The sequence below is a fragment of the Mastigoproctus giganteus genome, chromosome 12 (genome assembly GCF_048544385.1).
Source record: "Mastigoproctus giganteus isolate SK-2022 chromosome 12, ASM4854438v1, whole genome shotgun sequence".
Classification (NCBI taxonomy): domain Eukaryota; kingdom Metazoa; phylum Arthropoda; class Arachnida; order Uropygi; family Thelyphonidae; genus Mastigoproctus; species Mastigoproctus giganteus.
In genome coordinates this window covers 33746446-33882375 of record NC_143586.1, presented here as the reverse complement: position 1 = coordinate 33882375, position 135930 = coordinate 33746446, and the positions used below count along the sequence as shown (strand labels likewise).

The 135930-nt window shown below is 38.6% G+C and overlaps 2 protein-coding genes across 2 annotated transcripts; one reads left to right on the top strand and one right to left on the bottom strand.

Annotated features, from left to right (window-relative positions):
* Positions 1-11349: 11349 nt before the first annotated feature.
* LOC150076871 (photoreceptor outer segment membrane glycoprotein 2-like) lies at positions 11350-11931 on the top strand. Its single transcript, XM_090385708.1, has one exon. The coding sequence runs from the start codon at positions 11350-11352 to the stop codon at positions 11929-11931; it is 582 nt and encodes a 193-aa protein (XP_090241834.1).
* Positions 11932-42621: 30690 nt separating this feature from the next.
* Positions 42622-125578, bottom strand: Zip102B (Zinc/iron regulated transporter-related protein 102B). Its single transcript, XM_090386871.1, has 7 exons — positions 125097-125578; positions 109768-109873; positions 105063-105266; positions 80076-80147; positions 73950-74035; positions 62477-62611; positions 42622-42945 (listed from the first exon to the last, which is right to left on the bottom strand). The coding sequence occupies exons 1-7, from the start codon at positions 125190-125192 to the stop codon at positions 42712-42714; spliced, it is 933 nt and encodes a 310-aa protein (XP_090242997.1). The 5' UTR covers positions 125193-125578; the 3' UTR covers positions 42622-42711.
* Between the last annotated feature and the right edge of the window lie 10352 nt (positions 125579-135930).

The following is a 135930-nucleotide window of genomic DNA, read 5'->3' as shown; positions in this document are numbered from 1 at the left end:
TGTCTCGCTTAGGTTGAGTGGGGTATACCCCTTATCTATCTTCCTTATGGCCTGGTGTTGTGTTGTTCTCGAAGTAATCATTATTATTATTATTATTATTATTATTATTATTATTATTATTATTATTGGCCATAAGGTGCAAGGAAGCCTGAGACTTATGCTGCACCAGCCAAAAAAAAAAAAACTCCTGAGTTACCCTGAGAGACAGAGAGAGACAGTCAGAAGTAGAAAGGAATCACCAGAAAGAAAAGAATGATGATATCCAGCTCAGCACCTGGTGTGTGCCAAGCCCATACTCACCAGATGTGAGCCCTTGCGGTGAGTTGTTCTCTATCTCTGGGGTAAAAGGTGATCCGGATGATAAGCTGGCAACAGAGGTCATCATAAAGCTAGTATTCATGCATCAGGTGGTGCTAGCTCTCCAACTCTCCACAGCAGCAAGTAAGGTCATCTGTAATGCCCAGGGCTGTAAGCTTAGCCTTAAAGGCACCATGTCCCATGAGCAGGAAGGTCGCATGGAATCCTGGCGTGAACCATGCTGGAGCCATTGGGTAGAGTTTTCCGTTGGGGAAGAATCGATTGGTGACTTCTCCTTTTAGGGAATTCTGCCATCTGGTTTGCCAGACCCAGCAAACCAGATGGCAGAATTCCCCAAAAGGAGAAGTCACCAAATCACTTACAAATCACCTCATTGCATGAGATGATTTGTAAGTCTCTTTTTCTCAGTCAAACGGTTTGTGGTAGGATCTGCACTGAAGCCGGCGAAGGTACAGGCTTTTCCCTTGGAGAGTTCATATAATACTCCACATTTAGCAACTTCGAGGTCTAAAGGTAGGTTTCCCGCCAGCACCTGCAGCGCGTGGGTGATAACTATGCTGCAGGCCCGTGTTATAACGAGCAGAATGGCTCTATGAATAGAGTCGAGGATTCAGCAATTTACAGCCATGGTAGGTGGTAGACGTCAGAGTGCCCAGCACATGGATGACTGGACCTAGGGTATCTCAGCAGAATATCGCCCAAAGCATGACACCGCAGCCATCGGCTTGTTTTCGTCCCACAGTGCATCCAGGCGCCATAATTTCCCCAGGTAAACGATGCACATGTACCCGGCCGTCCACATGGTGCAACAGGAACATGATTCATCGGACCAGACGACCTTCTTCCAATCACTCAAGGTCCTGTTTCGATGCTCGCGTGCCCATTGTAGGCGCTGTTGCCGGTGAACCGTGGTTAGCAATGGTAGTCGGAGCGGCCTGTTGCTATGCAGCCCCATTTTCAGCAGGGTTCGATATACTGTGTGTTGTGACACACAGTATATAGGACAGTATATATAGGTTCGATATACTGTGTGTTGTGACACACAGTATATCGAACTTTGTGTATCGAACTGTGTTACACAGTATATCGAAAATTCCAACACAGTAATTGGAATGCTAGTCACCATCATTCCAATTACCAGCTAGTTGTGCCATAGTCGCCTTTCTGTTGCCACCAATCATCCGAAAGAGCCTTCACTCACCTCGAGCATCGATGCGCCGATGTCGTCCAACACCTCGCCGGCAGTTCGTGGGTTCCCTTCCTCGGACCACTTTCGGTAGGTATTAACCACGGCTGACCGTGAGCATCCCACCAGCCGTGCGTTTCGAATATGCTCTGACCCAGTCGTCTGGCCATTTCAATTTGGCCTTTCTCAAACTCGCTTAAGTCCACCGAAATCCCAGGAAAGTAATTGGCAGGATCTGCCAGAGTATAATTAGTCTCTTGGTACACCCAGCCGGCGTCCCCATCGCTAGGTATGGAAACAGGCCGGATGAACAATGGGCACAACAAACTACATACCACATGATCCATACATTACTTTTAAACATCTGGCATAGACAGGGTACGGTCACTCGACACATAGAACACACAGGGAGATGGGAGAAATCCCCGGAACCGTCTGACCCTCAACATACCTATACCTATACATACTGATTACATTCAAAAACTGATTTTCCATACAACTGCATTTTTGCCATATATTAATTTTTAAAAGTGGAAAAATATTTCATAACCACCCTGCATAATTGCGTGTTTCATATTATAACCTATTGTGGGTAACACTGCATTTTCGATTATTGACATGTAATAATGACCATTTCACAAAACGTATGGGAACAAATATAGAGTTTCTTCAAGCAAAATTTTACTCGTATAATGGATTTCTTTTTTATATGAGAGTGTCTGGCAATGAATGCAATGAGACATTTTCCAAACAAGCGACAGGATCATATATACACACTTACAGAGAATATGAAGTGAATTAGATCAGAATATTAAATTCCACACCCTTGTAATTTGGAAAAGCTATTATCCGCAACTTCTCTATGAAGGCAGGGAAAATAACAATGCAATGTATTTCTAGTTTCTATTAATATTGAAAGAAATCTGCGCTCGAATTAAAGGTTTGTGTATCGTCCGGCACAATGCAATGTCTTCTCTACTTCTTTAAAGTAGAGACGAAATATTAATTGTCTTTGCAAATATCTTCAAGTATAGAAATATTCATTTTTTTTTTTCAATAAGCATTAGCATTAGCAATAGTATAGGCATATGATACAAGAAAGCAAGCTTATGCAGCATCAGCCAAAAAAAAAAAAAAAAAAAAAAAAAAACACTCCCATTTCACCCCTCCGTCGTTCAAAATACCTGTCCAGCTCAGCCTTAAATTTATTTAGGCTATCAACATCCACATCAGGGGATGGAAGTCTGTTCCACCAATCAACTACCCGCTGGCAAAAGGCAAATTTCCGCACATCTATCCTACATCTGTCTTTCCTCAATTTGAATTTATGCCATCTCAGGTGATTATTCTGAGCAAGAGAAAGAATCTCATCGGCATTGAGCATGCTCAAACCATTCAAAGTTTTATACACCTCTATCAGATCACCTCGCCGGTGCCTAGTCTCCAGACACTGTAATTTGCAAAACATAAGCCTTTCTTGGTAAGAGCAACCCTTTGTTCCATTCACTAAACTTGTTGCCTTCTCTGTACTCGTTCCAGCAGCTCTACTGCCTTCTTGAAATGAGGCCTCCAGACCTGTATGCAGTACTCAAGGTGTGGCCTAACCATTGCCTTATGCAAGGGTATAATCACCTCCCTATCCCTGTTAGAAAAATTCCCGTATATCATTGACAAGACACCATGAGATACTCTTGCAGCCCGACTGCACTGCTCAGAGAACTACATATCTGCATGCAGAATTACTCCCAGTTCCTTTTCATTCTCTACCACTGTCAGTTTAGTACCACAGAGTTGATACGTTACTGTTCTGGGGTTACTGTTTCCCATATGTACTACTTTACATTTGTCAAAGTTAAACTTCATTTGCCACCTCTCAGCCCATCTGCTCAACCTTTCCAGATCCTGTTGCAGCAGCATAGCGTCAGTGGTGTCCTTAACAACCCTGCCAACCTTTGTATCGTCAGCAAACTTGGACATTAAGCTTGATATACCATCATCAATATAAAAATAAATAAATTTTCTGTTTATACTCCGGGACTACCAAATGGTCAGAGGAGTTCACAAGATAGACAGATTACAAGAAACAGCACCGTATTCAGTAGTCACGGGCTTGATCCCCGGTCACTCAAGGCACGTGTGCTTATGCACCCGCGCGCCTGACCACTAGGCTACGGCGGCCTCATCATTTATAAATACAGAAAACAATAATGGACCCAACACTGAACCCTGAGGGACTCCACTAATAACATTAGTCCACGTTGAGCAGTGTCTATTGATTACCACTCTCTGTCTTCTCCCCCTCAACCATTCCTTTATCCATAGCAGCAATTTACCTCAAATGCCACACTGCTCCAATTTGTGCAGCAGTCTTCCATGTGCAACAGAATCAAAAACCTTTCTAAGATCCAAATATATAATATCAAAGTTATTCCTTGCATCCAGTTCTTTTGTGACTGCATCATAGTATCCAATCAAATTGGTCAGGCAAGACTTTCCCTTAACTAAACCATGCTGTGTTCGAGCTATAACTGAAGTCTTGTCTAGATGGTCCTGCAGTGCTTCTTTAACCAGTGCCTCCATTCATTTTCGTGGAACAGAAGTTAAACTCACAGGTCTATATTACTTGTGTCAGCCTTTGATCCTTCTTTGTGAATTAGGGTTACATTTGCACAACTCCAGTCTATGGGTGCCTCCCCAGAGTCCAAAGAAGCTCTCATAATTATGGCTAACGGTTTGCTTACTTACTTTGCTGCCTCCTTTAATATAACTGGATAGATCCCATCCACCCCGGGTGCCTTTTTATGTTTATCTTCAACAATTTCTCCTCCACTTTCCTCTCAATTATTACAAAATCATTTAGTTCACTGCCAGAGTTTACTTCACCTCTGGCATTCCCCTTCCTGAATATATCTCCTCATGTGTGAATGTAGATGCAAAATACTCGTTTAGTTTGTTAGCCATCTGAGCAGGATCCTCAACTGTTGAACCATCAATATCCAGTGGGCCAATCTGGTTCATCCCTTTCCTTCTAGAATTTACATAAGTAAAGAACTCTTTTCTATTTTTCTTTGCATCCTTTTCCAAGAATTTCTCATAATCTGCCTTTGCCTGCCTAACCTCCTTTGTGACTTGGTTGCAGACCAGCTTATATCTATCATAGGCTTCTGTGTCACGTGTTAATTTATATGTATCCCATGCATTTTTCTTCTCTGCCATATGTCTCATTAGTTCATCTGACATTGTTATTATTATAATAATAATAATAACATCCATTTAGGCCTAAACCTTGAACAATATTTCTTAGTTGGTATGTAAAGCCTAGTAGCTTCCAAGAGAAATCCTTTGAATGCTTCCCATTTTGAATTTGCCGTTGGTAACATCAACAGTTGGTCCCACTGTATAGAATTTAAATACTGTCTCAGACCATCGTAGTCGCCATTACGAAAGCAATAACCCTTCCCTTAACCCTGATGGTAGTTACCTCTTTGAGTAAATCCCACTTCAGCACACTGTGATCACTGCCACCTAGTGGGTCCTTTATCTGTAGATTCTTAATGCATGAAGAATAAATACTGATAATCAGATCAAGAGTATTGCTCCCTCTAGTTGCCTCCCTAACATGCTGATGTAGAAAACAATCATCCAATAATTCCACAAAAGCCTTGCTAGTGTGTAAGGGACCAACTCAAATTCATATCAATATCTGGGAAATTAAAATCCCCCATTATAAGACTCTCTGATTTACTGGCCCACTCTATTTCCCTGTAGAGTTTCTTATTATACTCATCAGAGTCATTAGGCCTATAGCACACTCCTACTCTCAATTTTGATCTCCCAATGCTTATGTCACACCAAACTGACTCGACACTGCACTGTCCAGCAATGTCGACTGGCTTCACTTCCTTGGATTTTATGTGTTTCTTAACTAATAGCATAACCCCCTCCTCCCTTCCTATCCTGTCTATCCTTTCTGTAGACATTGTACTCCCCAAATTCCAGTTCTGCATTCCTTATATCTGTGTGACACCACGTCTCTGATATCACAACAATATCTGCCTTTGATGTTTTGACAATACAGCCACATAAGCCACAGACACTGTGGATGTTAACTTATCCATTACGGTATCATACTATCCATTGATATCCTGAATTCGCCTTTGCTATTTCCTTTAGCCAAAGGATCAAATTCTAAAATTCTAATATCTTTCTATACATTAAAATAATTTTCCTTCTAATGCTATTTATTCAGCCAATGGGAGAAGAGGGATGCGGGTTACGTGGTAATATATAACAATACTAAAACACATAACAGAAGCTTTTACTGTGATAAAACAAACTTCTGTTTTAGCCTGGTCACGTGCTATGTTTATCTAACATAACCACGCAGTACCATGCTTGATTTCCATATGTAACATATTTATTTAAATAAACTAAATGAAACAAAGCATAATATTTGAAGAGTTTAAGATTCTATATCTATATAATATCGGTGTAAATACATCATAGACAACTCTTATAGTTGTGTGAAGAGCACCCACCGATGAAAAGCCAACTAGCTTTGAAACGGTGTCGTCTGGGTGGTGGCGCCCACCGAGAATAAGTGACAATAGTCTTCTCTATTAGTGAAGCGTTACTTATTCGGCGTAGTGCAATACTTGGTAACTCGTTGTGAAGAATGAGCACAATATGAGATACAGATGAGATCATGCCCACTATCGTAGTTTTTCTTTAAGTTTGTCTATGGTGTATCTACACCGATATTATATATATATATATACTGAGTGATCACTGAATTATGACCACCTACATAATACTTCGTAGGTCCTCCTTTTGCCCTCTGTACAGCAGCTATCCGACGTGGCATTGGTTCAACAAGATGTCGGAAGAGTTCGGGAGGAATGGCCAACCAAACTGTGTATAATACGGTCAGCAATGCAAGTATGCAGATGATTGGTGTATCCAGAAGTCTAATATGACTTTCCCTAGTGTCCCACAAGTGCTCTATGGGATTGATATCGAGGGAGTTCGGAGGCTTATCGATATGCTGGAAGTCAGAACTGCGTTCCTCAAACCATTCCATCACAACAAGTGCCGGATGGCTCAGCACATTATCATCTTGGAAGACACCATCACCATTCAAAAGGTGTAACATAGCGGGGTGTACACAGTCAGCAAGCAATTGACGATAGCGGAGACCACCGGTATGTTGTTCCACATGCACCAGGGGCCAAGTTCCTGCCAGTGAAACATGCTCCACACCATATAAATCCTCCACCGGCCTGCACTTTTGATAACATGCATGATGGAACAAGAGCCCCATGTTGTTGACACCAAATCCGCACACGACCATCCACGGTGTGGAGTAAATAACGTGACTCATCCGACCAGCACACCTTCTTCCAGTCTTCTAACGTCCAACTTGCATGCTCTTTGCACCAGGCGAGTCTTATACGCCGATGAACCTTGGTTAGGAGAGGATGCCGTAGGGGTAGTCTGCTGGTATAGCCCATAGGTGCGGGCGTGCGCAAATGGTCATGCCAGATATTGTTCCGGGCTGGCTCGTGTTCTATTGGGTAGTCAACTCTTCAACAGCCGCGCCTCTACGAGTCGTCGGATCCGGCGCTCAACACTAACATCAACCTTTCGCTGACCTTTGCAGTTTTGCCGTCGGGTTGTTGCTTGACCATTCTGACGCCAGTCCTGGTACACTTTAATTACGGCGGCTGTCGAACATCCCACCAGGTCAACTGTTTCATAAATCGAGGCACCAGCTCGTCGTGCACTCACAATCTGTCCTTTATTAAAGTCCGATAAATCCTTCCTTTTATCCATCACGCTCTGAATTTTACTACTTACTGAACCACTGACACCTTATCTATGCTGCGTAGGTCGACTAACTCCGCACTCTCGTACCTCACGTGGTCATCGGTCACATTCAGTTTTCATAGGAGTGTTCATAATTCAGTGATCACTCAGTGTATATGGTAACGTATTTATGTATTCATAGCTGAAGAAGAGACAGAGTCGAAAGCCTCTGTATTTAATTGTATTTTATCAAAAGAAGTGAGCGCAGCGGGCAGGGTGCGAATTCCCCTAGTATTACCATTAATATTAATATTAACTTTAATTTTTTTGATAACCCTTTGATTTTGCCGTATTTCTTTCGACAATTTGATGGTTCGGTTCAGAGAAGTTCTAATGAACAAGAAACAGCCGATTTCTGCCATGAAACTGAATCACACTGCAATGAAGGATTAGACAGAATGAAGGCAGGCAAAAATAAAGCTTATTTTCTCCTGAATTTTCCAAATTTCTATTATTATAAAAGAAAAAAAAAAGAGTAAACAGAAAGTGTGAACGATTCTTTTTTCAAATGGACAATGCAAAGTTACTTTTTTAGGTGCTTATGACTAAACGCCTAAACTTACACTGATGTGCAAAACTTAAGAACCAGTCAGGTTTTCACCTGTAGCTTCTCATAGAAGTGGTTTGGATATGAGAAAAATATACCAAAGGAACCTTGTGAAGTATAGAAATGATGAAGGAAACAACACCGACAACAACGGAAACAAAACAGTACACAGGGACTTTATGCAAAAATGGCAACATAGCACTGGCTGCCATGATACAGATGCATCACTGCAAAAGATGGAACAAAGAGAAGGAGTGGTCCTCAGTTGCAGATATGGCTACCCCTAATGTCGATGCAGGCTTTGCACTGCTTGTCCATACTTAGAACAATGTTGTTGATAAGTTTTTGCGGTAACATTGTCCATTCCTCTGTCAGCGCCATCTTCAGCTGGTGAACTTTTCTGGTGGATGTGGACGTGCCGCTAGGCGTCTCCCCCAGAACATCTCATATGTGTTCGATTGGATTTAGATCGACAGAGCGGGCAGGCCAATCCATACGAACAATGTCCTCACTTTCCGAAAGCATATCAACAGCTGCAGTGCGATGGGGTGTGGCGTTATCATCCATTAAACCCAGGGGTACACATCTGGTGAGTATGGGCTTGGTACACCTAGGGTTCTGAGCTGGATATCATCATTATTCTCCTTCTGGGTGACGCTCTTCTACTTTTGACTCTCTGTCTCTCTCTCTCTCTCTCTCTCTCTCTCTCTCTCTCTCTCTCTCAGGGTAACCCGGGAATTTTTTTTTTTTATTTGGCTGGTGCAGCTAATAATAATAATAAACACGAACCCCAGCCAATGGCACCTCGGAACAGACGCACATGGGGAGGGATTACCTCAGTTACTGTAAACCCCTGGCTTGTAGCCGTAAGGGGTATTGTGTACGGCGTGTGCCTTCTGTAGGCAATAAAGAGTTCTTCTTCTTCTACAGTAGCGTGCACCGGTTACAGTACCGCTTTCCAGTATCTGGAGATGTGTACGTCCATCCAAGACGACGTCTTCCCAGACACCTCGACCGCCATATCGATCCCTTTCAGTGTTTGCGGGGTGATACCGTGTGCCAACCTTTTGCCTAATTAGCTGACGTCCAGAATCGCTGCTGAGACTGAATCTACTCTCATCAGTAAAGAGTACCTTACCCCATTGCGCTGCTGAGTCCTTTTGTTCGATGCACCACTGTAAACGGTGTCTCCGATGGGCAGGTGTTAAAGGGACACGGCGTAATGGCCGTCGGGCAAACAGTCCACCTTTGTGGAATCGCCTGGCCACAGTAAACCGCGATATCCTGCGTCCTGTGTTCCTGTGCAGCTGGTTTGCAGTGGATCCCGCTGTCTGGTGTCGGTCGCTCTTGGGCTGTAGGAGCATATAGCGGTCATCATTCGGTGTTGTTTTTCGGGGACGACTACCACTGGTCCTTCGAACAGCTGTACCTGTCGTTCTGAAGGCCGACCACGCACGTGAGACGATGCTGTGGGCGATATCGAACTCTGCAGCCACACTCCTCGCACTCGACCTTCCTCGAGCTTCCCAATTATTCGACCTCTGCTAAAGTCATCCAGATGTTGTCTACTGGCCATTTCGTTGTCTGTAGCACTGTGTGAAACCAATCGAACGTCTGTAACAATCGTGCTCACCCTTCGGCAATTTGCACTTAACTGCTGAACTGCTGCTTTTATCTGTTTATGTGAGCCCTCTCATCACGATTTAAATTTTTGCATGTACACCAGCTTTCTACTGAACGGCCACAGTTATGGAAATCGCCACAGGCTTTTTTGTTTGATTTTGTGGTTGTAACCTTTAGAAATAGTGCTGACCCTTAAATTTTGCACACAAGTGTATTACAAAAGTGACGTTTCGGGATCCTTTCCAGATCCCATCCTATCATTAGACCATATAGGATTAAAATGAATGCATGGTCTGATGATGGAATCCAGGAAGGATCCTGAATTGTCATCTTTGCAATAAATTTTAGAATTAGGTCAAAATCGCTTGATTAATAAACAAACCTTGTATTATCCTTTAGTAAAAAATAAATACATGTACTTAATTTCAAAATTAATCCATGAATAATCATTGCTCAGCCATTTAGCGTCAGTCATATCCAAATTATATTGGAACATGCGAAGTTTTGACAAAACGCCTGCTGCTAAATATTAACTCCTTCGCAATAAAAGGAGCTTGTTATCTATTAACGGAGATTAAACTATAATCTCTGATAAATTTGTATGACTCTTAAGGAGAAAACATCTTTCAACATAGTTTGTTCTCTTTTATAATCATTCGTTAACTTAGTTTATAACTAAGTTGGCGAATACCTTATATAACCAGAGGCTAACGGCCCGGATGGCTTGGTGGCGATCGCCACCAAGGCAAATTAGCGTTTGTGGCATGTTATCGCAGGGGAAAAAATGGAAAAAGCCATAATTGTTTGGGGATCTCCGGGATCGACTGCAGCCAATGGGAAACTATAATGTAGGATCTAAATACGAGTAAATAAATATAGTTTTTTTTATTGCTTTGTGGGGGACAGTAATGAGTCCTCCGTCACATTATGATGGTTTTAATACTTGTTACTCGTTTGGAGAGGCCTGGATTCAGATTTCCTTATTGAAATTATCTGAAGGCCCTTTTTCAGTCTAATCATTACGAAGCAGAAGGAGTAGGATTTTTCTTTGTGAGTTGCTTCGTTTGTTTGTTTGTTTGTTTTTTTCCTAAGTCGCACAAGCATGTTTATGAACAGACAGGTGCATAAAAATAGTACGCATACATCCCCAGTAACACGGGGAAGATATTGTCTCTTGGGACCAGGGGTCTGATACACTCCCTTGGTCAGCGTTGTGGGAATTTATTTATTATCAATATGTACATATAAAGAAGAAGGTTGATGGTACTGAAATGGACCACCATCAACGTTGATGAACAAGAATGACTCAAATTATGTGAATAATGATTCATTCTCATTACTCAATTATTTCAATTTTAGTTAATGTTTCTAAATTCATTTAAATATCATTTCATAATTGCCTAGACTTAGTAAAAGTTCAGTTTCCATCTCCAATAGTTGCTGTAACTTACGTACACCAGTTTATAGAAACTGAAATTATACGGTTTTGAATTTATTAACATTACTTCAAGTCCTGTTAAATACTTGTAATAATCAAAATGTCAATACATTTGAATTTCGTAAACAATTAGATATTTTATATTTAGTGTTACGTCACTGGAATATTATTTTAATAACGCATTGTTTATGTATACTGTTTAAAGTCAGAGGCATCCCGGCCTCAGTTACAATAGCATTCCATAAGTAGTTCGGACAAATCCAATCTGAAACTACGGATGGCATTCTGTAGGATAATGGAGAGAGTGAGAGTGAGGCATTTTGTTGGATAATGGAATGATCACAAACAGCCTCCCAGTTTGCCAGAGTCAACATGTGCGACATAAGTATCACCGAATCTATGAGAAAAAAGTTTGCTCTCATATTGAGCATCTTATTTCTCTTTGTAGCCATACTCGGATTGTTTTTAATATTCTTGGGAGCTTTTGTTAATTTAAGAGTTAAGGCAAACGCTCATCTCATTAAGGACGTTGATACTAAAAAACTGGGCAATATGATTATGGGTATGGGTGGTACTTTATCAATCTTATATCTTGTAGGGTACAAAATAACCAGCGATTGTAGGAAATACAAGAGTAGAGTGAAAGTTCAGTTTTTGCTTCTCCCGTATATTGTGGTTGTATTTGTTGCCATGATAGTGTTATTTGTTATGATTTTTCTAACTAGGAAACAGGTAAAGCACTTAGAAGAAGGATTAGAGAAAGGACTTTTAGAATCCATGTCCCACTACAAGGATAACGAGGCAAAGAAAGCAGAAATGGACTTATTGCAAATGACATACAGCTGTTGTGGAAGCAAAGGTATGCATGATTGGTTGGGTTTAACTACGTGGTCACAGGAAGAACCAGGAAAAAAAAGAAAGAAAGCAAAAGAAAAAAGAATGCATACGTGGTAAGCTTTCTATTCTATAAATTTTTAATATAAAAGAGATGTATTTTACTATTTTATATTAGAAAATTACAGAATGTTATAACATTACTTAATTTAAAATAAATGATGGGCATAAATTCAGATTTCAGGTTCGACAATCTATCCAACAAGGAAATCATCCCACCCCAAATGGAATTTATTCTTCTCTGTCTATTTTTCAATACGAGCATGCATAGTACTTTTATTGACATAAAATGTTAGAAAATCATAAACACAGTAAATCAATGCGTGTAGGATTTAGAGCTAAAAAGCCTCAGACTGCGGAGGAGTTTACTGTTTTATATATATATTAGTTAGTGCATTAGCATCATTTCTATACACCACCATCAATAAGCCAACCAAAGTTGTACGGTGGCACCATTACGTGACATCTTATATATTTCACAACACGGTGCCTATCTCATTATAATTATTGTATTATAATTCAAATTTGTAACCCTCTGTTTTTCTACTCCTAACAGCATGGTCTGATGATGGCTATTGTTAAGATGCCTGAAACGTCGCCTTAAGTATATAGTAGTTTAGGCGATAAGCTTAATAAACTATATTATTAATTTCACGTGGTATAAGAGTGGTTATTAAATATAGCAATTAATGTTCAAAGAAAAAATAATTTCCGGATTTCTATTCGTCTGACTTTAATCAAATTTGAAAAGGCTGAAGGCTCAATAATATGAGGCTCAATAGCATCATATGCCTCTACTAGTGCTAATGCTAATTTTTTCTAAAATAGACAAACAAAATTTTGTGAAAATCCATTTGCTAGGAGCATAACCCCCCCCCCCCCATATATGCGTGTGTGACTGCGAAACCATTTTATTCGGGAGACGACCATAAGATTCTCATTGATTAATTTAAATAATAATGAAGTTAATTTAAATACTTGCACTTCGATTTACGAAGTGCAAGTATTTAATTTTAACTACCCCTGCACTTTTGTCCGTCAATGAACATTGAATATGGCCTTCACTAAACTCATTTTGCCGATATAGAAAATTCCTAAGAAGGAACCAATATCTCGATGAAAAATATTATTATTATTATTATTGCTCTTATATTATTTCTTCCTAATTGGGGGTTCCACCCCTTGATGGGTACTGCTACCAAGAACACAGGGTGGTTGTTATTTCTGGTGTTACTGTTAGTCGAGAAACTCCCTGACTGTCCTACAGGTGTTCAAGATTGCTACTTTCTGTGATTCCTTGTAGGTGTTCTCTGGGAGACCTATTGCTGGTTAGCTATTATTTGTCTTTGGCGTTGCTGTCCAGTCCAAAGACCTATTATTATAGGTCTTTGGCGCCATACTGGTGGTTGACATGATTATTGGGATGTTCGTTACTTGTTGCATATGCCACATCTCGTTGATCTCCTATCTTTGGTTTGTGTACTTCCTGATCTTTTCTTCATGGGTTTTCTGGAGGTTGCTAGCGTAAGGCACAGTTATGCCAATCAGATAGGCAGCCTTTTCTCTCTTGTCGACAAGGGTTATGTCCAGTCTGTTGTGCAGGATTGTGTGCCGTTATTAAGGGGCGGTCACAAGTACAGCTTGTAGGTTGGGGTCTCTAGTACTGGCTGGTGTTTGTACTACAGTGTAGAGTGTGTTTAGTGTCAAACGGCACCAGGGGTGTCCCCCATCTCCGCGTAGTATACATTGTGGGTGTGAAACAGAACACTGTCAAAGCCAGAGGTTTAAAGTGTATGGATTTTGAATATGTGTAGTGTCGTGTACCGTTGTTCCTCTGGTCATTTAGCCGCTGGGCCCCTAAAAGGTTCCAAAGTTGTCCACACTCTGCCGCGTGGAGGCAGACCAGGTACACTAGTGTTGTATTTATTTACTCTGGCAGGTCTTGCCGCCTAATTTCCTGAGATTTCAGTGGCTAGAACCTAAAAAAAAAAAAAAAAACTCGCTACAAGTAGGGGTCAGCCAAAAGAATTGTGCAATTGATGTTTTTAAGTTTTTGGGTGTAGGGCTCAGGCAATTTAGAGATGATTCAGATGCTGGTTATAAGTTAAAGAAAGAGGAGGGAGACTGAAGATTAGGGGGGGAAAAGACAGAGATAAGGGGTTCATAGGGAAGATGACCCCCAGAAACAGTGGAGCAGGCCCATGCTCCACCAGAGGAAAAGAGGGATGGCGAGGTGGCAGGCGACCAGGGTAACCTCCTCCCACCAGCCTGGGTGGTGGAGGAAAAGAACCATGCAAGGGAGCATGGCAAGGAAAGCTTAATGGCAGCAGCTTCAGGACTTCTGTGCATTTGGTCACTGCATAATATCATAGTTTGTGAAGAGTCTAAATCAAGACGATCCAAAGCAGTGTTGTCATCCATGGGACAGAGGTCCCATACCATTAGCGATGGTAGTCGTTGACAGTCTAGCTTGAATTTGGGCAAGACGAGTTTATCAGGTGTATATTCATTCCAGCGGTAGGGATCTTCTTCTTGTGAAGAGCTCCTGGCAGTATTGCGAAAAGGCCTTGTACTCTCTGTCGCTGTCCAACAAGTAATGCTCCTGGAATTTTGGATTGAAGTTAATTCTGGTAAACAGAATGCAGCGAAGGTCCTCATACAAAGGGCAGTCATACATTAGGTGAGTCCAACTCTCCAGCTCTCTACAGTGGCAGAGGGGATCATCAATAATTCCAAGACTTGAGAGTTTGGCTCTGATGGATCCATGACCTGTTAGCAAGAAAGTTGCGAACAGGCCGGGGGAGAACCATGAAGGAGACTTGGGATATACCTTGTTGATATGTGGAATAAATTTCCTAGTGATATCTCCTTTAGTAGAATTAGCCCATCTATCTTGCCATGTCTGTTGTAAATGGAGGCTAAGGCTTCAGCATTCAAGTTGTTAGTGGGATCAATGGTGTAGTCCATGAACGTCACTATTGTGCCTTTTGATAGTTGGTACCCGCAACGTATCACCTCCAGGTCCAAAGGAAGAGCGCCTGCCAGCACCTGAAGGGCATGGGTATTGACAGTACGGCAAGCCCTGGTAATGGTAAGTAGGATAAATCTTTGAATAGTTTCAAGCTTCCTTCTGTTTATTACTATTTTTGCTCTCGGATACCATATCCCTGCAGAGTATGTAATCGCCGGTAGAAATATTGCTTTGTAGAACAGCGAGAGAGTGCGGCGGTTGAGGCCCCAATCCCGTCGCGTAACTCTGGCGACCATGGCAGTGTAGTTCCTTAATTTTGTCTGCAAGTGTTTCAAATATGGGAGAAATGTAAGTCCTGAGTCCTGGATTATTTTGATAAATTGGTATTTCCTAGCTGGCTTCTCGTATATTATTCTGGCTACCTGGTCGTGTCGACCAGGATACTAGGTAGTTTCGGCCGACTAATTTACCCTGATGCAATCCGTGGGCCTTGCATTTATCTAGACCAAATTCCATCCTAATATCATTGCTGAATTCTTTTGTGACCCGGAGCAACTTGTATTCCCTTGTAAGGCAGTACAAGGGAGCAACTGCTCCCTTGTATTGCCTTATACAAGGGAGCAGTTGCTTCTCGTTTGCCATGTAGAGCTGGATGTCGTCCGTGCACATTAGCATTAGCATTATTAGAGGCATATGATGCAAGAAAGCAAGCTTCTGCAGCATCAGCCAAAAAAAATAAAAAAAAAAACCCTTCCACTTCAAACCTCCGTTCGTTCGAAATACCTGTCCAGCTTAGCCTTAAATTTATTTAGGCCATCAACTTCCACAAGGGATGGAAGTCTGTTCCACCAGCCAACTACCCGCTGGCTAAAAGCAAATTTCCGCACATCTATCCTACATCTGTCTTACCTGAATTTGAATTTATGCCCTCTCAGGTGATTATTCTGAGCAAAAGAGGCAGTATCCCATAAACATTGAGCATGCTCAAACCATTCAAGGCTTTTCACACCTCTATCAGATCACCTCGCCGGTGCCTAGTCTCCAGACACTGTAATTTGCAAAAGTTAAGCCTTTCTTCGAAAGAGCAACCCATCGTTCCGTTTACTAACCTTGTTGCCCTTCGCTGTACTCGTTCCAGCAGCTCAACATCCTTCTTGAAATGAGGCTTCCAGACCTGTATACAGTACTCAAGGTGCGGCCTGACCATTGCCTTATACAAGGGAATAATCCCCTCCCTATCCCTGCTAGAAAAATTCCTGTATATCATTGATAAGACACCATGAGCTACTCTTGCAGCCCGTCTGCACTGCTCAGAGAACTTCATATCTGCCTGCACAATTACCCCCAGGTCCTTTTCATTCTCTACCACTGTCAGTGTAGTACCACAGAGTTGATACGTTGCTCTGGGGTTGCTGTTTCCCATATGTAGTACTTTACATTTGTCGATGTTAAACTTCATTTGCCACCTCTCAGCCCATCTGTTCAACCTTTCCAGATCCTGTTGCAGCAGCAGCAGCATAGCGTCAGTAGTGTCCTTAACAACCCTACCAACCTTTGTATCGTCTGCAAACTTGGACATTAAGCTTGATATACCATCATCAATATTATTTATAAATACAGAAAACAACAATGGACCCAACACTGAACCCTGTGGGACTACACTAATAACATTAGTCGACGATGAGCAGTGTCCATTAATTACCACTTTCTGTCTTCTGCCACTCAACCATCCCTTTATCCATAGCAACAATTTGCCACCAATGCCACACTGCTCCAATTTGTGCAGCAGTCTTCCATGTGCAACAGTATTAAAAACCTTTCTAAGATCCAAATATATAATATCAAAGTTATTCCCTGCATCCAATTCTTTTGTGACTACATCATAGTATCCAATCAAATTGGTCAGGCAAGACCTTCCCTTAACAAAACCATGCTGTATCTGAGCTATAACCAGTGCTTCCATTAATTTTCCTGGAATAGAAGTTAAACTCACAGGTCTATAATTACTTGTCTCACATACCTTCTCTCACATTCAGTGAGAGAAGGTATGTGCAGGTTTTTCCTTCCTTCTTTGAGGTTATATCCATATTTGCTGATGTTGAGCACGGTGGATAGCGGGTTGAGTGCTAGAGAACCACAGTGGGCTCAGGACGTCCCACTAAAAGATTCCTTTCCTGATGGGAGGAATCTTTCAGGGAGATGCACTGAAAGATTCAGAACTTCTTTCTCCCTAATCTCCCACTCTCTCATGGTGGTACTCCATTTTTCAACGTTTGCTTCAAGGAAGTTTGTCACAGTCAGATTGATTTTGTAAATCTTCATGGTCTCTATTAGCCAGCTATGGACATGTGGACATGCAGACATGTGTTGTGTGTTATGCAAGGCGTCCTCTAAACGTTAGTTCAACTCTGCCATGGTTCTCTGTGATGATATACAAAACCAGGATACTAGGTTTTGTATATCAATAGCGGGTTGCTATTGATATACAAATGCCAAGTGGGCAGGAGCAGTATATTGATATACAAAAGCCAAGTGGGCAGGAGCAGTATATGATATACAAAAGCCAAGTGGGCAGGAGCAGTATATTGATATACAAAAGCCAAGTAGCCAAGTGGGCAGGAGCAGCAGTGCTGCGCACTGTTGCTCCTGCCCACTTGGCTACGGAGGCACCACAAAACTCTATACAATGGCTAGAAATGAATGTAGTGCTATATTCGTGTAGTGTGTGTGTGTGTGTGTGTGTGTGTGTGTTGCTTACTCGTTTCTGGCCACTTAGCTTCCCAGCGATCACCAGGAACCTGGTGATCGCTGGGAAATACAGTGGACGAGTACTTTCCAGTACCTGTCCATGCCACGAGGAGACGGGACAAACTATACACGTAGTAAACTAAAAGTATTATTAGCAGCACTCATAGGAAGAAACGCAAGTTGTATGGATGTAGCAGTCTCTTATATTCACGAACGGAGGTGAAGACTCCAAAAAATCCCGAATCCACTGGAGACAGTGTTACACCAATGGATGCCAGCAGTTACCGTACTCAAGAAGGCGAAATCCGGTTTCAAATAAACTGGAGACCAGCGAATTCTGCCCCCGAAGGGACTAGCATATAAAAAAAATAAATAAATAAAAAAAAAAGAACCGTCTCCAAATGGACTAGCATAATTAACAATTTTAGAATAAAAAATATTTAAATGGACAAAATAATAATTAAAGCTTCAAAAAGAAAATTTTAGAAAAATTTAATAGATAAAATGTTAAAATACTGTAATAATAATTATTATTATTATTAAATTAAAAGAAAAAATAATTAAGGAAAAAATATAATTAAGGAAAAATAATTAATAAATAAAAAAGAGAGAGAGATATAATAATAACACTACTCTAAGGAAATAATGAAGCCAAAGTAACTAAAGCTGAACTCCAAAACAGGAGGGTCGTAAAAGTAGTTTTGTGGAGTAGAGTACAGAGGTCAATTTAGTAATTCGGGTCGCCTGTTAAAAACTCCTGTAGCAAATTCCTGCAGAGCTGAGAAGGCATTTTGATTTGCAAGAAGATATCTTTCATTTCCAGGAAAAAAATTAAGTACTGCACTAGATAATGTTTGTCTTGAATTTAGTAAACTGGGAAAAAATTAAGATATGACTTCAGTCTTCAGAGGCGCGGCAAAAACGAGTATCTGACGTACCTATATTGAGCTGAAGAAGAGGGGGAGTTCAAAGAAACGTGGCCAGTAAAAATGTATGATGAAGACTTGGGTAGAACCAAAGCTAATTACTTTTTGAGGTAGTGAATTTAATATCAGGTATAAAACATTTGGTTACTGCTCCTTTGGTCGAGGAATTCCATCTCACTTGTCATCTTTTATGCAGCTCAGTCCAACATTACGCTTTTTCATTCTTTGGATCGGAAGTTGGATCATACACTGGCGTGCAAAATTAAAGGAGCAGTCAAGTTTTTACCTGTAGCTTCTCATAGGAGTGGCCCGGATATGGGAAAAGCATACCAAAGGAACCTCGTGAGGTACAGAAATGATGAAAGAACACCGACACAACAACGAAAACAAAACGGTACAGAGGGACTTTATTCAAAAATGGCAACAACATAGCACTGGCTGCCATGATACAGATGCATCACTGCCAAAGATGGAACAAAGGGAAGAGATGGTTCTCAGTAGGAGATATGGCCACCCCTAATGTCGATGCAGGCTTTGCACCACCTGTCCATACTTTGAACAATGCTGTTGATAAGTTCTTGCGGTAACATCGTCCATTCCTCTGTCAGCGCCATTTTCAGCTGGTGAACATTTTCTGGTGGATGTGGACGTGCCGCTAGGCGTCTGCACAGAACGTCCCATATGTATTTGATGGGATTTAGATGTGTACCATGCATCCGCTCCTGCCTGATTGAGCTGGTGCTCTTATTTCGATGTTATGCCAGCTCGATAAGACCTAACTCTCGTGAGAAGTTCTCTCCTTTGTATTAAAATATGTTTTAATTTGTATAATTACCTTTTTTTTTGTAAATAATTGTTCGAGTATCCCGAAAGTATCAGAAGGATGTAAACCCCTGGTTGTATGGCCGTGAAGAGTAATAAAGATTCTCTCTCTCTCTCTCTCTCTCTCTCTCTCTCTCTCTCTCTCTCTCTCTCTCTCTCTCTCGCTCTCTCTCTCTCTCTAATAACACGTTGGTGTTCACACAAGCAAAAATAATACAGGAAAGTAATACACAGCTTTTTTACTTGTGCTTTACGTTGATGTTCGTGTGAACATTAAACGCATCTATTACTGCACTGTCATTTTCTTTCCGTTTCTGCTCTGTGGCATAATAATTTATTATTAATCTTGTTTTTTTCCCGTTCTAGTTCTATCCAGGATCTGCTGTTATATCTTATTTCACTGCTCCATATGTTGTCCCCAGAACTCCTCGATCATCTTCTGCTCGCTTGGTCCGTTTCTATCTTTCCCGTCTTCTCTGAGATTTCTGTAGAAGGCTCCTCGGTTTTCATTGAAGATTCGGTTCATTTTTCTCTGGGAGCTCTCTTTGTACCGAAGTAGTCTCTAGCTAAGTGCGAGGAGGTTCTGCTTCATTGTGTCTAAGTATTCTCCTATTCTCTGATTTTTCCTATCGATTTCTTACTCCTGTTATTTGACTCTTAATTCTTCTATCTTTTGCTGAAGTCTTCTTTCCCCAAGCTGGCGATTCCTTCTTTTTTTGATTCTTCTGCTGCTAGTCTCTCGTTTCTTTTCTATTAATCCTGATGGCTGCTATAGCAACACAATTTACGGCTGTGTGTATGGCCTCCAGCGTTGCTTGCACATTTGTTGTCGTGCTAATGAGATATTATTTACTCAGTGAGATGGTCTGTGGCTCGTTACAGGATTCTGTTGGGTCTCTGCTTCGGTATTACGCGAATCTTTGTGGTGTTTATTCCTTCGAATTGTTAGGGCCTTTTTCCACTCGTGTTCTAATCTGAATATCATGACCTCGTCTCTTTGTGCTTCAGCTGCTCTGGGTTGTATTTCTTCTTGCTCTTCCTCATCTAGTTCCAGTTGTTGTTAGGTTTTGGAGCATCGGCGATTAAGGCCATGTTGCTCCTTATATATTATCTGTAAATTGCATGTGTTCTGAGGTCGATTTTCTGTTTGCTGGACGAAAGACCAGAGTTTCCGGGAGAAAAACCCATGCTGCCCTCCCCTGAGACCCCCAACACAGCCACGTCGTGAGAAAGACCCACAAAAATTCCTCTTGTCATTGATGGGATTCGAACTAGGGTATTTTCCACTGGGTATGGGGAGGTCAGTGGTCCTACTAACTGTGCTACCACGAGGGCCCTCTTGTACCGCACTGTCCATAATCTTTGTTCTTTGTAGTTGATCGCTCAGGACCTGAGCGATCAACTACAAAGAACGCTCAAGTCCTGCTTGATTTTTTCCAAGATTCCAGGAGCTATCGGTTCTTCGTGACGATGGCCCTTCTCTAGTCCGCTATTTGCTGTTCTGTGACCGGAATATTAGCATTAGCATTAGCATTAGTAGAGGCATATGATGCAAGAAAGCAAGCTTATTCAGCATCAGCCAAAAAAAAAAAAAAAAAAAAAACCACTACTCCCATTTCACCCCTCCGTTCGTTCGAAATACCTGTCCAGCTGAGCCTTAAATTTATTTAGGCTATCAACTTCAACAACAAGCGATGGGAGTCTATTCCACAAACCAACTGCCCTCTGGCTAAAGGCAAATTTCCGCACATCTATCCGACATCCGTCCTTCCTCAATTTGAATTTATGCCCTCTCAGGTGATTATTCTGAGCTAGAGGAAGAATCCCATCGACATTCAGCATGCTCAAGCCATTCAAAGCCTTATACACCTCTATCAGATCACCCCGCCGATGCCTAGTCTCCAGGCTCTGTAATTTGTAAAACTTAAGCCTTTCTTCGTAAGAGCAACCCTTTATTCCATTCACTAATCTTGTTGCCCTTCTCTGTACTCGTTCGAGCAGCTCTACATCCTTCTTGAAATGAGGCCTCCAGACCTGTATACAGTACTCAAGGTGTGGCCTGACCAATGCCTTATACAAGGGAATAATCACATCCTTATCCCTGCTAGAAAAATTCCTGTATATCATTGACAAGACACCATGAGCTACTCTTGCAGCTCGTCTGCACTGCTCAGAGAACTTCATATCTGCCTGCACAATTACCCCCAGGTCCTTTTCATTCTCTACCACTGTCAGCGTAGTCACCTTACATAGACCATAATTACTCAGCTTCCACCTTGGACCAAAGAATCTCTACACCAGTAGCTGCCTCCATCCTCGAATCGATGGCAAACTCCACCTCAACCGCAGCCTTACCTGCAGCTCCAAACACTCCTGTAGCTACTGCTTCTGAGACGCAAAACTCCTCAGGTGCTCACCAAACTCCATCAGCTCTGCCCCTTCAAACTGCCCCAGCAGATTTCTTGGCTACACAACTACCGTCTACTCTGGACCAAGTGGTCTCATCTGGGATCCCACCATCCAGTATGCTTACCATTCCTGCACCACCTGTTCTGGCTGGCCTCTTTAATGAGGGAGACACCACCTCCTTCCATCAGATCATCTCAGTCTTGCACAGGAACTTGGTGGCACTCCTCAACCAAGACTCCATAAGATTCACCAAAGCCACTGGAAACTATGTCCAGGAGCTTTGGACAAGCCTAGAAACAATCACAACAGCTCTTCTAATCGAGAATGAGAAGCTAAAAGCTGTCAATGAAGAAATCAAGACAAGGTCTACAATACTGGAAAAGGCCTTAGACATCTGCGCTAAGCTTCCGCAGTCTTCACCCGAGCGGGAACTGGGCCTAACCACAGAACCTGAATCAACTACAGTGCCCTCTTATGCCGGTGCTGTATTTAAGAACCTTCCAACCTCTAAACTGGGTGCCTCCATCCAAGGGCATCCACCAGAGACCAGTCAACAAAACCCCCAGCATATAAGAAAGAGAACCCTGATAAAACAGCAGAATCTGGTCGTTATCAGACCCATTAACTCCAAAGAATCACATACAAGTGAACAAATCAAGACCAAAATAATGACAGAGTTGAAAGATGATCTCAAAACTACGAAAATAAAAGCAATAAGAAAAACTAGAAATACAGGCATAGTGATCGAAACGGAAACTAAAAAAGAAGCTAACAAAATTATGACCAATGCAAAAATAATGACAATGGGTCTAAAGGCAGAGCCGCCAAAAAAGTTGGGGCCCTCTATCATCATTTTTGACCTCAGTGACAACCTGACCCCGCAGCAACTCACTGAGGAACTATACTGTAGGAACTTGCAGGAGTACTTCCCAGACTTAGAGGCAGATGCCTTAATCACACCTAAATACTCAAAAAAAGTCAAAGGAGGAGGAGGCAAAAACTGGATTGTTCAAATCAACCCAATCGCCTGGAAGGTCCTTAACAATCAAGCAAGGGTCTACATAAACTGGGGCAGACACCGCTTTCGCGAACATGTGGCTGTGCCTAAATGCTTCAAGTGTTGTAGGTTCGGCCACACCTCACACACTTGTATCCAGACAGTGCCAACGTGCGGCCATTGTGCTGAAAAAGGCCACGAATTTAGCAGCTGTCCTAACAAAACCAAAGATCCTATTTGTGTGAACTGTAAAAGTTTCAAAATCGACTCAGCACATTCCATCAGAGACAGAATATGTCCAACATATATAAAAGCCAAGGATCAGCACCAACAACGGATCGATTATGGGGAGACATCTTAAAAAATTTAACTTCGAAGAGGTAAAAATAATGCAAATTAACGCGCAGCGGGCCCGGGCTGTGGTCGGCCAAATCAGGATTCGGGCAGAAGAGGAGAACACGGATGTAATTATCCTGCAAGAGCCGTACACCCATAAGAACCAGGTCAGAGGCTATCCCTTGACCTACAAAGTCATCCAGGTGGAAGGGGAAACCCCCTGGGCAGCAATAGCTGTAAGAAACCCTGACATCACAGCCACAAAGATAACACAACTTTGCACAGCCTGGGCCGTATGTGCCCACATTATTACAGCGCTTGGAAACTTTTACGTCGTTGCCCTATACTGCCGTCCAGGAGAAGATATTATCAGGGCTATAAGATACCTTCAAAGTGTACTAAATACTCTTCCTGGAGGGAGAATTATCGTTGGGGCAGATGTAAACTGCAGGTCTCCCGCGTGGTACAGCACAACACCAGACCGTCGAGGAGCAACAAACGGCCAAAGATTGGAGAACTACCTGGGTAACTCCCCTTTCGGAATCCTCAATCAGCCAAACAACCTCCCCACTTTCAGCAGCACCCTTTGGGAAGCCACCATTGACATTTCTCTTGCTACAAGAAACACAGCCAGCTATATCTCCGACTGGAAGGTCCAAGATGATTGGACGACCTCGGACCACCGAGCCATTACATTCAGGATCACAAAAAACTGTAATAGACAACCAATTTCCAGAGTAATGCAACATAGATATGCAATAGAAAAAACAAACTGGGACACGTTCAGGGGTGCCCTGCTGGAAATGGTGGGAAAACAGCAGCAGAAACTCAGGCAAACTCAAAATCCAAACCTTCTTCAAAAAGAGATTACCACCCTATTAACACAAGTCTGCAATGCCACAATTAAAAGGAAAAAACCTTCTACGGGAGCGGTGCCCTGGTGGAATGAGGAGCTTCGAAGGATGAGAAAGGTGGTACAAGCCAAACGAAAAGCGTTCCAAAGGGCGAGAAGATCTTGGCCTGATGTGGAGGTCGAAGAACTTAAACAAGTATATCGAACAGCAAGAAACGTGTATACGGAAAGAATCAAGAAATCAAAGCAGCAATCCTGGGAGCAACTTGTCTCTTACACGGGAAATTCTGACCCCTGGGGGGTGGTGTACAAAATCACCACAAACAAACTCCCCAGGGGGGAAGTGAACACCGCTACAGAAACCCCGCAGGGAAACCTAACCACCACCTGGAGGGACTCAGTCTCAAACATCTTAAACAACGTTTTTCCTCCAAACATTAATCCAACAACAACTGAGCAGCATGAGATCTGCAGAGAAAATGAAACCTATTGGACTGGACAAGTTGAACCGCAGTTCACACATGAAGAACTCCTAGCCGCAGCAGCTCTTATCAAAGGGAAAAAATGTCCAGGGCCTGACTTGTTCGAGCCTGAGATTGTGAAGAAGGTTGTAGAGCTTTCCCCGGAGCTATTGCTGCACCTATTCAATCTCTGCCTACACACTAGCACCTTCCCTGATGACTGGAAAGTTGCAAATATGAAACTTATCCTTAAAAATCCGACAAAACCACCACATCTACCAAGTTCGTACAGGCCCATAGCCCTATTGTCCGTATGCAGCAAGCTCCTAGAGCGTCTCCTCCATGTACGGATCCAAAGCCACTATGAGAAAGCAAACCTAATATCTCCAAACCAATATGGTTTCAGACCAGGGCGTTCCACGGTTGATGCTCTACAGGCACTGCTCACTGAGGCCCACCAAGCAGACAGAAAATACTTCCTGATGATTACAATTGATTTCGCGGGAGCGTTCGACACCCTTTGGTGGCCGAGCGTCCTCCGCAGACTCAGGCAAGCAAATGTACCGGACAATTTGTTCAATATCATGAAAAGCTACCTCTCAAATAGGGTAATCACAGTAAATGCACCTTATCAGAAACTCACAAGACGGATACACCGTGGCTGCCCCCAGGGCTCGGTCCTGGGGCCGACCTTATGGAACATGGTGATGGACGAATTTCTATGCCTTGACCTCGGGGAGGTTCGTTCACAAGCCTTTGCTGATGATCTCATCCTGATGGTGACTGCAAATTCCAGGGCCCAGCTTGAGACATTGGCAAACCATGCACTCCAAATCCTCCAGGACTGGGCAAAAACACACTGCTTGACCATATCACCATCAAAAACAAACTCTCTGCTTCTTAAAGGAACTCTCTGCATTACAAGACCACCACAGATTAAAATTGGAAAAAAGACCATAAAGTTGTCAGAGCAACTGAAATATCTTGGCATAGTACTAGATAGAAAACTCTCCTTCCAAGCTCATCTCAAATACATCAGAACCAAAGTGAGAAACTATACTGCCATGGTTGCTAGGATATCCCGTCGGGACTGGGGTCTCAGCAAGCGAACCCTCTCGTTGTACTACAAGGCTATCTTCATCCCTGTGATTACGTATGCAGCCGGAATTTGGTTTGGCAAGGCTACGACTGCAGTAAACAGACGAATCCTGGATTCCACTCAACGCACGGTCCTGCTCTCCATCTCTCGTGCCTGCTGCACTGTGAGTACTCACGCCCTCCAGGTCCTGGTGGGGGCCCTCCCCCTCGACCTGGAGGTGGTGAGAAATGGAATGTTGTATCATCTGTCTAAGGGCGTGTCTCAGACCTGCTTGGGATTCGAGCTGAATCTTACCAACAACCAAAAATTTGAGAAGAGGAGACTTCAAGCACACATGCAGTGGGTGTGGCAGGACCGCTGGACAAATTCAACCAAGGGGGAAATCACCAGGAGATTCATCCCAGATGTTAGCAGAATCTATCCAAAATCCCCATTATGGTTTTCTCCAGGCTTGTATGCCACGTATTTGCTTACTGGCCATGGTTCAATAAAGGCAAAACTAACAACCTTTGGCCTAGAAGAGGACTCAACATGCGCCTGTGGAGGAATTGAGGACTGGGATCACCTCATGCACGAGTGCCCCCTCTACGATGACCTCCGCTGCCAGCTTATCACAAAGTTGACTTATATACCAAAAGGCAAAGAAAACCACTTACTGGATACTAAGGAAGAGTATCAAGCTCTCACCAACTATGCACAGCAGCTTTTCTTGAGGAGAAGACAACTAATTGCAGCAACATGATAACCCTCTACTAAATGAACCCAGGGACCCTGATGGTACTGGAACCAGGCAGCTAAACTTAACCAGCATTACCATCATTGGTGTGAACTACTATACATTCTCCAAAATGTCACCCACCAAAGATAACTACCAAATAACTACCTTTGAATAGAGACAACCCACAAATTAAGACAATCTAAGAAAGACAAAAGGTTCTTATTCTTCTGGACTTGTCTCTCATGGATGTGACCAATAAGACAATCTCCTAGATAAAAACTGACAATGCCACCGGCATGCCATTGGATGTCAACTTCTTTTCTTGGCCAACTAGCATTCCGAACCATGTACCCTAACTTGGTTCACTTTAATACCCCCTCCCCTGGTAGGGAGAGGGAGGGGATGGGTTTCTGTCTCCTCCCCCTCCCTGCTACACCCTTTTTTTCTCCTGGTGGGGCCAGTCTCCACTGACCTTTCTGGGGTTGCCTTCCCTATCAACCCCATATTTCTATCTGTCCCCCCCCTTCCTCAGTCTCACCCCTACTCTATCTAAATATGCATTTTATTCTATTTTATTTTTATTTTATTATAATTTTTTTTTATTTTTTTTTTATTTATTATTACTATTACTTTTTATTTATTTTTTTTTTTTATTTATTATTACTATTACTTTTTATTTATTTATTTTTTATTTTTTATTTTATTTTTTTATTTTTATTTATTTATTGATTTTTTTATTATTATTATTTTTATTTATTTTTTATTTATTTATTTATTTTTTTTTTTTTATTTTTATTTTTATTTTTTTTTATTTTTATTTTTTTATTTTATATATATTTTTTATTTATTATTTTTTTTATTATTTTTTATTTTATTTATTTATTTATTTTTTTTTATTTATTTTTTTTTTATTATTATTTATTTATTTTTTTTTATTTATTTATTTATTTTATTTTTTTATTTTATTTTTTTTTTTTTTATTATTATTTATTTATTTTTTATTTATTTATTTATTTATTTATTTTTTTTTTTAGGCCCTTGCCACTGAAATCTTAGGAAATTAGGTGGCAGGGCCTGCCAGAGTAATTACTTCTAATGCGATCCCTCTATGCCTGACCTGCCTCCTCGGGGTTAAGTGTGGGCAACGGGGGGTCCCACTAGGGGCCCAACGGCTAAAAGGTCAGAGGAACAACACAACATGACACTACACAACATAAACATGTACCTTACACTTTTTAAAATCTCTGGCCTTCACAGTGTTCTGTGTTTCACAAACAGAGTACACAACACGGAGATGGGGGAAACCCCTTGGGCCGTTAGACAATTAACACTCTACACTTTACTTTTGTCAGCGTAGTACCACAGAGTTGATACGTTGATCTGGGGTTACTGTTTCCCATATGTAGTACTTTACATTTGTCAATGTTAAACTTCATTTGCCACCTCTCAGCCCATCTGCTCAACCTTTCCAGATCCTGTTGCAGCAGCATAGTATCAGTAGTGTCCTTAACAACCCTGCCAACCTTGGTATCGTCTGCAAACTTGGACATTAAGAATGATACGCCATCATCAATATCATTTATAAATACAGAAAACAACAATGGACCCAACACTGAACCCTGAGGAACTCCACTAATAACATTAGTCCACGTTGAGCAGTGTCCATTGATTACCACTCTCTGTCTTCTGCCACTCAACCATCCCTTTATCCATAGCAGCAATTTGCCTCCAATGCCACACTTCTCCAATTTGTGCAGCAGTCTTCCATGCGCAACAGTATCAAAAGCCTTTCTAAGATCCAAATATATAATATCAAAGTTATTCCCTGCATCCAGTTCTTTTGTGACTACATCATAGTATCCAATCAAATTGGTCAGACAAGACCTGCCCTTAACAACATATCCGGTAATCGTTCCAACTACTTGGTATGTAGTCCGATCTGTACAGTAAATCGTCATATCGGTCTCTGGCTTGGTTATTTTGTAGTATGCTCGCAGGATGAACGTATTCATTTCGATGCTCTACTTCATGCGTTGGCGTTTTTCTTTCTGAGTGCTCACTAGTCCAGGTGCACAGGAAGCATTTCCAGTTGGCTGGGCTGGATGGTCTTGCCCTTCCCTTGTGGTAGCATATGGGGAGAGTGCTACTTGCTTCACTGTCTTCGACTTTTCGAACCGACCCCTCTGCCCAAGGCCTGAACACGAGTGTCTTTATCCTGTGCCACACTCGATGCTGTACGATTATTATTTCTCTTCAACATCGTCCATCTATGTAGGTGGACCTGTTTAGCTCCGGCTTACGTGGAAGTGTTAGTTCTTGAGTGACACCAGAGAACGTCACTATATACTTCACCCGTCACTTCAACCTTGAGGAAGGTAGGTCGTCTGAAGCGACTTTCTCGATGTTTTTATTATTATTATTAACATTATTCTAATTTATTGATATTATTATTATTATTTTTATTATACCAGTCTTCCAGCCTGATGGAGACGTGTTCGCTTCCTCCAAAGTGGGACTCGAACCCGGATACATCAGGCTGATAGTCCAGTGTCGTAACACTGGGCCATCGCGCCCTTTTTATTATTATTATTATTCATGAGACTTTGTTAATTGTATTCCAACATTTATTCTGTAGGCGCCGTAGCTTTCGAAGAAAAATGAGACAAAAGGGAAAGGGCAAAGGGAAAGCAAAAACCACTCCTAAACCACCGGCCAAAACAACACATGCTCCTCCTGGAGAGACTCCTACTGATCGATCAACGAGAGGGGTGCCTTTTAGCTGCTGCGATCCTTACTATCCTCGGGCATGCTATCATGAAAGTATTGCAGATGATGAGGAAGCTCGTGGTCTTTATGGTAAAGGATGCGCTGAGGTCCTTATAACTGATCTTAACAAACTGGTCAAAGCCAAAGCTTCAATGTCGATTATCTGTTTATTGATTAGCGTAAGTACGTTTTCGAATATTTCTCCGTAAAGTGCTTTTGCAAAATATCATTTTATTAATAGACAGGATCACAGATTAATTGAGATAGTCAGCTCCCATAGAGTACCACGATAGCTCAAAAACAACCTCAGCACCGGCACTGGTTACCTAGGTAAATAAGCTGTTATATGAGATCTTTCAGCTAAGTACTGTAGCCACCATAGCGCCCTTCAGACATTGTCGTGGCTATGAGATGAATGTATCGGCAGTGAGCTACATGTATTTAGCCAATTTTCATTTCATATTTTAGCCACTTTCTGTAACTTAACTGTACACTAGTGTTATTATATTAAGGTTAGGTCACCGAAATTTGCAAGAGGTTAAGCTGGAAATTTAAAACTTCACTGTGTAGCCACCGAAGCGGGCCACTCACTGTGGTGGCTACACGTTAAATGCATCAACAGTGAGCTACAGACTGCCATATTGCAGTTTGTTTTTCCTCTTCTTGTTGATAGCTGATCTCTCACTCCAACCACATCAATCAGCCAGCTGTTCCAGAAATGTCACTCCCTTCTTTCGAAAATGCTCGATGTAATTTATTCATATTCGCAAATATATATTTAGATGATTCTTGGAAATGGGGGGGGGAGGCGTTGGATGATTTGAAGCAGGAAAGTCACAGGCAGAAGTGGCATGTTGGCTTTATGTGTCAAACAGTATAATCACCTACTCATCTTTGCACTATGGAAACAGTTGGCAGGGTCATGGCAGCATTAATCGTAAACTGTTTAAACTAGGACTGTCTCCTACTGCACTTTGTCTGTGCGTTGCTGAAGAGGATTGGATCATATCTTACTTGATTGTTACTACTATTTGGACTATAAACAAGAATTTTAACTTATTGCAGGACTCTTCACTAGTGAAAATAAATCCTTACTTGTTCAATCTCAGGTTGCATTTAATGCTCTTAATACATTTGCTGCACGTTTCTTCAAGAGTAGAGATGAAGTTCGATCAGTTACTCAAGATAGAATGTTAGTCTTGTAACTCTTTGTACCTCAGGGTTGGTGTACTGAAAAGTTATTTCTAACTACGACTTCTCACAGTGATGGTAACAATATTAGATGGTAACAATATTACTGTTCTATATTAGAGCTACTTTTGGGTTTCTACCGCCTCTGAAGATTCTTCTTTTTGATCCTTGGGAAAGCTACTCCAGTGGATTATTATTATTATTTTATTTTATTTTTTTTTGGACTTGTATTGTTTGGTGAACTGCTGAAGCCACTTTGGACTTGCTATTATACATAGTGTATATATTTGTCAATAATGAATCTTTCCCTATTAATGGAGTTTTATGGGGTAAAATTTGGTCCATGATATTTGGACTATTTCCTCAAGGAAGACAGGCACGTTACTGAGGAGCTTTCTTTGTTTGCTGATCGTAATACCAGAATGGGATTTTTTTCGCGAGGGTTAATTTTCTTGTTATTTGAAACGTTTGTTTCCACTTCCTCCTGTTTACACTTTTATTCATTCTTTATTCTTTCTCCAAGGGGGTCCCTCAGTCTGATCTCCCTCTTTGATATTCTTTCCTTCCTATATCCAGTTCCCAAACTTCTTCCACTTTATTTCCCTTTCCTTTTCTTTAACTTGGTCTCTGTCAAGACCCTGCCTTGGAATAGATCTGCAAGATGATAGTACGCCTCTACACGGCAGGGTTGGGGGGGGGAATGAGTGACCAGATGTTGCTGCTTCCCACTTCCCAAGATGCCAGGTGCTAGTCATACAGCATAAAATTTACACACAAAGCACTACAAGCACATGACCGGATTTGGCACAAGCCTCACCAGAAGAAGAATGAAAGCAGCTAATAGGGGAATCCTGGGGTCTGCAACAACTGTAATTTAATACTTATGGAAGAAGTTTGGGAACTGGATATAGAAAGGAAAGAATATCAAAGAGGGAGATCAGACTGAGGAATTTTATGGGTCTTTTTTATGGGCCTTTTTCACTTCGTGGCTGAGTTAGTCAGTTTCAGGCATACATAGCATGGTTTTCCCCTGAAAATCTGGGGTTTTTTGTCCAACAAAACAGGCAAATCGACCAGGGAACACACGCGATTTACAGACACAACGCACGTGGGTATATGAAATAACTTTCCCGGTGATCCTAATGTAATAGTTTATGGAAGCGTTTCAGGAGACAGGGACGATTACAAGAAGGGCTGGATGTCCTGTCATCAACTATCTTTTGAAGTTGCTTCGGCCACAGGCGAAAACATTTCCAACCAGACTGTTAAGAAGGCTGAATTGAAGTGAACTCTAAACAAGGAAGATAGTGGTTTGTATTCCCTAACCCCAAACAACCACAGCAGAGCTCGTCGAAACTGGTGCCCTGAACATGTGACTTGGAGCCCTGACAAAAGGGGTACAGTTCTATTCTCTGATGAGTCCCGTTTTAGCCTAAAAACAGATAATACGTTATTTCATCTGGAGTTTACGAGGAATGTAGACCATCCCTCCGTCAGAAAAAGGGACACTTATGGTGGAGCCTATCTTCTCATGTGGGGTAGAATAATGATCAATGGCCACACCCCTCTTCTTGTTTTTGATGCGAATTCTGTAACTGCGCAGATGTACCGAGAACAGATCTACGAAACCTATTTGCGACTTTTTTGGGGTGCGGTTAGGCCAGATTTTCCTTTCATTCACAACACCACTGCACATAGAGCTGAAGTGCTGGAGAAATGTCTTGGGACTGAAGATATATCCGACGATGCCATGGCCAGCACGAACAGAACACTGGGACAAACCAAACCAAATTATATCAGGGTCTCCCATAAATGATTACATCTACCCATATATTTATTTTGTCTGTAAATTGCGTGTGTTCTCTGGTCGATTTTCCTGCATGCTGGTCAAAAAAACCCTTTTCTGGGGAGAAAAACCTTGCTATCTACGCCTGAGACCAACTAACTCAGCCACAGAGGAAAAAAGCCCATTAAAGTTCCTCGCGTCATCAACGGGATTCGAACCCGGGCCTTTTCCACCCAGTGTTGGGGTGGACGGTGATGATACCACTGTGCTACCCACACAGATATTTTCGAGCATCTTGTATCAACTTCTGTAATGTGACATTTTTGTTAATTCTTTACCCCTATAAATGTCCCTTACACCTGTCCAAAGTTTCTCGCTGTCTCCTCATTTCATCGTATTCTATGGTACAGCACCATACTAAATTTGGTCCTGCTTCATTGCAAGATGCACGACTTTTCTACGTTTTCTACGTGTTCTGTTAATTTTGTTGAGCAGTGTATGTGTCGTCCATATATTGGGTCTGTATGTTGATGTATTGTTTCAATATGCCTGTTTGCTGGACGAAAAGATCCGAGTTTTCAGAATAAAAACTCGTGAGTCTTGCCTGAGACTGACTACCTCAAGCCATGCTATGAAAAAAAGCTCATAAAAATTCGAGTCATTGACGGGTGCCATGTGGGTAGCACAGTTTTTATAATTGCCGTCCTCCCCACACTAGGTGAAACAGACCTGAGTTCGAGTCCTACGGACCTTTTTCACAATGTGGCTGGGTTAGTCAATCCCAGAAAAGGGTAGCATGGTTTTTCCCGGAAACATTTTTTTCGTACAGAAAATCGACCACAGAACATATGCGATTTACAGACAGCATATGCAGATTAACGTGGCCTTAGCGCTGATGCTCCTAAAACCCTACATTGACGGGATTCGAACTCGAGCATTTTTCACCTGGTGTGGGAAGACGGTGGTTATATCCATTGTACTTCCAGCAAGGGGTTTTTGTAGCTAATTTCATTTTTACTGTGCATCTTACTCTGTCAGTGGTATAACTAGAGTACATGGATACAGATGTGATCATAAATCGAATTCCATTATTAAAAACGGTGTACAGGCTCTTTTGCACTGGGGGCTAAGAAGCTGTAGTTATAGTAAATAAGAAACAGGCCACCAAAGCTAGCTGTTTTGACCATACTGAAAAATAATCATCCATGTCAGACTGGCAGCACTCTGATGTTTGTTGTGCGGGGCCAGAATGAATTATTAACAAGGTTGAACCTATATCAAAATAATATAAATAGCAACACTTAAAGATGTATTAATAGAGTTGGATACCATCATTCTCTTTCTTGCTGATTCCTTTCTACTTCTGACCCTTGCTCTCTCTCTCTCTCAGGGTTCAGAAATTGTTTTTTTTTTTTTTTTTGGCTGGTGCAGCATAAGCCTCAGGCTTCCTTGCACCATATGCAAGGAAGCTCGAGGCTTATGGGTAACCAAATACATAATTTGCCATCGATACTAATGCAGCCAGCCAATTAAAATTAGCATTAGCATTAGTTACAATTAGCATTAGTAGAGGCATATGATGCAAGAAAGCAAGCTTATTCAGCATCAGCCAAAAAAAAAAAAAAACCACTCCCATTTCACCCCTCCGTTCGTTCGAAATACCTGTCCAGTTGAGCCTTAAATTTGTTTAGGCTATCAACTTCAACAACAAGTGATGGAAGTCCGTTCCACCAACCAACCACCCGCTGGCTAAAAGCAAATTTCCGCACATCTATCCGACATCCGTCCTTCCTCAATTTGAATTTATGCCCTCTGAGGTGATTATTCTGAGCAAGATGAAGAATCCCATTGGCATTGATCATGCTCAAACCATTCAAAGCCTTATACACCTCTATAAGATCACCTCGCCGGTGCCTAGTCTCCAGACTCTGTAATTTGCAAAACTTAAGCCTTTCTTCGTAAGAGCAACCCTTTGTTCCATTCACTAATCTTGTTGCCCTTCTCTGTACCCGTTCCAGCAGCTCTACATCCTTCTTGAAATGAGGCCTCCAGACCTGTATACAGTACTCAAGATGTGGCCTAACCATTGCCTTATACAAGGGAATAATCACCTCCTTATCCCTGCTAGAAAAATTCCTGTATATCATTGACAAGACACCATGAGCTACTCTTGCAGCTCGTCTGCACTGCTCAAAGAACTTCATATCTGCCTGCACAATTACCCCCAGGTCCTTTTCATTCTCCACCACTGTCAGTGTAGTACCGCAGAGTTGATACGTTGCTCTGGGGTTAGTGTTTCCCATATGTAGTACTTTACATTTGTCAATGTTAAACTACATTTGTCAATGTTAAACTTCATTTGCCACCTCTCAGCCCATCTGTTCAACCTTTCCAGATCCTGTTTCAGCAGCATAGTGTCAGTAGTGTCCTTAACAACCCTGCCAACCTTTGTATCATCTGCAAACTTGGACATTAAACTTGATATCCCATCATCAATATCATTCATAAACACCGAAAACAACAACGGACCCAACACTGAACCCTGAGGAACTCCACTAATAACATTAGTCCACGTTGAGCAGTGTCCATTGATTACCACTCTCTGTCTTCTGCCACTCAACCATCCCCTTATCCATAGCAGCCATTTGCCTCCAATGCCACACTGCTCCAATTTGTGCAGCAGTCTTCCATGTGCAACAGTATCAAAAGCCTTTCTAAGATCCAAATATATAATATCAAAGTTATTCCCTGCATCCAGTTCTTTTGTGACTACATCATAGTATCCAATCAAATTGGTCAGGCAAGACCTGCCCTTAACAAAACCATGCTGCGTCTGAGCTATAACTGAATTCTTGTCTAGATGATCCTGCAGTGCTTCTTTAACTAGTGCCTCCATTAACTTACCTCGAACAGAAGTTAAACTAACAGGTCTATAATTACTTGTGTCAGCCTTTGATCCTCCTTTGTGAATTGGGGTTACATTTGCACATCTCCAGTCTATGGGTACCTCCCCTGAGTCCAAAGAAGCTCTCATAATTATGGCTAGGGGTTTGCTTACTTCCTTTGCTGCCTCCTTTAATATAACTGGATAGAACCCATCCACCCCAGGTGCCTTTTTTATGTTTATCCTCAACAATCTCTCCTCCACTTTCCTCTCAGTTATTACAAAATCATCCAGCTCACTGCCAATGTTTACTTTACCTACATCATTCTCCTTCCTGAATAACTCCTCATGCGTGAATGTAGATGCAAAATACTCGTTTAGATTGTTAGCCACCTGAGCAGGATCCTCAACTGTTGAACCATGAATATCCAGTGGACCAATCTGATTCATCCCTTTCCTTCTCGAGTTTAAATATGTAAAGAACTCTTTTCTGTTTTTCTTTGCATCCTTTGCCAAGGATTTTTCATAGTCTGCCTTTGCCTGCCTAATCTCCTTTGTGACTCGGTCACAGACCAACTTATATCTGTCATAGGCTTCCATGTCACCCATTAATTTGTATGTATCCCATGCATTTTTCTTCTCTGCCACATGCCTCATTAGTTCATCTGACAACCATTTAGGCCTAAACCTTGAACAATATTTCTTAGTTGGTATGTAAAGCCTGGTAGCCTCCAAGATTACTTCCTTGAATGCTTCCCATTTTGAGTTCGCTGTTGGTAACATCATCAGTTGGTCCCACTGTATAGAATTCAAATACTGTCTCAGACCATCATAGTCGCCTTTATGAAAACAAAAACCCTTCCCTTTACCTCTGATGGTAGTTACCTCCTTGAGTAAATCCCACTTCAACACACTGTGATCACTGCCACCTAGTGGTTCATTTATCTGCAGATTCTTAATGCATGAAGAATCACTACTGATAATCAGATCAAGAGTATTGCTCCCTCTTGTTGCCTCACGAACATGCTGATGTAGAAAACAATCATCCAATAAATCCACAAAAGCCTTGCTAGTGTGCGAGTGACCAACCCACAAATTCCAGTCAATATCTGGGAAATTAAAATCCCCCATTATAAGACTCTCTGATTTACTGGCCCACTCTATTTCCCTGTACAATATCTTATTATACTCATCAGAGTCATTAGGCCTATAGCACACTCCTACTCTCAATTTTGATTTCCCTATGCTTATGTCACACGAAACTGACTCGACACTGCCCTGTCCATCGATGTCGACTGGCTTCACTTCCTTGGACCTTATGTGTTTCTTAATTAATAGCATAACCCCTCCTCCCCTCCTGTCCTGTCTATCCTTTCTATACACATTGTATTCCCCAAATTCCAGTTCTGCATTACTTATATCTGTGTGACACCACGTCTCTGATATCCCAACAATATCTGTCTTGGATGTTTTGAGCAATACCTCAAATTCATCAAATTTATTTACCAAACTCCTAGCATTGGTGTACACGCAGGTATACATGCACCTGTTTCTATTCTTAGCTACCCTAACACAACCCATGTGTTTACTTGTACCGCAATGACTCCCAGCAGTCTCTGAAATATCCTGCATCTTGTTTTTCAGGCTTCTGCTCATTTCAATAGAAGCAGTGCAAGAATCACTTCCACCTCTGCCAGTGGCTACTGTTAATCTATTAGTCCTTGTATCCCCCCCCCAACTAGCAGTTTTCCGACCCACCTAACACTGCCATCGATCGATCTTGTGGTTGGAAAAATAGTTCATTGATGATAAAGGCCAACAGAGGCTGACTACTTGTAGATCATAACAAGGTCTACAGTGAATCTAAGAACAATCCTGTATGTTTAACCCCAGGGGCTCACATCTGGTGAGTAAGGGCTTGGCAAACCCAGGGTCCTGAGCTGGATGTCATCATTCTTCTCTTTCTTGCTTTCTTGGTGATTCCTTTCTACTTTTCTCTCTCTCTCTCTCTCTCTCAGGGTAATGCAGAATTTTTTTTTTTTGGCGGGTGCAGCATAAGCCTCGGGCTTCCTTGCACCATATGGCTAATAATAATAATAATAATAATAACAATAAAAGTATGACAGTGGTAAAGCAAAGATGCATTTCAGAATGCAAAATGCAACTTTCTTTGTCAGAGACTTAGTAGTCAATGATGGAACCGAGTTCATCCATGAAGGTATGGTTACAGTCAAACACCAATGGACACTAAGGCATTAGAAAAACACTGCTTGATGAATTCCAGTTGCTGCTGTTCCACATCGATGGGAGTACAAAAATGGTTGGTGGGTGCGAGGATCCCTTCTGCCAAGTTTTAACAATGCAGGCAAGAAATAGTGATGATGATGGGGAGGATTCATGGTGCACATTGATCCCCTTTGTGTGGAGCAACATTTGGATGCCACAGGTTATTTGGATCTTCCAACAGTATAATATGCAATGACACAAGGCCTTAATTGTACAGATCTGGTCCAAGAATCATGGGAGTGAATTCAGCTTATTGCAATGTCTGTCCCATCACCAAATCTCAATCCAATTGAGCACCCACAGAATGAAGGGAAACAAGCTCTTGGGAACCTACAGTATTATAAATATTGTAGCATTCACACACTGAGAGTTATATCAACAAAATGTAAAAGCTATGAAGTGCATTATGTTTGGTTTTCTGAATACTTTTTTGTAGGGCATTCAACATAACATCTGCATATATCAATTGATAAGAAAGGAACAAAAGTTTTGCAGGGTAATGGGCACAAGAAGTTGTGAGACTTGTACAAACAACTTGGAAGATTTTTAAAAAATTAGTAACTGCTTGTATGGTAATTATTAGTCTAATTTCTGATATCTGAATATTGTGGATATGAAAACAAAAACTACAGCACACTAAATAAACAACTTTTAGCAGGAAACTCAATGTGAGTTAGAGTAAAAATTCATGGAGTGACTGAACATGTTTAAAAGTTTTTTAAACTGTTGTACTATGGAACTTGAATGCGTGAACCATGAATATTTTAATGTAGAGGAGATGATTTTGCAATCTTATTCACAATTTTTAATGAAATATGTTGCAGATAACAGAAAATAGTATGAATGAAAGTTTTTGAGATACATTAACACTATTTTACTATGAATTAGGAAATATCCAAGGTTCAGAACTGCCAAGAGCAATGGTTTTCAAAGTGCATTTTCCACACACACACCCCCTGAGTTTCTGCAACTCTCTGTTTCTCCCCTTCCTACATTCACCCTATCTCTCATTCTTCCTTACACACAGTAAGACTGATTAAAGATTAAAAAATTTATAAAAGGTTCTGCAGGCAAAAAAAAAATTTGAAAAACTTTGATTTAGAGTACAGATACAAAATTATATGGAGCTTCATGGAAGATATTTAAGGGCAATCAACTGCTATCTCCTTTTTAAGGTTAAGCTTTTTGAGAATATTCAGAAATAGGTGTTTATAATCCTGATTTGCTGGATTGTTTAAAATATGAACCAAGCCAGTCAAGGCCATGAAGCTGATTTTTGGCTGATTAAAATGAGCATTGAGGCAATTAAGGTCACAATGCATTGATATAAAATCTAAAAAGCATGTCTGTTCCACATGCTTGTTTTTCCAGATGAAAACCTTAGTCTCTAGGAGGAAATATCACGTAACTCTCACCCAACTAACTCAGCTAGGATTTTTGAAAAACCCAATAAAAATTTCACCCTTCTTGATGGCATTCGAACCAGGTCTTTTCCATGTATATAAGAGATTAAGATATTTCACTGCACTGCTCAAGAAGTTGCATTACGGGACTCCTGTCTAAACAAAATAGTGTGCAACAAAGAGCAGAAATTTTGTTGAAAACATGGCCATTTTTGGGAGGAAATGTGACAGAATGTGAAAAGAATGAGCAGAGTCACACAAATTTCAAAACAAAAAAGGCAATTTTTTTTTTAAGATGTTGAAAGCTAATCACAAAAAAGAAACATCTAAAGAACTTTATAATTAAAAGAGGCATGCTAGGATTTAGTAGGTTGTGTTGCACAAAAGGCTCTGAATTTCAACAGATATCAGCACAGGACAGAACTTTTTTACAATTGACACTGGAACTGCTAATCATTAATTTCTGTGTGTACAAGGTAGAAAATGCACATAAAGTATTTTAACGCAGGGTTGTTAAACTTAAAGAAATCTTTGTTGAATAGCAAATTAAAAGACTATTGCATGATAATGATTTTAAACCAAAATTTAAAACCATTAACAACTGATGGAAGTACAGTTACATAAACTACAAAAATTTTCTGGATCTACACCTTTTATATTTGCATTTTCATTTTTTCTCTACTAACCGGGTGCTGTTAGTGATGAACAAAGTGAACAGTTCCACCAGAATATACATATAATGGGTTTGTTTGTTATTGGGTTTTTAGGAGCATTAGCAACTAAGGCCATATTGTTCCGGGATATGCGGTGGTCATTCCCTAACCTTTCCGCATCCTCCGTATTTGGTGGTGAAGGGCTCGAACCCTGGTCTAATCAAGAAGTGTGTGCTATGCACTGCTGTTGTTGTTGTTGTTTATTAGTTGTTGGCACATCGGCTTCTGTGGCCATAATGCACCCTATGCACTGCTGCTCCTTCCCACCTGGCTATGGAGTCGCTGCACACATAGAATGGGTTTGTTTGTTTGATTTGGATTTTATTGGCGCATTAGCATCTAAGGCTATAATGCGCCAAGACCAGGTAATATATAAAAATTTATTCTCTCAGTGACCTAAGTAGTTAGGCCACCATGTCCAGATATATAATAAAAAGTATATCAATAAAAGAAATAACAATAACATATAAATTTTAAATACGAGTAAAAACCTTTATTGATTTAAAAAAGCTAAAACAGCAGACACATTGTCATTGTCGCATAAAATCTGACTGAGTGTATACGGCCCAGTCAGATGATTAAAAGCAGTAAAACGGATATTGCTAAAATCTGGACAGTCAACTAGAATGTGTCTTATTGTTAAAATTGTGCCACAGGACTCACACATAGGAGGGTCATCAGCCCTCAGCAAAAACTAATGAGTCAAATGACTATGTCCTATGCGGGTCCATATAATGGGACAAAGCTATCAAGAAAGTGGGGTTTCACCCATAATAGAAATTATTTCAATTATGATTATTAAATTAAATTATTATAAATATTTTTTAAAATACTATTTTAACCACCTTTGTATTTTTGTCTTCATCTTAATATTTTTACATAATTAAAGAATACATTTCATCAATGGAAGTTTATTTTCTTTTAAATAATTTAAATGTGAAATAAATTTATATTTCAAATTGCATAATAAATTTATGTATACTAGTGTTGTGCATAAAAATAACAAAAAAACGTGTGCTACGACCAGGGCTGGGAATGGACTGTTGCACAGCAAAACAATATTCTCATTAGCACAGGCAATGCTATATACATACTGTACTTAATCAAAAATAAGATTTTAATGAGCATTCCATTCAAACTCTGGCTTTTTGCTTATTTTTATTAACTTAAGTGTGTTTTTTTTTTTTTTTTTTGGAACATATTAACAGATTATCTAATTTACATTTTAACTAGCTGCCGTGTATTGTTGTGACACAATATCTCAATACATCAATTCAGAATGCTATAGAGGCTGGTGACCCCAAAGGTATTGGTGTTGGATACTTCATTAAAACTGAGCAAAGCCCCTGTTGCGCGTATATAGCTGGAGGAATAGCAGCAAGGAAAAAGAAAGCGAAAAAAGATGATGATGATGAAGAAGACCAAGGTGAAAGTACTGAATCAGAAACAGAATGAAGCAGCAACTGAAACATCAAGGAGATCAAAATGTGAAAATATTTGCTCAAAAGAAGGGTTCAAATGTGTGGAAATTCTAGTATATAGAATGGAAATATAAATTTCATAACCACATTAATGCAATAAAAATATCCTTGTCTGAAGGCTGAATTAAATTGTGTTAACTACTAATAGTAATATCTCTGTTTATACAATACCTCTTATCACCAAAAAGGGTAGGGGTAATTATAACAAAAAAAAAAAAAAACCACAGGTTTGTCTCAATAGCAGGGAAGAATGCATTTTCCTGTACACAGAAGTTCTATCCTTTTATTCATTAAAAAGAATGATGTAGCCAATAGTCAGCACAAGGGTGCAGCAGCATGCCCAGTTGAGTTGACTGTGGCCCCAGACAACGAGACTGCCAAATGGTAATGATAGTATTCTTGTCAAAAATGACTAGTTGTAACCAGGGCTGGCTTAAGGCACAATTGAGCAGTTTCCCTGAACAGGGTGCTGAAATTTAGGGAGCACAAAATTATACGAAAATTCACTGATTTGTAAATTTCAAGTCAGAGAGGGTGCACCAAAAAATCTTGCACAGAGCACTGATAGATTTGGGGCTACTTCTGGTTGTAACTCCTTTGACTTCTATAGTCATGTTCTTTTATTTCATTTTTTCTTTGTAGTTTAGTTTAATTCACAAACACATCTCCTTTGGCTGTATCACATCTCTGTACAGAGGACAGAAACAAGCAACAAATAGAGGGCTGTATAAAGCTATGATTTGTAAGTGAACTGTTGTTAACAGTTCACTTACAGTTCTCTCTCTCTCTCTCTCTCAAGCCAAAGCATTCCCACTACTTTGGGCTTTTTGCCTTGCTGCTCTAGTCTGAGGTATGATTTTAGTCTAAATTGATATTAAAAATACTACAAAACTAAAAGATATGGGTATAATAAATAGTACATTATTCCCAGGTTATGTAATGGCAGTACATACCATGCTACTGTTCTGTTTCTGAATTTAACTACCACATACTGTTTACTATACACCGCCATATACATTAAACAGTTAATAAAACTGTTTCATAGTATCATTTAAAGAGGACACAGAAAGTGATTCCATTAAATGGAACGTACAATAACAATTGATGAATAAAGAAGGAAAATTCTTTTCATAAAATGTGTTTTATTTCTATCAATAACTACATATAAAAACTGCAAAGATATTTACAGCATATACCCAAAAACATGTTTCTGTACGATAATTTTTAAGTAAATAATCCTGAAACAATTCAAACACAGAAGGTGATTCTTCACAATATGTCATCTCATCATTTGCTTGGCTTTAAGGTCTGCTGCTCTTTTTTATCTGGAGATTTTCATTATATATCAATTCCAATGTGATTATTTCTCCTTTGAAATGGCAATAAATTGTATGTGCTTTTGGGAATTTATAAAATTAATAGAATTTTGTACATATGTACATGTTCAGAATAGTTATATTCATATTTTGTGATTTCTCATTATATAACTTGGGTAAGTCCACTTGTTTCTTCATTTTATCAATAGCTGAGTCATTTATATGATAAAACAATTAATGCTTCTTTCTGATCAAAAATGTCAGTGAAAAACTAAAAATGTATAATCTGGTAGACCTTGTCCGGGTATCAATTTTAAAACACTTCACAAACTGTTTTCTGTTCACTTTTTAAACTAGTTAAAATTTTTAATTAAAAAAAAACAAAAAAAAAAAAACAATATGTATAATTGTTTTTTTTGGTTGGGGAAGTTTTGTCCAAATGTTCCTTTTCAAATTATAGCAGACAAGCACGCCCTTTTTATAGTTACAAAGTAAGTATTTTGAATAACTAAGGAAGAAAGTGTGATGGTGCATACTCAAAGTTTTTTCTTCAGCACTGATACTAAAAACAATAACAACACACAGTCTCACAACAACTTTAATGACATTCAATATACACTGGATAATCTATCACACTACAAGCCCATTATTCACAACTGCCCATTGTCAAACCATTAATGATGATGACCCACAGACAATAACAGAGGAAGTAATGCACCCACTATCAATGCAAAGAGCTCAATTTTTCTGAAAATCCGTGAATCTGATGATGAATCACCATTAGATGAATGTGAATGAGTTGAGATTTCTGGAAGTACATGTACAGTAGCAACATACAGAAATGTCCCAGCACTGAAAAGCATTGCAATTCCTGTAGCATTGTATGTAGAGAGAGTTTCTTTGGCTGACTGCAAAAGAAATTTTAAATATACAAAACTCATGATGGAAATAAAATATTATATAATAAATTTTAAAAAATCTTGCTAAAAAAATTTAACCACAATTCTAAATAATATACACAAAATAAAATTGCTACCAATTCTAGAAGAGGGTAGTGATCTTAGTGAAGACATTATGAAGAACTTTTATCTTCATTCTGAAGGAAAATAAAAAATGTAAATTTTGTTTGACAATTCCAAAATATTTTTTATAAAAAACACTCCAGAGTACTTCAAAATGTTTCTTAATAACCTCTCTCATCCTTTCCCTATCCCACTTATCTTTCTTTGTCCTCTCGATTCTTTTAAACTCTACTCTTACATCTATAATCACTATATTGTGATTGCTATCGGTATCAGGTCCTGGATATGCATGCTGTTTGTTTGTTTGTTTGTTTGTTTGTTATTTGGTTTTCAGGAGCATTAGCAACTAAGGCCATATTGCTCTGGGGATATGGGGTGGTCATTCCCTGACCTTTCCACATCCTCCGTATTTGGTGGGCACGGGCTTGAACCCCGGTCTAATCAAGAAGCGTGTGCTATGCACTGCTGCTCTTGCCCACCTGGCTATGGAGGTACCAAGGATATGCATGCAACTTTTTTCACACTATTCCTAAAACTTTTTCTTACCATTATATAATACAATTAGTATCTTTTCACATCCCCCCCCCATGGAATTCTGCAAAAGGCCTTCTTTTATGATTCACAGACATGTATCCATCAATAACAGGCAGTTTATTTTTTTCTTCCCAAATTCAGTTAGTCTGTACCCTCTCGGTAAGCATTTGCAAAAGAAAGAAGATATTACTGGGTGATGTGAAGTTGCCATAGTGATATTTAGGTTGGTATAAAATATCGTAACCACCTTATGAAGAACTAAACAAAAGCTAACTAGCATCATGAGATGTACTTCTTTGGTAGTCCATTATGCCTCACAAGCGTCCACAATATAGAATACTGGATTTCTCTGGTGGCTCAATTGTATCTTAGGAGAAGCTTTTCACACCATTCAGAAGCATCCTGTATACCTCCTGACAAACTATCCTTAACAGAATTAATTATTATTATTATTATTATTTATTTTTTTTTTTGTTAATTAGAGAAAAGGTTTGTTTTCATCCTTTTATACAGCCAACTGGCTATAAGGATGTAAAAAAAAAAAGAAGCAAGATAATAATTTTTAAAAGCAGTTTTAAAAATTTATTTTAAATTATTTACAATATTTTACAAAAATTTCAATGTTGATTTCAGTATTGATGTTGATATTGATTTCAGTATTTCAACGTTGATTTTATTATGTGATTTTAGAATGAATAAAGATTTTATTGATTATTATACAATAATCAATTACAGATTTCCTTATTACACAGTATTATATCTTAACAGAGCATTACATATTATTCTGTCTCTTTATCCAAGGAGTTGAGGCAGAGAAAAGCCATAAGGTTTCCTTTGGATTGCTTCCATTCTATAGCTGGAGTAAGTTGTGGGCTAAATAAGCTCCTCCCTCTATATAGCTGGCACTGATAGTATTTCACTAGGTATATTGCCGTTGAATTAAAAGGTTTACTGTATTTCTTGAAGAAAATTCTCCTTAGACAGGAGAGGCTGGAAGCACTAAACGTAATGGTAGGGGAGGGCTGCTATGATTGCATCCCATATGTGGAGTAGCAACAAGGACTTAAAGACTTGGGATCAATCATTCCAGTAAATATGAGAGAAAGAGAATATTGCTGGGACAACACTTAGCTGGTATATAATATAGCCCTGATGATGATGAATGAGTTGTGCATGAATAAGACCCTATTCATCCCCCTAATTGTTCAGTACACTGACTGAGAGAAATCTGTTCACATATGACCGTGAGGAAGAAGACCAGACTGGAGAAATGTAAAGTGGGATTGGTTGTATTCAATGCTGGATGTATCTCGTGGCTACTTCCACACTGAGTAGTCCCATCAGCTCCTTTTGAATTTCCCACCTTGCAAGCGTATGTTTTCATTTTCATAGTGGAGAAATGACTCTGAAAGCTGAGGAAGTACCATACCAAGTCAAGCCAAGATCATTGTGGAACTTCACTTTTTTTATCTGCAATCCATTATGACACTTGTAAACTACGATGTCATTCTTCATTCTCTGTTTGGAAAAAGCGATGGGCTGATATGTATATGCTCAGCTCCAGACCTATTTGCTGTAGATGGGCTAAAAGGCTATTAATTAAGGCAGGCTCACTGATTTGCAAGGTGAGTACATGCAGGGTATTTTGATGTTATACAGGGTGATTCACTACCAGTGCGACAAACTTGCAGGAGGTGTAGGGGGCACAAAGACGAATCGGAATCACATAGCATTGCAGGGTCCGAAATGCCTTCGTCATGCGGTAGAGGACGTTGAACGGGAGGTCGCGTGAACAGAGATCCCGTGGGAAGTCAGCATTTGCGAACCGTTTCTGTTGAAGAAACCAAGTAGCAAAAGTCCTCAAGAGTGGATAATCCACAGGCTCCAATGATTGGACGCGTTGCAGATGGTATGAACTCATTTGGTTTGTTGACAGTATCCTCCATACAGTGGATTGGGAAATACCCAATCGTTGGCCTATCGCTCGAGTACTTGTACTCGGATTGCCTTCTGCAGGACGTAGGACATTCTCCCCATTGTCTGGTGTCCTCGTTGTTTGCTCTTGATTCATGGTACCTCTCGTGAAACAACAATGTCTCACGTAACCTTCTGTGCACACGTACGAAAATCTTACGATGAGGAGCACGCCTGTGCGGGAAACGTTCCTGGTACAAGCGCAGAGCGGCACACCCATTACAGTCCGCAGCTCCATACGCGAGGTGCATGCCGGCCAGTTCAACGTTTGAATACTCATCCATCCTACTGCCTCAGGAACTGATTCGCAAATGCTGACTTCCAGCGGGATCGCTGTTCACGCTACCTCCAGCTCAACATCCTCTACCGCATGACGAAGGCATTTCGGACCCTGCAATGCTATGTGATTCCAATTCGTCTTTGTCCCCCCCTACACCTCCTGCAAGTTTGTCGCACTGGTAGTGAATCACCCTGTATACAATTTGAATCCGTCTGTGTGCAATGTAAAATAGTTCTGTGTGAAGAAAGGTTCGAAAGCAACAGTGAACAATAGATCAGACAGAACACCACCTTGTGGTACTCCCCATGTAATAACACACATCATTTTCTTGAAAGATTTATGCTGATAATCTCGGCTATCTGAATGTCAAAATTAGATTGATGATTTTTAACAGTCTTCCTGTAATACCACAGTATTTTTCCAGAATGTAAATGAGAGCAGGAATTGAGAGCCTACCATAGGTGGAAGAGATATCAAAAAAAGATGACATCTAGTTGAGATTTACTGTTGAGAGCTGTTTGTATTTTAAATAGGCTGTCAAATAGTGCATGTATATCTTTTGGGGATCACTGTATGAAGATGATTAGGTCTGTGTGAGAAGCATTGGTCAACGAGTGCTGTTTAAATGGTTTTCTCAAAGACTTTTAATAGACAGCAACCCACTGAGACAGGCCTAAAGTACTGGATCTTTAGTTTCTTCTTTTAGGTAAGCTTAACCCTCTGGTAATTCTACGTGGTCAAGATTGTCCCAGAGTTTAAAGATCTGATTAAACATTGTCCGAAGGACTCCACAACGAAGGCACTACAAACTTTGACCATGAACAGAGGAAAGCCATCAGTATATATATGGTAGGTTTTTTGGGAAGTCTGTTGATAATATTTATATGGTGTTCTTCTGTTACAGAAATAGTTGAAAGGTTCTATCTTGACTGGATGATGAAGTTGTTTAGATTTGGGGTCCTTAGGTCTGATGGCACTTACATGAAAGTTAAGGATACTCATTCCTGAAATACCTTTTCCTCCATGTGAAATTCCTTGGTGATTTGGATGTTATTCTTCTGTGGTGGTTTATTCTGTTGAGTACTACTTCCCTGGTTGCATTTCATTTACATTTAAGAAAAGTGGCCCCTTCTCACCTGCAAGGTGATTTTAACTGATGCCCCAAATAACCCTACATTCATTATATCCTGTATATGGGATCTTTTCTGAATGTAGCACACACACAGATTCAGAGTTACCAGATTTCTTCATCTAGTATCTGGATTTTGTAACTCAATGAGAACAGTAAGGCAATGCCTCCACCATGTCAACTATTACACCCAGTTGCCTTTGTGTGATAATGAACTGATATTCTGATAGTAACACGTTTTCTAGAGAATGCAGTTTATTGCTAATGCTGTTTGCAGTTTGATAAAAGAATTTAAGGGGAACTATTTGGAGAGGTTGGCAATGGGCAGTAATTGGTTGCTATCTCTGTATCTCTTTATCTGTGTTGTAGTCAATTTAATTTGGCAGGACAATGATGAAGTTTGTTTTTATTAGTGTTTACTAGCAGCTAGTATCCAGTACTTTTGGTTCATCATGTTTATTACAAGTAATACCAGAGGTGTAGGAAGGATATCTTATTTATTCCAGCTGTGAAGAAAGTTTTCTCTTGAGCTTCCAGGAATGCATCCACTACAGCAGTGATGTCACTGTCAGTTGGAAAAAATCAATGCCAACCAGGTTTTTTTTTAAATTAGGAAAAGGGTGAAAATTCATGGTGCTAGATCTGGTGAATATGGTCCAAGATTTCAAAGCCGCACTCATGGTGCAGCGGCATGAGTGCAGCTTTGAAATCTTGGACCATGTATATATAGTACTAAGTACTATAGGTATAAGAACTTATAGTATTTAGTACCATGCATGGGGTGAAGGTTGAGAAGATGAAAGAAGATACTTGTTGACATTAGACTTGAATTTCTGTAGATTGTAATTTGTATATGTATTTAAATTTCTGTAGTTTGAAATTTATATATGTATTAAAATATGTAAGAAGGGAGGTTGTTCCAGAAAATGGAAGTTGAAGTAATAAATGAGAAAGAAGAAAAGTTGATTCAGCGAGTTTGAAGTTGGACAGTAAAAGGATGCACATGTTTGGAATGGCTTGGAAAAGAGAGTAGGAATTAATTATAGAAGCCAATTCAGAAGAACAGTGCCCATTGAAGTATCTATAGAAAAGGTATTTATATAATATTGGCGTAAATACGCCATAGAAAACTCTTAAACGAAAAAACTACATTTGTAGTGTGAAAGGGCATCATTTTATCTTTATCTCATATTGTGCTCATCCTTCACGAGTTGCCATGTATTGCATTACCTCAAATAAGTAACGCTTCACTAGAAGAGAAGACTATTGTTACTTATTCTCAGTGGGCACCACCACCCAGAAGGCAACGTTTCAAGGCTTATTGGCCCTTCATCGGTGGGTGGGCAGGTACCCTGGTTGTGAAGATAATCCCACAATATGAGAGATGCCAAAAGGTGTACATAATAATGTTTAGGTCAAAGTCAAGATAATGTTCAAGTCAAAGATCAAGATAGATTATTTATACTCTTAAACATATGATGCCTTGTTGCATTGACTTTGACTTAAACATTATTACGTACACCTTTTGGCATCTCTCATATTGTGGGATTATCTTCACAAATGGATTGTCATCTCTGCAATACCAGGGTACCTGCCCATCCACCGATGATGGGCCAATAAGTCTTGAAACGGTGCTGTCTGGGTGGTGGTGCCCACTGGGAATAAGTAACAATAGTCTTCTCTTCTAGTGATGTTTTATTTATTCGAGGCAGTGCAATACTAATTAGGCCAACTGAGATGAGCAGTGATTGAATCTACTAATAATTGGGATTCTGTCAGAAAAAGTACATGTGGTTGGCAGACTGTAAGTGGAAATGGCCATCACAGATTGGAACTGACACCGTGTATATTTTTGAAATGAACACGGAAGTGTTTGGAAGGTTTAGATCTTTCACCACATAAGTTTGTTCTATTAGTTTGCCTACTCAGTGATGTAGAAAAAGTGCAAAGGACACGTATGAAGTAATGAATTTTTAGATATGGCTTACAGACAGCAAGAATATACCCATCTCTTTGACATAATGTGGCCTCAACATACATATTACTCAGACTCCCCCCAGTCACTATCTGACAGAGTAGAGGCAGTGAGATTATACACTAGCCAATCCAGAAGTCTCCCAGAGAGTTACCAACAGGTTATATGTATAACCCCTGCTTATATGTTCCTGTGGATATATGGCATAAATATGTGGATATGTGAATGCCATTTTCGAGGTATATCCTCAAAATGTACCCTTGACTTTCTCTAAGTGGCTGATGAGAGTCATCTACCATCTAGTATTGCCTAGTAACACAGAGGGGGCAGCATTCCTCCGTGTGGTGTGGATGCCACACCTTGACCCCTGCTTATATTGGTTCGCACCTGGGTGGTTATCTCCAGTAGACCAGGTACCATATTTAAGGACTTCTACATGGGGATAACACCCAGAGTTACTATATACCTGGGTATAATCCCCATGTGCATATAACAAAAATGTGTGTTCACTGGACAGGTCTGATATGATGCTGAGTTTCTTTGTATGTACACAAAATTGTAGAGTGGTACAAAAAATGCCTTTACGTTGTGTGGGTGTATGCTTGCTGAATGTCCATTTTGTTTACCAACAGCCCTGATAAAAAATTGCTGTTGAAAAATTTCAGTTATCTATAATACAACTTTTAGATCATTATACATTCAAAAAGTGATAGAAGAAAATCAAATGAAAATTCTCTACAGACTAACTGAATGTCATTTTCTTTCTACTATGCCAAGTAACCTGTGCAAGAAAATTGCAATGTGGTACTACTATGTTTATACACAAACAAAAAGAGGGAAAAAGAAAATAATAAAACCAAGATGTGTTCAGAATATGCGATTCTGCACTGATCCATGCTTTAACTGTACTAGACTGTACAAAAGTTATAAAGTTGCTATTCTGATATCTTTGTGTTAATACTGGCAGTAAAACATTTCTTAAGTTAATAAAATATGCTCCACTTATGTGTTTCATGCATAAAAATTAATTTTTGTACCATTTTCATATATTTTCAGAAAATATCAACTTTTTTTCAAAAAAAAAAAAAATAAATAAATAAAAAAAACTCAGGCTGTGGGGATAGGCATCTTTGAAATAACTCAGTACCTAAAGGATTAACCAATTTTAAATTCAAAAAGTATAAATATTTTAGATTATTAAGTGATTCTTCTAAGTGTACACTGCACAGATCTCTGAAGATTATCTGAGTTTGTAGTGAATTTAGTTTCCACATATGCAAGAACCTTTGGACCATTGTCATAATTCTCCATATTTGAATCTGCATTTTGCATTGCAGAAATGGTTATGTAGTGATCTGCCAATTTTAATTTTAAACACAAAATAAAAAACTCCAAAACTGATAACAGCATTCAATGAACATTAAAAATATAATGATAGACACAAAAACAGCAAATAAGATTATGTTTGATTTGACTGTCTTTGCTGTAGCTATCTGCTCATTTGCCTGGCAGGTGCTTCCAGGCCAATGAACAGATAGCCACAGCAAAGTTAGATTCGGTGAATGATTGAGAAACTGACCCATGATGGACAAATTATGATCAAAGTGTGATCAGAAAGTTGTCAAAGCAGCTGTCCATTAGCTGGAAAATAAGGTCTCAAAACCTTAACCAAGAGTAAGCAAATCAGTGAACAGCAAATCTATGCTCCTGTGCTTCAGAAGCAATTTTTGATTGAGTTTCCTCATTGTGTATGTGAATGGAAAGCACTTTGGCCAAAACTATATAAATGTCTCTACAAAGGCAAATAATGATTTTGTTTATATTTTACTCAAGAATAATTAATATAATTAATAATAATTAATTATGATGTTGTAGAGAAGATATCTTTTAAGGGCACTTGTTGTCGTTTGTTTTGTTATTTGGAGCATTAGCAACTAAGGCCATATTGCTCCGGGATATGCGGTGGTCATTCCATAACCTTTCCGCATCTTCCGTATTTGGTGGTGACGGGCTTGAACCCCGGTCTAATCAAGAAGCATGTGCTACGAACTGCTGCTCCTTCCCACCTGGCTACGGAGGCGTTTTAAGGGCACAAAAGGTGAGGTTGTTGTACACGTTGGAACCAATGCCATTAAGAGTAAGAGATCTGCAGATTTACTCAACAAGTACAGGTCAATGTTGAAAAAAAGTCGTGAGTTACGGTTGAATAATTAACGAGGTGGTGCTAGGGTAGCGGAAGAGAACAGTCAGTGGATTTTTGGCCGCTGTAAAGGTATAAGTATTTTTAAATTTTTAACGCATTCTTCATTAATTAACATAGTACATTGTGTTTACACAAATATTAAATAAGTTTAGTAGCGTTCATTAGCTTATTATTTGAATTTAACCAGTGATTTTTGGAAGTTACGACTCCCGGTGTTGGTGCCAATATAGTTGAACTAGCCGCCATACTGTAGTCAATAAGAAATTGCTTAATGTATATATATCTCGAACTGATAGGGTAAGGTATAAAGTAAAACTAGATAGCATAATACAAAGCACTGTATCAGGAATCTGTTAGCTTATTATAGTATTATCAATTAAAAAGAATATTAATCTTATTAAAATTCATTGTTAATTAAATTGTTTTTAAACAGAAATCATGAACCAGACTACAGCTGCGAAGCAAAGATCACAGACTAGCAAGCGTACTGTGACTGGGGGGAGAAACGAAGGGGGTGATTCTCCAACACATCACAGTCTCAAAAAATGTGCGATATGTGAAATGTTTGCTGACCTTTCTAAAACAGGACATGATCTAGCCAAAGAGGATGCCTTTGTGTGTGTGTGTGTGTGTGTGTGTGTGTGTGTGTGTGTGTGTGTGTGTGTGTGTGTGTGTGTGTGCGCTAGGCATCTAGTGTCAAGAAATTAGGTGCCAACTCAGCATTCTGATGGGCATCTATGAGAGCTTGAGTTGTAGGGTAAATGCCCTCGAAGAAATTAATATGAGGGCCCATCAAACTCGCAGCTGCCCAGCTCAATGACAAGAGCTCACTCCTGCACATCAGGCAAAATTGAGGCAATCTCCAAGGCAGAATGTGCTGGCCCCAAAGGAACCAGTTATTGTTGGTGACTCTATTGTTAGGGAGATGGGGAATATACTATGCAAGAAGGATAGGTGGAACAGGACAAGGGTATGTCTGCCAGGGGCAAAAGTTGATGATGTTGTAGAGCAGATATCATCTTTTAAGAGCACAAAAGGTGATGTTGTTGTACACGTTGGAACCAATGATATTAAGAGTAAAAGATCTGCAGATTTATTCAACAAGTATAGGTCAATGTTGAAAAAAAGTCGAGTTAGGGCTGAATGTGAAAGTGTCTGCAATTCTGCACAGAAACGATAGGAGGGAGTATATGATGAGAGTCTCGTCGATCAATTCAGCCCTAGAGAGATTGTGCAAGGCAAAAGGGGTAGAATTTTTTTCAGCCTGGTCTGTGCTTGTTGACAGGAGAGACTGCTTCTACAGGGATGGGGTACACTTAAATAAAAAGGGTGCAAGAATATTTGCTGATGCTATCAAGGCAGTGTTAGGTAGATCAGAAAACTGATAGCTTGGGAGGATACACAGACTAAAAGGTTAACAGTGGCCGCAGGCAGAGGCAAGTGATTCCTGCACTGCTTCTGTTAGAATGAGCAGCAGCCTGGAAAGCAAGGTAATGGAGATTTCCAGGACTGATGGGAGTCATAGTGGAACAAATAAATACATGGGCTATGTTAGAGTAACTAAGAGTAGGAACAGGTGCATGTATACTGGCATGTACACCAATGCTAGGAGTGTAGTTAATAAATTTGATGAGCTTGAAGTGTTAGTCAAGACATCAAAGGCAGATACTGTTGGGATATCAGAGACGTGGTGTCACACAGATATAAGCAGTACAGAATTGAAATTTGGGGAGTACAATGCGCACAGGAAGGATACAGAGAACAGGAAGAGAGAAGGGGTTATGCTATTAGTTAAGAAACACAAAATCTAAGGAAGTGCATCCAATTGATGTTGCTGGACAATGCAGTGTTGAGTCTGTTTGGTATGAAATAAGCACTGGCAAAAGAAAAATGAGAGTAGGTGTGTGTTATATGCCTGATGAATATAATGGGCAATTGTGTAGAGAAATAGAGTGGGCCAGTAAATCAGAATGTCTTTTAATGGGGGATTTTAACTTTCCAGATATTAACTGGACCTTTTTGGTTGGTCACTCACACACTAGCAAGACTTTTGTGGATTTATTGGACGACTGTTTTCTACAGAAACATGTTCGAGAGGCAACCAGAGGGAGTAATACTCTTGATCTGATTATCAGTAGTGATTCTTCATGCATTAAGAATCTGCAGATAAAGGAACCACTGGGTTACAGTGATCACAATGTACTGATGCGGGAATTACTTAAAGATGTAACTACCACCAAGGCTGAAGGGAAGGGCTTTTGCTTTCATAAAGGTGACTACAGTGGTCTCAAACAATTTTTAAATTCTGTACAGTGGGATCAACTGATGATGTTACCAACAGCAAATTCTAAATGAGAAGCCTTTGGGGACTTAATTTTGGAGGCTACTAGGCTTTTCATTCCAACTAAGAAATACTGTTCAAGGTATAGGCCTAAATAGATGTCAGATGAAATAATCAGGCTCGTGGGAGGGAAAAAGAATGAATAGGATGCATATAAAGTATCAGGTGACACAGAAGCCTATGGCAGGTATAAACTAGTCTGTAATCAAGTCAAAAAGGAGGCGAAGGCAGATTACGAGAAATCTTTGGCAAAGGATGCAAAGAGTTCTTTACTTATGTAAATTCTAGAAGGAAAGAGATGAATCAGATTGGGTGACAACATAGATGGGTTGACTATTGATGATCATGCTCAGGTAGCTGATAAACTGAATGAGTAGTTTACATCTACATGCACACACGAGGAGTCATTCAATGCGGGGAGAGCCGGAAGTTTATCAAACGCTAACAGGGAGCTAAGTTATTTTGTAACAACTGAGAACAAAGCGGAGGAGAAATTGTTGAAGTTAAACATAAGGAAGGCACCTGGGGTGGACAGGATCTATTCAGTTATATTAAAGGAGGCAGCAAATGAAGTAAGAAAACCCTTAGCCATAATTAAGAGAGCTTCCTTGGACTCAGGGGAAGTCCCCATGGACTGGAGGTGTGCAAATGTATCACCAATTCACAAAGGGGGTTCCAAAGGTGACACAAGTAACTACAGACCTGTTAGTTTTACTTGTGTTCCGGGTAAAATAATGGAATGACTAGTTAAAGAAACACTGCAGGATCATCTAGACAAGACTGCGGTAATGGTTAAGACACAGCATGGGTTTGTTAAAGGGAGGTCTTGTCTGACCAATTTGATTGGATATAATGATGTGGTCACACAGGAACTGAATGCCAAAAATAATTTTGATATCATATACTTGGATTTCAAGAAAGCTTTTGATACTGTTGCACATGGAAGACTGATGTACAAATTGGATAGGTATGGCATTAAGGGTAAGTTGCTAGAATGGATAAAGTGATGGTTAAGTGGAAGAGTGGTAATCAATGGACATTGCTCTTCGCGGACAAATGTTGTTAGTGGAGTTCCCTAGGGTTCGGTGTTGTGCCCATTGTTGTTTTGTATATTTATCAATGATATGGATGAAGATATACCAGGTTTAATGTCCAAGTCTGCAGATAATACAAAGGTTGGCAGGGTTGTTAACGGCAGTAAAGACAGTATGCTACTCCAACTGGATCCAGATAAGTTGGGAAAATGGGCTGAGAAGTGGCAACTGAAGTTTAACATTGACAAATGCAAAGTACTGCATATGGGTAGCGATAACCAAAGAGAAGCATACCAACTCTGTGGTACTACACTCAGGGAAGTGGAAACTGAAAAAGACCTGGCGGTAACTGTGCAGTCAAATATGAAGTTCGCTAAGCAGTGAAGACAGGCTGCCAGGGCAGGTCATGGAGTCTTGTCAATGATATATAGGAATTTTGCTAGCAGGGACAGGGAGGTGATTATCCCATTATACAAGGCAATGATTAGGCCACACCTAGAGTACTGTGTACAGGTGTGGAGGCCTCATTTCTGGAAGGATGTGGAGTTGCTAGAACGAGTACAAAGGGCAACAAGATTTGTGAGGGGAACAAAGGAGTGCTCTTACCAAGAAAGGCTTAAGTTCTGTAAATTGCAGTGCTTGAAGAGTAGGCATCTGCAAGGTGATCTGATTGAGGTGTATAAGGTTTTGAATGGGTTGAGCAAGCTGAATGCTGATGGGATTCTTCCCCTTGCTCAGACTAAGAACCTGAGGGGGCAAGGAAAAGTTTCAAATTGAGGAGAGGTAGTTGTAGAATATATATGCGGAAATTTGCCTTTAGCCAGCAGGTATTGATTGGTGGAAGCTAATAGCCTAAATAAATTTAAGGTTGAGCTGGACAGGTATTTGGAAGAAATGGAGGGGTGAAATGGGAGTGTTTTTTTTTTTTTTTTTTGCTGATGCTGCATAAGCTTGTTTTCGTGCATGATATGCTACTAATGCTAATATTTTTATGCATGAAACATTTTTTCCTCCTTATTCCTTAAATAATTAAATTCACAGCAGAAAGTTATGATTCTGGTAAAGGAACACATGAAGGACACTATTGAAGGACATTATAAATTAACTTAGAATAAAGAAAGAATTTTTTTTTTATCAATTTTACTATTAAAAACTTGAGAAGCATCTAGTGGATAGAGAAAAATGATCATATGCCGATGAGTTTTTGCACAAGTATTTCTTGGTTAATACAGAGAATTTTTCAAGAAATTAGAATATTGTACATCTTCCTCAATGAGCCAAACATTACCTTTCCCTTCCCTACCATATGATTAATGTGCATACGCATGATTTGCACACTCGGCTTATTTCAATTGTTTTAGTTTCTTAAACTAGTGTAACCATCTTAATTTTCATCCAATATCTTAGATTTATATTCACAGTTTGCAATGAGTGGTTATTAAAGTGCTTTTTGCTACTAATTCGTCCAGTAATTCCGGATTTCCTGGCAGTGCTAAAGTTAAATTGGACCATGTTGTTCGCCATTGTGAGTACAGTGTGTATTCCCTTACCCACCGGAGCCCACACACTGCGAAGAGTAAGCGGTCAGCTTCTCACCACCCAACTTAATCCTAGCTTGAAGGAATATTCCTAGGTCAGTAAGTACTCTGCTTTTACTTTGTCAGCAACCCTGCCATATCTCTCCCTGTTAACGTTTAGTGAATTTTAAGTACAATGCCATAAAAAAATATGCAACCCTGCTCGAGCTGCAAAAAACCTTCTGACTGCCTGATAAAAGGCACATCATTATGCCAGCTTCTTTTTTGCAATTTCTGTAGTGTCATAAAAGTTATAAAACGGACTGCATAACTTAGGAAATCAAAATGGAGATGTGCACTCTGCCACAAGCAAAATAGGGATTTGTCAAATGTAGCTGACATATTGGCTGCTCCCTTGGAGCACTTGCCTTCTTCCCCCACAGTCTCTTCCTCTGGAATGCTGAATGATATTAATTTGTTTGTTTGTTTGTTATTTGGTTTTTAGGAGCATTAGCAACTAAGCTCATATTGCTCCGGGATATGCGGTGGTCATTCTCTGACCTTTCCGCATCCTCCGTATTTGGTGGCGACGAGCTCGAACCCCGGTCTAATCAAGAAGCGTGTGATACGCACTGCTGCTGCTCCTTCCCACAATGATATTAATGATGTTACCACACATAACAATTCCACTCTCAGTGAACCAGCTATGAACAGTAAGCTTTTGCCTGGGGTTACTGATAATTGTAATCAAACGGAATCATAGGCTTCAGTCAGGTGTGATTTTTGCAGGGTAACACCGAGAAACTTGAAACCATTGAAGGCATTCTAAGAAAACTGCATTCAGAAAATAGCTCACTAATGGAATATCTGAGCCAGCTTGAAGACTATCAACGAAAGTCCTTGAGCTTACTACAAGATGTTTTGCCCGTGAACACTAGGTTCCCCTGTCCAGTCCCACTGGAACACCCATCTCCCTCACCTGAGTCATTGCTACTACCTAAAACGGAAATAGTTGTACTCTCTAAAGACAGCGCCTATAGCGCCATGTTAAAATCTACGAAACAGAACTCAGAGCTTGCAGACATGAATGGAGCACAGCAATGCCAGATGCCTGGACCTGCATCAATGCAAGCATCCCCAAGGCAACAGCATTCCAGAAACAGCAAGACCTTGATTGGCACGAGAGCAGTTAATACTAGCCTCAGAATACGAAATCGCCAAGTGATCTGAGTGAATATTTTCACCAAGTGAATAATTTCGTTAGCAGGCTGGATCCGTTGACAAAAGTTGAACAAATAGAGGCACTATTGAAGGAACTAGGCATATCTGGTAAGCCTTTCAAAATAAATACCAAGCACCCTCTTATGCCTCCTTCAGAATTCAGATTGATGGGCCCAATTACCAACGACACCTCAATGCCGAATATTGGCCCAGAGGCCTGTTGGTGATGCCATTCTATGGGAGACTAAAGGCTAAGAACCCATCAAGCCCGAACCCCATTCCACAACAATGCATAACTACACCAGCAATGCTACCTGTCCTCTCTAGTGGAGTCCCCCCAAATTATATCTGGGAGTGGGTACAATTCATGGATATCTAGCATGGAGATGAAGAACGAACATCAGACTGGTCGCATTCCAGTTAGAATATCAAGCAACATGGCACATTGAGTGCGACATCGGTCCCCAGACAAGATTTCACATCATTATATGAAAAGCAGATATTGTTTGGAGAGTAATCTCGTCATATTAGAACCCTCTGTGGAGATAAATATCCGATGTTTCCTACAAAGCATCAGGAGTGTCAAAAACAAACTAGATGGCCTACTTGATTTACTTTCCTGAGCAGAGTATGACTTCATCATTCTGACTGAAACCTGGCTCAGAGATGAAATGGAAATTGCTACCTTCACCTCAAATCACACACTGGCTACTAACAGAATTGGGAGATGGCACCGTAGCAATCTGTCAAATGAGTTCACTACCCCTAATTAAGGCATCCACTTATCCAGGAGGTGACATAGAAGAATAGGATCTACCGAATTGCTGGTTTGTCAAATCTCTGTGTGTGCCGTTTATTTCCCTGGTTGGTGGTTGCCAGGTAGATATTTCTGCAGTATCCTCTCCTTGTGCTCAAGGCTCCAGAAGTTACAGAATTTCAAGAGACCTTTCCCAGATGTGACTCTGGACACTCAGCTTGCTCAACATCGACCTGTGGTCTATTGACAAGGCATATCACAATGGCATCTTGGCCTATCCCATCTCTCTGTTTGTAAAGGACAATTATGTAAGTGCCGGTCTTAGTTAGCCGATGTCATTTCATGTTATGCTCAACTTGTAGTCCTTTTTCGTTTTTAATTACTATTTCATTATTACATTTTGATTATTATTTTTTGTTTTTTTATTTATTTATTATTATTTATTTTTATTTTATTTATTTTTTTCTATTAAAAAAAAATCACTTGTATAAACAACTTATTATAAGATTCCTCTGGATTTCTGTATAAGGAATCATTATTGTATACAATTTATGTTAATAAAGAATCATATATATATATATATATATCAGCAGTCCATGTCTGGCTATACAGCTAATGGGAGGCGAAGTTAGGAACGTACTTAGGATAGCAATAGACATTCCTGCCCTTGTATTGCACTAATAGCTTAGAGTGTTGAAGAATTTTAGGGGAAGGACAGTGAAAAGAATATGATTGAAGAAAATACAGTTGGTGCTTGGGTAATCCGTGGGGCGCAAGTTCCCGTCCATATTAGTAATGGCTCTGGATTGGACCGTTACTAATACGGACATTTTTGCAACTTGGAAAGAGATATCTTGGTATCTTTGTATATCCGAAATGTTATGTTAATTCTACTCTAATGCTTAAATTAACCCTAAAGCTATTAACTATTATAATTAGAAATATATAAACCAATTAACATTAAGAACTCAATATCAAAAATTAAAATTTTTTAAAAATTATTTTAAAAATTATTTAAAAATTATTTAAAAATTAAAATTTAGAAGGTAACTGGCAGATATATGTGAAACGGTATCTCTTCAGGATGCCACACTGTTTCACTATTTCAGTAAATTGTACTGAAATAGTCAATATATGCCACCATTAACATTTTAATGGTTTCCTGCACATATAATATTGTCTAGGGCAACAAACTCAAACAATCGTTCTCACTTTTTGATTCTGACTGCCAAATGCGAGTCGGTAAGTCCTAGCAGCGACTTAAAAATACATGGTGTCTCAAAAATACACGGCATAACTTCAGGAATGAGTTCCTCATATGTAGACAATAAAAATATTTTATATCAACATAGTTCAGGAAATGCTTGGTTCCCAAGTTATTAAAGGAATGTCTTATCTTCCGTAGATGATTTCCTTCATCACAAGGTACTGGTAGAATCTGGTGGTTTTCCATTCCGACCATGTACTCAAATCAGGAGCAAACGGATATGCACTTTATGTACGGTTTGGCAGACGGCAATGCTCCGGAGGCTCGTCATTTGTACCATGAAAGGTTCCCAGAACGAAGACGTCCACACAGGAAAACGTTTCAAGGTATCCATCGACACCTTTGTGAACATGGGACCTTTACACTTCATGCTGCCGACAAAGAATGACCAAGATCTACAACTCCTGAAGTAGAGGGGTGGACCAACTGCCTGGCCTCCACGCTCACTGATTTAAACCCACTAGATTTCTTCTTGTGGGGCCATTTAAAATCATTGCTGTATTCGACTCTGGTAGCTGATGTGGAAACTCTCCACAATCGAATTGTGGCAGGTTGTGAGACAATACGAAACATGCCAGGAATTTGGCATAGTCTTCACGAGTCCATGAGATGTCGATATGAGGCCTTTATTCAGGCAGAAGGTGGACATTTTGAACAATTACTATAAGGTGATGTGAAGAGTTAAGTGTCATAGACAGACCTTCAAAACTCAAAAACCAAGCATTTCCGGAACTATGTTGATATAAAATATTTTTATGGTCTACATATGAGGAACTCATTCCTGAAGTTATGCCATGTATTTTTGAGACACCCTGTATATTGTTAATTTCTCTAACTAGCAGCAATCATCAACAGCTTAAAAGTATAGGTAACTTAACGTTGATGCCACAGTTTCCTGTACATTAGATAAATTCCTTTCTTTTAAAAATTTTTGGCCCCAGCACAAAATTATATGTACAGTAAACTATTGAAACATTAATGGCGGCATATATGGACTATTTCAGTACAATTTACTGAAATAGTGGAATGGTGTGGCATTCTGAATAGATACCATTTCACATATATCTGCCAATTACCTTCTAAATTTTAATTTTTAAAATAATTTAAAACAATTTTTTAATTTTTAATTTTGAGTCCTTAATGTTGGTTGGTTTATATATTTCTAATTATAATAGTTAATAGCTTTAGGGTTAATTTAAGCATTAGAGTAGACATTAACATAACATTTCGGATATACAAAGATACCAAGACATCTTCAAAACTGCAAAAACCTACCCAATCCAGGGCCGTTACTAATACGGACAGGAACTTGCACCCCTGGATTACCTGAGCACCAACTGTATTTTCTTCAATTGTATTCTTTTCACTGTCCTTCACCTAAAATTCTTCAACACTCTGAGCTATTAGTGCAATACGAGGGCAGGAGTGTCTATTGCTATCCTAGGTACTTTCCTAACTTTATCTCCCATTAGCTGTATAGCCAGACATGGACTGCTTATGGAAACAACATACATTTAGATAAATCAATACAAAATATATACTTATTAGCTCTATCTTTGCAGCCAGCACAAATAAGCAAGTATTTTCAAATAAATAAATTTTTATTTTTAAAAAAATTGCTTAAGCAAATAATCCCTTTGAATATAAGCTAAATTAAAATGGAATATTGCCAGTAGCATGGCAAACCAGTAGAGTGAAAATGAACTGAACCAAATAAAATAACAATAACAGAAAAATATGGGAGAGGGGAGTAAAGAAGAAAAGGGTAGTGTTGAAGCAATGTTCCTAAAATAATTTAGAAATTAAGCCAATTAAAGAAATTTAGCGGCACACCCTCGATGGCACCCGTTTCCAAATTATGTGAAATCTCACTAAGGTGGAAACGTAAACTAACAACATTACATGACCAAATAAACTGAAAATTAATAAAATAAAATAAAATAGACTGACCATTATGCCCGATCTCGACAGAGGACCAAGAGGGCAATAATAATCGGGGAAATCACTGCATTTCGAACGCTAAACAAATCCATGCAACGAAGGAATGATACTAAGATCAAACCGCGGATGCAATATATTTGCATAGTGGTGGTCCTTATGTAGTGAAAAATAATAAAACAGAAAGCCTAGTACTTGCATGACCAAACCACACCACTGACAAAACAATAGTTGCACTGAAAATATATAGAAACAAATTATTTTCAGTTCAACTATTGTTTTGTCAGCGGTGTGGTTTGGCCATGCGAGTACTAGGTTTTCTGTTTTATTATTTTTCACTGCATAAGGACTACCGCTATGCAAATCTATTGCATGGGCGGTTTGATCTTAGTATCATTCGTTGCATGGATTTGTTTAGTGTCTGAAATGCAGTGATTCCCTCACTATTATTGGCCTCGTGGTCCTCTGTCGAGATGGGGCATAATGGTCAGTCTATTTTATTTTATTAATTTTCAGTTTATTTGGTCATGTAATGTTGTTAGTTTACTTTTCCACCTTAGTGAGATTTCGCATAATTCAAAAACGGGTGCCATCGAGGGAGCACCACTAAATTTCTTTTAATTGGCTTAATTTCTAAATTATTTTAGGAACGTTGCTTCAACACTACCCTTTTCTTCTTTACCCCCCTCCCACATTTTTCTGTTATTGTTATTTTATTTGGTTCAGTTCATTTTCACTCTACTGGTTTGCCATGCTACTGGCAATATTCTATTTTAATTTAGCTTATTATACGCTATTATATGCATGTAGTGGATTGTGCTTTTCTGCTGCCACTGATGTTAGCTTTTCCTATTATTTTTCTTATTTATTTTAATATATAATTTTTATTTCTCTATTTAATTTTTGGATTAATTTGATTATATATATAATCAGGGGTGTGCTGGAGGGGTCTCAAGAGATGGCTTATATGAGTCCCTTGTTAAATTTTATGGGATTATCTGAGCCTCTTGTTAAAAAAAAATTAGTTTGACAAAATTTAACAGACAATTTTAACTGGGGATGACCCTCCACTGATATTCTTCTTGAGCAAGCCTCTTGTTAACAAATTGGCACCATGTCCCTGGATATGCTGCATATTCAGATGAACAAGCTATGATAGCACAATCCCCTTCATTATACTGAAATGGGAGGTTACAACAGTTACAAACAGAAAATAAGATAATCAGAATTATAGAAAAAAACCTTACCTGACTGATACCAAAGTATGTAACAACAGCTAAAAGTGGAGCTGCTAAAGCAAATATAAGAAGATGCTTTCGAATTCTTGTTCTGTCTAACCCTTCATGCATAAGGAATGTAACGAGCCCAAATGCTGCAGGTGCCTTAAAATTTAGTAATTAATATTTCATTTTAATATGTTATCAAAGTAATCATTTTAGCAATATAAAATCTGCCATCAGATTAAGCATTTTTAGACACTTTGGAATTCAAAGAAAACATGAATATTTATACAAGTCGTTTTTATGTATTTGTTAAAATCTTTGAATAAATTTCTATTCAATATATAAATGCATATAAATATAATAATAAATAATGCAAAACTGTGATAAATATACATAAAGAAGCTTCATGAGGTAATACAACAAACACCACCCCTCCCACTCACATTTCTCATTCACTTTACAGTTTGAAGAACTGCAAAAAAGAATATGGAACAGTAGAAGTATAAATGAAAAAAAAAAAAAAAAAAAAGACAAACAAAAAATATATATATTTGTTGTTTATCTTTTTTTGCCTGTGGAAGGAGCTATCATACACATGAATTTAAAAAAAAAAAAAAAAAAAAAATTTAAATCTAATATCCTGGAAAAGTAGAAATAATAAAATTGCATTCTGGTAAGATCATTATAGTTCAGAATTTCAACAATTCCAGAAAAAAAAGTTATAACTATACATCAGACTCATAATGTGTAATTACTTGGTGTGAAATAAATATTAGAAATTTAATGAAAAAAAAATTGAAGGGCAGCAGTGAAAAATAATTTTTAAGAGGAAAATAAACAAAATAGGGAACAGAAAGGTAGTGGAAAAAAACCAAGCAGAAATAGGAAAAAGGTTGTTTTTTTTAAAATGCATTTGCAATTTGCATTCACAAAAAAATGGATATAAAAATAAAAGTAAAATCCTTAGGCTTTTAAAGTATGATGATATCTCTTCGAAAGCTTAATAAATGTGAAAAGATTAAGTTTATCATCATCAAATCTGTTATAACCAGCGAGTGTATAAGTTTCTGCAATAGTACAAATCAATCCTTGTAGGCTACCAGACTTCAATTCACAATTTTCCTTCATGCTGTCCTCTTTTCTATTAGATTTTTAGCCTTAGCAGTCTATATTAAGATTCAGCAGTCTATATTAAGAAAGTAGCATGTTTTAAGACTGAGCTGTGAAAGAATTACTGCTGAATCAAACAGATTCAGCAGTAATTCTTCAGCAGATTCAGCAGTAATTCTTCAGCAGATTCAGCAGTAATTCAACAGTAAATCAAACAGATTTAGGAAATTTATCAAATTTAGGGGCCATTCATACATTGCATAACATAACAAGCTTTTGAAACCACACAATAACATTGTAATGGCATCAACCCACCTTCCTATTATTACATAATTTTTCATGCAATCACTTAATTTGAGTAAATAGAAGACAGATACAATTTTTTTTTGATTTTCCTATATGACATTGGCAAAGGGCCAAAGGGTGAGATGTCAAAATTTGTACATAATGTCAAGATTAGTAGAGTAGTTAACAATCAATGTGCAAAACACAGCTTCTTCAGGATGACTACAAAAATAAATTGTGAAGGATCTTGTGCTATTTCATTCCACAAATTATTGTCATTATTTGATGTACTTGCCTGCGGAGAATTAGGATTATCTTCAGGCTGGGAGCTGGCTTCATCTTCGCTATCCTCACTTGAATCTTTAGAAGGTTCATAATTGTTACTGTTGGAACCAGAACCGTATGGCTCGTCAAAAATTTCTTCAAGTTCCGAGTTACTCATATTAGCATAGAGCTCAAGCTCTTCTTCAGTCAGTGGTCTTTTCTTATCCATGTTTTAGGTTTAAAAAAAAAAACACATAAATTACTAAATACAATGTACACGGCACAGTGTGTCACTACTCTGGATTTAAGCACAGCACTGACTCATATACAGTGAATTCTGCAAGTAACAATACATCTGAGTTAATCAAGTTAACCCGTAGTTGACTGCCACAAAGATTTTCTATTACACAAGAATCTTAAGCACAGCACTGACTCATATACAGTGAATTCTGCAAGTAACAATACATCTGAGTTAATCGAGTTAACCCATAGTTGACTGCCACAAAGATTTTCTATTACACAAGCTATCTACAAGATAATTAGAGACGCTTTTTTTTTTTACGAGTTTTGGTGATGAATATATATTATAATTTGGGTTTTGAACAATTTAACATGCCTAACTCAGATTGGCGTCTGAGACCTATTTACCCAAATAAGCTGTGGCTGTCGATGTGTTAAAGCAAGTGTTCCTCACTGCTCATGCTAATGGTATTAAAATATGGGCCACCTCACCTGAGGAGGTACAGCAGAACAATTCACATATTTAATGATACTTTTGCTGCAGTCACTAATTATTTTAGTCTTTTTGGCTTTCATACTAATCATGATAAGTGTGTCCATATTTCTTTCTCCAGAAAAACCTAATCTAACCCTCCACTATAATTCAGCTGTTAAGCTGGTTCTATATTAAAAAGATCTGGGGGTGCTATTTGACACTAAACAACTTATCTTTCATTCTCACATCAATCTTCTTAAAACTATCTCTCTGTAAGATGTGTATATTAAGATAACAGCTTCTTTGTCTCCAACCCAGTTATTTCTGCTATATAAAAACTTATCTTCTTTCTTTCATTATATGCACCTGCAGCATCTTCTCATATTAAAAGTTTCCTCTTTGTGGAATACAGGCTATTAACTTGGGAAACCAAAAAACTGGAAATGAATAAACCATCTCTCACACCACAGTGATAACAGAAGATTTAAATTGGGTCTCATTCAGGAAGCTGCTTCAGATAAAATCAGTACATAGTGTTCACACTCTTCTCGAATGCTATAGGCAAGCCCCTTCTGTTTAGAATAAGGTTGACTGGCATATTCCCCCGGCATACTAGGCAGAAATCTTCATTAATTTCTGTCTGTAATTGGATCTTCTCTCTTGATAGGTCCCTCCATTATTCATCCCTCAAACTGATTCAGCAACTCAATGTGAATGCATTCCTATTCTCCAATGACCACCAAATCAGCAAGAAAACTGTTGATGCAATGCCATTCTATTTTCAAACCTGTAGTGTGTGCGGTTTTTTTCTTGTTTCTGTTTTTGTTCATATTTGACTCAATGTAAATACGACCCATTTTATTGTTATGTATGTACTTTTTGTAATCTCCTAAACACTTCTGGCCTCAGCTCTAATGGGTATGTTGTCATCAAAGGTTATATAATTTGCTGGCACAAAAAAATGAACAGATATTTATGTTTTTTTTTTTTTTTTTTTTTTTTTTTTAATATTTATATACATAGTATATAACAGAAATATGGGTGTGATACGCAGCACTGTCAGGGAGAATTTTTAATTTTTCCTTGCCCACAGATCAGGTCTCCTTCAGATTGCATCTTTCGTGTGCTTAATGATTTTTGGGCACATAATCTTATTATCATCTTTATAAATAATATTTTTATAGTAAAAAAAATAATTCTAGCATAACTTAAACCATTAGACTAGTCAGCCCAAATTTTTAGATGCAGTAGTATACATGCATAAAGTGCCTTGTCTTCACTGTGTCAATCTGTCAGTATATAATCACTCAACTCCTAGGGGACGGATCTTCATAAAAATTTATATATGGCTCTTTTAAAAAGATTTGTCGGGCCATCCCAAATTTCATTAAAATCATACCAATAGAAGTCTGGCAATTATTTTTTCTATGTCTATACATCCACATATAACAACTTGATTCTTGGCGGATGGATTTTTGTGGAATTTTATATGGCTCTTTTAGAATAAATTGTTAAGACTTTCCAAATTTCATTAAAAATTGGACCAATAGAAATCTGGAAAATAAATCATGAATTATTACTATTTACTAACATTCCTGAAATGTAACACATTCATATATTAACTAACTTCTTTTCTTCTGGAGATGGCAGACTTCCCTTCAGAGGACACATTTTATTGGGGGAGGGAAGTAATAAAGATATCACCACATTTCAACTCCCATCACAGTAGTTTTAAGAAATACTGAAGCATATCACAAATTTTAATCAGTTGTTTTGAAATTTAAATTTAAGCAGGTGCTTCTAAAAATTTGGGGACAAAGAAGCTGCACAATCTTTTCATGTTTAAAAGTTCAGTTATAATGACCTATCACCTGCCATATGTTATTCCAATTTGAGAGGTTGTCTCAAATCAAGCTTGAATGATGTTTCTAATATAGGAGAAATTCATAACTGGCTGTGTGCAAGGTCTTCAATACCTTGCAAGATGGCTGAGTTGGTGCAGTCCTTGACTGTTCGAGCAAGTTGAGCACTTTGATGGAACAGAAAGAAAAAGAAGTGGCTGTTCAAAGATCATATGCAGAGGCTGTCAGTTCCAGTGAGGTAAAGTCCAAGAATAAAATGATTATAGTGAAGGCAAAGGCAGACAAATATAGTACTAGTGACCAAGTTAAGAGTGAGTTGATGGGACGAGTTGCCCCTGTCTTAACTGACGTCAAGATAGTATCAGTTCAACCTATAAGAAATAAAAGGGTAATGATCGAAACTGCTTCTGAAGTCGACGCCAAGAAAATTGAAGCGTGTACGGAGGTACAAAAGCTTGGGATGGAGGTTGAAAGGCCCCTTCGTTGATTGCCAAGAATTAGTAATTTTTGATGTTGATTCAGATGTAGATCGAGAGTCCCTAAAAAAATGAATTGTGGGAAAGGAATTTGGTTGACGGATTTGTCAATAAAGACCAAATTCTTTCCGAGATAAAAATACTCGCTAAAAATAAGGCAAGGAATTCTCCCGGGTACAATGTAGTGGTGGAGGTTTCCCCACGTGTAAGGAGATACCTTTTAAAATATTCAAGAGTGTTTTTGAATTGGAGCTCACACCGTGTTCGGGAGTTGTGGACGCCGACACAATGTTATAAATGTATGGCGTATGGCCATGTGGCCAGGTACTGTGATGCCGGCGAGTTCTGCAGTCACTGTGCCGGGAGTGGTCATACTTTTAAGTCTTGTACACAAACAGCGGATGCTCCAAAATGTGTAAATTGCTGGAGGAGGAAGGTGCCCTCTGCACATGGTGCTAACGATCGAACTTATCCAGAATATTTAAAGGCAGTTGATACTTTAAAGAGAAGAACTGAAGAGGATTAGTTGGTATCATGTTGGGGTACCCCCTTCTTAGTAATTGTAGGAAGACTTCTCCCGGTGATGACTGGGGGTCGTCGGTCACAGTAACGTCAGTGTTGGGGTTCGCAGGAACTGGACCGGTGTGAGTACTGTATGATCAATTGTTATTATGAATTTTGAAAGATCAATTGTTATTATTATTTAGTCTGGCAGGTACCAGACTGTGTTTCACTAGATAGGGCAACCTACCTCCTCGTGGTGGGGGCGGAGATGCCGACTCCGCCGCGAGGCTAAAGGTTGTGCTATCTTTTGATTTTTGTCATTAGTCAAGTTAGACTTTTGTAATTGTTTGTTGTTTTGTTAAATTGATTGACCAAGGTTGTTAACAAATAAAACAGTTATGATTGTAAGTGGCAGATGAGCTACGGCTCAGGTGGCCATTTGGTTTAGCTTGATTAAATGAAAATGAATACCTTGCATGATCTTCAATGATATCATGTCCACCTTTGATGTTTTTTCAGTGTGTGTGTGCTTCAACAATGATTTTCACTATTTATGAGGCTGATTTCTTCAACAAAAAGTAAATTTTATAGAATATGTGTGCATTACTTAATCATCAACAATGGATAAAAATAAATCTTTATGCATGTATAACCAAAAAGTCACCTGCTATAGAAAATTCTAGACAATCTAGATCATAAAATAAAATAAAAAATTTTTCTTATTCAGATATTTAAAAAAAAAACTCAGTCCTGGAATTTTTAAAGATCCACCTCGTATATGCATATAAGAATACAATTTCTGAAGGATTAAGAATGCATACTAAACATCACCTATTCTGAAAATGTGAGTGAGATATGAACAAAGAAAATTATAAGTTGGCATAGGTTTCCACCCTATACTGTACTCAAAAGGAAAGAATTCTTGTCTGTGCATGCAAATCACAATTGTACAGTGGATAAGAAAACTCACCTGGCCTCATTCAGATGTCACAACTTTTTCTGACTGTTGTTTCTGCTATCAGGTATCTAACTGAAAATGCACAAGTTCTTTCAGGTAGAAAGAATTTCTAACCATCATTCCTGGAAGAATATGACAGCTTCAGCCACTATATACTGCAATAAACTTCCCAAAGACTGCCTAAAGAAGTATTATCAAGGATGGGTCAACAGTCCAAGAAACAGAATTCATCTTGGTGAATTAATTAATTGTGCCTTTCTGTTGCAAACTGTGCAATAAACTGCTGCTGTATAGTCTGATGCAAAGTAATATTAATATCGTTGCAAAAGTTTCTTAAAAATGAATACATATTAAGTACAATAAACAGAAACAGCTTCTCAAACATGATGTATGCAAGTCCATTAATAACAACTTATGTAGAAATTATGATATAATGTAGAAAATAAGTTCGAAAATGAATAAATTGAGCTAATTTTACAATTTTCAGAAAAATTTTATAAAATATGAAAATAAAATGTAATGAAATTGTCATCAACACTCTGAAAATAAGCTGATTTTCACACCCTATCTCCAAGCATGTAGAAGCTTATAGTATGGCACAAAGAGATTTTTCACTGATTTTTTTATGGTCAACAATATTACAAGGATTTATGAGTTAGTGCAATTGTATAATTTTTATACGTAGCAAACTACACAAAGTAGGTAAACAAGCATCATTTTAATTATATCTCATGTGAAAACCTTCACAGCAAAGTGATATGATATTACGCAACCTGGAATAAGTAAGGCTTCACTAATGGAGAAGACTATCGTTACTTAATCTTGGTGGAAATCACTACCCAGATGGCACCATTTCAAGGCTACTTGGCCTCCTCTTCGGCGGGTGGGCAGGAACCCTGATGGATACCACCACTCAAACTGTGCCGCCTGGGTGATAGTATCTGCAGAGAATAAGTAATAAGTCTTCTCCATTGGTGAAGCATTACTTATTTGGGGTACAGCAATATCATGACAACTCGCTGTGAAGGTTTTCACAATATGAGATAAAATTAAAACAATGCCATTTACCTACTTTGGGTAGTTTGCCATGTATAAAAATTATGCAATTGCACTAACCCATATGTCACTAAACTCCTGTGTAGTTTGAGGCTCTTGCCCAAGAATGCTTTTTAGTCTATATTACAAGGATTGCAAAATCAAATTATCATATTCAAAGTGGAATTAGTTATTTAAAAAAAAAAAAAAAAAAAAAAAAAAAAAAAAAACATTTAAAAATGTTTTAAACAAAGCCAACACGAGAACCACAAGAAACTTCGGGAAACTTTTAGCGGTCAAACGCGTTTCCCGGTACCGCAGCTTCTCCCTGCATTCTCAGTAAACGGATGGTGCATGTTATCGGTAGTGGCAGTAGAAGTTGATAACAATGTATTGATTTTTTTTTTTCTCATTATTAAAAGCAGATTATTGGAGTTCATGAGTGTAATGCCTTCACGGCTGAAATTTACTTATGGGTACACCCTCCAGACTGCCTCAGTCTTAGGGTGTTTATTCCCCTCCTTCCCGCTGTTTTAACCTGATAGGAAAATGACTTCTACTCCAAATACCAATAACACGCACAGTCTGTAGAAGTCATTTTCATATCAGGTTAAACAGTGGAAAGGGAGGGATAAATACCCTAAGACTGAAGCGGTCTGGAGGGTGTACCCATAAGTAACTTTCAGCCCACTCGTGAACTCCGATAATCTGCTTTTAATAATAAGAAAAACTAATCAATACATCATTATCGACTTCTACTGCCACTACTGATAACATGCACCATTTGTTTACCGAGAATGCAGGGAGAAGCTGCAGTACCAGGAAACGCTCTTGACTGCTAAAAGTTTCATGAAGTTTCCCGTGGTTCTTGTGTTGGCTTTTTTTACCTTAGCCGCTTACATTAATTAGGCTTTATCATTCTGAAATCAAATAAAATGGCAATATACAAATTTGGAAAAGGCTATATATTCAAACCTGATATTCAAACTTGGTCTTACAAGTCTTCACTTGTGGCATTACAATGGTCTAAAGCAGAAGTTCCCAAAACTTTTGTTACCTTGCATTCCCCTTAAAATATTTCATAAATTTTATGCCCCCCCCCTTTTTTTTACAGAACAAATGCAAATAAACAGATTTGAAAGAAAATTTGGCTATGGATATACATACTTTTATAAATTAATGTATATTTCAGTACATTTAATCTCAAAGACTGAAATAAAATTAGTGAAATGAATGGTATAAAATGATGAAATAACATAGCATGCACCTCCCTAAAAACAAAGTGCATCCCCACACTTTGGAAACCTCTGGTCCATGTCTACACAGACTATGCAACTGTGCTGTGCTATTTGTTATTCTAGAACCAACAATCAAGTTCACAGTTAGGTCTAGCATGATGCTGACTTAATTATGAACCAATAAGAGCTCAGAATATCACAATAGTAAAATAACAGGCCAGAGCAGAACATCCAAAGTGCACAGTTCAGGCCTTTGGTGGGATTACCCTGGCTAACAGATGCAGAAAACAGCAAGTTCATTTTTGACTTCACGCCAAAGTAAAGATATGTATTGCCATCATCTGCATAATCAGGTCAGACAGCATTGCATACCTGCCAACTTTTGACTTTCAAAAAGCTGGAGATGAGGTATTTATATGCAGGAGAAAAACAGGAGATTTTTGGAAAAAATGGAAAAAAGTTTTGCAAAAAAAGCAGGAATTCACCGCAAAAAAAAAAAAAAAAAAAAAACCAAGAGAAAAAAGGCCATTTTTCTCAAAAAGCAGGAGGTTTTTGTATGGTCCACATTGCACTAAAAATTAAATTTCACTGATAATGTAAGTTACTTATGGGTATACCCTCCAGACTGCCTCAGTCTTAGGGTATTTATCCCTCCTTCCCGCTGTTTAACCTGATACGAAAATGACTTCTATAGACTGTGTGTGTGTGTTATTGGTAGTTGCAGTAGAAGTCATTTTCCTATCAGGTTAAAACAGCGGGAATGATAAATTCTAATTTGGCATTTTATATTGAAATATACACAAAGGATTGCTTACCAGTATAGTATGCTTTCAAACATTGGTCTTAGCTAGGATTTTTCTGTCTGTGGATTGCTGTTTGTATATTTTATTACATCTCAGCTGATTCGGATTGGTACAAAAAAAATAAATAAATAAATAAAATAAAATAAAAATAAAAAGTTGTGGACTTTTTTACTTTTCACTCTTCAGAAATATTGAGTCAAAGTTTTCTTCATAACAAATGCCCCACAATATAAACTTGGCTGTCAGGTACATTTCTAAAAACTTCACCAGAAAGAGGTTTGAACTCAATTTTTGTTTTTCTAACTTGGCTGAATATTTTCTCACACTCAGCACTGCAATGAGGACTTATTAAAATGCCAAGCACGACTTTGAATTTGTTATATTTAAAGCCTTCTTGTGCATTTTTCAGTTCCCCAACCAAGCTGTACACCAATTTTTTCTTCTTTGATAATAGCATCTGTTAGGCTCTCACACCCAAACTGACTGAAATGATGCTGTAAAACATCTACTGCTTCATCTATTTCTTTATCTTTAATAATACCAGAAAGTACTGGAAATTTTCTAATTCTAACTTTCTAGACAAGATCAGATTAGGGTTTACGTTAACTTCTAATCTCTCTTGGCATAAGCACATCACACAAATATTGCTTCCTCTGCATAAAAAAAAACTGGGTTTTCTTTTTTGCTCAAGCATTACTTTTCGCCTAAATGATTATTCACTCTGTACAAATCTCAAATTTGCCCTAACATGGAATATTGCTCCCAAATCTGGGTGTATCACCCCACTCAGAACCTCTTCCAAGCTTCTTGACTCCATCCAAAAGAGGACAGGGCATTCAGGTTAATTAATGACCCATCTCTTACAAAGTCTCTCTACTCACTGTCTCACAGACACTCAGTTTTTGCTGCATGGCTTTGCTATGGATACTTCCATGCTCACTGTTAATTCTGAATTCGTATCTGTAATTCACCCACTCTCTTCCTAACCAATCTGAATATGCACTACAAGCAGACAGGCAGACAGCATCCACTCACTGTCCAACTCAAAACTCACAGAACTTATTTTCCCTCTTCTTCATTATCCCTTCTACTTTTGTTTTCCAGAACAACCTTCCTCCATGTGTATTTCCAGAAAATTAAAATCTACAGAAATTCATGTCTAATGTTCACAAGTATCTTTTGTCTTCTCAGCCTTCAACTCATGCAAATGCTACATGCTGCACATTGGGGGTTACATTAAAAAAAGCATCAAGACTCAGACTCAAGTTCAAAAGGTACTAAGAAAGACTTGCATTCTAAAAGTACTAAGAAAGATTCAAGTTTTGTAAACTGCACTCTCTGGAAGCTAGGCATCATTATGGTAACATATTTAAGGCTTTAAGATGGTTCAGTAAATTAAATGCTGATGGCACCCTTACCTTTATGTGTATCAGACAATACACATAAAGGGCAATAAATTTCAAGTGAAAAAAAAAAAAAAAAAAAAAAAAGACGGATGCAGAACAGTTGTGCAGAATTCTGCATTCAACCAGAGAATTAACTATTGGAATAAATTTGCACCCAGTATTGTGGAAGTAGGATAGGATGTATGAATAAATTTAAAGGACTGAATAATCAATTAGAAGGATTGGCAAATGAAGAAGTATATTTTTCAGCCTTCCCCTCACCATTGCTGCTATTTCTCAGCTTTTTCTAACATTCTACAGTTTTTTGTGAATGAATTCTTAAATTCGGCTTCTGCTTTATAAAAAATAATAAAATAAAATAATAATGCACAATATTCCGAATTTTGAAAAACATTCTTTGCTTTTGCAAAGATGTTTTTCAAATGTTTTTGCTTATAATCATAGTTCTCTATAGTTGCTGCTGTTCTGATATTGAATTAATTTATTTAATCAATGGGCATTTTTTTAAAATAAAATTTAAATTTTTTAAAAGCTAACATTATATTGTGTAATACATTCAGAATAAATACATGTGTAATGATGTACATAAGATGTATTTTCATATCATAATCCTGCTAATCAGGACGTATCAGCAATTATAACACTACCTTCCATTAATTAATTTGGATTATCATGATTGCACTTATATTATTTTATGTTCATATAAAATGCATGTACTAGTAACTTTAAAATAACTTCTTTTCTCTCCTTTGTAGTTTTTTAATGGTACAAATGAAAATCATATATTTTGTTTTACAAGTGGAGAGAGAGAGATATTTCAAAATATTAAATTCCTCCTCACCTTATGCAACATTATTGCAGTAAAAACTATCATTTCTATGTCAGTATGTGAAGTAGTTACTGCAGCACCCATTGCCACACCATCAGCTGTTAAAGAAAAAATTATAAACATTCAAATTTATTATAGTTATCTTGCCAGCTTTCAGTATTTACTTAGACAAACTAACCATATAATGCTTATTTCAAAAAAATTTGAAATAAGTACTCAAATTTAATCCATTAGTGCAACTACATAATTTTGTACATTACCAAAAACGCAAACTATATTTGTTACAAAATGCATTAATCACATATTATGAAGCAAATTACTATGAATTACCATGGTTTTAACCTATGAATGAATGGCACTAATCAAATAAAAAAAAGAAGTATATTGCTAATTATTTTTGATACAAATATAAATACAGGTAACCCTTGTATAACACGGTAGTTTGGTTCCTACAAAATCTCGTGTAATGTGAAACTGTGTTATATGGGACTAAGAACCAGTAAAAAAAAGTGGGGTTACGTTCCAAAAACTAACAAAAATACGCCGTTTTTTTTTTATAACTATCAGAAACTTAATTTTTATAGTAGTAATAATTTAATATTTTAACTTTATTTTTATAATAGTAGTAATTAAATAGTAATAACTGAACAAATGTCTTACCTTACAAACTGTGATACTTACATGTGAGATAATGTACATTCATTTAATTTTCTTCCTCTTCATTGCTGCTAAGCACAATCTCTTCTGCAGCATATAGATTTCGTGTAGCTTCTGCTCTCTTTAAAATCACAAACTGCACTCTTCGAAGTCACAATTATTTTTTATGGTCTCAAACAAGCACAAGTTCAATAGTTACAGAACCCAGGCATCTCAATAACCAGGAGATCCCTGGGTTCAATAACCCAGGGATCTCCAAACAAAATACAGTGGACCCCCGCTTTAAATGATATGTGAAAATCGGAAGAATATTTTCCAGTTAGCAAAATAAAAATAAATTTATGCTTACATACATGGCTTAATTAATACGTACTGTAATATGTACACGCCAATTGATATTTTTGTTCACTGACTTTTTTTTTTTTTTTTGGTTGTAAAATTTAAAACAGTAAAAATGATAAGCAATTAATAACAAAGAACAAACACAGCACACACAAGTTGCAACAAATATGTTATGGTGATATGGAGTAATGAGTTTCTGAAAATTTATTTATGTTTTTTATATGATTGAATATTTCATCGAAGGGGAAACACATTTCACCATAATAACATGAAAACCCACAGAATTCCTGTTATCAGTACTATAGCAAATGCAAGAAGGTCGAGTTTACTACCCTTTTATAATTGATTACACTAACAGAAAAGCCCAATAAACTGGAAACTGCAAATTGTTTTATGGTAGTGACCTCCAGAAATGTGCTTTAGAAAAATACCATGAAGGCAATAATGACCAGCGAGTCAACAGCAGGGGTTCAACAAAAAGGAATGGAAACATTGAAAATTACATCAAACATAATAGCAGGGTTTCCCCACTACAAAACCTCAAAAATAACGTGTTATGCAAGATTTCCAGCAATTCTCAAACCGTGTTAGACCAAAACCTTGATGCAGAAGTACGGTGTTGCGCAAGGATTTCCATAATTTACCAATCGTGTTAGAACGAAACCGTGTTGTAGAAGTACCGTGTTATATGGGGGTTGCCTGTAAACACATTATGAATAAATAGAATATACTTCTTATTTGAGAACAGTGCTGTCGTTTGCAGTGTTAGACAGGTAATTGAAATTGAAACATGCATATTGTAAAAAATTTAGTTTGCTTTCTTACTAACATACAAAATGATGCATTTGGACTAACAATGCAACTAAGTTGTGTAAATTCTGTTATACGAAGTTCATTAGTCCTTCAATTTTTTGCACTAAATAAGATGAAATGAAGATTTATTATATATAACAAGGGCACATACTTCTATGTTTACCACTTTAAAACAAAATATCTAGACATTAGATATATGTTTGATAATTTAGTTGCATACAGAACTGAGAAATGTCAAAATTATAAAAAGGTTATACTAAAACACTAAAAAAAAATGCATGCATAATGTAAATATTAAATTATGTAAATATTACAAGGTCTAATTTGCACATTGTGCAGGCTGAAAAAAATAGACTAGCTCATGGAAATGCATTAGTAAGGCTTACTGTATTTTTACAGTTTGGTTTATAGAGTAACCTACTTTTAATGGAAAAGCAGTACATTTCAATAGATCAAATTTCTGATAAGTAAATTTTTATTCTTCCTTCAACTTATCAGGAGTCTGCTGTATTAAGATTTAATCAATTTTCCAATTCATGCATTTTTCACATGGAAAGCTATTAATGAATGAATAATTACTCTGTATTTACCAAACTCATCAGCAGGAACATGGGTGTATGATAAATTATCAGTAACATTAAACTTTCTCACTCTTCAACTACATTAGTTGTCGTTAGTTGTCCTACTGTAATTAAAAATTCGACTCTCAAATTCAAATCTTCAAATAAAAACTTAAAAATTACTGAGCAAACAAAGAATAAAGTGTAAAATGCTATCATACATTATAAATGTTAGAAGAAGTCTACCCTAATGTTTCAAACTGATTTGTTCCTGGGGAAATGTATGTTCTAATTCAATTTTATCCAAGCCTTCAAAGGAAAATTTATATTAATTGAAGCTATAAACTTTAACTTAATTGAAGCTATAGACAATGTGGAACCTCTTTCAACAGTTTCAGTCTTAATAATGGGAACAGTAAAGCTATATAAAATTACTTATGACCTTCTGTAACCACTGACACAATAAAGGCAAAATCTTCCTTTAGATTGCCATTTATTGTGTCTGAAGTTTCTGAAAACAAGAGAATTATATTATTTCTCTTCAATTTTTCCCAAGTATGTATGAAGATCTATGTACTTTGGGACACAGTATTAATAGATGGCATCATGGAAATAGCTTTTTTCATTTTTCTCTGCCAATGTCTGTCCTAAGCCTGGTTGAAAAAGAAGGATGGTTGGTGTCGAGCAGCCAGCTAGAAAAGTTATGCCAAATCCATAAGTATTCTTAAATGAAATCTTGGTAATATGTAGAAGCGATGCCCAGTTGTTGCAAGAAGAAATCACGACTTTTGGCACTATACTGGACAAGTGCAGATAAAGACAGATGATCAGTTGTCCAGAGAATAAAACTAGCAATGGGGAATGTGGGAATGAAGACAGGAAGGAATTGTGAATTGGCAGATATACTGAAGAGAGAGAGAAGCATGGACACAGCATGTTTACAGGAGGTTAAACTAAAGGGAGATAAACCCAGATAAACAGGAGAGAGGTATAAGTTGCAGTATGTTGCCTGGAGTAATTCAAGTATTGTAGCAAATGCCAGTGTCAAAGAAAACAGTAGAGGAAAAGTAATAATCTAACAATGACTAAACTAGTGCTAGCAAAGGAAGTTGTTAATGTTATGACAGGCACAAATGAATGAGAAAACTGAATGGGAGTTTTGGTATATGAATATTTTGGTATAACAGTGGGGATATTTAAATTGTCATGTGAGGGGAGGGGGGGGGAGAGAGAGAGAGAGAGAGAGAGAGAGAGAGAGACAGATGAAAGGATACATGTTGTTGTTTGTTTGGTTTTTAGGAGCATTAGCAACTAAGGCCATATTGCTCCGGGATATGCGGTGGTCATTCCCTGACCTTTCCGCATCCTCCATATTTGGTGGTGACGGGCTCGAACCCCGGTCTAATCAAGAAGCATGTGCTATGCACTGCTGCTCCTTCCCACCTGGCTACGGAGGCGCCACAAAGGATACATGAAGGCTAGGGATATGGTGAAAGAAATTAAATGGACAAGGCAATTTTATAGATGGCAAGTGCAAACTTGCCATCTCTAAAATACTTGATAGCATTCTAAAAACTTGAAATACTTGATAACATTCTAGAGTGGATTAAATGCATTACAGAGAGATTATTTGGTGTTGAGAAGAAGAGACTTATATAGCTGCAAGAGCTATAAAGATTCCAGGGCAGAGCTTAACATAGAATAGACAACTGATAATGGATGTTTACCTTAGGGCACAAAATGAAGAGATTGCATGCACAGAGGATTAAATGATGAAAACTGACTAGAGAAGGGAAGATGTTGTTCTGAGTGAAGATACTGGAAAAAGGAAATTGGAACTGTAATGAAGTATGAATACAAGTGGCTGATATGAAACTGGTGGCTAAAGAAGAGAGACTTGGTAGTGGTGTGAGGAGGAGCAAAAGTAGAACAACAAGAAAAGAAAGTATTTTAAAAATTGCCAAAGATCGAGGGAGGCAAAAGATTTGGAGAGGTAAGAAGGAGGGCTAAGAAGAAAGCAAAAAAAGCAGTGAGTGAAGCAAAGTATAATGGGATTAGCAGTCACACAGAGTAGTCATGAGGCAGTTAGCTCTGAAGGATTACAATCAAAAGGAGTAAAGAAAGATTGGATTAAGGTTTTAGTAGCCAAATAGGGCAGTTATCTCTGGGAAACTATATTTAAGAGGACTGATGAGGTTAGCAGACAAATTTTGTTTTATCTTAATTTATTTAAATTAATGGAAATGTAATTTTTGTAATTTTATAAATTTAATTCTTACCTAATCGTGACTAAGTCTTTTCCTTTGCAGGTTATTTCCATTAAGAGATAACTACCAACTGATACCCTATTACACACTGATTATGGATTGTGATGTTATTACAATTCTGGAATTTCTTCCAGTCCCTTAATCACATACACTATTCCTCTTGATGGTCAGAATGCCCAAGCAAGAAAAAGAAGAGAATGAATACTGCCCACTGGTCAATCAGAGGAACCCAGTAACCCACCCTCTAAAAATAAAAATTCTCATGAAATCATATACATAACTTTAATCCCTACCCCTAAATAAACAAAAAAAAAAAAAAACAAGAAGAAAAAAATATATATATATAACACACACACATTTTATAATATGTTGCTAAACAGATGTATTAGCACTGCATCATACCCTTCTCCATATTTCTATTTATCATTCTATCTTTAAATTTTCTTATACACAAAACTTCTTTGTCTTTTCTTTTGATAAAATCTGCCAATTATTTTGAATTTTTTACATTAAAAGTGTGGGAGCATTTACAAGTGTATTCCACTACCTTCAATGTTATTAGTATTTCCCTTTTCTACATGTTACCATGTTCAGCAATTCTGATTTCAAAAACCTCCTTGTCTCACTGACATACATTTTCTGCACCCACATTTTCCCCATAGAAGACATGTTATATACAAAAAAGCCAAACATGTATGTGAAAATATATGTCAGCAAGACAGAGAGGTCTTGCATTTATGTCTACATTTGAGGGCTTAACCAGTACTTCAAATTCATCAAATTTATTTACTATAATCCTAGCATTAGTATACATTAATGAGGATTACCAGCAGGCCTTGAAATCGCTGACACTTTGCTTTACAGGCTGCTGCACATTCCAATAAAAGTAGTGCAGGCATCACTACAACTACACCTCTGTCTGCAACTACTTTTAAACCATTGGTTTGTGTATCACCTGCAAGCTAGCAGTTTTCTGGACCACCTAACATTGCCTCAACAGCACCTAACATTGCCTTGACATTCTTCACTACTTCTATTTAAGTGTATCTCGTCCTTATAAAAACAGTCCGTCCTGTTAACAAGAAAAGACTAGAGGGAGAAAAATTCTACTCCATGGGACATGCACAGCACCAAATTGATTCACAAAGGCTCTTCATTACTCACTTTAGTCAAATATATGCTTGAAATGACCGATAACTGGCTGTCAGCAAGCCAGACTATGAGATTCATTTGTATTTTATTTGTGCTCTCTAATTAATATTTCTATTCTTTTCATTTTCTAAAATGGTATAATTTACTTGAATTTAAATACTGCTATAATGATTTTTTTTTTTTTTTTTTTTTGTAAGTTGTTGGCACATCGGCTTCTGTGCCATAATGCGCCTGCCAAGGTTTTTGCATTTTACTCTGATCCAAGATGCTATAATGATGTACGATGCAAGAGAAATTCTTTCTAATTATATTTAAGTAAATAGCTCAGAAAATTATGCATAGCTTACCTGCTGCATGAACTACAAGTCCTAAAGTTGCAGTTATTTTGTACCTATCTTGTTTTACAGCACCCTCTACATCTGGAAGATATAATTTATTTATCTATATTATATGTAATAGAATGGTGTAAGAGTAATAATTAACATCCAAATACAAATATACACTGGCGTTCAAAGAAAGTGTATCACCTAAGAATTTCACATTTCTAACCCTTTTTCATGATGGTATGTTACATTAATGACTAGCATCCCAAATAGAAATATAAACAAAGATATTTATTATTAGTTAAGGCAAAGCTAAGTAATATTTGACAGGTGCTCTCAAAATATTCCAAAATGACCATTTCCAACCTTTAAAGAACAGTTTTGGTAAACACGACAATTATGGCTGAAATGTTATCAGAAGCCCTCAATTTACCTCAGTTTATCATTTTAAATGGAAAACAAAATGAAAAGTTCACCAGGTGCAAACTAATATTTAGTTAAATTGCCTCTTACCCTGATGACTGCAGCAAACATCAAGGCATTGACAAGATCAATTTCTGAAGATAATCAATTGATAGTTCATGGTTCCACACATGAATTTTGGCTTCTTGAAGTTCACGAAGGGTCTTTGGTTTTTTTCTAGCAACTGCAGATTCCACACGATGCCAACAGTTCTCTATAGGATTCAGGTCCGGGCTGTTTCCTGGCCAGCTAACAGTTGTAATGGACAGTTCTTCCAACCATTTTTCACCTGTAACAAATGTAAACACATTACTGTCGAACCTCTAATGCAGAAATGAAGCTAAGTAACTACAGAAGTGCCTACTTACACTTTTCTTCCGATGACAAGGAGCAGAGTCATCCTGAAAGATGCAGTTACTTGGCAGGTTGAAATGGTCTCTAATGGTTAGCAGCAATTTGCCTTCCAATATAGCCAGGTATCCATTGGAATTTACAGAACCTTTTATAAACTGCAGGTGACCTATTCCACGATAAGAAATGCATCCCCATATCATTTGGTTGGTAGGAAATTTCACTGTACACATCATACAGTCTGGATGGTATTCTTCACTATGTCTACGGCAACTCGTTTGTCTCCCATCAGAGCCATGCAGGTTGAATTTCTTCTCATCCGAGAAAATAACTGACTTACACTGCTCAGGGGTCCATTTGACATGTTCCTTACACCAAATTAATCGGGCCTTTTCATCTTTTGTGTGAGGATGGGCTTCTTCTTAGGGCAACAGGTTACAAGTCCATTTTTGAAGAGGCATCTTCTGACTGTTACTGCACTTGCTACCACTCCCGTATGTTCTTCCCATTCTCTTTTCAGCTCAGACGAAGAAGCTTAAGGTTTTTAAGGCATAAGTGCTTCAAAACTCAGTCCTGTTTTGGCATAGAGACTTGTTTGCTTCAGGTTCCTTTTTTTTTTCCTATCAGCAGAACCAGTATTCTCGAGTTTGGAAAGAATTTTCTCGACTGATTACAAGACACTCTATAAGCAATATGACGGGAAAAACATCCTTCCTCAAGTAAAGCAGCAATAGCGCTCTTTCTTTGTGAGCTCTTTCAAGAGGCGTTCAACTGCACGTAACTTACCTTCCTGACACAAGCAAAGAATGACTGCAACTCTTGCAGAGCATTCTTATATAGCTGAAAGTAACAATTGATGCAATATTACATCATCACCTACGTGTGTCAATCTTATCTGATGTAATCTATAAGAAATACTGCCACATACTTATGTTATTCAGACAACAATTACAATTTTAAGTGGTGATGCGCTTTCTTTAAACACCAGTGTACATATCAAACAGCACTCAAATGATGTGCAGTGATGGATATATGGAATCATTATTAAATGGTCACTAAATGATTGCTATAGAAGTAAAAGCATGTGAAATCAATACTCAATATCAGCACACTAATTGAACTTGGTGCTATTTACAGAAATATACAAAGTGTGGCTATTAAATAATACGACTTTTGCAATAAAATAAATATAATTAAACTAGTTGTAACTGGTAACATACACCATCTTTCTGATTATGGCATAAATAGTTTAATCTAGATCCTTCAGTCTTCCCCATTCTTGTTTAGCAGTGATATAATTCTACAGCAGTTACCTGTGAGATATATGCATATGTAGGTGGTTCCCCTTCTTCTCCAACAAATATTGCAGGAATGACTGACTCAGCAAATGGGTTAACTTTCTGCAGCATCTCATCGAATTGTTGCATTACTTCAGCCATACACCCTTGGTTTTACTGTTTTTCAAGCTGTTTTGTTGTTGCTTCAGCAGAATCGAAAATATAAAGTTGTCCATATCCTGGTTTATTTGTCTTGTTTGGATACAGTGGTGAGACCAAATGGTAATTCTAGCCGTGTATTCTAAACATAGGATTAAATTAGGTGGTGGTTTAATCTCTGTGCCCACTGATGTGAATGCCACTGCTGAGTTGTACTCTCGTATATGTTCTCTGTAGTTATTTGTTCACGTGTGTCCCCTGTAAGAAGCTCCCATAATAGAGTAGGTGTCTCAGACAGTGGGTCAAGTGAAACCTTTCCACCGTGACAGCATTTAGTGTATTTATTCACTGTGTTTAACTCATGTCCCCAATATCTTGCATTGCAATACTCACAGTTGTAACACATTTCCTATGTCATGCTCTTCCACATTAATTATAGCTTGTTCTCATTTCCAATCTTGCTTCTCTTTCTTCAATGTTTTCTGCCAGTCTTCATAGTCTAGAGTCATGTTTCAGGCTTTGAGAACAAGGTTTTGAGAACAAATGGAGAAATACCATTCAATATGTCAGAAGAATATTTATTCTGACATATTCTTGACGGAAGACCACAAGAGGCATTGAATTTGGATTGATTAAATAACTGCTTTACAAATGTTGAGAGCTTTGGAGTAGGAAGAAAATAAACCTAGAGATTTGGATGAGAGCTAATTGTAATATGCAACATTCTTGAACAGCCTTATCACATTTATTGGGAAACAACCAAGGTTTACATAAAGGGTGACATTTTAAGGAGTGTGGAATTAAGGATTTCATCCCTAAAAGAATAATTTTAGCATTAGCATTAGCATTAGTAGAGGCATTTGATGCAAGAAAGCAAGCTTATGCAGCATCAGCCAAAAAAAAAAAAAAAAAAAAACCACTTCCACTTCACCCCTCTGTTCGTTCAAAATACCTGTCCAGCTGAGCCTTAAACTTATTTAGGCTATCAACCTCCACCACAAGGGATGGAAGTCTGTTCCACCAACCAACCACCCGCTGGCTAAAGGCAAATTTCCGCACGTCTATCCTACATCTGTCTTTCCTCAATTTGAATTTATGCCCTCTCAGGTGATTATTCTGAGCTAGAGGAAGAATCCCATCAGCATTGAGCATGCTTAAACCATTCAAGGCTTTATAGACCTCTATCAGATCACCTCGCTGGTGCCTAGTCTCCAGACACTGTAATTTGCAAAACTTAAGCCTTTCTTCGTAAGAGCACCACTTTGTTCCATTCACTAATCTTGTTGCCCTTCTCTGTACTCGTTCCAGCAGCTCTACATCCTTCTTGAAATGAGGCCTCCAGACCTGTATACAGTACTCTAGGTGTGGCCTGACCATCGCCTTATACAATGGAATAATCACCTCCTTATCCCTGCTGGAAAAATTCCTGTATATCATTGACAATACTCCATGAGCTACTCTTGCAGCCCGTCTGCACTGCTCAGAGAACTTCATATCTGCCTGCACAACCACCCCCAAGTCCCTTTCATTCTCTACCACTGTCAGTGTTGTACCATAGAGTTGATACGTTGCTCTGGGGTTGCTGTTTCCCATGTGTAGTACTTTACATTTGTCAATGTTAAACTTCATTTGCCACCTCTCAGCCCATCTGCTCAACCTTTCCAGATCCTGTTGCAGAAGCATAGTGTCAGTAGTGTCCTTGACAACCCTGCCAACCTTTGTATCGTCTGCAAACTTGGACATTAATCCCGATATACCATCATCAATATCATTTATAAATACAGAAAACAATAATGGACCCAACACTGAGCCCTGAGGGACTCCACTAATAACATCAGTCCACGATGAGCAGTGTCCATTGATTACCACTCTCTGTCTTCTCCCCCTCAACCACCCCTTTATCCATAGCAGCAATTTGCCTCCAATGTCACACTGCTCCAATTTGTGTAGCAGTCTTCCATGTGCAACAGTATCAAAAGCCTTTCTAAGATCCAAGTATATAATATCAAAGTTATTCCCTGCATCCAGTTCTTTTGTGACTGCATCATAGTATCCAATCAAGTTGGTCAGGCAAGACTTCCCCTTAACAAAACCATGCTGTGTCTGAGCTATAACTGAAGTCTTGTCTAAATGATCCTGCAGTGCGTCTTTAACCAGTGCCTCCATTAATTTTCCTGGAACAGAAGTCAAGCTCACAGGTCTATAATTACTTGTGTCAGCCTTTGATCCTCCTTTGTGAATTGGGGTCACATTTGCACATTTCCAGTCTATGGGTACCTCCCCTGAGTCCAAGGAAGCTCTCATAATTATGGCTAAGGGTTTGCTTACTTCCTTTGCTGCCTCCTTTAATATAACTGGATAGATCCCATCCACCCCGGGTGCCTTTCTTGTGTTTATCTTCAACAGTTTCTCCTCCACTTTACTCCCAGTTATTTCAAGATTCTGTAACTTACTGCTAGAGTTGAATACACCTCTGGCATTCCCCTCGCTGAATAACTCCTCATGTGTGAATGTCGATGCAAAATATTCATTTAGTTTGTTAGCCACCTGAGCAGGATCATCAACACTTGACCCATCAATATCAAGTGGACCAATCTGATTCATCCCTTTCCTTCTAGAGTTTACATAAGTAAAGAACTCTTTGCTGTTTTTCTTTGCATCCCTTGCCAAGGATTTCTCGTAATCTGCCTTCGCCTGCCTAACCTCCTTTGTAACTTGGTTGCATATCAACTTGTATCTATCATAGGCTTCTGTGTCATGTGTTAATTTGTAAGTATCCAATGCATTTTTCTTCTCTGCCATATGCCTCATTAGTTCATCTGACATCCATTTTGGCCTAAACCTTGAACAATATTTCTTAGTTGGTATGTAAAGCCTAGTAGCTTCCAAGATAAGTTCTTTGAATGCTTCCCATTTTGAATTTGCTGTTGGTAACATCATCAGTTGGTCCCACTGTATAGAATTTAAATACTGTCTCAGTCCATCGTAGTCGCCTTTACGGAAGCAATAACCCTTCCCTTTACCCCTAATGGTAGTTACCTCTTTCAGTAAATCCCACTTCAGCACACTGTGATCACTGCCACCTAGTGGTTCATTTATCTGCAGATTCTTAATGCATGAAGAATCACTGCTGATTATCAAATCAAGAGTATTACTCCCTCTAGTTGCCTCCCGAACATGCTGATGTAGAAAACAATCATCCAATAAATCCACAAAAGCCCTGCTAGTGTGTGAGTATCCAGCCCCCAAATTCCAGTCAATATCTGGGAAATTAAAATCTCCCATTATAAGACACTCTGATTTACTGGCCCACTCTATTTCCCTGTACAGTTCCTTATTATACTCATCAGAGTCATTAGGCCTATAACACACTCCTACTCTCAATTTTGATCTCCCAATGTTTATGTCACACCAAACTGACTCCACACTGCACTGTCCAGCGATGTCGACTGGCTTCACTTCCTTGGTTTTTATGTGTTTCTTAACTAATAGCATAACACCTCCCCCCTTCCTATCCTGTCTATCCTTTCTGTAGACGTTGTACTCCCCAAATTGCAGTTCCGCATCCCTTATATCTGTGTGACACCACGTCTCTGATATCCCAACAATATCTGCCTTCGATGTTTTGAGCAATACCTCAAATTCATCAAATTTATTTACTAAACTCCTAGCATTGGTGTACACGCAAGTATACCTGCACCTGTTTCTATTCTTCATTTCACTGACATGATCTAACATCAGAAGATATAAAACAGTAATTGTACCAAGGTAAAGAAGAACAGAAATCTTGTTTCATATTCTTGTAATGAAAATAACAAGGGGCTGAGAACAGCCACAAGAGAAAGGCTTGAATGGAGAAGAGAACATAACAAAGTTGTTCTGAGGTTCCGAGAGGACAACTCACCTTGACTGTGTACTTGGAAGGGTTGTGAGAAAAAATGAAGAGTGCTGCATGTTCGGTTAGAATTGTCTAGTATTCTGTTGGGTAAATGAACAATATGCGTGAGGCTGTTAATAACTGAAAAAAGCCTCAACAACTTAACCAGCTGGGTCCATGTGACTAGAAATCTGAAGCTAGTTGGAGTTCTGAACATTAAAATCACCAAATAAAATTACCTCACTATTTGAAAAGTTGGACTGGAGAAAGTTGTTTCAAAGAAAGAAAGAAAGACAAAAAATACCAAGTGATTAATGTGGGAGAACAATAGGAAAAACAGACGAATTTGACAAAACAGAGTAGAGACGTTTTATGCAAGAGAAGATTCAAAATTTTCAAAATTACTGTCTTTGGCAGGGAATATCAGAGCAGACATATGCACAAGTATCAGTTTTGAAGCAAAAGGTATCATTCAGCAAATAATCAGGACAACTGAGATAGGCAGTGGTTGAGGCAACCAATAATTGGTTGTTGTAACTTGTTGTGCCGATGGAATCAAGTTGCCTCCTATGCTGATTTTCAAACGCAAAACGATGCCAAAAGAAGACATTCCTTATGACAAGGGTTGGATGGATCAGGATGGGATGAAGATCTGGTTTGAGAAAGTTTGGAGCAGGAGACCAGGTGGGCTCTTACGCAAACCTGCCCTATTGGTGCTTGATCAGTTCAGGGCACACATAACAAAAAACACAAAGAAGACTGCTGCAGAGCAAACAACAAAACTTTTCGTCATATCTGGAGGCTTGACATCCCGGCTCCAACCACTTGATGTCAGCATTAACAAACCCTTCAAAGCTGCCATGAGAAACGAATGGAACCAATGGATGAAGTCTTCTGGGGACAATTTGACACCAGCAGGAAGAGAGAAGAAACCAAATATAAGAGAAGTTTGTACCTGGGTGAAAAGATCCTGAGATAATATCAAGATTGAGATCATTGTCAAGTCATTTAAGAATTGTGGCATTTCAAATGCCATGGATGGAACTGAGGACGAGGCAATATATGAAGACAGGGATTCGTCATCAGATACAGATGAGAACAAGCTAATGGATGGGGGTTTTGACAGTGATGAGGAGTTGTATGAGTTTTATGATGAATAAAACTTGAGTTCAATAACTTTATGTAATACATTTTTTTTTTCAAATTTCGGGCCCCAAAATTAAGGTGCATTAGCATAGGCATTTGATGTAAGAAAGCAAGCTTATACAGCATCAGGAAAAAACAAAAAAAAACAAATAAATAAATAAATAAAAAATAACCACTTCCACTTCACCCCTCTGTTCGTTCGAAATACCTGTCCAGCTGAGCCTTAAACTTATTTAGGCCATCAACTTCCACGACAAGGGATGGAAGTCTATTCCAGCAACCAACCACCCGCTGGCTAAAGGCAAATTTCCTCACGTCTATCCTACATGTCTTTCCTCAATTTGAATTTATGCCCTCTCAGGTGATTATTCTGAGCAAGAGGAAGAATCCCATCAGCATTGAGCATGCTCAAACCATTCAAGGCTTTATACACCTCTATCAGATCACCTCGCCGGTGCCTCGTCTCCAGACACTATAATTTGCAAAACGTAAGCCTTTCTTCGTAAGAGCACCCCTTTGTTCCATTCACTAATCTTGTTGCCCTTCTCTGTACTCATTCCAGCATCTCTACATCCTTCTTGAAATGAGGCCTCCAGACCTGTAATACAGTACTCTAGGTGCGGTCTGACCATTGCCTTATACAAGGGAATAATCACCTCCTTATCCCTGCTAGAAAAATTCCTATATATCATCGACAATATACCATGAGCTACTCTTGCAGCCCGTCTGCACTGCTCAGAAAACTTCATATCTGCCTGCACAACCACCCCCCAGGTCCCTTTCATTCTCTACCACTGTCAGTGTAGTACCACAGTGTTGATACGTTGCTCTGGGGTTGCTGTTTCCCATATGTAGTACTTTACATTTGTCAATGTTAAACTTCATTTGCCACCTCTCAGCCCATCTGCTCAACCTTTCCAGATCCTGTTGCAGTAGCATAGTGTCAGTAGTGTCCTTGACAACCCTGCCAACCTTCGTATCGTCTGCAAACTTGGACATTAAGCTTGATATACCATCATCAATATCATTTATAAATACAGAAAACAATAATGGACCCAATACTGAACCCTGAGGGATTCCACTAATAACATTAGTCCACGATGAGCAGTGTCCATTGATTACCATTCTCTGTCTTCTCCCCCTCAACCACCCCTTTATCCATAGCAGCTATTTGCCTCCAATGCCACACTGCTCCAATTTGTGCAGCAGTCTTCCATGTGCAACAGTATCAAAAGCCTTTCTAAGATCCAAGTATATAATATCAAAGTTATTCCCTGCATCCAGTTCTTTTGTGACTGCATCATAGTATCCAATCAAATTGGTCAGGCAAGACTTCCCCTTAACAAAACCATGCTGTGTCTGAGCTATAACTGAAGTCTTGTCTAGATGATCCTGCAGTGCTTCTTTAACCAGTGCCTCCATTAATTTTCCAGGAACAGAAGTTAAACTAACAGATCTATAATTACTTGTGCCACCCTTTGATCTTCCTTGGTGAATTGGGGTCACATTTGCACATCTCCAGTCCATGGGTACTTCCCCTGAGTCCAAGGAAGCTCAGCCGACCGGGCTAGCTGAGTGGGTAAAGTACCTGCCCAGCAACCCAAAGGTCGCGGGTTCGATTCCCGCCTAGGGCTTGGATCAAAGTACTGCAAAAACCTTGGGAGGTGCAATATGGCCACAGAAGCCGATGCACCAACAACTACCAAACCAAAATCAATCAATCAAAACCAAGGAAGCTCTCATAATTATGGCTAAGGGTTTGCTTACTTCCTTTGCTGCTTCCTTTAATATAACTGGATAGATCCCATTCACCCCAGGTGCCTTTCTTGTATTTATCTTCAACAATTTCTCCTCCACTTTACTCTCAGTTATTACAAGATTCTCTAGCTTACTGCCAGAGTTGAATACACCTCTGGCATTCCCCTCGCTGAATAACTCCTCATGTGTGAATTTTGATGCAAAATATTCATTCAGTTTGTTAGCTACCTGAATGAATCATCAACAGTTGACAGGATCATCAACAGTTGACCTATCGATATCAAGTGGACCAATCTGATTCATCCCCTTCCTTCTAGAGTTTACATAAGTAAAGAACTCTTTTCTATTTTTCTTTGCATCATTTGCAAAGAATTTCTCATAATCTGCCTTTGCCTGCCTAACCTCCATTGTGACTTGGTTGCGGACCAGCTTATATCTATCATAGGCTTCTGTGTCACGTGTTAATTTATATGTATCCCATGCATTTTTCTTCTCTGCCATATGCCTCATTAGTTCATCTGACATCCACTTAGGCCTAAACCTTGAACAATATTTCTTAGTTGGTATGTAAAGCCTAGTAGTTTCCAAGGTAAGTTCTTTGAATGGTTCCCATTTTGAATTTACTGTTGGTAACATCATCAGTTGGTCCCACTGTATAGAATTTAAATACTGTTTCAGTCCATCATAGTCGCCTTTACGAAAGCAATAACCCTTCCCTTTACCCCTAATAGTAGTTACCTCTTTGAGTAAATCCCACTTCAGCACACTGTGATCACCGCCACCTAGTGGTTCATTTACCTGCAGATTCTTAATGCATGAAGAATCACTACTGATAATCAAATCAAGAGTATTACACCCTGTAGTTGCCTCCTGAACATGCTGATGTAGAAAACAATCATCCAATAAATCCAAAAAAGCCTTGCTAGTGTGTGAATGACCAGCCCCCAAATTCCAATCAATATCTGGGAAATTAAAATCCCCCATTATAAGACTCTCTGATTTACTAGCCCACTCTATTTCCCTGTACAGTTTCTTATTATACTCATCAGAGTCATTAGGCCTATAACACACTCCTACTCTCAATTTTGATCTCCCAATGCTTATGTCACACCAAACTGACTCGACACTGCACTGTGCAGCCATGTCGACTGGCTTCACTTCCTTGGATTTTATGTGTTTTTTAACTAATAGTATAACCCCTCCTCCCTTCCTATCCTGTCTATGCTTTCTGTAGATGTTGTACTCCCCAAATTCTAGTTCTGCATTCCTTATATCTGTGTGCCACCACGTCTCTGAAATTTCAACAATATCTGCCTTTGATGTTTTGAGCAATAGCTCAAATTCATCAAATTTATTTAATAAACTCCTAGCATTGGTGTACACGCAAGTATAGATGCATCTGTTTCTATTCTTAGCTACTCTGACACAACCCATGTGCTTACGTGTAGTGCAGTGACTCCCAGCAGTCTCTGAAATATCCTGCATCTTGTTTGTCAGGCTTCTGCTCATTCCAATAGAAGCAGTGCAAGAATCACTTTCACGTCTGCCAGCGGCTACTGTTAATCTATTAGTCTTTGTTTCCCCCCACCAAGCTATCAGTTTTCCGACCCACCTAACACTGCCTCGATAGCATCAGCAAATATTCTTGCACCCTTTCTATTTAAGTGTATCCCATCCCTGTAGAAGCAGTCTCTCCTGTTAACAAGTACAATCCAGACTGAAAAAAATTCTACCCCTTGAGCCTTGCACAATCTTTCCAGGGCCGAATTGATCAACATGGATCTCATCATATACTCCCTCCTATCGTGTCTGGGCAGAATTGCAGACACTTTCAAATTCAACCCTAATTCACGGCTTTTTTTCGACAGTGACCTGTACTTGTTAAGTAATTCCGCCGGTCTCCTACTCTTAATATTATTAGTGCCAACGTGTACAACTATATCACCTTTTGTGCCCTTAAAAGATGACATTCGCTCTACAACGTCATCAACCTTTGCCACTGGCAGACATACCCTGGTCTTGTTCCACCTATCCTTTTTACAAAGCATGTTTCCCGTTTCCCTGACAATAGAGTCACCTCACATCTTATACATGGGGAAATATGGTAATTGGAATGAAACACTAAGCAATTCCAAAAAGATAATTCATCACAGGTCAATTTTCATGATCGTTCACAACTGTAAAAATTCTCATTTCTCAATTGATTGTCTCCATCTTTTGTTTTGGACATGGTTCACTGCACAGTATGCGTTCAACTTCATTATCTACCAGCTGCTGTTCTTTCCGAAATTCTTTGATGATATTATAGATGCCAATGTGTGCTTGTCCAATAATGTTCCCATCTTCTTCTGTGCCAAGCTTCAACAATATTTTGGGTAAATGATATTATAGATGCCAATGTGTGCTTTTAGCATTAGCATTACCATTAGTAGAGGCATTTGATGCAAGAAAGCAAGCTTATGCAGCATCAGCCAAAAAAATTAAAGTAAAATAAATAAATAAAAAATAACCACTTCCACTTCACCCCTCTGTTCGTTCGAAATACCTGTCCAGCTGAGCCTTAAACTTATTTAGGCTATCAACTTCCACGACAAGGGATGGAAGTCTGTTCCACCAAACAACCACCCGCTGGCTAAAGGCAAATTTCCGCACGTCTATCCTACATCTGTCTTTCCTCAATTTGAATTTATGCCCTCTCAGGTGATTATTCTGAGCAAGAGGAAGAATCCCATCTGCATTGAGCATGCTCAAACCATTCAAGGCTTTGTACACCTCTATCAGATCACCTCGCTGCTGCCTAGTCTCCAGACACTGTAATTCGCAAAACTTAAGCCTTTCTTCGTAAGAGCACCCCTTTGTTCCATTCACTAATCTTGTTGCCCTTCTCTGTACTCATTCCAGCAGCTCTACATCCTTCTTGAAATGAAGTCTCCAGGCCTGTATACAGTACTCCAGGTGTGGCCTGACCATTGCCTTATACAAGGGAATAATCACCTCCTTATCCCTGCTAGAAAAATTCCTATATATCATTGACAATACACCATGAGCTACTCTTGCAGCCCGTCTGCACTGCTCAGAAAACTTCATATCTGCCTGCACAACCACCCCCCAGGTCCCTTTCATTCTCTACCACTGTCAGTGTAGTACCACAGAGTTGATATGTTGCTCTGGGGTTGCTGTTTCCCATATGTAGTACTTTACATTTGTCAATGTTAAACTTCATTTGCCACCTCTCAGCCCATCTGCTCAACCTTTCCAGATCCTGTTGCAGCAGCATAGTGTCAGTAGTGTCCTTGACAACCTTGCCAACCTTCGTATCGTCTGCAAACTTGGACATTAAGCTTGATATACCATCATCAATATCATTTATAAATACAGAAAACAATAATGGACCCAATCCTGAACTCTGAGGGACTCCACTAATAACATTAGTCCACGATGAGCAGTGTCCATTGATTACCACTCTCTGTCTTCTCCCCCTCAACCACCTCTTTATCCATAGCAGCAATTTGCCTCCAATGCCACACTGCTCCAATTTGTGCAGCAGTCTTCCATGTGCAACAGTATCAAAAGCCTTTCTAAGATCCAAGTATATAATATCAAAGTTATTCCCTGCATCCAGTTCTTTTGTGACTGCATCAAAGTCAATCAAATTGGTCAGGCAAGACTTCCCCTTAACAAAACCATGCTGTGTCTGAGCTATAACTGAAGTCTTGTCTAGATGATCCTGCAGTGCTTCTTTAACCAGTGCCTCCATTAATTTTCCGGGAACAGAAGTTAAATTCACAGGTCTATAATTACTTGTGTAGCCTTTGATCCTCCTTTGTGAATTGGGGTCACATTTGCACATCTCCAGTCCATGGGTACCTCCCCTGAGTCCAAGGAAGCTCTCATAATTACGGCTAAGGGTTTGCTTACTTCCATTGCTGCCTCCTTTAATATAACTGGATAGATTCCATCCACCCCAGGTGCCTTTCTTGTGTTTATCTTCAACAATTTCTCCTCCACTTTACTTTCAGTTATTACAAGATTCTCTAGCTTACTGCCAGAGTTGAATACACCTCTGGCATTCCCCTCGCTGAATAACTCCTCATGTGTGAATGTCGATGCAAAATATTCATTTAGTTTGTCAGCTACCTGAGCAGGATCATCAACAGTTGACCCATCAATATCAAGTGGACCAATCTGATTCATCCCCTTCCTTCTAGAGTTTACATAAGTAAAGAACTCTTTGCTGTTTTTCTTCGCATCCTTTGCCAAGGATTTCTCGTAACCTGCCTTTGCCTGCCTAACCTCCTTTGTAACTTGGTTACAGATCAACTTGTATCTATCATAGGCTTCTGTGTCACGTGTTAATTTGTATGTATCCCATGCATTTTTCTTCTCTGCCATATGCCTCATTAGTTCATCTGACATCCATTTAAGTCTAAACCTTGAACAATATTTCTTAGTTGGTATGTAAAGCCTAGTAGCTTCCAAGATAAGTTCTTTGAATGCTTCCCATTTTGAATTTGCTGTTGGTAACATCATCAGTTGATCCCACTGTATAGAATTTAAATACTGTCTCAGTCCACCGTAGTCGCCTTTACGAAAGCAATATCCCTTCCCTTTACCCCTAATGGTAGTTATCTCTTTGAGTAAATCCCACTTCAGAACACTGTGATCACTGCCACCTAGTGGTTCATTTATCTGCAGATTCTTAATGCATGAAGAATCACTACTGATAATCAAATCAAGAGTATTACTCCCTCCAGTTGCCTCCCGAACATGCTGATGTAGAAAACAATCATCCAATAAATCCACAAAAGCCTTGCTAGTGTGTGAGTGACCATCCCCCAAATTCCAGTCAATATCTGGGAAATTAAAATCCCCCATAATGCTTGTCCAATAATGTTCCCATCTTCTTTGTGCCAAGCTTCAACAATATTTGGGTATGTGGAATTCCTAGTTCTATGGAGTCATATACAGACCACAAAATTGGTGGAAACCATGGTGGGGCATAAACAGCAGCACCATTATGCAAATACCATCTCATTTTTCCACAAATATAATTGTTTTCTAACCAGTCAATTACTAGCTACTGTTGGCAAATAGGGCTTCAAAATGTTGAATTTCTTCTGGAATTTCATCAGAAAGAATAAATCATAAGACAAACAAATGGCAGCATCAAACTAAACTCTTAGTCAGTGCAGTATTGAGATGCCAATTCACTCACTTGAATATTTCTCCAACCACACTGCTCCAGGTGGAAAAAACAAACTTTGCTTGATGCATCAGGAAATGCCGCCTCCGTAGCCCAGGTGGGCAGGAGCAGTAGTGTGTAGCACACGCTTCTTGATTAGACCGGGGTTTGAGCTCGTGACCACCAAATATGGAGGATGCGGAAAGGTCAGGGAATTACCACCGCATATCCCTGGAGCAATATGGCTTTAGTTGCTAATGCTCCTAAAAACCAAATAACAAAAAACAGCATCAGGAAATTTAATTTTATAAGCATTTATTGAAGCCAATTCTAGATCAGTTAATATTTTCTGTGGCTTCAGTTTCATTTTGTTTTCTTCAGCAAAGTCAATCAAATCTTGAAATCAAGATTTATAACTTTTTTCACCTCTTGCTGATCACTAACACATAAACTAATGGTAAAATTTGGTAATTTCCAGAACCAACTGGTGCATGTATTGTACAAAGCTTATAAAAAATTTTGGCTATAGTTTTGAATGTACCATCCATAATCCAATATTGAGACTGTGATGAACACTAAACATCTATTTTAAAAACCAAAATTCTTTCCTTTCCAGTATCTCTAACCAGAAATAACTCACAATTTTAATGTTTCATACAAAAAGATTGGAGTGTCAATTTCATCCAATGATTATGGCTCTGCAGTCGTTCAGCTTTTCTCACCCTTTTATTTTCTTGTGGAGAGAATTTTTTTAAAGCATATACGACTGAATCTATTGAGGGATAGCAATGCTGTTGGTTTGAATAATTTGATACGCCAATTTGCCTAGTGATTTTTGCAACAGTGCCAGCAATTGATCTGGAGCACAATTATGATTCACAAACTTCTGAATATGACATTACCCATTCAAACATTTTTTCATTGCTCTACCTTTACGATCTTCTGATTTTCTTCTTTCCCAACACCGATAATAAATATCATCACAATGTTTGTCTTTTACCATTTAACATCCACTTGTGTTAAATTTGTTGCTCCCTTTTTGAGATGGAATGATTTCACAAATTTCATTCATTTTGACAAGAGGGATGAACACTGATAAGTTTTTTTATCTTGCACACAAACTTTTAAAAAAGTGTCTGCCATCCTACCCACTGTAATCCTTTTTCAACAGATTTCTCAAAAGGAAATGTTCAAATAAATGAGAACAATTATCTCAAAAAAAAAAAAAAAAAATTAATTCCTAGAATTAATTTTTAAACCAGTATTATTGGTCTTACAGCTTGTTGAGATTTTTATTTCTAGGTATTAACAGGATATCACATCTATCAGAATTTGTCAGAATTATGGCTAGTTGGAAATTTTTTTTTTTTTTTTTTGGGGGATTACTGCTTGTCAAGATTATGGTCTGAACCCATAACATAAAATGACATCAATCATACTGCATGATTGATGTCATGCTAGGGTGCCTGCCCACCCACCGATGAAAGGCCAACAAACCTTGAAATGAAATGGGCCCAAGGGGGAGCCTGATATTCACAGAGTTTCCGAGAATAGGTAACAACAGTCTTCTCTACTGGGGAAGTGTTGCCTATTCGAGGAGTTTATGAGTGGTGTGAGTTGAAGGAGTTACTGTCCCTTTCATTCTTCTGCACTGTTCTTTTCTACTATAACTTTCCCTCAACTTTTTGCTTTTGTTAGTCTAATAGGGACAAGCGGATACTAGAGTTATTATAGAGTGAAGGATGAGCACAATATGAGATACAATATGAGATATGAAATGATGGAAAAGATTTGGGTTGCCAGAGCTTTTTCTGCAAACTAAATATAGATTTCACCACTTCAAGCCTCCAATAAGCAAAATAGTGGTATTGCACTGGTTTGATGAGAGTCATCTACCAACTAGTATTGTGAGATGACATAGAGGGACAGCATTTCTCTGTGTAGTGTGAACACCACACCTCAACCCTTGCTTACAGTGGTCCACACCTGGGTAGTGACCTTCAGTATTTTAGGGATTGTTTTAGGACTTCCTCCAGTGTTTTAGATGTTTTAGGACCTCCAGTGTTTTAGGCCTTGCATATGGGAGTGCGGAGATACCCACTCCCATATGCAACAGGTTTACTAAGTGCCACCATTGTGAAGATGTGAGTAGAAGCTTTGGCTGTCACAGAAAAGTCCAGGCTTCACCAAAATCCAGTCCACTTGGCCTGCGAATGTCACCTAAATTTCAGTTCTATCGACATTTTAGACTTCCAGAGAGAATGTCTGTGACAAGCCTCAGAGACCAAATTTGTTTTTACTATGTTTGAGAACAATTTATTAATATTTTGTATTTGCCTTTCTGTAAACTATTATTTTGTATTTCATCTAGATATTATTTTATAGAATAAAATAAGAAAACACATAACTGTACAGTATGGTTACTATTTTTTAAATTAACTACACAAAGTCAGAGCCTAAAAGTTATAAAATGCTATTATTATATGAGGTTGGAAGGACTTGCCCTTTCTTGTCTTGCTCTTTCATGTGTTCCAGAAGCTAACAAAATTTAAACTGTCTAGTTAATGCAATATTTTTTTGCTCACAGTAGCCAGATCCTGAATCAAAACTGGATAGCAAACTAATACCAGTAAGTGGGACAACAATGGGTCATTCATTTTTAGGACTAATACTTGATCATTAACTGATCCTCTTGGAACATATTAGACAGTCAAGAACTAACAAACTTTGCCTTCACACAACCACAAAGCAATAGATATGTATTTGTTTAACTTGAAGTATGCAGCAGTATAAAATCGCTCTTACTCGTTTGGAGAGATCTGGGTTCAAATTACATCATATACTGGTGGAATTTCTACATGTCTCCTCAACTGGGACTGTGGTTGGCCAACATGAGTCAGAAGGGATGGGTATTTTTCCTGTGAGTTGTTCTGGGTTTCTTGGCCTGCACAACTTACAGATCAGCCAGTAAACATACACATTTGTACACAGATAGCAAAAGTGAATGGTGAAATATGGCCTAAGCTGCTGATGTGGCTAACAATCAAAGTAATAACAACAGCTTTGAAACAAGTTGCCTTGGTATTGTACTACTTTCAAACAAAAGTTGAGCATATGGGGGCTGAGAGGTGGCAAATGAAGTTTAACGTTGACAAATGTAAAGTACTACATATGGAAAGCAGTAACCCCAGAGTAACATATCAACTCTGTGGTACTACACTGACAGTAGTCGTTGTTGTTGTTGTGTTTAACGACACATAGGCTGCTAGGGCCATATTGTGTCTTTCTAATGGTGAATACGGAATATTAGCTTAATTGTGATAAAACTATATTTTATGATATATTCCTATATGATTTAGGAAAGTAAAGAGTTCTTTTTGATTAAAATCATCTCCCAGAACCTGTAATAAATTTATTGATGACTGCATATTAGAAATTGACTTAAAGATGTCTAAACAGATGGTTTGAAAGTGGGGACAGTCCACTAACAAATGTCGAATGGTCAGTTGTACTTGACATGATGTACATTGGGGAGCGCTGTCATTAGTTAATAGATACAGGTCAGTGAGATGAGTGTGCCCAATCCTTAGCCTTCCTAAAATTATTTCATCTCGTCTGTTTTTTCTGAAGCTGGATTGCCACAGCTTTGGTTCCGGTTTTATTTGGTAAAGTTTATTTCCTGGATAACCTTTCCAGATTAATGACCAGCTGTTATAACATGCTTTACGGATAATGTGTTTATAATCCGTATATGGAACTTGAAAAGTCTGCGAAATAGTGGTTTCTGGTTGTTTGGCTGCATGATCTGCTCTTTCATTACCGGCTATTCCAGAATGTCCTGGGATCCAGCAGAATGTCACAGTTTGGTTCAATTCCATACAGGCAAGTAACTTAGAATGAATCTGTTTTACTACAGGGTGAGAGGATTTGGTATTAGTATTTATGGCAGAGACAGCACTGAGTGAGTCAGTGAATATTAAAGCAGACGGAATTAGATATTCAATAATGTGATCCAGAGCTAAGTTTAGCATAGAGCTCAGCAGTGAAGATACTGCATTCTATTGGCAATGAGACAGAAGTGCTAAATGATGGGAAGATTGCAGCAGCACCTACCTGGGTGTTGGTTTTTGATCCATCTGTATAGATTTCACATGCGTTTGAATTAGAAAGAGTGTAAGTTGCATGTAACTGTGCGATATTGGAAGGAGACAGCGTGTTTTTTCCCCACTGTTGAAAGTAGTCATCATATATTGCACAGATATTTTCCCAGGGTGGATCTGGTGGTGTTTTGTCCTGAAATATATTGCTGATGTCTATGTTCCATGATTGAGCCAGTTCCTTAAATCTAAGTGGAGCAGGTCGGTTTTCATTAGGTTTACTGATATAAAATGACTCGCATTCAGTATTGTAGAGACATCTCCAACAAGGATGAGAGGGCAGACTACGGATTTTTGTGGCATACATCAGAAGTAATGATTTTCTGCGAAGATGTAAGGGAGGTTCATGAGCTTCGATGTACAGGCTCTGAACCGGGGAGGTTCTGAATGAGCTAGAGCGACTCTCAAAGCACAGTGCTGGATGGTGTTTAGTCGTTCTAAAGTACTTTTCCTCGCTGAATCATATACTGGAGAGGCATAGTCCAAGCGAGACCTGATGAGAGCTCTATACAGATGGATGAGGGTATGACGATCAGCACCCCATGACATGGATGACACACACCGAAGGATATTCAATTTCTTCAAGCAGATGGTACGAAGATAGGCCACATGTGCTTGAAAGTTCAGTTTCCTGTCTAGTATCAGACCAAGGAAACGGATATTGTGAGCAAGAGGAATTGGCACGTTATTTATCTTTAGCTCTGGATCAGGATGAAGTGACCGAAGTTTGCAGAAATGAGTGGTAGTGGTTTTCTGTTCAGCGAGATTATATCCATTTCGTAAGGTCCAGGATTGAATTTTCGTTAAAGCAATTTGTAGCTGTCTTTCGATACTATTCATGCTTTGCGATTGGCAGGATATAGTGAGATCATCAGCATACATGTATACTTCAATCATTTTTGGAAGTTCTTCCAAAATATTGTTGATCCTAATCGCAAATAGGGTTGGACTCAATATGGAACCCTGTGGGACACCCTCTTCTTGAATGTGAGATGTTGACAGCATGTTTTTATATCGGACCTGAAATGTATGCAATTTTAAAAAGTTCTGAATTATTAAAGGGAGATGTCCTCTCAGCCCCAACTGATGCATATCTTTAATAATACCATGACCCCCATGTGGTGTCAAATGCTTTATGAATATCCAGGTTGACCATCACTAGATGTTGTTTTCTCACAAAGGCATTACGAATGTTGGATTCAATTTTTACAAGTACATCTAGGGTGGACCTGATTTTACGGAAGCCATATTGGTGATCAGAAAGTTCAGTTTCCTGTCTAGTATCAGACCAAGGAAACGGATATTGTGAGCAAGAGGAATTGGCACGTTATTTATCTTTAGCTCTGGATCAGGATGAAGTGACCGAAGTTTGCAGAAATGAGTGGTAGTGGTTTTCTGTTCAGCGAGATTATATCCATTTCGTAAGGTCCAGGATTGAATTTTCGTTAAAGCAATTTGTAGCTGTCTTTCGATACTATTCATGCTTTGCGATTGGCAGGATATAGTGAGATCATCAGCATACATGTATACTTCAATCATTTTTGGAAGTTCTTCCAAAATATTGTTGATCCTAATCGCAAATAGGGTTGGACTCAATATGGAACCCTGTGGGACACCCTCTTCTTGAATGTGAGATGTTGACAGCATGTTTTTATATCGGACCTGAAATGTATGCAATTTTAAAAAGTTCTGAATTATTAAAGGGAGATGTCCTCTCAGCCCCAACTGATGCATATCTTTAATAATACCATGACCCCCATGTGGTGTCAAATGCTTTATGAATATCCAGGTTGACCATCACTAGATGTTGTTTTCTCACAAAGGCATTACGAATGTTGGATTCAATTTTTACAAGTACATCTAGGGTGGACCTGATTTTACGGAAGCCATATTGGTGATCAGAAAGGAGATTTTCGGAGTCTAGAATCCAGGTGAGCCTCTTATGTACCATCCTTTCAAAGATTTTGCCCAGACAGCTTGTCAACGATATTGGTCTGTAATTCTCAACTAGAAAAGGATCTTTGCCTGGTTTTGGAATAGCACAAATATAGGAATGATGCCATGACAGAGGATACGTATTTTCAGAGAAGATCCAGTTATAAAAGAGTAATAGTGTGCCGAGATCGGCTTCACACAGATGCTTCAGCATACTGTAGTGAATGCCGTCTGGTCCTGCTGCGCTGTTCGGAGATTTGCTCAAAGATTCTCTCAGTTCAGATAGAGTAAACAGCTGGTTATATGGAAGTGAAAGTCTAGTTGCGAAATTAAACTTATGACGTTCTGATTCAGTTTTACTGCGTTGAAAGGAGATCACATAAGAGGAACGGGCAGAAATGTTATAAAAAGATTCGGCTAAAGCATTTGCAATGTCAGTAGGAGAGGATAAGTCCTGCCCATTGCATTGTATTATCGGAGATTGCTGCGGTAGAAATTTCCCATTGAGAGCTTGAATTTTTTTCCAAATGATTCGAGTGTCAGTATTTTTGTTAATAGCTGAGGCGAATTTAATCCAGGAGTCACGTTTTGCTGTCTTCCTAATTTGTCTTGCTTTGGCTCTGAGTTTTTTGTACATAATTAGGTTGGCAGTAGTTGAAAATTTGCGAAACTAGTTCCAGGCACGGTTTTTTTTCTCGTTTCACTTTGGAGCATTCTTCATTCCACCATTGATTTTGGTGTACCCGCTTGCTCTGGTTGGATTTTGGAATGGAAATTTCTGCTGCAGATAATATATGATTTGTAATGTGGTCAGTTACAACATCAATATGATTTTGTTGTACATATAGTTTGTCAAGTAGAACACAAGTTGAATAGTTTTTCCAGTCTGCTTTATGAAAGTTCCAAGAAGTACTGCCTTTAGGACATGATACCGTCTGTGTTTGAATTGTACTGATGATAGGAAAATGGTCACTGTGGAATGGATCATTTAGCACTGACCATTCCACGCTTGGAAAAAGAGATGCTGAACATATTGATAAGTCTATGGCTGTTGTACTATCTGTAGGTAGTTGGATGTGAGTTGGAGAGCCAGAATTTAACAGAGTCAGGTTATGGTTATCCAGGAACATTTCTATTAATTGGCCTCTCCTATCCATGATGGAAGAGCCCCACAATGGATGGTGACCGTTGAAATCGCCAAGTAAACAGACTGGAGGTGGCAATTGTGTGATAAGGTTGTCAAGTTCAGTCTGGGAGCAAGGATAATTTCGGTGGGATATAAATGGATGCAAGGGTTAACGACATTCCCATTGCTATCCGAACCGCTACACCTTCCAAAGAGGTTTGTAGTTGGAGATGTCTTGACGGTATGTTAGTTCTGATAAGAACAGCCACCCCACCACGAGCAGGAGTGTCAGAATCCCTGTCTCGCCTAAACATAGAATAATTTTTTAATTTTCAGAGAAACTTGTGGTGATAAAAAGGTTTCCTGTAAACATACACCTATTGCTTTATTTTGTATTAGTAAATCATTCAAGTCATCTATATTACTGCGTAATCCTCTACAGTTCCATTGAAGGAATTTATTCATTTGCTGGATTTATTGGAGGAAGATTGATCTGACTGTTTTTTCTGGGAAGGTTTCTGTCTGCTTATTTTTGATTTTTCATTTCTGGGAAATGTTGGGCGTCCTGTATCCATGGTATCATTAGCGTGTAACTCTAGTACTGTCTCTTTATCCTCTGACTGAACCTCCATTTCCATGTTGCTAATCCTTGGTTTCGATTTCTTCTGGTTTTCAATAGTAGCTGATTTCGTTGTTTCTGGCAAGGTTGAGATAGCATCAGTTGGGATGCTGATTGGGGTGTTGCTGGTCTCACTGACTGTAGTTTTCTTATTATAAGTTAGTGCAGTTTTGGCCCAGGCGGCAAAGGAAATATTCGGTTCGATGGAGACATCTGTTTGGGTTGCAGCTGAGCGGCTATTTTTTGTGACCGATGCATATGATCGGCTAGGCATGGTTAGCATTATTTGCTTTCTTGCTTCAGGGTATGTGACTTTATGCTCCACTTTATACTTTTGGATTTGTTTCCCTGTTTTCCAAAAGTCACACGCTTTAGAAAATGCAGGATGGCTTCCTTTACAGTTTGGGCAAGTGGGAGTGGGAGTGGTATAGTCTCCTTGGGAATGCTCCTTGGAGCCGCAAATAGAGCACACAGCATCGCCTCGGCATGCCGTCTGAGAATGGCCGTACTTCTGGCACTTAAAGCAGCGAATGGGATTCGGGATGTAGGGTCGAAACTTGCAGTTTAAGTAACCTGCTTTTACAGAAGATGGGAGATTCGGAGTACTGAATGTCAAAATAATGGACCGGGTTGGTAATAGGTTGCCATCTTTTTTCGTCATAATTCTCCGTGCATGAGTCACTTTTTGTTCGCTAAGCTCTTGAATGATTTCTTCCTCAGACACATTTAGTAAGTCCCATTCACTGATAACTCCATTAGAGGTGTTCAGAGTGTTATGGGCTGTTACTGACACGGGAATATTGTTAAAAGTTGTTAATTTTAACAATTTTTCTGAGTGATTTGGCTTAGAAGCTTCAATTAGAAGGTCTCCGGATTGGAGACGTTTAACCATTTTGGGAGATCCAACAACCGATTCTAAACATTTCTGTATTAGGAAAGGCGATAGCTTGCCATCAGAAATGCTGGCATGTCTGTTGTTTGTTTTTCTGTCCGTAATCTCTTCGGACGACTCAAGTCATGCTCTGAATCAGAGTTGATGGGTCTGGAGCCCGTGGGCTCTAGCGATGGATATGAATCGCAATCCATCGCTGCTCCTTTTAGCCCCGGAAGAGGGAATTCCTGCTCCCAGGTTACCGACCCCGCCACATGGAGGCAGGAGCGGTGCCAACCAGTGACCAAGCGATCAGCAGAAGAGGAGAGCAGTACGTTGCTAGCGGTGAAGCAGTGACGTTGCTCAGCGAGGGAAGCAGTAACGTTGCGAGCGGTGGAGGGATTATTAAAGCATTAGTACTCACCCTAGGAAAAATCGGTAGAAAATCGCACTAGAAAGATTGCTTGGGAACTATCGCTTGGCACTCGGAGCCACACTGACAGTAGCAGAGAATGAAAAGGACCTGGGGGTAATTCTGTAGGCATGAAGTTTTCTGAGCAGTGCAAACGGTCTGCAAGAATTGCTCATGGTGTCTTGTCAATGATATACAGGAATTTTTCTAGCAGGGATAAGGAGATGATTATCCCCTTGTATAAGGCAATGGTCAGGCCACACCTTTGAGTACTGTATATAGGTCTGAGGCCACATTTTAAGAAGGATGTAGAGCTGTTGGAACAAGTACAGAGAAGGGCAACAAGATTAGTGAATGGAACGATGGGTTGCTCTTACGAAGAAAGGCTAAAGTTTTGCAGATTACAGTGTCTGGAGACTAGACACCTGCAAGGCGATCTGATTGAGGTATAAAGCCTTAAATGGTTTGAGCATGCTCAATGCTGATGGGACTCTTCCTCTTGCTCAGAATAATCACCTGAGAGGGTATAAATTCAAATTGAGGAAAGACAGTTGTAGGATAGATGTGCGGAAGTTTGCCTTTAGCCAGCGGGTAGTTGAAAAGACTTCCATCTTTTCTTGTGGAAGTTAATAGCCTAAATAAATTTAAGGCTGAGCTAGACAGATATTTAGAATGAACAGAGGGGTGAAATGGGAGTGGTTTTTTTTTTTTTTTTTTGGCTTGCTTTCTTGCATCATATGCCTCTACTAATGCTAATGCTAAATAGCTAATCTGCCATTTATTAAAAAGATGGGACATTGCTATGATTGCCTCTTTCAGGCATTGTTAATCCCTCATCAAACAACAGCTGGTTTCTTTTAAATGACAGGGAAAAAAAAGACAAAAAACCATTTCACTACACCATTTGTTTTAAAGTAGTGCAATAACAGGGTAACTTATTGAGAAGGCAAAGTTTCTTCTGCTGTCAACAATGTATAAACTATGCAAGTTAAATCTTGCTAGCATAGAAAAAGTGAATTACGACAAAGCAACAACATATCTTTTTAACAATTTTCTCTACCAGAAATGCCAAGAACTCAAACCTATATATTGAAACATGGTAACACGAAAAGAATTTTTAGTGATACTCTTTATTTATTGAAATTTATATGGGGTGGGGAAGCAATGGAATGCTGCTAAGCACTGGATAGTGCCACCTACCAACAATGATTTCTCTTTCCTGATTTCATTCTGAAATAGAGTACTAGCACACAATCCGACAAAATCCATTTTGAGACTGACAAAAGTACCCACATAGTTTATTATGTTGTTACATGCTACATTTCTGACACACCTGTCGTGTTTCCCACAATGTTCACATGGAATACGTATGTGCTACATACAGCATTTTGAATACTTGTGTACCATTACTCTAACTGTAATGTCATTTAATCTAATTTTTAGTGTTAATTCCTACATCATATCTTTCACATCAAATACTATATTAACACAGTGATACTAAATTGGTGAGCATTAAAATACCAAGTTAGAGAGAGAGAGAGAGAGAGAGAGAGAGAGAGAGAGAGAGAGAGAGAGAGAGAGAGAGAGAGAGAGAGAGAGAGAGAGAGAGAGTGTGTGTGTGTGTAATTAGAGAGAGCAAACCTATTATATAGGAATATAAAATAAAACTTTAGGCTTACCTGAATTCTGTATTCTATTATGTGCAGCTCCTATTTGATCAATTAGAAGCATAAAAATAAATCCTAGCACTAGTGCTACACCAATTACTGAATGAGCATCAGAGAGATCATGATCATTATGTGTATGACTAATCTTGGGGTCTGTTTCCGTTTTACTAATATGTACATCATCTATATGGTTGGAATGCAATTTTTGGATAGCTTCTGAAAAAAATAATAACAAAATAATATATATATATATATATATATATATATATATATATATATATATATATATATATATATGTGTGTGTTCTTACTGAAGACTATAAAAAAGATATTTGGTAAAGTTTACCGTAATAGGTACCTGTCAGGTGTGCAATGTTAATGCAATTGCACATAAAAGAAGTAGCAGCAGACCAACGACTAAGTATAAGAATGTTATTTGCAATTTTATTTTCATTGTTTATTATCATTTTTTATTGTTATTTTCATTGTTCATCATCATTTTTTATTTTTATTTTCATTAATATAATTTTATATAGGCCTTCCAGGCTAAAGCTAGTTTATTTTTACTAACTTGTTAGTTTGGTCCTTATACACTTAATTCCCTACAGACAGATACCATTAAATAAAATTGGCTAATATATATATATATATATATATATATATATATGATTATACATATATTTGAATAACGTTTAAAACAGTTGGGAACGGAATCTTTCATAATAAAAATAAAAATAAAAAGGAACAGTATACATCAGAGGCAGCAAAAAGCATATTCCTCTACATGATGCTTGAAATATAACCGTACAAATAAATTAGAATGAGAGTTAAAATAAAAAAGATAAAATAATGCCAGTAGTATGGCAAGACAAGAGCGAAAATAGTCGAAATTAAACCTAAATTACATCAAACCAAGCAGCGAGGGAAGGACCACTGCTGTTCAAGTCCCCTGCATTGGCGGTTCGATCTGGGGATGGGGTGGCGGACTGATCTTTTGATCGATTCTCCTTTGCGGCGATTTGTCTAGCGTTCGAAATGCAGTGATTCCCTGACCATTATCAGCCCTGTGGTCCTCTGTCAAGATGGGGTGTAATGGTCAGTCTATTTTTGGTTTATTTTTGTTTTGTTTTATTGTAGTGTTTACATCTCTGTTGGTGATATTTCACATAAATTTGGACCTGGTGCCTGTCAGAGGGGGAACCGTTAAATTTCTATTTAATTGGCTTTTAAAATTCAATGAATTATTATTCTTACATTTAGATTTTCTAAATTATTTTAGAGAGTTTCTGCTGCAATATTTTTACTCTTGTTACCCCTCTCTTCCCTCCCTGCTCGGTTTGATTTAATTTAGGTTTAATTTTGATTATTTTCGCTCTTGTCTTACCATACTGCTGGCATTATTTTTTTTTATTTTTTTTTTTAACTCATTCTAATTTATTTGTATGGTTATATATATATATATATATATATATATATATATATATATATATATATATATGTATATATCTCTTTTCGTTATAAAGTAAAATATTGAAATTTGCCCAGTTGTGCTTAGAATACATTTAAAGCATAGGTAAGCAGTTAATGATTAAATTGAGTTGTAATATTTTGCTGGAAAGGAACTAAAAATCTATATTAAATAAACCAACGGTAAAAAAAAAAAATACCAACGATAAAACAGACATTCTTGTGACATCCATTTTACCATTGGTATTAATAATGGCAAAATGATAGATGGAAGCCAAGTTTGTGCAGAATCAGACTAATTAATCACTATTAAGCATATTTAATTTGTATTGTACTCATTATTTGGTATATCATTTACTTTGTTACAATCACAATACATGTCCTCTGTCTTCTTTATGATTTTATTTTCCCTGGAACATAAGTTAAGCTAACAGGTCAGTAATTACTCATGTCACCTTTTGATCCTCCTTAATGAACTGGAGATACATCTGCAGATCTCCAGTCCATAGGGACCACCACTGAATACAAGGATGCTCTCATAATTATGGCTAAGGGCTTGCTTACCTCCTTTGCTGCCTCCCTTAATATAAATGAATAGATTCCATCCACCTCAGGCATTTTTTAACATTTAGTTTCAACAATTTCTCTTACACTTTCCTTTCAGTTATCACAAAATCATTTGGTTCCTCATTAGAGTTTGATAGAAGAAGAAATGTTAAAAATTGTTTACGGTGATGAAATGCATACCAGTGTGTTTGAATGGTATAAGTGATTCAAAAGCAGACAAAGTTTCAGGAAATTGTGGCAAAAAGTCGTCATTTGACCCTCATAGTGATGGATGATAAGTTGGATATAAATAAAGAGATGATTCGTCAAATTCTGCATGAAGATTTAAGGAGAAGGAAGGTCTGTGCAAAATTTGTGCCACACAGCCTCAAGGATGGCCAGAAGCAACAAAGAGTGTCATAACATGAAGACTTCATCCAGACTCGTTTCAGTATGACCCAAAGATGAAGCATCAGAACATGCAGTGGACTTCAAAATCATCTCCAATGCCCACAGTTTTATTTACAGAAATTCAGGACACCGACTATGTTGATCGAATATTTTGACAAACAGGGTGTAATTCACAAGGAATTTGTACCTAAAAAAGGATGGGGGGAAAGAGTCAATGCTGCATTCTATATACAGGTGCTTCAAAGACTATTGAAACGCATTTCCCAAGTGAAGCCATAATTTTGAAGGAAAGGCAGATGGTTTTTATTGCATGACAATTGCCCCACCCATTCCACACATTTCTGACAAAACATGGCATTGTACAAATCAACCATCCACCATACTCTTCCAATCTGATGCCAGAGGACTTCTTCCTCTTTTCCAAGGTGAAAACTGCCTTCGAAAGAAAAAGACTTCTAGATGTTGAGGGCATTAAAAAAACCTAACAGCTGAACTGAACATAATCTCTTTGGAGGCTTCACTGACTCTTTTCAGAAACTTTTGGAATGGTGTAATAAGTGATTACTTATAAAAATAAAACCATTTTTAAGCTCCTTCACTTTGTGTTCTTTTTTTTTTTGCACTAGTAAGGGAACTTTATTGCCACACCTCATATGTACAAATACTACCTCTGAAGTGGAAGAAACTATAATATAATTGGGACAGAGTTGACGAGTGGCAGTTAAAGAAACTGATAGTTTGAATTCTGTAAGAAAAAGTAAACAGGGATTAATATATCATAAACAGAAATCGCTGAGATCATAAATGGAACTACATTTTTTTTTAAATATCGCAAGGGCTCACATCTGGTGACTATGGGCTTGGCACACCCAGGGTCCTGAGCTGGATATCATCATTCTTCTCTTTCTTGGTAATTCCCTTCTACTTCTGACTCTCTCTTTCTTTCTCTTGGGGCAATTCAGAAATTTTCTTTTTTTTTGGCTGGTGCAGCATATGCCTTGGGCTTCCTTGCACCATATGGCTAACAATAACAATAAATTAATTAGGAATTTTTTGGGAGATTGTTCACAGATAAGTTTGCTCCATTAGTTTGCCAATTCATGATGCACTGATGTAAATATGCCACACAAGGCAAAGTAAATTTTGCTATACTCAACTTCTTAATGTACTATGGCCTCAGCAGTGCTCTCCATCCCTCCCTACATAGATTATTCACTAACAGCAAGACAGTTAATGCAGATGTCCCTTATAGCATTATCAATAAATTTGGTCCAGTGAACTATCTAGTGGCCAATCTCTGAAAACCATTTTAATGCTGTAACCTTGAAATGTAAGAAATGTTGAGTCTTGCCATGACACCTATGATACCTCGGAAGACATGGTTGTTGTTGTTATTTGGTTTTTAGGAGCATTAGCAACTAAGGCTATATTGCTCCGCGGATATGCTGTGGTCATTTCCTGACCTTTCTACATCCTCCATATTTGGTGGTCACGGGCTCGAATCCCGGTCTGATCAAGAAGCGTGTGCTACGCACTGCTGCTCCTGCTCACCTGGCTATGGAGATGCCGGCGAAGACATGGTTCATACTGTGTGCGAGAAGAGAGGGAAAGAGGTTCTGGTGGCCAAACATGTTTCTGATCACTTTTCTTCAATTAAGTAACGTACTGTGCTAGGTGATGAGAGGGTTATTGATCACCCAGTATTGGACTAGTGTCACAGAGGAATGGCTGTGGTATATCAGCACCACATGCTGATATACCACAGGCATTTGACCACCCCATCAAACCAGGTATTCATAATATTACAGACTTTTAATATGGTGGTATATCAAGGATAATTAATATTCTCACAGCATAAATGTGCAAGCAGAGGTTTTGGCTATTGACAAACAACTAGACTTTTTTTGAAATTTTCCATACCTGACTCATAAGGTGGGACTGGAATATAAGTTCTATTAATTTTAGACTTATGGGTGGCAACCACAAAAAGAAAGAAAAACCGCCACAACAAATCTTTGAGGAATGTCTATTGAAATAATAACCAGCAAAATTTGCTAAGGATTTAATAATTACAAAAAAAAAAAAAAAAAAAAATCAAGGAGGCTTCAATATTATTTCTTGCATGCTTTTAATTACATTTGTAAAATGTACCTCATTTCTCTCATTAAAAATGCACTCAATGAAAGAAAGGAAACTGTCTATACTTTGTCATTTAGCAATTACTTTTAAAAATAGTTACTTTGCAACTAAATTTACTTAGCATAAAAAAGTCAATTATTTGTAATAGTCTTACTGATTTGAGATGAATACAGAGTATTGACTCCTTCAGGGATGATAACACTGAGAGCAGTTCCTACTAAGAGGCCAGCACCCAAAACTGAAACTAGTTGTAACTTCTCCTGGAATTAAAAAAAAAAAAAAAAAATTCTAGTAAAATATAATGAAATTATTAATATTTTATAAATTAGAGGAAGATATATAACATTATTTTTATTATCGTGTTTTTCAGTAGATGAGAACACCTACAAATGTAGTCATGAGAATTACTCCAATTAATCTTTCTGTGTTTCTCTTTCATTACAAACAGAAGACAATTTAATCAATTCAGCAATTCAGTTTTCCAATAAGTTCAAATCTTCTCTGACATCATCCATCAACTTGTGCATTGCTTTTCAAAAGATATGAGCATATTTAAGTCATTCAGTGAAGATGACTGGCATGTTTAAAGAGACCTTCTGTCAAGACTCCTTTAAAAGGTGGGTAACTCCAAGCCTGTTCAATCACCAAGCTATCTCTGCAACCTGATGGAAATCTGAGAAGCCCACCTGGCTAAATTTTGTGGCTATACCGGTACCAGCAGAGATTAAAAAAAAAAAAAACTATCACAAGCCCACAGGTTGGCACAGGTTAGGATCATTAGTGTTAAGGGCACCAATGATCTAAGTGATATAAATACCACTGATTTTAAAATCAGTAGTTTTTGTACCAGTGAGATCAGTGGAGCACAAAACTCTTTAATGAGAACATACATTCAATGAAATGAGAAAATGAATGAGAAAATGTTCAGTAAATAAATGTTTTATGATAAATCTCTGAAATAAATAAACTCTTAAGATTCACACAACTTACAGAAGATGCACAATTCGTTTGTGGGTAAGAAACCAGAGCTCAATTATACATTATTCCAGCAAAGCTCACATTATTTTAGCAGTAAAACTTAATTCTTGAGTAATGCAGGGACTTCACTTTCACACAAAGAAAAAAGCTCGGCTTAACCCAGGAGCAGTAATATGAGAAAAAAGTAGTATCACACCATATTTATTTTTTCTTATGGAATCTTTTACCAAAATTTATATTCTTGTCATTCTCGGCACCTTCCTCCATCAACTTCATATACTTGTAGATGTTATAACCATTTAAGTGTGTATACGGTGTTAATCTTTATTCTGTAATGAAATAAAATTAATAAACAAAGAAATATACACTGGATGACCAGTGTATTGACCATAGTGTACATATTGTTTAGGGGGGTCAACCACCACCAGTGGTTTCCCACATCTGTGCCATGAGTACTCTTGTAAACAAATACAGTGACACTGTAAAAGCCAGAAAATTGTTGTGTGTTGTATATGTAAAGTGCTGTGTTGGGTTCTGTTGTTATTTCTGGCTTTTGGCTGCACAGCCCCTGGTGGAACCCTACGTTGCCCATACACACTGCTAGGAGGTAAGCCAAGCTGCCCATTATTCTCTGGCTGGTCTCTGCCAGGGTTTCTTGAGCTTCCTCGATAGAGACCAAGTTAAAAAAAAAAAGAGAGGTAGAGTGTGGGGAGCAAAGATTGTAATACAAGAAGGGAGGTAAAAGTAAGAGTAAGCGGATGTAGATGAAGGCAACCCCCCCCCCCAGTTAAAGGTGAAATGTAAGCTCCACAGACAAAAGGGGAAGAAAAGCCACACAGCAGGGGTACTGGGTGTGATAGTCTTTGGCACTGGTGTGGACTGTTTTTTTGTTTGTTTGTTATTTGGTTTTTAGGAGCATTAGCAACTAAGGCCATATTGCTCCGCTGGTGTATATTAAAGCCACGGATCCTACCCAATCCAGGGACTAGGTTAGCTGGGAAACAGGGTCAGCAGAAGTTTGTGGCTGTCAATTCCTGGAGCAAGAAAACAAGTCTGGAGATAGGATAAATCCAGTAGGTGCCATCCGGGTGTATGGTCAGTCCAGTAGGTGTCAAGTCCAGAGATAAGTCAATACAGTAGGTCTCAGGTCCAGGGATGAGGATAATCCAATAAGTGCACATTCAGGTGAGGCAGATCAAGGAACTTTTCAGTAAGCTTATGCATCACTGTTGTTTTGGTTTGGTGGGAAAGTGAGCAGGAATTTTATCTGTTCAAATATACTGCGCAAAACGGGAGAAGGCTTTGTAGCAATGAGCATCATTGATGTAGATATTCTTGTGTCCTTGAGGGATATCTTAAATTTCTGTAAAAAGGGTGCATCTGAGATCCTCATAGCTGGGGCAATCATAAACGATGTTGTTCCAATCTTCAGGCTGGCCACAGTGACAGAGTGGATTCTAAATGATCCCCATTGATGCTAATTTATCCTTGAAGGAGCCGTGACCAGTTATACCAAGAATGTAGCGTGGAGACCAGGAGAGAACTAGGACCAAGATTTGAGGAAAACTTGGCTGATGTTTGGAATAAACTTCTTTGTTATTTGGCCTTTTGTTGTTTCGTGCCATTGATTCTGCCAGGTTTGTTGGAGGTACAGAGAAAGGTGCTTTTTCTCCACTTTGATGTCACTGGCAGGGTTGAAGGTGAATCCCAGGAAGAAAGCAGAAAGGTCCTTCGGAAAATGATAGTGGAGTCCCTGATGTGTGACCTCCAGATCCAGGAGAAGAATGCTAGCCACGACCTGAATGGCTGGGGGTATTCACCATACAGCAAGAACGTCCGATTGTTAAGCATGATGTATCTCTGAATTGAAGCTAGCTTTCTCTGGATACTGATTATTGTTGTGTGAGTGTACTTGATCCTGGCTGCATAAGCCACCACTGGAGTGAAGACAACCTAGTATAAGAGGGAATGGTTGTTCGGTTCAGTCTCTCCTGCTAGCACGAGCGACCAAAGCTGTAAAATTCTTGATTTTGTTGTGTAGGTAGTTGAGATGAGGTTGGAAGGACAGTTTCAAGTCTAGAATAACTCCACGATAACCAGCTTTATGGTAGAACCAGTGAGTTTAATCTGTGGTGGTCTGGTTGGCTATAGGTAATCTTTGAACAGGATGGACTGAGTTTTGTCTGCAGATATTCAGAGTTGGTGGTGTTTGGCCCTTCTTGGAAGATCTGCATGGCTTGATTTCTGGAGGCCTCGAGAGATGTTCTGGAGTCAGTTGCAATGGTGAAGATGAGATCATCAGCAAAAGCCTGAGCAGAAACAGGGCTTGGGCCCATGTCAAGGAGTTAGTCCAACACAACATTCCATAAAATGGGTTCCAGGACAGAGCCCTGAGGGCAGCCTCTATAGATGGAGCAAGTGACTTTGCAAGATGAAGTAGAGACGATTTTCCTGTTGGAGAGATAACCCTGAAGGCATTTATAAAGATTGAGAGGGATTTACGCTTGACGTAGACAGTTTAAGACACTTGGCCACCAGAATCTATCAACTGCCCCACGAAATCAACAGCAATGACCAGGAAGTATTTGGTTGGAGCAGAAGTGGCTGCAACTATGAGGCGCTGTAGGGCATCCAGTTGAATGGTCAGTTCGGAAACCATATTGTCAGCTGGAATATAGGTCGTGCATTGCTGTAATGTTTTTCCAGTATTAGATGGTGAAGTTACTCAAATATCTTGCTGAGGATGGGCAATAAGGCAACTGACCTGTAGGATCCGGGGGAGTTCTGACAGTTTGGTTGGATTCTTTAATATTAGTAATGTTTTTGCTAATTTACAGACAGTAGAGAATTTTCCAGCAGCGAGACAGTGGTTGGATAGATTGAGGAAGAGCTGTGGGTTAAGCTGGGCAGCCTATTTTATTATTTCAGGCTCAAGGAGATTGGAAGGACTTTAGTCCAGTTGAGAGCTGACTCAACCGGAGTTGACTGGTACCGCTGGTTATTGACTGGTGCCATGAGGTGAACATAATTCCTTCTGGGATAGCAGTCATTGTCTTTACTGTCATCCCATAATTCCTCCCCTAGGATGACAGTAAAGACAATGACTTCACCCCTGTGGAGTATATTAGTGAAATCTGTTATAAACAGATTTCACCAATAAACTCTGTAGTAATAAACTCCGTAGTAAAATCGATCTAACTGCATTTGTAATAATACCAATTGCTGGAATTCTGTGGGTTTTTATGTTATTATGTGAAATGTGTTTCCCCTTCCATGAAATCTTCAATCATAAAAAACAAATAAATTTTAAGAATCTTCTCTTCATTCCCTGTGTTGTGTTCAGTTGGGGTAATTCCGCCATGTTCAACTGCCATTTCTTGTAAACACAAAGGCGAATCGTGCATAAGCAAATTCAGTTCATATTATATGTGACATCATTTCCCTATTTATAAATCGTGTATGATCGAGTTCGTGTAGTATAAACACATGTTATACGAGGACCGACTGTACATGGAAATAAGGTGGCATTCTCCAAGGACCAACAATGTGGGCACACACACTGCCCAGACAGAGCAGAGAGAGGTGATCTTTATGACTGTTATATCCATATTGCAGATAGCAATGGCTCAAATCTGCAACACCTGATACATTTTGGTACAGGCACATGCTCTCTAAAGTGGTGGCTGACCCACCCTGTGATCCTGTGGTCTTAAGGCAAGCCACACTTGGGATGACAGTTCGACCACCCAGTTTCATAAAAGTGCAGATTTTGTGTTAGTGCAGTACTTGGGCTTGAAGCACTTGCTGGGATCATAGCAGTCAGGAATGTTTTGAAGGTTCCTTTGTGTGATCTCCCTGGCAATCTGTTCATGAGTGATTTCTCTATTCATATCCTTTGGGGGGGGGGGGATTTTGGCCTTCAGGCTCTTTTTGGTACAGGCACATGCTCTCTAAAGTGGTGGCTGACCCACCCTGTGATCCTGTGGTCTTAAGGCAAGCCACACTTGGGATGACAGTTCAACCACCCAGTTGCATAAAAGTGCAGATTTTGTGTTAGTGCAGTACTTGGGCTTGAAGCACTTGCTGGGATCACAGCAGTCAGGAATGTTTTGAAGGTTCCTTTGTGTGATCTCCCTGGCAATCTGTTCAGGAGTGATTTCTCTATTCATATCCTTTTTTTTTGGGGGGGGGGGGATTTTGGCCTTCAGGACCAGTGTAACAACTGAGGTGTTTATCATGATTGTTTGCATTGCACATCATGTTTCAAGGCTGTTTCAATAATGATCTCTACATTACTGGTTTTCCTAATTTATTTGATTCTAGTTGTTTTTAATTCTTTGACAGGTTGGAGACTACTGTTGTTTTTACTGCCTCACAGGTGTGAAGGTGGGATTTGGATGTTGGTTTCAATAGAACCAAATGAGGCTCTTTTAGTAGGGTTCTTTTCTCCTGCTTCTGTGGCTAAGTTGGCACTCTGTCTTCGGTTGGAGGGTTTTTCAGGGCATCAGCATAAGAGCGGGGGCCTGTAGCATTTGATTCCCACGTCCTTCAGTAATGGCCTCTAGTTTGCCCTTATCTTTTCATGCTCTATGAGTAGGTCCAGGAGGATATGCTCCATGCAGAGCTAGACCTGAATAATTTTGCTGCACACGACAGAGAAAATCTGATTTGTCTTTTCTTCCCATCAGAAACTCGAGGTCAAGTTGGAGGGAGAGGGCCTGGTCAATGACTCTTCCCTCGGGAGGCTGTGTGGTATCTCTATGTCAGAGTTGTGAGATACTGTCTTCAGTATCTTCATTCTGGGTGTCAAATTTTGATGGGAAGTAATTATCTGGTCTTGGTGACTTTCCCAGCCATTTCTTACAAGCAGGTGCTGGCATGGGATCTTCAAGGTTGTCCTGGTTCTTATGTAAGGCGATCTGTAACTCTTGCACTAGTAAGAGTTACAGATGGCTGGCATTAATTTCAGTATCTGACATGATTAGAGGATAGGTCTGGAAACTCAGATTAAAGGGAATTGACAAGTTTCTTGTGAGACCAAAACAAATTGCGAGACCAACTTAGATAGTATATCTAAGATTGAAGGCCACACTGAACAAAAGACATTGAGAATCTTGAAGAGGTTCAAAGACAGATAAGTGCACCCTTGGGAAAGTGACCAAAGGGCATCCCTACAAGAAAAGACTGAATATGTGGGCTACAGAACTTCTTAACTAGCTACCATAGAGTGGACTAACTGAAGTTTATAAGACTCTGGGAAGGGGATAGTAAAATGATTGCAGTATTAAATGATGTTAGAATTAGGGGAGCGTAAATTCAAACTAAGAGAGGAAGAATCATAAAATTTCTTCAAGAATAGAGGTTGCTGTAATTTTAGTGTCTAATTAGAAATCATGATCAAGGAATGATAAAACTGGAGCTTCGTGACTTGGTTTTGGACTTAAGGTCCAAGACTATATGAAGTTCCCATATATTGTGAAAATTTACCTAAAAAGTTTCATAAACAACTTTATAGTTCAGAATGAAGGCTGGAAACAACTGTTAAAGAGAAATAAATCAACATGACTCAATTATGTCCCAGCAACAAGGACTGGAAAGCAACAACTCTGTGAAAGGTGCAGAAATGCAATATAGAAAAACCACAAATAATAATCTACAAGAATTGCAAGCCTCATTAGCATTTCCTAGGCAAGTATGTTCTAAATTTCAACCTAAATTCATGATGCAAATTTCACTAAACCATCAATCGTCAGGCACTACAGATGACAGTTATCATCTATAATGTGAGAGATAGACTAAATCCTACAGTCTAAGTCCCAGTAATGCTAGATACCATGTCTATATTTAGTAATTAAACTATAATTTAAAATTAAGAAACATTTACATAAAAATTCACAAAGAAGCCTTTTAAATTCACATGTACTTATATTTTGTTTGCTTCTGAATGACTATCAACATTTTTCTTACTGTTAAAATGTAATTGTACAAAGAGTATATATATACATCTTTTTATCTTATCTTACAATTTTTTTTCCATCCTTTCATCATTTTATACTTTATAGATATAAAATAACATTTAACACATTGATCAGAAACAATGCCACCATTGCTAGGTTAAGGTACTACACTAAGAGATCGAGTGCACATTTAACTCCTAAATTCACTGAGAAAAAAGTTTGTACATACCAGAGTTGTATTTACACATTTGTATTCACATACCAGAATATTAATTATGCAATGAAGACAGTGGCACTCTTCCTTGTCAGCATACAATGATGCATGTTATATAAAAAAAATGCATTCCAAACCACTTACAGGAGATTATAGTAAATGTTGGAAAGGCTTGTGTGATGTATAGACTAACAATGATACCTGTTCAATATTGTGGATATTGTGGATACAGTGCAGGAATATTCTGCACTGGCAAACAACTTAGCACATCTGCTACCACCTAAATGTGAGAAAATCCATTCAATGTGCTGTAATTTTCGTATGTTAAAAAAAATCAACATTCCAACATCCCCAGCAATCCAAAAGTTCATACATAATGGTTGAAAATTAAAAGTTTTGAATTCAATGCTAAAAGTGAACATTTACTTTTGTGCTGAGCTGTAAATCAGAACAAATCTTGAAAATTTTATAAAAAAGTTTATTCACATATATAAACTAACATCAACACAAGCAAGAACAAATAAAACTGTGCATCAAGTCTATAAACAAAAGTCAAGCATTACTGCAAAGCATTCAATCAGTATGCCAATACTGAGCAGTTGTTAATTCTATGCACCTTTACATTTACAGAACTCATTGGTTGACTGCTTAAAAATAACTGCTTATATGCATTATGGCACAGTGCTTGGGTGCTGCATTTTGAATGCAGATATGCACTGCAGCACAGCACTTGAGTGCTGCATTCTGAATGCAGATATGCATTGCAGCACAGCACTTGGGTGCTGCATTCTGAATGCAGATATGCACTGCAGCACATCACTCCTACTACTGTTTTATATATATGTGTGAAGGCAGCAAACATGTTAAGGCAATCAACAATCTACTGATGATGGCCACGATGGCCAAAGAATGACTGCATTCTTTGGCCATCCAGCCTTCAGAAAAGCCTATTGAGAATCTCCAGGAACTCAAAAGAAAGGCAGATTTAATACATAGAACTCAGGGAACACAAAAGAATGGGGCCCAGGAGCAATCAAAATCATCAAGACGGCATAATGACATAGCAAATAACTAATCACAGCAAGAACTTCAAAATGATATCCACAAGATACATCTCTCAAAGACAGTGTCTGCACACACTTTTTCCAAATCTATCAGCAAAATAGGAGAGAGTACATGATGAGAACCTTGTCAATCAATTCAGCACTGGAGACTGTAGAAGACTTGCGGGGTACAATTTTTCTCAGCGTGGTCTGTGCTTGTTAGCAGGTTAGACTATGTCTATGGGGACATGATACACTGAAATAGAAGGGGTAAAAGAGAGTTTGTTGATACTATCAAGGCAGTATTAGCTGAGTCAGAAAAATTCAATTGGAGGGGCACAAACTAATAAGATTAACAGTAGCCGCAAGAGCAGAGATGAGAGTGATTCTTGCACTGCTCTAATAGTAACATGCAGCAGCCTGGAATGCAATGATATATATAAATGAGTCATTTATATTTGCATGTACACTAATGATATGAGCATAGTAAATAAATTTGATGAATTTATAGTACTGGTTAAAGATATCAAATGCAGACATTGTGGGGATATCAGAGATTATGTTGCCACTCAGATATAAGTATCTGAGAATTTGAATATGAAAGACAATGTGTACAGAAATGCCAGGAGATGGGGGAGTTAAGCCTCTTCATTAAAAAGCACATAAATAAAAGGCATTTCATCCAGTGGATGTGGGTGACCACTGCAATGTTCAGTCAGCTTGGTGTGACATAAGCAATGGGAAAATAAAAATAAGAATTGGTTATTAGTCTAATGATTGTGACGAATATAACAAACAACTATAAAAACATAGAGAGGGGCCAGTAAATCAGAATGTGTAATAACATGGGACTTTAACATTTCAGATATTGACTTGACCCTATGGTTTGGTCACTCACGTAGTAGCAAAAGTTTTGTGGATTTATTGGATGATTGTTTTCTACACCATCACGTTACAGAGGCAACAAGAAAAAGCAATACTCTTGATCTGATCATCAACAGTAACCTTCAGACATCATGAATCTGCATATAAAAGACCTACTAGGTAGCAATGATCACAGTGTATTGATGCATCAAGGGCCAAATGAAGGCTTTTTCTTTCATAAAAGTGACTAGAGTGGTCTCAGACAGTTTTTAATTCTACAGAATGGGACCAACTCATGAAGTTACTCATGAAATTTGCCTTCAGTCAAATTCCAACAATTGTTGGAATTTAATGAAAGCAATTCCAATGATTGTTGGAACAAATTCTCATCTGGTGTTGTTAAGTTAGGTAGTTTCAATAAATTCAAGGAAGAACTAGAGAAACTGTAAGAAGGGATGGGCAGGTAATAAGCATTGCCGATTTTTTTTTTTTTTTTTTTGTTGATGCTCTAAGTTTGCTTTCTTGCATCATTTGCTACAACTAATACTAACACTAGAGATCCCGATGATACATTTTCTTCAACTGACTCTTCTTTTTAACAAATAAAAATCTCAGCTTAAGTGCAGCACTAGAAAGATAATTCCGATTCTCCAAACACAATAATGATCACCAACGATGATCATCATTATTATAACATCAACCAATGTATGGTGTCACAACAATATAAGAAGAGTAAGGGGAGTAAATGTAAATGTAGAACAAAAAAAATCTAGAGCTAACTGTACAGTCCAAAATGAAGTTTTTCTGTGCAGTGCCGGAAATGAAGTTTTTCTGCGACCGGTTGCATTATATCATCAAAGTTTCTTGTGAAGACCGACTAACTGGTTAAAACAAATTTATTAAAATAAAAATTTTATATACATAAGATAAAACAGGAATAAAATAAGCTACTATGTATTTTAATGCTTTTATTATATATATAAAAAGAGGTGAAAGAGATTCTTGCACAGCTTCTATTGGAATGAGCAGAAGCCTGAAAAACAATATGCAGGATATTTCAGAGACTGCCGGAAGTCATTGCGGTACAAGTAAACACATGGGTTGTGTTAGGGTAGCTAAGAATAGAAACAGGTGCATGTATACTTGCGTGTACACCAATGCTAGGAGTTTAGTAAATAAATTTGATGAATTTGAGGTTTTGCTCAAAACATCAAAGGCAGATATTGTTGGGATATCAGAGACATGGTGTCACACAGATATAAGGAATGCAGAACTGGAATTTGGGGAGTACAACATCTACAGAAAGGATAGGAAGGGAGGAGGGGTTATGCTATTAGTTAAAAAACACATAAAATCGAAGGAAGTGAAGCCAGTCGACATCGATGGACAGGGCAGTGTCGAGTCAGTTTGGTGTGACATAAGCATGGGTAAATCAAAATTGAGAGTAGGGGTGTGTGCTATAGGCCTAATGACTCTGATGAGTATAATAACATACTGTACAGGGAAATAGAATGGGCCAGTAAATCAGAGTCTTATAATGGGGGATTTTAATTTCCCAGATATTGATTGGAATTTGTGGGTTGGTCACTCACACACTAGCAAGGCTTTTGTGAATTTATTGGATGACTGTTTTCTACACCAGCTTCGGGAGGCAACTAGAGGGAGTAATACTCTTGATCTGATTATCAGTAGTGATTCTTCATGCATTAAGAATCTGCAGATAAAGGAACCACTAGGTGGCAGTGATCACAGTGTGCTGAAGTGGGATTTACTCAAGAAGGTAACTACCATCAGAGGTAAAGGGAAGGGTTTTTGCTTTCGTAAAGGCGACTATGATGGTCTGAGACAGTATTTAAATTCTATACAGTGGGACCAACTGATGATGTTACCAACAGCAAATTCAAAATGGGAAGCATTCAAGGAACTAATCTTGGAAACTACCAGGCTTTACATACCAACCAAGAAATATTGTTCAAGGTTCAGGCCTAAATGGTTGTCAGATGAACTAATGAGACATATGGCAGAGAAGAAAAATGCATGGGATACATACAAATTAATGGGTGACATGGAAGCCTATGATAGATATAAGTTGGTCTGTAACCAAGTCACAAAGGAGATTAGGCAGGCAAAGGCAGAGTATGAGAAATCCTTGGCAAAGGATGCAAAGAAAAACAGAAAAGAGTTCTTTACCTATTTAAACTCAAGAAGGTAAGGGATGAATCAGATTGGTCCACTGGATGTTGATGGTTCAACAGTTGAGGATCCTGCTCAGGTGGCTAACAATCTAAACGAGTATTTTGCATCTACATTCACACATGAGGAGTTATTCAGGAAGGGGAATGTCGAGGGTGAAGTAAACATTGGCAATGAACTAGATGATTTTCTAATAACTGAGAGGAAAGTGGAGGAGAAATTGTTGAGGATAAACATAAAAAAGGCACCCAGGGTGGATGGGATCTATCCAGTTATATTAAAGGAGGCAGCAAAGGAAGTAAGCAAACCCCTAGCCATAATTATGAGAGCTTCTTTGGACTCAGGGGAGGTACCCATAGACTGGAGATGTGCAAATGTAACCCCAATTCACAAAGGAGGATCAAAGGCTGACACAAGTAATTATAGACCTGTTAGTTTAACTTCGGTTCCAGGAAAATTAATGGAAGCACTGGTTAAAGAAGCACTGCAGGATCATCTGGACAAGAATTCAGTTATAGCTCAGACACAGCATGGTTTTGTTAAGGGCAGGTCTTGTCTGACCAATTTGATTGGATACTATGATGTAGTCACAAAAGAACTGGATGCAGGGAATAACTTTGATATTATATATTTGGATCTTAGAAAGGCTTTTGATACTGTTGCGCATGGAAGACTGCTGCACAAATTGGAGCAGCGTGGCACTGGAGGCAAATTGCTGCTATGGATAAAGGGATGGTTGAGTGGCAGAAGACAGAGAGTGGTAATCAATGGACACTGCTCAATGTGGACTAATGTTATTAGTGGAGTTCCTCAGGGTTCAGTGTTGGGTCCATTGTTGTTTTCTGTATTTATTAATGATATAGATGATGGTATATCAAGCTTAATGTCCAAGTTTGCAGACGATACAAAGGTTGGCAGGGTTGTTAAGGACACTACTGATGCTATGCTGCTGCAACAGGATCTGGAAAGGTTGAGCAGATGGGCTGAGAGGTGGCAAATGAAGTTTAACATTGACAAATGTAAAGTATTACATATGGGAAACAGTAACCCCAGATCAACGTATCAACTCTGTGGTACTACGCTGACAGTGGTAGAGAATGAAAAGGACCTGGGGGTAATTGTGCAGGCAGATATGAAGTTCTCTGAGCAGTGCAGACGAGCTGCAAGAGTAACTCATGGTGTCTTGTCAATGATATACAGGAATTTTTCTAGCAGGGATAGGGATGTGATTATTCCCTTGTATAAGGCATTGGTCAGGCCATACCTTGAGTACTGTATACAGGTCTGGAGACCTCATTTCAAGAAGGATGTAGAGCTGCTGGAACGAGTACAGAGGAGGGCAACAAGATTAGTCAATGGAACAAAGGGTTGCTCTTACGAAGAAAGGCTTAAGTTTTGCAAATTACAGAGTCTGGAGACTAGGCATCGGCGAGGTGATCTGATAGAGGTGTATAAGGCTTTGAATGGCTTGAGCATGCTCAATGCCGATGGGATTCTTCCTCTTGCTCAGAATAATCACCTGAGAGGACATAAATTCAAATTGAGGAAGGACGGATGTCGGATAGATGTGCGGAAATTTGCCTTTAGCCAGCAGGCAGTTGGTTTGTGGAATAGACTTCCATCACTTGTTGTTGAAGTTGATAGCCTAAACAAATTTAAGGCTCAGCTGGACAGGTATTTCAAACGAACGGAGGGGTGAAATGGGAGTAGTGGTTGTGCTTTTTTCTTTTTTTTTTTTTTTTTTGGCTGATGCTGAATAAGCTTGCTTTCTTGCATCATATGCCTCTACTAATGCTAATGCTAATATTTTAATTATTTTATCTTATTGTATTTAAATGCTTTTATCTTATTTTATTTCTGTTTTATCTTATGTATATAAAATTTTTATTTTAATAAATTTGTTTTAACCAGTTAGTCGGTCTTCACAAGAAACTTTGATGAGAAACAAGGAAACAAGAAACATGAAAACAAATTTATTAAAATAAAAATTTTATATACATAAGATAAAACAGAAATAAAATAAGATAAAAGCGTTAAAATACAATAAAATAAAAGAGTTAAAACACAATAAGATAAAAGAATTAAAATATATATAATAAAAGCGTTAAAATACATAGTAGCTTTCATAGCGAAGTGCCTCTTCATCAGCTGATGAAGAGGCACTTCGCTACGAAAGCTACTATGTATTTTAACGCTTTTATTATATATATATTTTAACTCTTTTATCTTATTTTATTTCTGTTTTATCTTACGTATATATAATTTTTATAAATTTGTTTTAACCAGTTAGTTGGTCTTCGCAAGAAACTTTGATGATATAATGGAACCCGACGCACAAGGCCTGTTTTCTAATCTTGTTGTCTTTGTTTAAGGGAGGAGGGGTGGCATTGGTTTTGGTTTTTGGTTTTTTTTTTTTAGGAGCATTAGCAACTAAGGCCATATTGCTCCGGGATATGCGGTGGTCATTCCCTGACCTTTCCGCATCCTCCGTATTTGGTGGCGATGGGCTCGAACCCCGGTCTACTCAAGAAGCGTGTGCTACGCACTGCTGCTCCTTCCCACCTGGCTACGGAGGTGGCATTGGTGCCCCTAGGCCAGTGCCTACTCAGCCTTAACCTAAAGCCCCTGGTAAAAGCAAATGAAAATGTTATGGCTGTGGCCATCCATTTTCAGTTAGTCAGTCTTCGCAAGAAACTTTGATGATATAATGCAACCCGACGCACAAGGCCTGTTTTCTAATGTTCGTTTAATGTATGGCCTGTACCAAAAAAAAAAACTGACGAAGAAGCACTTTGCTTCGAAAGCTACTATGTATTTTAACGCTTTCATTATATATATTTTAACTCTTTTATCTTATTGTATTTTAATGCTTTTATCTTATTTTATTTCTGTTTTATCTTATGTATATATCATTTTTATTTTAATAAATTTGTTTTAACCAGTTAGTCGGTCTTCGCAAGAAACTTTGATGATATAAAGACAACAAGAAACATTGGGCCACCATCAATCAATGTGGCCTTGGGGCATGATATACCCTTGAGCTAGCTTTTATTATTATTATTTATTATTATTATTAATAGTCATATGGTGCAAGGAAGCCTGAGGCTTATGCTGCATCAAAAAAAAAAAAAAAAAAAGTTCCCGAGTTACCCTGAGAGAGAGAGGCAAAAGTAGAAGGGAATCACCGAGAAAGAGAAGAATGATGATATCCAGCTCAGGACCCTGGGTGTGTCAAGCCAATACACACCAGATGTGAGACCCCCTGAGTTACTTGGAGAGTAATTGATTGTTGGAACAAACTATCATCTGCTGTTGTAAGTGTAGGTTGGATATGAAAGAAAGAGCTAGAATATTATTAGAGAGGATGGGCAGATGAGGTGAATAGTGGGTGTTTTTTTTTTTTTTTTTTTGGCTGATGCTGTATAAGCTTGCTCTTGCATCATTTGCCAGCAATACTACTACAATTGCTAATAAAAATAATAAATACTAATAATAATAATAATAGGGCACAAAAAAGTGGAGAATAATCTGAATGTATTTTTTACTTAAAAATGATTTTCATAGCTTTTTCTATATAAATGCACTAATTTTTGGAGAAAAATCTATTTGAGGCTCCTTTTGAGAACCAAGAGCCTTTAGCAAGTATTATGAATGAAAATAGATGGCTGTAGCATTCCATTTTCAATTCAACAGGGCCAATCTGCTTGTTGTGTGAAATGAAAAACCCATTGGGGGAGGGGGGTCCCTCCATATACTCCGACACAGATCCGCTAACTACAGCACGGACTGAAGGTGTTAAAATTCTCTAACGAATTCGAACTCAGACCTTTCTAAATGAGGGTCATGTAGTGACCCCTCTATATTATCATAGAAGTGGAGGAGAAAACGAATGTCACAAGAGGGTTTGCCATGCTCACATTTTGAAAATTTCCCGCATGGCCGTCACTTGTATAATGAAAAATTGCAAAAAGTTGCAATCTGATAGTGTGCGTCAAAATTTTGATCTGAAACAAGACTAATAGTGCATTGTAGTATCAATACACCTGGTCTCCATTATACTGATTACATAGATCGTAATTAAAATAAAAAATCAGAAGCGCAAACGTTAACATTGCTGACGTTGCAATATATTGTATATACAATATACTGTTAACATCAACGATACTTATTCCCAACCATAATGCTTAGTATTGAGCGGGAACAATTTCATAGTTATATGCATAAAATCACTCACCCCAGATAAAGTGACAACTAGAGGGATATTTCCAGCAAGATAACAGCCGATAAGCATGGCTAAAGATAAAAGTAATAAAACGAGCACTTCGTCCATTTTCACAATATTTGCCAATACTGCTCTATATGTCGAAATTTGATATCACATATGCTGATTGCATATATACAGTGAATATGAAAGACGCAAAGTTAACGTGTCACTTTAGAGTAAATCCAGTTTATTGTACCAACTGGTGTCATTCCTGTACTGATATACGGATTTAAAAAAATGCACCAAATAAATTGACAACACCTTCCGACCGGGTCAACATTCAGGAAGCACTATCAGTAAGTTTCCCTGGCTCTGCCTAACGCGAACGGTACTAGGGTTCTTGCTACTCACTCATGTGTCTCTAAGCAAACTATCGAAGCATTGAAATTGTATAAACTAGTAGATACACTTGAACTAGGTTACAGTTCGCAATAATTGCACTATAGAAATATAATTAAACTGGATAAAATAAGCAGGCAAACAGTAATGAATTACGAATATAAGGCGAGATCACATAGGTGAATTATGAATATCTAGTAAGATCACAGATATGAAACCATTAATTCTGGGCTCCAACCTAGCTTGCCGAGACGGCACACACATGATCTTAACAAAGCAAATCAACCATCTATAGCCCTTAAATCCTATGCATTGGTGAACCTTGCGGTATGATAGTTTCGCCATTATTTACGCTTGCTGTATGCAAGCATTAACAAAAACAAATTTACTTAGCGGTACGCAGTTAATACGATTGCCTTTTTCAATACTGTGTGGAAAAGGACTCAGTTCGAATGAGTTTCCAGATTGCCTCTAGGGGATGAAGTTTTATGAGCGTTTTTTTTTTTTTTTTCGAACAGTGGCTTAGTTGGTTGAGCTCGGGCGAAAGTGTTTTATCTCCCGGAAACTCGACCTGATTTTCGGAGCAAAACACAAACTTAAGGAGGAATACAGACCCAATATATTGGTGCCAGAGCTATCATTAGGGCCCTCGCACACTTTAGGTAAGGAATGACATTAATAGTCACGGGGAAAATTCCGTTCCTAGGCATGAAATTAAAATGCATTTTCCCTTTTATTTCGTGTAAATTGGAAGCTTATATTGAATTATCACACACAAATCATTTTATAAATATAATGTAATTGAAAGGCATGCATATGATACATACTGTATACAAGCATTAAAACGGAGTCTAACGGAAACTCTCAAGTGGAAACTATTGGGTAGAGAAGCGTCTGTTTTACAAAGGTTATTTAGCCAGTTTCAATATTTTTTAAAATTGAAGTTCGCTATAATTGGTTGCTTAATCAGAGCTATTTTATAGCTTATCATTGTACGTATGTTTCAGTTAATTAAGTTTTAATAAATTACTTTTATTTAGCACATAATTAACTTCTAGTAAAAAAATAATATAAATGGCTATGCTTGGAGCATTTCATTCTGGCAATTTCATTATGGATAATTAGACATCCACTTTTTTTTTTTTTTTTGTTCATATTCAGGTAGGATTACATAGTGTCAGAGAGGTTCACAAGAATCCTATAGTGTATTTAGTAGTCACGCGAACTTGAACCACGGGTATCCAAAGCACATGCACTTTCGTATCCTCGCGCTCTACCACTGGACATACCTGGAACTAGGGGTGCTCAAGTGACGCACTTACCACAGGCACCGTCTAAAATAGGCACTGCTAGATGCACTACTATATATATATATATATATATATATATATATATATATATATATGTCCCGAATATATCAGTTGTTTAAATGATTTAAAATTATCTAAATTATTTGGATATTACTGTTAATTCTGCTTTATATATATATATATACAACCCCAGGGGCTCATATCTGGTGAGCATGGGCTTGGCACACTCAGGGTTTTGAACTGGATATCACCATTCTTCTCTTTCTTGGTAATTCCCTTCTACTTCTGACTCTTGTTTTCTCTCTCAGTGTAACTCATAATTTTTTTTTTTTGCCTCGTGCAGCAAAAGCCTCAGGCTTCCTTGCACCATATGGCTAATGATGAAAATAATAATAATATGCCTGCTAGGATTTATGAATTAGGCTCCACAAAACTCATGTCAACTCAGTGCAGGCATCGCTAGTCAACTGTTTGTTATCGATTTTTTTATATTATCATATCAATTTATTTATCAAGTTCGTATTTAACAACTTATGTCAATTAAATTTTAACCACCTTACGGCTACCTTGGTAGGATCTAGAGCCAGCCCTGCCACTGGGCTATGGTTTGCCTTAAGCAAACCACTTGCAGTCCATATGCATTGTTTATACCCTTATTTATATACCAAAATATACCCCCCCACATACACACTTTAATGGGTAAAAATCCGTTCCTTTTAAATTTCTGCACGCAACCAACCCTGCTGCAAACAGCAAGAAATTTCGTTATTTAAAAAACATTATCATGCAATCAATGCAATGCCTAGGAAAATTCCGACCAATATTCTAAGGGAAAATAATGGGCATACAGAAAAAAACCTTTGTATTTATTATTATTATTATTATTTTATTATAATTATATTAGCCATACGGTGCAAGGAAGCCTGAGGCTTTTGCTGCACCAGTCAAAAAAAATTTCTAAGTTTCCCTGAGAGAGAGAGAGAGAGATGTAGAAGGGAATCAACCAGAACGAGAAGAATTACGATATCCAGCTCAGGACCCTGGGTGTGCCAAGCCCATACTCACCAGATGTGAGCTCCTATTAGTAAAACGCCACCATTTCTCACTTCTGAGAGAAATGGTAAGTGTTGGTATGGGAAAATTATCATTGTCCCCCCATTCACAAACGTGGACATCACTACCGGTAAAACAGTTGTGCAGTGAAAATAATATCACGCATCACATAGCGTTCTTATCGAATGTACAGAATGATCACGAACTATGATTTGCATGGTTCCATCCTTACGTGCGACGTAACGTGTTACACACTGTTGAAATTGATATTTTACGCTCACGACTGGCATGTCATATGCATTTCCCTGGACTTTGCATTAAAACTTCATTGAACCAGCTGCACTGCGCCCTCGCTGATTTCTGTTCATTTCTGAATTTCTCGTTTTGAAGAACTGTGGCAAGACTGGTCAAGAGCGCGAGTGCAGTAGCACATACTCTTTGAGTGGCCCATGACTGCTAAATACAATTAACATTTGTATTGATTGATTTATTATATTAAAAAGTAAGAGATTACCTCACTCTTTTTCCTGGAATGCTTTCAGTCAATCCTCTCTCATATGTGACGAATAAAATAAGATGAAAAAAGGTGAAAAAATAAAAGAATTAATGAATTCCATCACTCATAGAGATACGACCAAATCCGATGCGCAACGGAATCGAAAGCCGAGAGCCCCAACCCGACCCCGAAACACATCAAACCACCGCAGCAAGATCATGAAACGAAATACACAGCTGTTTCCCTTCCTCTGCAGAGAAACAGCTGTGTATTTCGTTTAAATTTGAGTATTCATCCAAATCGTAACTTTTAATCCGTTTAATTTTAATAGTTTTTAATTGTGATTTTAATTATTTATTATCGGAAGCAGTTTTAACTATTCATTCTGACACGATATCTTCTCGCACTCATGGTCTTGCTCCGGTGGTTTGATATCTTTCAAGGTCAGGGCTCGGGGTCTCGGCTTTCGATTCCGTTGCGCATCGGATTTGGTCGTATCTCTATGAGTGAGGGAATTCATTAATTCGTTTTTTTCACCTTATTTTATTCGTTACCTATGGGAGCGAATTGACTGGAAGCATCCCACGAAAAAGATTGAGGTAATCTCTTACCTCAATCGTGGACGTTATTGAGCCCTGTAACTCTGAATTTTTTACTGATTGATTTATTGTAAACTCCACTGATCTGCTGGTCGTGCCGGTGTATAAACAAGAACAACATTTTTTTTGTTTTTTTTAAACTATATTCGAAAATTATGCATAACAGCGATGGCAGACTGCAGTTCATTGAAACAAAGTACAAACTACAACTCCTCGGGAATAGCAAATTCCGTAATGATTACAGTTTTGTGAGTATGCTATCATCTTCTGAAGAGGGCGTGTTTCCAGTTAGTGAAAAACAACTTGAATATATACTCTATCACCTGGAAATGGATTCAAATTTGTATTACGCACCATTAGCATTACTTTAGGCATATGATGCAAAAAAGCAAGCCTATACAGCATCAGGCCAAAAAAAAAAAAAAAAAAATCTCTGCCCATTTCACCCACCCAGTGAATCCAAAGGTTTGTCCAGTTCACCCTTAAGTTTATTTAAGCTGTCAACTTCCACAGATACAGATGGAAGTCTGTTCCAGCAATCAACTATCCGCTGGCTAAAGGCAAACTTCCCCACATCTATTCTACAACTGTGTTTCCTCAATTAGAATCTATGCCTCCCCCCTTTCCAGGTTCTTAATCTGAGCAAGCAGAAGTATCCCGTCAGCATTGAGCCTGCTCAAACCATTCAAGGCCTTATACACCTCGATCAGATCAACTCGCAGGTGTCTAGTCTCCAGATGCTGCAAATTGCAAAAATTAAGTCTTTCTTCGTAAGCGAACCACTTTGTTCCTCTCAGTAACCTTGTTGCCCTTCTCTGTACTCGTACTAGCAACTCTACATCCTTCCTAAAATGAGGCCTCCGGACTTGTATACAGTATTCAAGGTGTGGCCTGACCATTGCCTTATACAAAGGGATAATCGCCTCCTTGTCTCTGCAAGAAAAATTCCTATATATCATTGACAAAACTTCATGCCCTGCTCAGCCAGCCCATCTGCACTGCTCAAAGAACTTCATATCTGACTGCACAATTACCCCCAAGGTTTTTTCATTCTCTACCTCCTGAGTGTAGTGCCACACAGTTGGTACGGGTCTCTTGGGTTACTGCTACCCATATTATTAAATTACAGTTGTCACTTCTCAGCCCATCTGCCTAAATTTTCTAGATCCTGTTGCAGTAGCATACTGTTTTTACTATCATTAACAACCCTGCCAACTTTGTATCATCTGCAAACTTGGACATTAAGCCTGATATACCCTCATCAATATCATTGATAAATACACAAAACAACAATACGCCCAGCACCGAACCATGGAGGACTCCGCTAATAACATTAGTCCACTTAGAGCAGTGTCCATTTATTACCACTCTCTGATGTTTCCCACTTAACCATCCCTTTATCCATTGCAGTTACTTGCCCTTAGTGCCATACCGCTCCAGTTTGTACAGCACTTTCCATGGGCTACAGTATCAAAAGCTTTCCTGAAATGAAAGTATATGATATCAAAATTGTTTTTGCCTCTAGTTCCTTTGTGACCGCATCATAGTATCCAATCAAATTGGTCAAACAAGACTTCCCCTTAACAAACCCATGCTGTGTCTGAGTTATTACTGCTGACTTGTCTAAGTGATCCTGTATCACCTCTTTAACCAGTGACTCCATTATTTTCCGCGGCACAGAAATTAAAATAACAGGTCTATAATTATTTGTGTCACCCTTTGAAACCCCCTTTGTGAACTGGGGATACATTTTCACATCTTCAGTCCATGGGCACCTTCCCTGACTCTAAAGATGCTCGCATTATTATGGCTAAGGGTTTGCTTATTTCCCTTGCTGCCTCCTTCATTATAACTGGATAGATTCCATCTGCCCCAGGTGCCTTTTTTATGTTTAACTTCAACAATTTCTCCTCCACTTTGCTCTCAATTATTACAAAATCATTTAGCTCCCTGTTAGAGTTTGATAAACGTCTGGCATTCCCCTCCTTCAATAACTCCTCCTGTATGTAGATGCAAAATACTCGTTCAGTTTATGAGTTACTTGAGCAGGATCATCAATAGTCGAACGACGTATGTTAAATGGACCAATGTGATTCATCCCCTTCCTTCTAGAGTTTACAAACTTAAAGTACTCTTTGCTGTTTTTGTTTGCGTCCTTTGCCGAAGATTTCTCGTAATCTGCCTTCGCCTGCCTAACTTCCTTTGTGACTTGATTACAGACTAGCTTATATCTGCCATAGGCTTCTGAGTCGCTTGATAATTTATATGCATCCCATGCATTTTTCTTCTCGTTACGAGTCTCATTAGTTCATTAGATAACCATTTAGGAAACTTTTAGTAGCATCCACGATTAATTCCTTGAATGCTTCCCACTTAGAATTTACTGTTTGTAACATCGTCAGTTGATCCCACTGTACCGAATTTAAAACTGTCGGAGGCCACAGTACTCACCTTTACGGAAGCATAAACCCTTTCCTTTCCCCTGATGGTAATTAAATCTTTAAGTAAATCCCACATCAGTACACTGTGATCACTGCCACTTAGTGATTCGTTTATCTGCAAATTCTTAACACACGAATGATCACTGCTGATAACCAGATCAAGAGTATTACTTTCTCTGGTTGCCTCTCGAACATGCTGCTGCAGAAAACAATCATCCAATAAATCCACAAAAGTCTGACTAGTGTGTGAGTGACCAACCCACAAGTTCCAGTCAATATCTGGAAAGTTGAAATCCCCTATTATAAGACATTCCGATTTACTAGCCCACTCTATTTCTCTGTACAATTGTTCATTGTAATCATTCGAGTCTTTAGGCCTATAACACACTCCTACTCTTATTTTTGCTTTCGTAGTGTTTATGTCACACCAAACTGACTCAACAGTGCATTGTTCATCTATATCAACTGGGTGCACTTCTTTTGATTTTATGTTTTTCTTAATTAACAGCATAACGCCTCCTCCCTTTCTATCCTTTCTGTACACATTGCACTCCCCAAATTCCAGTTCATCATTCCTTATTTGAGGTTGTAGAGCAGATATCATCTTTTAAGGGCACAAAAGGTGATATAGTTGTAGACGTTGGAACTAACGATATTAAGAGTAGGAGCCCGGCAGAATTGCTTAACAAGTACAGCTCACTGTTGAAAAAAAGCCGTGAAATAGTGTTGAATTTTAAAGTGTCTGCAATTCTGCCCAGGCACAATAGGAGGGAGTATATGATGAGAGCCTTGTCGTTCAATTCGGCCCTGGAAAGATTGTGCAAGGCTCAAGGGGTAGAATTTTTTTCAGCCTGGACTGTACTTGTTAACAGGAGAGATTGCTTCTACAGGGATGGGATACACTTAAATAGAAAGGGTGCAAGAATATTTGCTGATGCTATCGAGGCAGTGTTAGGTGGGTCGGAAAACTGATAGCTTGGTGGGGGGAAACAAAGACTAATAGATTAACAGAAGCCACTGGCAGAGGTGAAAGAGATTCTTGCACTGCTTCTATTGGAATAAGCAGAAGCCTCAAAAAACAAGATGCAGGATATTTCAGAGACTGCCGGGAGTCATCGCGGTACAAGTAAACACATGGGTTGTGTTACGGTAGCTAAGAATAGAAACAGGTGAATGTATACTTGCGTGTACACCAATGCTAGGAGTTTAGTAAATAAATTTGATGAATTTGAGGTATTGCTCAAAACATCAAAGGCAGATATTGTTGGGATATCAGAGACGTGGTGTCACACATATATGAGGAATGCAGCACTGGAATTTGGAGAGTACAACGTCTACAGAAAGGATAGACTGGATAGGAAGGGAGGAGGGGTTATGCTATTAGTTAAGAAATACATAAAATCCGAGGAAGTGAAGCCAGTGGACATCGCTGGACAGTGCAGTGTCGAGTCAGTTTGGTGTGACATAAGCATTGGGAGATCAAAATTGAGAGTAGGAGTGTGTTATAGGTCTAATGACTCTGATGAGTATAATAAGAAACTGTACAGGGAAATAGAGTGGGCCAGTAAATCAGAGAGTCTTATATTGGGAGATTTTAATTTCCCAGATATTGACTGGATTTTGTGCGTTGGTCACTCACACACTAGCAAGGCTTTTGTGGATTTATTGTATGATTGTTTTCTACATCAGCATGTTCGGGAGGCAACTAGAGGGAGTAATACTCTTGATTTGATTATCAGTAGTGATTCTTCATGCATTAAGAATCTGCAGATAAATGAACCACTAGGTGGCAGTGATCACAGTGTGCTGAAGTGGGATTTACTCAAAGAGATAACTACCATTAGGGGCAAAGGGAAGGGTTATTGCTCTCGTAAAGGCGACTATGATGGTCTGAGACAGTATATAAATTCTATACAGTGGGACCAACTGATGATGTTACCAACAGCAAATGCAAAATGGGAAGCATTCAAAGAACTTATCTTGGAAGCTACTAGGCTTTACATACCAACTAAGACATATTGTTCAAGGTTTAGGCCTAAATGGATGTAAGATGAACTGATGAGGCATATGGCAGAGAAGAAACATGCATGGGATACATACAAATTATGTATCCCATGCATGACACAGAAGCCTATGATAGATACAAGTTGATCTGTAGCCAAGTTACAAAGGAGGTTAGCCAGGCGAAGGCAGATTACGAGAAATCTTTGGCAATGGATGCAAAGAAAAACAGCAAAGAGTTCTTTACTTATGTAAACTCTAGAAGGAAGGGGATGAATCAGATTGGTCCACTTGATATCGATGGGTCAACTGTTGATGATCCTGCTCAGGTAGCTAAAAAACTAAATGAATATTTTGCATCGACATTCACACATGAGGAGTTATTTAGCGAGAGGAAAGCCAGAGGTGTATTCAACTCTAGCAGTAAGCTAGAGAATCTTGTAATAACTGAGAGTAAAGTGGAGGAGAAATTGTTGAAGATAAACACAAGGAAGGCACCCGGGATGGATGGGATCTATCCAGTTATATATAAGGAGGCAGCAAAGGAAATAAGCAAACCTTTAGCCATAATTATGACAGCTTCCTTGGACTCAGGGGAGGTACCGACAGACTGGAGATGTGCAAATGTGACCCCAATTCACAAAGGAGGATCAGAGGCTGACACAAGTAATTATAGACCTGAGAGTTTAACTTCTGTTCCAGGAAAATTAATGGAGGTACTAGTTAAAGAAGCACTGCAGGATCATTTAGACAAGACTTCAGTTATAGCTCAGACACAACATGGTTTTGTTAAGGGGAAGTCTTGCCTGACCAATTTGATTGGATACTATGATGCAGTCACAAAGGAACTGGATGCAGGGAATAACTTTGATATTGTATACTTGGATCTTCGAAAGGCTTTTGATACTGTTGCACAATGGAAGACTGCTGTACAAATTGGAGCAGTGTGACATTGGAGGCAAATTGCTGCTGTGGATAAAGGGGTGGTTGAGGGGGAGAAGACAGTGAGTGGTAATCAATGGACACTGCTCATCGTGGACTAATGTTATTAGTGGAGTCCCTCAGGGCTCAGTGTTGGGTCCATTATGTTTTCTGTATTTATAAATGATATTGATCATGGTAGATCAAGCTTAATGTCGAAGTTTGCAGACGATACAAAGGTAGGCAGGGTTGTCAAGGACACTACTGACACTATGCTGCTGCAACAGGATCTTTAAAGGTTGTGCAGATGGACCGAGAGGTGGCAAATGAAGTTTAACATTGACAAATGTAAAGTACTACATATGGGAAACAGCAACCCCAGAGCAACGTATCAACTCTGTGGTACTACACTGACAGTGGTTGAGAATGAAAGGGACTTGGGTGGTGTTTGTGCAGGCAGATATGAAGTTCCCTGAGCAGTGCAGACGGGCTGCAAGAGTAGCTCATGGAGTATTGTCAATGAGATACAGGAATTTTTCTAGCAGGGATTAGGAGGTGATTATTCCCTTGTATAACGCAATGGTCAGGCCACACCTAGAGTACTGTATACAGGTCTGGAGGCCTCATTTCAAGAAGGATGTAGAGCTGCTGGAACGAGTACAGAGAAGGGCAACAAGATTAGTGAATGGAACAAAGGGGTGCTCTTACGAAGAAAGGTTTAAGTTTTGCGAATTACAGTGTCTGGAGACTAGGCACCAGCGAGGTGATCTGATAGAGGTGTATAAAGCCTTGAATGGTTTGAGCATGCTCAATGCCGATGGGAATACTGAACCCTAAGCATGCTCAATGCTTAGGGTTCAGTATTGGGTCCATTATTGTTTTCTGTATTTATAAATGATATTGATGATGGTATATCAAGCTTAATGTCCAAGTTTGCAGACGATACGAAGGTAGGCAGGGTTGTCAAGGACACTACTGACACTATGCTACTGCAACAGGATCTGGAAAGGTTGAGCAGATGGGCTGAGAGGTGGCAAATTAAGTTTAACATTGACAAATGTAAAGTACTACATATGGGAAACAGCAACCCCAGAGCAACTTATCAACTCTGTTGTATACACTAACAGTGGTAGAGAATGAAAGACCTGGGGGTGTTTGTGCAAGCAGATATGAAGTTTTCTGGACAGTGCAGACGGGCTGCAAGAGTAGCTCATGGCGTATTATCGATGATATATAGGAATTTTTCTAACCGGGAAAAGGAGGTGATTATTCCCTTGTATAAGGCAATGGGGTGACCGCCCCTAGAGTACTATATGCAGGTCTGGAGGCCTCATTTCAAGAAGGATGTAGAGATGCTGGAACGAGTACAGAGAAGGGCAACAAGAAGCAACAATTGAATGGAACAAAGGGGTGCTCTTACGAAGAAAGGCTTACGTTTTGCAAATTACAGTGTCTGGAGACTAGACACCCGCGAGGTGATCTGATAGAGGTGTATAAAGTCTTGAATGGTTTGAGCATGCTCAATGCTGATGGGATTCGTTGTCGAAGTTGATAGCTTAAATAAATTCAAGGAGGAAGTGGACAAAGTTTTAGAGTGAATGGATTTGTAAAATTGTTTTTATTTATTTATTTTTATTTTTGTCT

Coding starts and splice junctions, on each gene's coding strand:
- LOC150076871 (XM_090385708.1), top strand. CDS start 11,350: ATGTGCGACATAAGTATCACCGAATCTATGAGAAAAAAGTTTGCTCTC.
- Zip102B (XM_090386871.1), bottom strand. CDS start 125,192: ATGGACGAAGTGCTCGTTTTATTACTTTTATCTTTAGCCATGCTTATC. Junction 80,148..105,062: donor TAATAGAATACAGAATTCAG/GTAAGCCTAAAG, acceptor TATATCTTCCAG/ATGTAGAGGGTGCTGTAAAA. Junction 42,946..62,476: donor CATACTTTGGTATCAGTCAG/GTAAGGTTTTTT, acceptor TTTCTTTTGCAG/TCAGCCAAAGAAACTCTCTC.